At 49.0% G+C, this 140,567-nt stretch overlaps 6 protein-coding genes and 1 pseudogene across 9 annotated transcripts; 4 read left to right on the forward strand and 3 right to left on the reverse strand.

Annotated features, from left to right (window-relative positions):
- Positions 1-27,179: 27,179 nt before the first annotated feature.
- FAAH (fatty acid amide hydrolase) lies at positions 27,180-38,397 on the forward strand (the record flags this gene model as incomplete). Its single annotated transcript, XM_082312437.1, has 15 exons — positions 27,180-27,350; positions 28,620-28,733; positions 29,447-29,590; positions 29,909-30,042; positions 31,147-31,353; positions 31,760-31,800; positions 32,372-32,496; positions 32,720-32,845; positions 35,239-35,336; positions 35,720-35,819; positions 36,119-36,159; positions 36,998-37,037; positions 37,588-37,696; positions 38,032-38,177; positions 38,269-38,397. The coding sequence occupies 15 exons, from the start codon at positions 27,180-27,182 to the stop codon at positions 38,395-38,397; spliced, it is 1,725 nt and encodes a 574-aa protein (XP_082168563.1).
- A 2,727-nt stretch (positions 38,398-41,124) lies between these two features.
- On the forward strand, positions 41,125-51,946 carry LOC309590581 (vitamin D3 hydroxylase-associated protein-like; annotated as a pseudogene). Its single transcript has 13 exons — positions 41,125-41,536; positions 42,533-42,652; positions 42,993-43,138; positions 43,473-43,614; positions 43,943-44,311; positions 45,091-45,216; positions 45,985-46,083; positions 46,745-46,844; positions 47,412-47,455; positions 48,112-48,151; positions 50,381-50,472; positions 51,363-51,508; positions 51,818-51,946. The product of its transcript is annotated as a vitamin D3 hydroxylase-associated protein-like (transcript).
- Positions 51,947-58,625: 6,679 nt separating this feature from the next.
- LOC309590582 (vitamin D3 hydroxylase-associated protein-like) lies at positions 58,626-68,563 on the forward strand (the record flags this gene model as incomplete). Its single annotated transcript, XM_082311877.1, has 15 exons — positions 58,626-58,835; positions 60,191-60,304; positions 60,650-60,793; positions 61,765-61,898; positions 62,289-62,495; positions 62,980-63,020; positions 63,248-63,372; positions 63,903-64,028; positions 64,863-64,960; positions 65,136-65,235; positions 66,107-66,150; positions 66,660-66,699; positions 67,185-67,293; positions 67,644-67,789; positions 68,438-68,563. The coding sequence occupies 15 exons, from the start codon at positions 58,626-58,628 to the stop codon at positions 68,561-68,563; spliced, it is 1,764 nt and encodes a 587-aa protein (XP_082168003.1).
- A 1,103-nt stretch (positions 68,564-69,666) lies between these two features.
- Positions 69,667-73,545, reverse strand: NSUN4 (NOP2/Sun RNA methyltransferase 4). Of its 2 annotated transcripts, none has more exons than XM_082314713.1 (6): positions 73,416-73,545; positions 72,271-72,701; positions 71,954-72,108; positions 71,634-71,788; positions 70,813-70,937; positions 69,667-70,034 (listed from the first exon to the last, which is right to left on the reverse strand). In XM_082314713.1, exons 1-6 carry the CDS (start codon positions 73,530-73,532, stop codon positions 69,761-69,763), a joined length of 1,257 nt encoding a protein of 418 aa, XP_082170839.1. In that variant the 5' UTR covers positions 73,533-73,545; the 3' UTR covers positions 69,667-69,760. The 2 variants fall into 2 exon arrangements, with proteins under 2 accessions (XP_082170839.1, XP_082170840.1); XM_082314714.1 differs by having other exon boundaries at positions 69,668-70,034; positions 72,271-72,691; positions 73,416-73,519.
- Positions 73,546-74,809: 1,264 nt separating this feature from the next.
- UQCRH (ubiquinol-cytochrome c reductase hinge protein) lies at positions 74,810-76,286 on the reverse strand. Its single transcript, XM_082312352.1, has 4 exons — positions 76,181-76,286; positions 76,067-76,090; positions 75,586-75,747; positions 74,810-75,082 (listed from the first exon to the last, which is right to left on the reverse strand). The coding sequence occupies exons 1-4, from the start codon at positions 76,220-76,222 to the stop codon at positions 75,050-75,052; spliced, it is 261 nt and encodes an 86-aa protein (XP_082168478.1). The 5' UTR covers positions 76,223-76,286; the 3' UTR covers positions 74,810-75,049.
- A 79-nt stretch (positions 76,287-76,365) lies between these two features.
- LRRC41 (leucine rich repeat containing 41) lies at positions 76,366-85,491 on the forward strand. The gene is given in 11 exon segments (XM_082312350.1): positions 76,366-76,614; positions 76,617-76,737; positions 76,830-76,916; positions 77,430-77,500; positions 78,301-79,468; positions 79,885-80,130; positions 81,023-81,187; positions 81,532-81,630; positions 82,124-82,246; positions 83,184-83,259; positions 84,539-85,491. Coding segments are annotated over 11 exon segments (2,634 nt in total). The 5' UTR covers positions 76,366-76,371; the 3' UTR covers positions 84,774-85,491.
- Positions 85,492-85,851: 360 nt separating this feature from the next.
- Positions 85,852-105,600, reverse strand: RAD54L (RAD54 like). Of its 2 annotated transcripts, XM_082311900.1 has the most exons (18): positions 105,565-105,600; positions 105,340-105,423; positions 104,147-104,266; positions 103,321-103,381; positions 101,399-101,534; positions 100,547-100,616; positions 97,773-98,061; positions 97,169-97,293; positions 95,199-95,349; positions 93,160-93,286; positions 90,960-91,034; positions 90,394-90,524; positions 90,173-90,283; positions 89,905-90,028; positions 89,508-89,586; positions 89,233-89,412; positions 87,641-87,804; positions 85,852-86,448 (listed from the first exon to the last, which is right to left on the reverse strand). In XM_082311900.1, the coding sequence occupies exons 1-18, from the start codon at positions 105,565-105,567 to the stop codon at positions 86,247-86,249; spliced, it is 2,232 nt and encodes a 743-aa protein (XP_082168026.1). In that variant the 5' UTR covers positions 105,568-105,600; the 3' UTR covers positions 85,852-86,246. The 2 variants fall into 2 exon arrangements, with proteins under 2 accessions (XP_082168026.1, XP_082168027.1); XM_082311901.1 differs by lacking the exons at positions 100,547-100,616; positions 101,399-101,534; positions 103,321-103,381; ... (1 more) ...; positions 105,340-105,423; positions 105,565-105,600 and adding an exon at positions 98,579-98,651.
- Between the last annotated feature and the right edge of the window lie 34,967 nt (positions 105,601-140,567).

The following is a 140,567-nucleotide window of genomic DNA, read 5'->3' on the forward strand; positions in this document are numbered from 1 at the left end:
CTTTAAACCAGGAAGAGAGCCAGGAACTGCAGGAGTATGAGCAGAGCCTGGGAACACCCCTGCCTGCAATATTTTTAGTTCTAATTTTTTTGACCCGGTTCCATCAGTGCCTTCGAGGACCATTTGATCACATGCACCCAAAATATCAGCCAGCCACAATTGTCCTAGATTGCAACCATTGCTACTTTTTTTCCACAATAAGGGGAATATTAATCATTAGATTTCCTTTTTCACTGCAGTTACAGGTTTTCTTTGAATATTAAAAACTCTGTGGATAAGGAGAGTCTGTGACCTTCAAGGCCACCAAATAGATCAGTGAATTCCTGCCGCCACCAAGAGGGAAATGAACGGATGAGCCACAATCACGTCCTCACACGTGGTTATCTGCAATTAACAACGAGACCTGATTTTGCCCCCCGCACAAGGTCAATGAGGTAAAGTCAGCCAACCGCTAAAACTGGAACCCAAACTTGCAGGAAGTTCAAGGTGATGTTTTGGCCTTAAAAACCATGTCCAAAAGTTATCGGGAGGTTTGTTCCAGAAAAATACAATGTGAGGGGAAAAATAAGATTTGAAAGAGCTCCAGAGCTCAGTATTAACTGCACATGTGGCATTTTGATCCATTTCCATAAAGCATAACATAATATTTGCTAAAGAAGGAGGAGGAGGAAGGGGAAAAAAAAGACCACAGTTAATATTCTCCTTCGGATCCCCCATTTGCTGATTACTCTGCAAGCTGTGTAATTGGGTGTCTCTGGCAATATGATGAAATGTGCCACAAACATCAAAAAACGGTGCTATATTAAATCTGCTTTTCATAATCTCTTCTCATTTCCCAGACCTGAGACATTTTATTCAATTTTTCCTGACTAAGTTGATATGTAAAGCCATATAAACAGATCAATGCAAATAAATACATATATATTTTTCAAATGCTTGTCGAAATGCACTCATTACAAAGATTTGCATCAAGGCTCTCTCACACCACTGTTAGCCAAAGAAACTCATTTTTTTAAATGTTACATTATTTTTAAGAATAGTTTATGGAGCTACAGGCTACTTCTTTGTGTTTCATTAACAAGCCCAACTCTATCTATCTATCATGTTTCAGCCTTATCTTACCTGATTAGAAAATCATTTCCCTATTTGCATTAAGGGCAAAAATCTATGCAAAGTCACCATAATGTTATTCAAGCCCCAGAATAGCAGTGAAGATCCTATTACACACTGGGGCTGGCTCTGTTTTCAGGAGCTGCAAGTCCAGAAGGGACCGTGCTGGTCTTTTATTTTAACCTGCTGCAAGGCACATGTCAGAGAAACCTACCTCATCTTTGACAAAGCAAATATTAATAACACCTAAGTGACTCAAATACCTGCAACTTTTGTCCATATATCACTTGAGGCTTTTGCATACGTTTTACTTGGTGTCTTCAGGATTTTTTTGATGCCCTTTTTTTTGATGAAGGCTGGCTTGTTGTCCAGCCCTGGGAAATTCTTGAGCTCCATTCCTCTGATCTCTCCTACCACCACGTACGGTCAGTCCAGCATCCCCAGGCGAGCATGACTGCCCAGTGCGGTGAAGCCCAGCCTCCCCACCGTCAGACTGCAGCTGATCCTTTGCCTTTTGCAGTTGATGGAGGAAAATACTTCCGTTCCTGTTGTGGTAGGATAGTGTCCAAGTGCAGAAGTGGTAGAACCATACCTTACCTACACCAGGCTTCCCAGATTAGACCCAGAGCCTGAAAGGTGTTTAGCTGTCTGACTTCCACAGAAATCAACAGACGTCAACGAAATAGTTTTCCCCAAGCCCTGATTCACCAAGGACTCATCTGGGCAGTTCAGCCAAGACCTGCGATTACTCCCCGTCTCATGTCCATGTTGCAGGACTGGGAGCAGGGTGTCTGTACTGCGCCCCTGCAGCCCTCATGCTGCTTCTTTTTCACAAACCTGTGCCCTGAGTTGTTTTCCTGATGGGAGAAGGGCAGCGCTGGAACAAGCCAAGTCCATTTCTCAGCTTTGCTTTTCCTGGAAGCCACCAGACGAGAGGCCGTGCTTGCAGACCTTCCAGCTTTCAGCAGCATCCACTCTGCAGGGTTTTGCAAACGACCTTCCCGACAAGTGCTGAGCAGGGAATGCAGGGACCTAAAGCGAAGTTAATTCACTCACACACAGAGGCAAAAAGTATATCCAGTCCACTAGCAAGGTACAGATTTCCTTCAGCCTGGCTTTCTTTCAAACACATTCTCTCTGCATTAATAAGGCAAAATATCAGAGCGTTGGATTGCACTGTATCCACAAGAAAACACATGGGTGAACTGATAAACAGGGGTGTGAGGTTATTTTAATAAACATAGTGAAAGGTCCAATAAAAGACGACGTTGGTAGGATTTTTCATCTCCTTAGGGATCAAACTTCCTCCTTATGTTTTTTATAGGAATCATAATGGAAAAACACCTCACGGAATGACTGGCCCACTCTAGGGAATGACTGAGAAATCTGGGTAGGTTTATAACAGCCATATAAAAAAAATGATATAAACTGACATAAAGTGCTCCATGTTGGTGACACCATCTGCACAGCACTGTTTTCCACTCCACTGCACGCTGTGACTATCCAGCTCCCAGCACAGCTCACCACAGTTTGCAAAGTCCCAAACCGTGGTGTTCCTCTTGCACTGGGGAGAACCAGGGCGCTGAATGAACAAACCCAAGGTCACTCCATCACCTGCAAAGCAAACTAAGGAGGTCCCGTTTGACAAAAAGTGCTTCATTAGCTGGGGGAACTCCTTTCCACAGGACAATGGGAGGTTAAAGTTACATGGTATTGGACATGGGGATAGGATCTGACTGGAGCTATTCCATATGAAAAGATGCCCATGGGGTGGCCCATGGGGTCACACCACCATCAGGAAGCTCAGGTGAGGCACCTGCAATTCCCAGACCAACTTTGGAGCTATCATTTTTGAACAGTAAACTTTATGCCACCCCTTACTGAAAAGGCACCTGCAATCACAGTTTTATCACAAGTGCAATATTTGTGCTAATTTCCCCATTATTTCTTTCTTATGGAGTCAATTAATAGGTCACGAGCACCACAAAGTCTCTGTGAGTTAAACCAAGTAGCCCATCTCAGCAGTTTGGTGGCCGTGGCCAGAGTGGCTCTCGGGGACAGGAGACCATCTCTCCAAGGACTCCATGAAAAGGAGCAGAGAAATAAAAAGCAGTTCTGAAGCTGGCTTAAAATCTTCATGCGGGTGTCCACAGCTGCCATGGGAAACACGTGGAAAAAACTGAAATCCACTGTGTTACCCTGGAAAAACATTTGCTGATGGATTTTCATGTGTATGGTCTTGTTCTTTAGTTAAAAAATGAAGTTTCTTATAACAAGATAAATCATTCGCCTTGTGGAAGTGACTCAGCTCCCTTCAGCTTGTGGTTGTTGAGGCAAAAAAAACACTCAAAAGTTATGTGTCAGCTTCAGTTTTGCTTCATGTCACTAAAAAAAGAGTCATCTGACACCTCCTGTTGTCCAGCCCGCCCCCCTCCCCAAGTAAAATTGGGCACCATCTAGTAAAAACTTCTTGTGATTGCCATGTGGAGACCACCAAAGATGAAACTCTTCCCCTGAGAGATTATATGCTGTAGACAGACCCGCATGTGGAATTAAGGACATATTTATTGCTGTCTCAAGAGAAGACAGAAGCATCACAGCTTCCTGAAGACCAGCCCTGCTCCACCCCAGCCCTCTCCCCCCCACCTAAGCCATCCAACATTTGCCTCACCTCCCCGTAACAGGCACCCTAAAGGAAAAAGAAAGGCCTTCTGATCCACTCTGAAACACAAGATATCTCTTAAACCCTCAATAACATCTTAATTTCCTCTCCTTGCTCTCTGTGCTGGAGACAATTACTCAGGCAGGAATGTTTCTGAAGTAAGACACAAAAAAAAATTACATTAGTGGGGAACAATGGAGGGGAGACCTGATGGAGCAGAAGAAGTGAATTAGTTTTGCCTTCAGAGACATCCACAGAGAAAAGAAAGGTGTCTGAGTTGCCTCAAAGTAATTCCTCTTTGCACGGAGCTCCTCTAACCAGCTTAAACAAAGAGAGATGAGAGACATGCTTTTGATTTCAGCCCCATTTCCCCAATTTTGTTTGTTTGCTTTGCTTCTACCTGCATTTTTAAGTCCCTCCACCTCCCAGGACGTTTGCAAGGCTATGTTACCTGCAGGAATGTGTCACATCTCCATCAGGTCTCAGCACAAGGGTTGGGGCTGGGAGGGGGCTTCACATTTGCCCATGTTCCTGCAGCTTTCAGCAAGGATGAGAGAGAAGGGAGGAAAGAAAAGCATCAACCGAGATTTTCAGAATTGAAATTTAAAGACAAATGAACCTGGGGTACCCAAAAGCAGCACAGGGGGCTGCCAGGGTAAGCAAGGGGAAATGGGAAAACAGGGCAATGAGAAGAGCCTTTCATGGAGGGAATCTGGAAGGGCTGATATCCCAAACAGCTAGAATTTTATCTAAATACTTTTTAGGTCTAAACAGATTATCATGTATTTTTCCCCATTTCACTTCATTTTTAACTGAAAAAACAAATGTTTCTTTTTAGCACTAAGCAGAACCTTGCTAGTGGACTAATTTTTTTTTCTTTTCATTTCCCAACAATACCTGAAAAAGATCACTATGCTCCTGCCAAAAAAATAACCCGCTTTTCATTCACCTTTACTTGAAAAAAAATGTTGAAGTTAAGCCCTTGAAACCTGAATCGGGACCTCAGCTCAGTCCTCTACAGTTGGCCTTTAAAACACCGCTTTTTGGCACGTCTCGGGGGACGAGGGGCTCCTATCTGCTGAACTTTCAGACTGTCAGGCCAAACAAAAGCGAGCGCGGCTCTCTTTTTCTTAAGGATGAAGTGGAACACACATCAGCCAGGACGTCTTGTACATTGAAAAATTCCTGTGCTGTCACGCTTAACTAATAAATTGTCGAGCTATGTAAACAGGGCTGGGGATGCTAATTATTTATTTATTTGTTTAAAAGGGGAAAAAAAAAAAGCTGGCTTGTCCGCAGGTTGCTTGCCAAATGTGTGTCAAGCGGTGGGGGGAAGGTAAAATCACCAACAAAGGAGTTTAAAGACAAAATATTAAGAACCCCAAATTGGGTGAAAATTGCTTTCTGACAGATATCACCTATTGCAAACGAGACAGAAATACAAGTAATCTTGTAAAATGAAAGCCAAGGACAGACTTGTACCTGCCTTAGATGAATAAGTATCCCATTATCTTGAAGAATGAGGGCCCCGGGCTGTGATTATGCCACTATTGTATTCTAAACAGCATGGTTTGTCAAACGGAATAAATCCTAGCAAAATCAAATAAAAAAGGGATCCAATTTGAAGCCCAGCGTACAATTTATTATTTTGTTTAATGTCGCCCTCTCGATGTTACTGATTATTGGGCAAATAGCATCATGTTTAAGCATGTGTTTAGAGTTGCCTGTCCCCCTCACAGGCTCCCAGCTGTCACCCTGACTGTCACCCAGTGCCAGCGAGCTGTTTGCTGCTGCTGGTAGCCATCACCGAGCTCATCAGCCGTAGCCAGGATGGCCACGGTACAGGCCAGTATCACAGTGAAGGAAATTCAATATTTGGGTTTCTACTTGGACAAGTCTTGAGGTTACTTTGAGTCATGCAATCAAGAGCGCTTTGCACCATACTGGCAGTGCCAAACCAACCAGGAGCTAATGGCAGACAGTTGCATCATAAATTTATGAGGCAGAAGCAAATTTCTTGCTGATCTTCTTCTCTTTTATGGATTTGGGGTAACAGCCCGTCTCCCAGTGATTCTTGAAAAGGTTTCTCCTCTTTCAGAGGTACCATCCCTTGTTTTATGATGTCTCAACCTTGGTTAAAAAAAGAAAGGAGATGAAAAGGGCCAAACAGATTACATACATTATTAGGCGTTTTATAATACATATTTGATATTGCTTTATCTGCTTGAGTTGCAGGGTGGGACAGGACATGAAGCTGCCCTTGCACAAGGTGGAGGCATTGGTGCAAGATTGGAATTACGAGTATTAAGGAGCCAGATCTAGTCCTGCTTTGCATTCAGTTGGCTTCCAAAAGTTGTGTTGCTCTCCTGGAAAATACCTTGGAGAGCTGCCGCCAGCGTCTCCCTGTTACACTCAGCAGTGGGTGTTCAGGAAATGCTGGTACAAACACAGACAAATGCAAAACGGAGGGAAGGAGCAGGCTTGCTGGTCTCAGGCATGTCCTTGGGGAGCAGTTTGCTGGGGAAGGAGCATTAATGTGGCTCACCTCAATGGAGTTACTGAAATTTCTTGACATGGCTTTGAAGGTGCTCTGTGTTCCCCAGCTGTGAGAGCAAGCTAATAACACCACCTTTAACTCGCATAATCTATTCATCATGTTTTCATTTGTATAAACCCTTGAGTTACATAAAAAACATTGACCCAGGAGCAGAATGGGAGAAGGAATATGTGAGCAATACACGCGGACATTGACCACAGAGCATCTTTTGCCCAAATAGCCCTCGTGATGCTTCCTTCTGCTCCCATAAGCACGTCTCCTTGCACTCGCCTTGAACGAGGAGTGATTGTTCATATTCTGGTACTTTAAATGACTGAGAATTATTGGAAGCATGAGTTTTAAGTGTGAAAATACAGCAGTTTGTCAGCTCCTTGGGGCAGGAGCTCTTATGGCATGCAAGCAGATTGCCCTCGTGCAACAAGGGCTGATCGTAGCGGGAAGCAATGTGACAAAGTCTAGGAGTAATAGCAAGGAATGATGGATTTAAAGAGTCAAAAAAAAAAGCGGGCACATTTTATTTAGGCAAAGTTCCAGTTGAAATCAATAAGAACTATAGAATGTAACCTCATAGTTTGACTTGAAAGCATTATTTGTTAAGGACTATGAAAAACGGAATAATTTAAAAAATCTCATTTATTTTACATCATTTTGCGTGTGCTATTTAACTTTCCTGAACCTCATTGCTTTTGGACATGGTAATGCCATTCGCTCCCTGTTTCACTCAAGTTTCACAGTATTGCCAGCCATGAGCATCAAGAAAGGTACTCTCGAGTCCTTAAAATAATTAATGAGATTTTGTCATGTAGACAAAGGACTTCAGTATTCAGTTGTCAAATATCTGTAAACCACAAGGAAGAAACTCATTTAAAAGCTGAGATGCTTTCATGTTCACAGGTCTCCAGGAGCTGGTGCTTAACACCTTTGGCTTTCACCCCCCTCACTCTCCAAATATTGCAAACTCCAGGGAAACAGTTCCTCTTGCTGGATTTCTGTTGCTTCTGCTGAGCACTTGTTAATCAACAGGTCTCTTGACAAAGTTCTCCTGATACTTTAAAACAGGCAAGGGCTACAGAAAAATACAATCCCTCATTATGGAGTAGCTACATGTAGTCATGATCCAGAAAGCTAATTTATTCCTTTCCCCAGCTGTTTTGATCAGCCCAGAAATGATACTACCTGCAAGACTTCCTTTTTCAACACAAACCAGAAATGATGGCCAGGTTTCTGTTTGCTTTGCGTGGAACAAGTGAAAAACATTCCACACCCGCATAGTCTAAATACATTAGTCAAACGAAACCCAGCTTTTCCTGAATGAATCTGAATATCTTACCAGAAACACTGCTTTTCTACTGGAACATACACGAGTCCATCTATTGTGTCACAGATTGGGAAAGGTGAGGACACTGGCGCCTTCAAAATCTTCTCTGTTATAAGGTCCTAACCTGTAAAAAAGGCACAAGCATCTTACAGGTGGAAACATCAAAAGCCTGTATGCCCTTAGCTTTCTGAAATGAGCACAAGACTGTTTCCCAGGGGAATTTAATACTACTTGATTCCATTGCTCAGGAAAGATCAGTGTGTTTGTATTTTTGTTTTATATGAAAGTAGTTTCAAAAGTTTCTGAAATTTCTTCTCTTTCAGAAGTACTTTTGCCTCTGTTGGTTTTCAAAATACACTTTTTTTCCCCCACCCCCTCCTTATTTCCAAATTCTTCTGCTTTTCTGGAACTTCTGTTTCCTATCATCTGGAACATTCAGAAGCAAGCCCCGAATATTTCCAATTAAGTTCCCACCAGGATGCCAATCCACCTGAAAAAAGGAGAAATAGAAAAAACAACAACAACAACAAGAATACCCAGGGAAAGCCATGAAATCCCACGGAACAAAAAAATAAAAATTAAGAACCTGAGCTTGGGACTTTCAAAAGAGAATAGTCTCCCCCTAATATAGAGGTTTGCACCTTAAAATCCTCCAGCCACTTCAGCATTAACCACCATTGCCTTTTTTTTATTTTTCCCAAGCAACGGGGCTGCCAGCCCACGACACCCGCAGCCATCCCCTGACCCCCTCTCCCAGCCTCTGCTCCATGGGGTGAAGTTTGCAAGGGCTCACCTCCCCATTCAGGGTGATGATTATGCTTTCCCCGCCACGCTGAAAGCCCTGCGCGGAGGGGAGGGAAAGAGGGGAGAAGAATCCAAAGGCATTCTGGCACCCCGGCCCGATAAGAAACTTTAGCCCTATTCAGCGGCTGACAACCGCTTGTAGAATATGATCTTAATCCTGTTTCTAACATTCTTTGGCCCTTCGGCCGCCCTATTCCAGGCTGTATTCTTCTAACCGTCGCTTTAGCAAATCCCCCAAATAGAATTACTGGGGGGAGATAAACATCAAAGGGAAATTCAAGAAATCTACAGTAGGTTCACACAGTAGGGGAAAGAGAGGCAGGTGGGGGCCGGTGGAAAGGGCTGTCTCTCCCCTTGCCTTGCATCCTTTTCTGGTTGCATTCCTAAGAGCTGCCTCACCGGCTCTCCACAGACCGGCCCCACAAACCTGCTCAGCAGCGTGCTATTTTTAGTGTTTATTTTTTATCCTGCTTGAGGCTTTTTTTTTCCTCCAGAGGATGAGAGTCCCGTGATGCAAAGCACTGTACATAGCCATCATGTGTAAAAATAACCCTTTCCTCAGAGACATGCATCACCTAAATGGAGAAGATGGAGGTGGGAGAAGGAGAGAACATTTGCCTGGTAGGAAGCAGAAATGGGGATACACCAAGGGACTTGCCCAGCAGCACTCAAGAAGTCTGCTGTAGAAATTAAATGAGTGAACATAATTTGGGAGCTCCCAATAATTCCCATCAGAAGCAGAAGCCTTCAGCACTCAGAGACATGTGAGTCCCATAGCCTGCCCTGAAGAGCTTCCCAACGTAGGTTGCCACCTCCTGCATGGAAGGAGCCTCCATCTGAGCCCCTGAGAAGCATTCATATTTGTCACACGACTGTGAGCCTCCTCTGCTGTCTAATTAAAACAGCACCGTGTGCTACACCTCTGGGGCTAAGGAAAAGGTGGGACTCTGAGGACAATGCCAGTCTCTCCATCCTGTCTCACTTCAGTCCTCTAGAAACCAAGGACGTGCTTTCTGCTTACTGTACAGTTGATGAAGAAGGATGAGCTCCTACCAAACTCAATTTCAGATGCTGTCTAGCATGACCAAGGTGAAGCATGGACAGATGTCCTCCAAAGACCCCTTCCAACCCAAATTATAGCTCTAGTGTGATTCAAGAGGAACTGCCTTACAACAAGGCGCAGAAAATTTGGGTCATTAAAGAGAGTGCAGATAATTGAGAGAGCTAAGTTATACCCAGCACTGCAAAAGTATCCCCTAACTCTCCCAGGATCACCATCTTTCATGCTGGCTCTGGTTCATAGTTGCGTTCACACTCCCTCCATCAGCACTTTCTTCCTAGCCCTTTCTAGCAGCTGCAGCTGACAGCAGCTCCAAGAAGGGCACAAAGACGATGGAGCAAAACTTTTCTTGTATAAGACGATGGTACAAGACGGAACAAAAGCCACCACTTGCAGCTTGGGAGATCTGGACAGAACATAAGGAATTCCTGATGGTGACAGTGGTACAGTCACGGGGCAGGACATGAGAGGCGGGGGATCTCCATCCTTGGAGTTTTTCAAAACTTGGGTAAGCACAGCCATGGCCAGCCTGACCTGGTGTTGGCACCAGCTCTGAAGAGCCCAGAGATGCCCCAGCACCACCCAAGCATACTCCTCAGTTGCCACATGTTTAAAAAGCAGTTTTATTCTGAAAAAAAGCTGTTGCAAGAACAGCACTGTGAGACTGTGCAGCAGCTTCCAGGAGGTAAAAATCTGATCAGCTATAAAAGAATAGAGAGACATAAAAATAGAGCTCCCACCACCCACGCTAAAGGATTAACTTTCAGTTAAGAAACAGGGCAGCCTTGACCTTGAGCAAGTCAAAGATGTCTGTCTCGCTGCTGTTGTCTCCGCTGCCCCATTACATGTGGTTTGGAGAAAAGGCTTCACATTCTTGGTTCTGGTTTTCCTGTTTGTCAAAGGAGGCTGAATACCCTTCTACATTCATTGATGCTCTAGATTCACAGCTCATCAGATTTACCCCAAATCTCAAGAGCCCAGCTGGATTGCAATGGATCATCATCCCTTATCAGGGTATGAGCTATGCTAGAGTTTTTACAGCTCTTTTCTCTTGCAATTATATGTCAAAACTTGTTTTATTCAATGCAGAAAACTTTTGAATACAGCACACTGATGAAGAAGTCCACCTTACAACAGTTATTTTGCTTTCTTTTAACTCATTTTATGGTTTTGGCAACTCGCTTATGCAGAGAAAGCTGCATGGGGGGAGGAGACACATTCCACATTTTCATCGCATTCAACAAGAGGGAAAAAGCACAAAAGAATGTGCCATTTTCAGCCTACACGACTGCTGTCACAGATTTTCGTTGTAACTGCTTGATTTAAGCCATGCGATACCCATGAGGTACTTTTACAACCATGGACAACCCTGATAGAGCCCATAGGACATGGGGATGCATCTTCTCTCTACTCATCTCTGGTTAGACGTGAAATGGAAAAAATGTCTGATTTTGAGCACCACTTCAAGAAAGATGTGTATTAGCTGGAGACAGTCCAGAGAAAAACAATGAGAATAACTGGAAAACAGCATCCATAAAGAAAAATTAAGACTATTGATGTTGTGTAACCTGGAGAGAGAAAAGCAAAGGGAGTTTCAGATATACGCCTGCTTTAACTACATAAAGAGCTGTTATAGAGCAGAAACTGGTCCCTTCACTATGTCCTCAGAGAACAGGGCAAGCCCCAGGCTTACAAATATGTTCTTTGAATTTTGCTGCTCAGAGTATATCTGGGGTTTTATGCCCTGTGAGAAGTTCCTAGATCTCATATCTCTTTGGGATACACTCTCTCTCCCATGTCATTTGATATGTTGGGAATAGTTATTTACTTCTCACACTTTGTGTGGCCTGAGGACTCAGCTATTGCTAGACCAGTCCCCAAACCTCTGTTCCAGCTTCATAATCTAGTCTGTCACCCTACACATCACAAGCCAAAGGACTTCGGTGAATTAACTCCCCCTTGAAACAGGGAATCCATCCTCTGGTCTGAAGTCTGCCAACAAGGAGGTAGCCCCCACCTCACCTTCAGCAAACAGTTACTGTGGTTAATTACCCTTACAGTCCATGTTAATCTTGCTATGAGATCCTCTCTCATCCTAAGGCTCATATCTCCTTCTCAGGTTGCTTGAGATTTCATCCCTGATTGCTGATGGCATCCATGGTCCTGCTGGTTATGAAAAGCTCAGCTAGATCAGTTGCACAGGGAGGCTTAAGTGTTTCCAAGACCATAATGAAAATTCCTTTCTGTAGAACCTGTGACCCAGACATGAAACCCAACCCGCAGCGGGAGACTTCTAATTTCATAGGAGACAAAAGCCAAGCACACTAAAAAAATTGTCACTCTCTTGGAGAATGGGGATTTATCATTCAGGTGTGAAGTGTTCCTTCAGCTTCCACACATTGGTTTACTTAGGGATGTTTTTCTTGGGATTTATTTTAAATCAACAGAATGAGTCTGGGATCATTTTGTGTCTGCCTTGTCTGGACAATGGGACAATCAAAACGTTGGGCAGTTTTCAGCATCCAAGGCTCCTTTCTTGTTTCATCCTGAAAGTGTTTATTTGGACTTGAGGACTAGTTTGTTGAAGGTTTGGGAGATGGGGTGGTGACCACACATCACTTGCCTAGATTGTGCCCCTAGGCAGAGAAAACAACCTGGGGGGAGAACATCCTATCCATAGAGATGGGGTATTTGGCCACCTCAACCATTAACTCCATTTCTTGTTTATCTGATGGCAACTGCATTCACCAGAGACTGCTCTATATGTCCAAGATGCACCTCCATGCCTGGTTTGATGTCAGGATGTATGAGCCCAGCACAAAAACTTCCGTCACATGGAAGAGAGTAAAGGTATCTGGGTATAAACTGTTTGATTTTACCCACAACAATGTTAGTTCTGATTTACATTTAAGTAGAAAAATATTCTCACAAAATCTGTGCCTAAGGTAAAAAATAGCCCATAGAAATCCTCATCTCCACCCCCGTGGGTTGGTTACCATGAGCTTAACAAAGAGCAGGAGAAACCAGAAAAGCGACATGGTGGTACAGTCCCCGTATCGATACCGCAGCTTTGTGTTTGAGAGTCCCAGTTCACCTTTTTTTCCGTGAATTTCTTAGTGACGTCTCTGCTATATCCCTTCTCAAGAGGGGCAAGCAAGAATGTGTCCACATTCAAAGTGCTGTAGAAATGGGTTACAAATTTGGGCATCCACTGTGTCCAACACAAGAGATGCTTTTGTATGGCCAGGATTAGGACCGATCCTGCATGTTCATGCTCAGTACATTCAGGCTGAGCACCATTTCCATGTCTGGATGAGCCTCAGGTTCCCACCATATTCCTGCTCCGCTTTCCGCAGGGCAAACGGCTGAAGAGGAGAGTCGGAGGAGCAGGATTTGTGGGCTGCAAAGCACCCACGTGCCGCGCAATGTGATCACAGCCACAAGGATGTCCTGATGCCGGGGAGGCTCTCGCCCTTTCTCCATGCCAGACCATTGCAAAATCAGTTTCTGGGAGGACTCTGCTTCTCATTTATTTCTCCTGGGCCTGTCCATCCTTCCTCCCATTAACCTTGCCAAATTTTAGTTCATTCTTAAAACAGTTCCAATTAAATGGCTTTTCAATCAGTTTGATTGCAAGTGCTCTTGCCAGAAATGTGGCACACCCGTGAAATCAGGAATTTCCTGCAGGACAGCTACTTTCTGAAAAAAAAATTGGATTTTCTCTTGGAAAATGATCAGCTTAAAACCAGAACTATTTGGTCTTGTAGCCAACATTTTCCTTTTTATTTCTTCCAGAATTTGGAGTACATTCTCCCCCTCCCCCTAAAATTTTGTTCTCAACAAAAATATTTCATGGATAAAAAGCAAACCAAAAGCACTCTGCTCTGGCTCGGAGTTCAAACAGGCGGGAATTTTCACACAGCCCAGACCTGCGGCTTGGAAAGGCTCTGGCTTCTTGGCAAAGCCCGTTCAGTAAAGTTGCTCAGAGTGCCCACGTTTGTCCAAGGCACACCTCCTACCAGTTTAAGACTGAGGAGGCTAACCCAGTTTGAATAATTTCTAATATAGATCTGCTGAGGCTTTGCTTTCCAGTAAATATTTATTTTTTGTTAACAGCAACTATCTGAGAGACATGCTTTCAGGGTTGGCTCTTTCCCCCTTTCTCAGCCTCTTGAGGACCAAGTCATGATTTTATGTGCATTGTGTTTTTTCTCTCGTTCGATGCTCACCAGTCCAGAGGATCGCTGTGATTTATTTGAGCAACAAGGGTGCACCCGGTGTTTATTCACTGGACCAGATTGCTGTGAGATAGAAGAGCCAGGCTGCACTCCCCCCTGCTCCTAATGCCAAGAGATTAGATGGGGAAGCCAGATAGGCTGGCTCTGGAAGCAAGCAAATGAGCAACCCTAAATACCTTCCTAGACCCGGTGACCGTAAGTCCTTGGCGGTGACTGGTCCTTGTGGGATAATGCCGGGAATAGGCATATTAAGCACATGAATGTCAAGTCCTAATTCATCTCTTTAATGTTGTACAGTAGCAGGACTGTACCCCCCTGCTGTGGTGTAATTTCACGCTGAGGAGTCTGATGGGGCTTCCTGCAGACTGATCCTTTATGGATCAGAAAACTCACTTTCTCTTTGTGTTAGAGGGCCCATAGATTATCTCATTAACCACCTCCATGCCAGTGCAGATTGAACACCAGGCTCTGCCTCTTCTGAGGACTCCTTTTAGGGCTTCTTTTCCCCTCCTATCGGTTCACATCACAGAGGTGAAGAACATTAAACACCCAAGCTTCTACCAGTGGGTTTCACACTTATGTGAGCAGATGGGCTATTTTGCATTTTCTTGGCTCAGATGCAACACTGGCCTTACTTGAACCCTAAATCATTTTAAGCAGCTTGGTGCATCCACATCAGGGCTCCTGCACCCCTTTTCCAGGTTCTTTTCTCCTCTTCTTTCCCCAGAAGAAGCGATGTTTAAACCACTTCAGAGTGATATCCTGCAGGTACCGCCAGCCCCAGAGCTGCTAGCTTGACCGCAAGAGCAGGTCCACCTTGGGCGCTATGCTCTGTAGGACCTGCTGGAGAAAGGGCTGCTTCTCTTCCACCATCTCAGTCCACCAGACTGCTACTCCCACACTGACTTCACAAACATCTCCAGACCACGCCATGGGGACAGCAAGATGCGGCAGTGACCAGTTACGATGTTCCTGTGGCCTCTAAAGGTGTCAGGCACTGCACACAGGTCAGGAAAGGGCTGCAGGAGGGAAGGCAGAAACCAAATGTATTCTCAGACACTCCTCAGGATGGGGGATTTTCCAATCTGAGGAGACAAAAGCCTTCTGCTTTCACTACTAGACCATGGCTGCCTCCCCGAATGATGCCAGAGGGCCACCCAGTAGCCACATCCCAGCGTGTAACAGGGGATGATAGTTTATAATCTCATTTTCTGGGCTGGCTGCCCTTCTGGTGCCACTCATGCTCCATGTAAATCACCTGGAGTCCAATTTCTTCAGGGCCGTTCTTCCCTCATCTGCTTCTAACAGGCTCCTGGCTGAGCAGGGAGCTTGTTGGTGAAGACAGTCCCAGGACAGTCCCACCAAAAAACCTGCAATTCAGTCTTGATTGGACAAAATGCTTCAGCCAGGGGCAGGGTCCCACCCACAAGCAGTTTCAGCAGATTGGAAGTGGCTCCAGCATGCTCGCATTTCTCATTCAATGCATCAGGGTCATCCCATCCCTTTTATTGCTTCACCTGATGCACTTAAAAAAAGCAGTTCAACACAGCCCTCAGTGGATTTCAATTCTTTTTAGGATATTGCTCATATCTGCTTGTGTTGTGTCGAGCTACAGACCCGGTGGCAAGTTTCGCCGCCACCAACAGCCTTTTTGCAGCTAATGAAAAATAACCTGCTTTTTATCTGGAGAAAATAGCATCGCCTGGGTCTTATCATGGCAAATTATTTAATGGCTCTCCAAGCATTAAATAGTCCTTCCTTGTCTATAGGGCTGTGTAAATCTCTTTCCAGCTGCTCTCCTGCCGCATTGCTGAGCACCCCAACTTGCAAAGCAGAGCCACAAGCTACAGCCGTAGCTGTCCCATCTCTCCAAGCAGGGAGCTAGAATGGCCCCTCTCACTGCTGGAGGCAGAGAGGGTCAGGAGCCCTCTCCCAGGTCCCTGGCTTTTCTCTCCCAACGCAGGTCACTTGTTCCCTTGGGAGGGTGCAGGAGAGCAGGATTCTGGCTTACGGAGAAAAGTCCTGTAGTCCTGCTTGAGGACACAGCAGCATGCCAGTGGGATCCCAGGAGGAGAGGCAGGTCCTGAGCCTGCAGCCCACCTCTGCTGGGAAACAGTGAAACACAGAAAACACTGAGCCCCCAAATTTCCAAGCATCTGGCCCCCTCTTGTTTGCAGAGGAGGGAAAGCCACCAATTCCATTTGCATTAAAGCCTCCCTGGGAGAGGGGCTGTGCTGGGACCCAGCACCCTGCACAAGGCCACAGCACCCACAGGAGAGCCCAGGGCAGGAGCCCAGCCTGCAGCTGCCTTTCCCTCTGCCACAGTCAGTGCCACGGCAGTGTGGTCAGAAAAAAGGGACGTGTCAGAGGGAAACTGCTAAGTCAAGGGTTGTTTTTAAGAATTTGATCATTAATAGAGTGGTTGGGTTTTCTTTTCTAATGCAGGCAGAATAGTGAAGGATTTGTTCTTTTAATGGCAGTATTATTCTCATTCTTATTTTATTTCGATAAGGGAAGAAACAAACCCCTCTTTCTACCCCAGCTTTGCTTAAAAAGTACCACAATATGAGAAATAGACAGCGGTGAGAAACCTCTTCTCAAAATCTCCATGAGGAATCAAACTATTTCTTTTTTTTTTTTTTTGCAAACAACCTACTTAAGAAACCCCCTGGGGGGAATGTGTAATTTGAACCCTTTACTTTTGCATTTACAATCTGACAACTCTCTCCTTTGCCCACATGACCTGGGTCAAGTTTGGCTTGGGCTTGGGGCTTTTAGGCTCTCTTTCCAGCCAAGCCTATGAAGGTGATGGGGGAAGGTTTATGAAGGTGATGGGAGAAAGCTTATGAGGGTGACGGAGGAAGATTTTTGAGGCTGTGTAGGTCCTGAGATCCCACTGGATGGGAAGCACAGCTTGCAGCCATGAGGCAGGCTATCCAGCCACAGAAGCAGAGCTGAAGCCATCAATAGCAGAGATCGCTAAACCAGAAGGCAGCTCCCCCGAGGACATGTTAGAGTGACCTGGTGTATGCAGAGCTGCTCACTTGCTGTGGGACTGGAGCAAAAGCCACCAGAGAGCTTTTGCCTCCCTGCATGACAGGAGTGGAGCTGCAGGTCCCTGTGCGGCTACTGCCTATGTAGCAGTGGGCAGAGTTAAGGGGACAAGCGGGGAAGGGAGCATCCCTGCGGCACAGTCCGGGGAGCGCCTTCATCCTGCAAAAGAGAAGATTTTCAGCCTGAATAAATGCAAAGCCCCCTATTCTGCCTGGCAGAGTGGGTTTCCCTGAGACTCAGCCCATGCCTTAACGAAGGTCCCTTTCCAATCCGCGAGCCGTCAGATGCCAGAGCAGAAGGGAGGACTGTTTGTTTAGACCTATGTGGGTTAGGCAGCTCAGACTTTATTCTTGCACTTTGATAGGTTCCTAAATGAAAATCCAATAATATTTTAAGCAGAACGAGTTCCCATGAAAGTCATTTCTAAATCGCCCAGCTCATCCTACCTGTCGGCTGGATTCTCCATCCCCACTGGCCTAAGCCCGGTGTAACATCAGTGCTCCCAATGGCGTTACTCCCGGGAGCCGAGTCCGGCCCTGCCGCAGAGCACCCGCTGCCGCCTGCCTTTAATGAACATGTAAATAGACAGGAGGCTTCGGAGCAGAGTAACCCTGCAGTCAGGAAGTTCTCCAAAGCAGCTCGGGAGAAATAATGCTTTATTCCTGGCGGTGCAAATAACTGATAGGGACTGGCTAAGAAGGGTTCATGCAAATACTCCTGAATTAAGCTCCGTCTGAAGTTAGAAAGGAAAGATGATAAACACACCAGGCTTTAAAACTGCAAAATATGCTTTGCAGGCATGAAACTGGAGGAGTAACAAAACTATCTGACATCATATTAAACAGCAAAGCATTTCTTATTCTCAAGGCTGCAGTTACCTAAAACCAGAGTCCCATTAAAGAGTCCTAACTATTATTTACATTTCTAAATCTTAAGACCATTAACAAAAGCCACTTAATTCAATTACTTTCCCTGGGCACCGATGTTATTACATTATTGTCACGAAGCCGAGTTGGGCTCTGGGTTTCTCTTTTTTTTGTTTCTTTAAATTCATTCCTCTTTTCTCTGCGCCGAGTGCCTCCCCCCCACCTCCCCGTCTTCCTCTCCCCCGATGTCATTGTGTAGAACTAATGGGGTAAACTGAAATGGTATCTGTCCTCATTGACAGGTTTATGAGAATTTAATAAAGCGTGGCGCGGATAAAATGAGATATTACAAGGCCACACAAAGCTGATTGACTTCTCCACGTCAGCATTTTTATTTGGTTATTTATTTATTTCTTTTCAACACAGGGGTGATCTCACCAGTCCTTTGGTAATGCTGGCCTAGGAGAGATGAGAGGGGGAGGGAAAACACGGGCGGCGGGAGGGACCGATCGATCCATCGACTTGTTTGCTGTGAGCACGGGACGCAATGCTTTGCGGCTTTCCGATTGCTCCGGGAAGATGATACCGCAGGAGTCAGCAAGGGCTCCTCCGCTGCTGCCTGTGTGTGTTGGTGCTGGGGTGAGCTCGCCATCAACATCTTGCCCACAGGTGGGGGTCCCCACCGCTTCGCCATCCGGGGGTCTGAACCAGGGACCGCCTGCAGTTGTGCAAGACACTGAACAGACACTCGGCATGGATGGGGAGGGAGGCGCATTGGCATCATGCGAATTGTGTGTCCGCATAGGGGTGACAGCCGAGACCATGCTAAAATGGCCCCCCATAGTCCACCTGGTGGGCTCAGCCCAGACCCAGAGCACAGGGTGGTTTACACTGACCGACGCAGAGGAATCACAACCTGCAACAGGACCCAGGAGGTCCTCAAGAAGAAGGATGCCACCAACCAGCTCCACCAAGGCATGGGCCTGCTCTGTGCCTCAGTTTCCCCTCCTGCCCGATGCCCAGCCTGCTTATGTAAATGTAAATTGCAGGTCACCCGGGGGCCTGCACAGACCAAACCTTCCCTCTGGGAAAAATCAATGTGTATATTTAAGTGTGTTTGCTCCCATCCCACAGCAAACAGGGAGAGCTGGAAATCTGGGCTGTGCAGTAGCTGGCTGGCTGTCTCCCTCTCCTGGCCTGTTTAGAAAGCAGAGCTCTCAGGAAAAAAAAAAAGAAAATTCAGGGTTTGTGTGCTTTTTTCCAGGTAAGGAAAACCACAGTACCAGTGGTCAAGGAGGTCTGGGTTCAGCCCAGTCACACTCAGAGATATATGAGGGCTCAGGACCCTGCTATGACTCAGGACCCCACTTAAATCTTGACCCCAAACTATGGAAGAACATTGCTTTGGGAGAAGACTGTCAAGATTAAACTTGGGGCTGCCTCTGTTAGCCTCAAAACTTAGCCTGTGGGGGTTCAAACACAAACAATATTGTTTCCCCATTTCTGCAATATGCAGTCACAGAGGGTAGAGATGCCCCTGATCATTCGAAAGTGCAGGCAGCCTGCCAGATTCAAGGCATGGTCCTGGACACTGCAACAAATCCTGGCGGCAGCAGAGCCACAGGTCTCTGAGCACTGACAGTTTGCAGGACCAAGCCCCACGGGGATGTCCTTAGAAATACCAACCTGGCCCAGACGGACCAACAGTAAAACTCCCATCATTTTATGAGCACTTATAACTGTCTGAAATCAAAGCACTGCTCCCCACAAAAGCTCGGGCTGTCCTATCACCCAAAGAGCCAGAAAAGGGCTTTCTGCTTCATTCAACACTGCTTGCAAGTTCAGAGTATATAGTGCAGGGGTTTAGGGCGCAAAAGCCTCCGAGCGTGAGACTTCTGCTAGGACAGCAGCTCAATCCTGCTCTCTGGTGGCTCATACCCGAAAGGCCAAATGCATCCAGCAGCGATGTCTTCTCAGAGCAGCAAGAGATGTACGCCATGCCTGGCCCGACATTCCCTCATGGGCTGGAAAGTGTCTGTGCTCCTCTTTCTTTATTAATTTAGCTCAAGATACAGCTCAGAAGGCAGCTGTGCACAAGAAGATGCAGATTGTGGAAGGTTTTAAGATTCCCTGCTTGAGTGGAGCATCGGTCCATCGCTGGAGAGGGACCATGGTCTCCATAAAGGGGCTGCAACCCACTGCCCTTCTTCTAAAAGCCCCTCCAAATTCTTTGCATCGTGGGAAGCATTCTGCTGCTCTGCACAGATTGCTCACAATCCCTGCAACAGCTTTTCCTGGGCTGCTCCAGTCTGCAAACATCCCCCCGATATCACCTCTCCTTGCTGAAGGACCACAAGGTGTGCAGCAAGCCAGGGAGCATTTCTTCTAGATTTCCTCACCCTGTCCCCACTGAGACATACCCAGTGTCCCAGCCCCACCAACGCAGCAGCACGATGGGCTCACTTGAAGTGCAGGGCACAGCAGATGTCCCTTGAGGACACCACCTCTGCCGTTGCCACCACCATCATCTGTTTCCCAAGGCTCGGCAATGACTACCTGTGACCCCGGGATTGGTTTTATCAATTCAACACACCATGAGGCAGCATCCTATAAAGCCTGGGCTCATTCCTTGCTATTCTGAGGAGCATTTAACCATCTTCTCCATACCGGCTTCACCCTCTAAAGTTTTAAACACAGACATGACCCCCCATTCTTCAGTCTGTAATGCACAATAAAGAAAAAGAAGGGGCGAAACTTGTCCCCCCCATCCTCTTTGCTGCCCTGGCTCTGCTCCCCCCTCCTCAAGCACCAGAGCTGCTCAGCGTGTAAATGTATGTAAATCTTTGACAGTATCCACAATAGCCCCCTATCTCCTGCTCTCTTTCTCTGAGCGGCTGGAGTAATTACAGTGTAGCAGTGCCAGCACGAGGCATTTCTGCTGATGAATGCACTCAATCTAAGCACAGTTTTATGTATCATTAATTCCTTTAGCGTTCAAAAAAATAACTTTTTTGATGGCAGATAATACTGTAATCACTCACAATTGCCAATACAATTATCTTCATTCAGCTGTGTAAAACAACTACAAGAGTAATTTTACCCACTTAAATTTTCTTTCTCTCTCTTTTTTTTTTTTTTTCTTATTTTTTAATGTTCACATGAAATGCAAGGTTGTTTGGACTTAGGTTGCTGTAACACAGGCACTACTAGAAATAAGTCCCCACTCCCTCATTTGTATAGAAAGGAGGTTTTCAGAGCCTGAAACTATTTGCTTAAGGTGTCTTCAGCAATCTTAGGGATCTCCCAAAAGGTCCCCCCATCCTAGGGACCCCACTGCTATGATGTCTTCAACTTTTCCTTACTCTCCATCAAGCTACCACGCAACAGCTGTCAGGTACACAAGGAGCAAGAGTTTGTGCAAGTGCAAGTTGCATGTGCAAGTCACGATCCTCTTCCAGGTGTCATGGTTTAACCCCAGCCGGCAACTAAGCCCCATACAGCCACTCGGTCACTCCCTCACCAGTGGGATGGGGGAGAGAATTGGAAGAGTAGAAGTGAGAAAACTCATGGATTGAGATAAAGGCAGTTTAATAAGTAAAGCAAAAGCCGCACACACAAGCAAAGCAAACCAAGGAATTCATTTGCTGCTTCCCATCGGCAGGCAGGTGTTCAGTCATCTCCAGGAAAGCAGGGCTCCATCATGCATAATGGTTACTTAGGAAGACAAAACACCCTAACTCTGAATGTCCCCCCTTCCTTCTTCTTCTCCCAGCTTCGTATGAGCATGACGTCATATGGTGAGGAATACCCCTTTGGTCAGTTGGGGTCAGCTGTCCCAGCCGTGTCCCCTCCCAACTTCTTGTGCACTCCCAGCCTCCTCGCAGGTGAGGTGGGGTGAGAAGCAGAAAAAGCCTTGACTCTGTGCAAGCACTGCTCAGCAATAATGAAAACAGCCCTGTATCAGCACTGTTTTCAGCACAAATCCAAAACATAGCCCCATACTAGCTACTGTGAAGAAAATTAACTCTATCCCAGCCAAAACCAGCACATTCTCCACCCCTTATTCCATACCATTTACATCATGCTCAGGTCCCACACTATCCAATACAACCTCATTAACCACCACCCTGCTTCCCATCCCTTGATACAACACACAGATATCATCCTCCTAGTCTATGGATCACCGCTGTAAAATGTCTGTAAAATGTCTTTAACATGTCCACAAAATGTCCACTGAGTTAATTTAGTCCATGACTTTGGGCTCCATCTGTTATGGTGGTCACTCAGGACAGGAGAGGTGGTGTGTTGCGTTGAGTTATTGGGTACCAAAGCCAGCTGAGTTCAGGTCACTGCTGCGCTTGCACTGCTTTTTGTAAGGCTTGTCCTCTGTTGGTTCAGGTGATTCTTGCTATAGTAATTCCTATAACATGCAACTCAAATCATGGGTTACAACAATTTAAAGGTATTCCCATTATAATCTCCATCCCTGGTCCCTTTGGGCCAGGTTATAGGGTTCAACGTTGCAATGAACTCCTCCCCTTGCCCCTGCTCCGGCTTGGACTTTATCCACAGACTGCAGTCCCTTAAGGGCGTACCTGCTCCAAGTGAAGCCTTATCTGTAAGCCACAGTCTCTCCAGAGGTATACCTGCTGTGGCATAGACTTATCCACAGCCACAGTCACTTTGAGGTGCACCTGTTCCAGCGTGGCCTTCTACATGGGCCACAATGCCTTCAGAAGTAAACCTGCTCCAGCATGGCTTTACCCATGGCTGCAGTCCCTCCAGGGGTGTACCTCCAGGGGCTTATCCATGGTCACATGCTTTGAGGTGCTGCAGCATGACCTCATGCACAGCCACTCATGCTTCAACGTGTACCTGCTGCAGCGTGGACTTATCCACAGCCACAAATGCTTCAAGGTGTACCTTCTCCAGCATGGACTTATCCTTGGGCCACAACCCCTTCAGAGGTACACCTGCTGCGGCACAAACATAACCATGGCCACAGACGCTTCGAGATGTACCTGCTCTGGCACGGGCTTATCCACGTCCACAGACGCTTCGGGGTGTCCTGCTCGCGCATGGACTCATCCACAGGTCACAGTCCCTTCAACTGGAGTTCACACTGGAGTTCCAGTACAGCAGCACAGGAACAGCAGATACCCAGGCCATCTGCCAGCCCTGGCACATCACCATTGCTGTTATCAGAATGTTCCCAGGCACAGCACAGTAAGATGATGAGTGGTACAGCAGTACAGCAAGCAGTGAAAGCAAAAAGCAGCCACTAATGAGCACTAGACTCTAATATGCAGTAAGGCAAGCAAGCCCCGTGGCAAGCACAGATGCCTGCCTATTAATAGGTAAACAGCAATAACAGCTATAAATCCGATCTAGCACATTCCAATCAAATCTGTTGTTATCTTGAACCCTTCGTGCCCCACGTTGGGCGCCAAAAAGGACTGTCATGGTTTAACCCCAGTCGGTAACTAAGCACCACACAGCTGCTCGCTCACGCCCCCCCCCACCCCAGTGGGATGGGGGAGAGAATCAGAAAAAAAAAATTAAAACCCATGAGCTGAGATAAAGACAGTTTAATAGGACAGCAGAGGAAGAGGAAATAATAACAATAATAACAATAATAACAAAAATAACAATTAATAATAATAATAATAATAGAATATACAAAACAAGTACACAATTGCACAATGCAATTGCTCACCACCCACTGACTGATGCCCAGCCCGTCCCTGAGCAGCAATCGCTGCCCCCCAGCCAACTCCCCCCAGTTTATATACTGAGCAAGACATCATATGGTATGGCATAGCCCCTTGGCCAGTCTGGGTCAGCTGCCCTGGCTGTGCCCCCTCCCAGCTTCTTGTGCACCGGGCAGAGCATGGGAAGCTGAAAAGTCCTTGACTAGCATAAACACTACTTAGCAACAACTAACACATCAGTGTATTATTATCAACATTATTCTTGTACTAAATCCCAAACACGGCACTATACCAGCTACTAGGAGGAAAATTAACTCTATCCCAGCCAAAACCAGGACACAGGTCATCTCCTCCTCTGGTCTGCTGGTGGAGAAATACATGAGCACTCCCTAATCTGCTTCAGAGCAGAGTCCACAAAGATGGCAGAAATTACGTGTTCAGTCTGCTTAAGGTAACTCAGATACTCCAGCTTAATGCAGATTTGGGACAACCAGCCCTGCCACTGGCAGAGCTCTGAAGCACAATCAGTGAGAAGGACAAGCATCTGCAGGCAGAGGTGACTACAAAGTGAACAACAAAGGTGTCACCAAGTGAACAACTTGGTTGAAACATGCAATTTTCTTGCAGGGACAAAAGGAATCGCTCCCACATGACACTACCTCTTGCCTGAGCTGCCAGACAACCCTCTTGCAGGAGTTAAACTCCAGCTCTGAGAGGAGCTGTTTCACCTTCTTGCAGATCATGTTGACGAATCCCACTCCAGAGTCAGGAACTTACAAGGAGAGGAGAAATGAAGCAAGAGGGACTGTTTGCTGTTGTAAATGAAGCTTGGATCTTCTTCCAGAGGGTCAGACCCCAGGAAGGGGGTGACTGGCAGCTGGTGGCAGGAGCAGGTTGTTAACCTCTGGTAAGCAGTCTAAAAGCAGTAGGGTGAAATGGAACAACAGAAGTGTATAAAGTCCCCGGTGAACAGTGAACAATTTCTTATTGCCTCTTCTGAAATAAGAGGCAGCAAATGAAATCAGCCGAGGGTGGCAAACAGGAGATGTTGCTTCCCTGTAGCATGTGGATAAATTGTGGATCTCCCCACTTCAGGACGCTGTGAGTGCCAGAATCAGATTGCTTCACACCAGAAGTATCTGTATGATCACAGCTATTAGTCACTGTAACCTAACCTCTGGCTTGAGAAGCCACAGCTCTCTGGACTCCAGGAGACAGTGTTAAGGAAAATATTGCTGTGTGTTTGCCACGTTCTTGGCATCGGCTCGGGTGTCAGAAGAGCGGGGGCTAGCTGGTCCTTCAGTCCCAGCCAGTCCAGCTGATCATCTGTGATGTGTCACAGCTGAAAGAAGATGACAGCTTTCTGCCCCTCCTTTGGTAGCCACAGGATTACAGCATCTCTGGGGTGTGGCGGTACCCACCCAGTTGCAGCTCTGTGGACACACGGAAGGGTGTGGGCAATAGAGAAGGAAGCCTTCACAGATCCAGCTGATCCTTTTGCCCTCCCTTAGCTGCAGGCTCCAGCCCTACCAGGCAGTGAAAGAGGTGCAGGGGCAGGATCCACCCTCGTTTCCAGCACCCCAAGAGTCAAGCCCCCTTTGCTGCAGTGTGTGGGCAGCCCTATGGACATAACAGCAGAGAAGCTCCACTTGCTCACCTGGCAAGGACACACCAGTGTCCCACAGGGACATCAGGGCATCACTCGCCCCACAAGCCAGCAGTTGGCCCCCCACCCCAGCCCATGGGGAGCAAGGCCAGACCCATTTTACCTCTCTCAGGTGGTGCCAGGCACATCCTCCTGGACAGGGTGTCCCCAGCCACCACCTGCCTGTGCTGGAGCCCCCCTGTCCTCTGCCCTGTGCCATCTCTGCTGGCAGCTGGGTCACAGCAGAGACCTGCTGCATTTTGGGATTTCCCATGCCCTGGGTTAACCTCCTGGAGCTGGCTGGCCCCAGCAGAGACCCAAGCCTTGCCACTGTCCTGCCTGATGCCTCAACCCCATTTATTCACCCCCATACACATGCCTGGGAGAGGGGAGGAGGGGGCTCTCCCGCAGCAGCTCCTGGAGGCACAGGTGCTCCAGGCATAAAGCTCATATTTTGTTTTCTTCTTTTTGACAAGCTGAACTGCAGAAGTTGGAAATTGTTCCTGCATGAGAGATTTTAAGCAGGGTTTAAACTAGGGGGAAGAGGGTGGGAGAAGTAATTTTGCCTTCTGCCAGAACTAGTTTTTAACTTCTGTTTCTGCAAAGTTCACCCCCTTTCTTGTTCTCTTCTTAAAAGACTTCAGGTCTGCCTGGTTTTACTGCCTGCAGGGAAACAGCCCTGTTTTGGACGGGGTGAGATCAGTGCAGCTGAGGAGAACGTGAAGCCTCCAGCATGAGAAAGATGGAAGGAGGAGATAGGGGTCATACCATCTGCTCTCACCAACCTTGAGCCGATTCCACCATCCTGGCTCACTGCAACGGCACTCCCACCAACCCCATTTCCCTCGCAGTTTCTTGTGCTTCGAGTACTCTGCATGCACGGCACTGCAGTGCCCTTGGAAGCTCGCGTTACTGTATAATCCTCTGAGCCCCACAGTCTGAAAGGGGGAGGAGTGGGGAGAAAAAAGAAGAAAAAAAAAAAAGCTGTGGGGAAAAAAGGAAGTTCTTGCATCTAATTTCCTTGACCCAGATAACAGGGAGCTGCTTATCCTTAAATACAGAGCAAGAAGCCATAGGTCACAAGTTCAGTGAGGGCTGAATAGTTCTGAGGCTTTCAACACCCTTCAGCAAAGAGCCCCAGGACGCTGTGTACATACAGCACAGCATTTCCCTCCAGGGGAGCCAGGCTCTGGTGCAAACCGCTCAGGTGCTGCTAAAGTAGCCCCAATGGCCTGAAGGTTGAAGCCAGTGGCCTGAGCAATAACGCCAGGAAAATCAGGTCTGGGGGCATGGAACTCTCCATCGCATTTTCTAGCTCTGCATCTGCCTGGGGACGGCTTAGGCACAGCTCATCCTGCTGGGAGGCACGGGGAGAGAGAAGACATCCCAAATCCTTCCCAACAAGTTTTCCACAATCCTATGGGCAGCACCTAAACTGGATACCTTGAAATATTTGCTCATGAACTTTTGCAAGCAGTGAAGGGGCTTTTTTAAGGACAGACCCCATGTGGGGCTGGTGACAGAGACATTATTTTGGAGTTTCCCTCAAAACTGAGCACAAGGCCGCAGCAAGCACTCCCCTGCTTGAGCAGGGATGCCAGATTTCTGTGTTGGAGGCCGCAGCACCTGGTAAAGCACAGGCACACCCATGCTCTGTCAGTGATGAAGGGGACTCCGCTGGGCACAGCCTGCGACATTTATTGTTTCTTTTTCCCACACAGCTGCTCGGCTTCAGGAAACACAAAGGAGCTGGCTATCTTTGGGACTTCCCCTCTGCTTCTTCAATGCTCCTAGCCAAGACTATCCCCAGAGAGGCTGAAAAATTACCGGGAGATCAAAGCCCCACTTCAGGAACGGCAAAATAAATAAACCCTATCAGAGAGAGGCCACCCAGCACAGGGAGGAGTGAGTTTTCATCCAGGAGCTTTTTTTCCTGCTCCTAAATCTCCTCCTCCCTACCCGCGCTGCTGCTCGCAAAGCAGCAAACTGGTTAAATCCCTTTCCAGCGAGCCCAACCCTCTCCCGCCCAGGAGTCCTCCCCAGGTTTTGCCTCCCTCTTCCCCACCTCCCCATCGGCGAGCGGGTGGCCTCGGACCCGGCCGGAGCCGGGAGGCGCCGGGCGCGGGAGGAGCGGGGCGCCCGGCCGGCCCCGCCATGCGGCCCCCGCTGCCCGCCCTGCTCGGCGGCTCGGCCCTCAGCCTGCTGTTGCTGCTGCTGCGATGGCGGCGGCGAAGGGGGCTCTGGAGGAAGGTGGAGGAGGCTCGGCAGAGGCAGGAGCGGAGCTTGGTGCAGATGGAGATGGCTGTACGGCGCTTTCGGGAGCAGGTGGGTGCAATAAGCCGCGCTTCTCCCTTCCACCCCAGGGCGGGGAGGCTGCGGATGGGCAAAGCCGGCTGCGCCCGCCCGGCGATGGCTCCTCACCCTGGCCCCGTCCCCTTAGCATCCCCCGGGGCCAGCGGCCGTGCAGCCTCCCCGCGGGCAGGGGGGTGTCTCCCTGCAAGGGGCAGCGGCTCTCGCAGAGCTGGCCCGGCTGCGAGACGGCGTCCCGGCTCCTAATATGGAGCTGCGGGGATTTCTTTTTATTTTTTTCCTTAATAAACCGATGTGTGCGTGCACACACACCCCCCGCCCCAGCAAGGCAGCGATCTTCTCTGTAGCAGGGATGGGGAGGAAACCCTTCCCGGGGCAGCCGGTGCAGCGGGGGATAACGGGCAGCGGTGCAGGCGCCAGCAAGCAGTAACCGGCAGCGAGGAGAGGAAAATCCCTGCCCCTCGTCTGAAAGCTTCCCGGCCTCGTCCGCCATGGCAGGAGGCTCAGCCTGGCTGCTGAGGAGGTGGCAGGAAAAGGCGAAAGGCAACGTGTTATCAGCAGAGGCCAAAGTGCAGCCCCGCAGCCCGAGGACGCTGCCCGCAGGGACGGGATGTGATGCCACCGGTGTCGGGGCGCAGTGCCCAGAAATCCGGCTCAACCGCACTCTGTCCTCTCCGATTCCGACCGCTGGAGTGGACTCGCTTGGGTTCAGAATCCAGCTTAGGGGATGAGGTTTGATGCTTTTTTCATGGTATTTAGTAGGTGGCAAGGGAATCTCTGCTGACCCCAAAAATGACCTGTCTGCTGTCAGCCGAGGGGCTCCCTGGTTTGTACACTTCGCTGTAGGATATCTTGGTGATGCCACGAGAAGAGCTGTCACCGGGTCTGGTTTCATTTCTTGCTGGACCAATGTCTATAACCATGCCACCAATTCTCACTGTAATACAGAGAGAACATTGCACCGAGCAGTTCCGCCAGGCCTGGCCAAGACCTGTCTGAACAAGGCTGCACAAAAGGCTTTCTCTTAAACAGCAGGTGCTTGGTGAGACCGGTCTGGCCAGGAAGACAAGGCTTTAAACAGCCTGGTTACTACTGGCCCTGCAGGTTTCACGCCATGCTCCCTGGTATCAGGTAGGAGCAGGATTGTGGTCTTGAGGCAGATATTGCATTTGGCCACTAAATGGCAGATATTTTTTGGATGTGTTACAGTGGGCACCAAGGGGAGAGGAAGAGCCCACCAGCTGAGATAGAGGTGTCTCATTGCCTGTTCAACCTTTCCCGTAGCATCCTTCTGTGAACATGATCTCCATCCTCTCACTGCCTTTGCCGGAGCTCTCCAAGAAACTCCGGGATGGCTCCCTCCCTCCAGAGCACGTCTTCTATGCCTACGTGGGCAAGGTGAGGAGCAAGGGTGGCAGGGCAGCATTTCACCCACAGTGGGGCTGGCTCTTTTTGGGAGAAGCCCAGCACAAGGTTCAAACACCGGTTCAAACCTGGTTTAAATGCTGCTGAGCTGTCACTGCTCGCTGGTTAGTCCTGGGCCCTTCTGTGCATTTCTGTGAGTGAGGGGAGAGCTGGGCATCTGGCTGCCATGGCTCTCAGCTTGGTTTGGAGGAAAAGGGAGCAGCAAGCTCAGCATCTGGAAAGCCCATACCTTCCTAGGAGAGCCCGTACCTTTCCAGGGGCAGGTAGTTGCAGAGTGCTGCTGTTGTCTCCCCTCCATCTCCAAGTGGATTGGTGTCCACTTTCATTCTCTACTTTTGCCATAATGCCCTGATCACCTCCTGGGTTCCCACTTTGGGGTTATCGTTTTATGCCACCCCAGAAGCTGAAGCAAGAGAATAGCCTTGGGTATTCTGCTGGGCTGAGTGCCTCTCTTCATCACGCGCCAGCTGGTGCTATGGCCCCCCTGTGTCCAGACAACGTTTTGGGGTTTGGCATGAAAATGTCTTAGAAAAGAACAGAAAGGGCTGCCCTGATACCGACTGCCCAGATGGGGAGGTGGAAAAGGGGGAATAGGCAGTCAGTAGTTTGTCCTTTGCAAAACAGAAGGCTGTCGTGCAGCGCTGCGGGCTGTGTCTCACCTCTGGGCTTTGCCTGCTTTCCCCAAGGCCCTCCAAATCGCCACAGAAACCAACTGCATCACAGAGTATCTGCAGGAAAGCGAGACTCAGGTCCGGAAAGCGAAGCTGACAGGGAAGCTGGGTTTGCTCTACGGGGTGCCTGTCAGCATCAAAGACTCCATCGACTGCCAGGTACCACCAGCATGATACCGCGTGTATCCCAAGATCCCTCTGGTTTGAAGTTTGGTGGCAGGGGGAGGTTTTACCTCATAATCTTGTGGACTTTGTCATAGCTGATGTGGGATGGCCTGCCCTGGCAGGTGATGGTGTTTGCTGCTCGTCTCCCATATGAGCCAACAGAGCTGGTCGGATTTACTACCAATAGACTACGCGCGCGTGATGGATGGGTTGTTGGAGGTGCATGCGCATGCTTATATATATAGATAAAAATATGGGGACAGGGGGAATTGCAATCCTCCATTTGGAAATGTCGTTGTCCTGTGTTCCCAGGGCCATGATTCCACGTTAGGGTTTATAAAAAACCTCAATAAACCCGCGGCAGAGGACAGCGTGGTGGTGCAGGTGCTCAGGAGACAGGGGGCAATTCCGTTTGTCAAAACCAACGTTCCCCAGTCCCTCATCAGGTAAGTGGGCGCTCCCTTCCCTTGGCGCGGCGGCAGTCCTCCCTTCCTCATCTCAGGTGGGTTTCTATCAAGTCTAATTCTCATTTCCCACTTCTTAAATAACAACACCTGCTCCCCATCCTTAGCGTCTTTAAGTTTTACTTAAAAAAGTAAACACATTTACACTAAGGATGAAAATTAACTCTAGTTCCAAATGAAATAAAGAAGCAAAAGAGGAGAAGAAGAGGAGAAAAATCACTGCCCTTCTTTCCTGTGCTGTATGTTTTATAATCACTTTTGGGTTTGTTTTGTTTTGTTTTTTAAATTAACCCCTCAGAGGTTTTCCTGTTAACTATACAGTGCAAACACATATTCATGGAGGAGGAAGCTAGTTAGCTAGCTAAGCTAATGACCTTAAACTATGCTGCCCCCAAACCTCCTGCTGTATCTGGCAAAACCACTCTTGATGCCACTGATATGGGGTGAGGTCAGGCATGCTCTGCTGGACAGCCACCCTGCTAGTGTCCCTGGATCCTGCCAAGTGAACTGGCAAAGCTCCTCCGTGAATGACTATTGCCCAAGCCATATGAAATGCCTGCCTTAAGGTGACACGGCAATGACTGACCATGTTTAAAAAAAGCGACACCAAGAGGTTGCCCTAGGCATTATCAGATTTTGCACCAGTTCCTGGGGGAGTCCGAAGTTCAAATATCACTGCAGCTGGCATTTGGCCTGTTCCCAAGCAGGGGCTCAGCAATGCCCTCCCAGGGTGGGGGGGCCTGGACCTGCTCCAGGTGGGCTGCTTTGGATGTCCTCTGGCCCTCGGGATCACCTGAACAGGGAGCTTTTCCAGGAGGTTTGATATATTTGTGCTGCCAGAGGCTCTGTCTGGGAAAGGCTTGATGACACTGAAATTAGCTGGCAATGAATCCAGGTCCTGGGACTGCCATGGAAAGGCTGGTCGTCTTCATGGGAGCTTTGGGAAACTTCCTCAGACTAAGTGATGTCAATGTAACAACTAGTGAATTACGCAATTACCTTTTGAAGGTCTTTTTTTAGTGACCGGGGTCCACATCAGCAGATATCTAAATTCCTCTCATTTGCAATCTCTCTCTCTCTCTTTAGCTATGACTGCAAGAACTTAATCTTTGGTCAGACGTTCAACCCTCTGCTCTACACCAGAAGCCCTGGAGGCTCCTCTGGTGGAGAAGGGGCACTTGTAGGAGGAGGTGGGTCCATCCTGGGCTTTGGGACGGATGTAGGAGGGAGCCTGCGTTTCCCCGCTGCCTTCTGTGGGATCTGTGCACTCAAACCCACCGGGAACAGACTCAGGTACTGCAAGTAATGCAGCGATTGATGTCTCTGAGTGAGACCCACCCTACCAACTGCGGTGCTGGGATGCTCAGGGGGAAACCTGGGAGGACATGGGAAGGGCTCATTTCTCCCTCCTGCCTGGACATTTTCTGGGGCCTGTGTGGAGGGAAGCCTTGTTTCCCCCAGAATGGAGACGAGAAACCTCTCCATCTGCATGCTAAAGGGGTGGTTGTTCCTGACTGACATAAATCATTCCGGCCTAGGTTAGGTCTCTCTTGGCCTTCCCCTTAGCCCTTCCTTCTGCCAACCTCTGCATTTGAAAAGGGAGGGCAGTGTTTTCATTACCACTTGCTACTGCTTAAAGCCTTTCCCTTCTGCAAAAACTATTCAGCTGCTGTATTTTATGTGTGTCTTTTCTTCGCAGTAAAAAAGGAATCGCTTCTGGTGTCCTTGGGCAGAAGGCAGGTAGGAACTGATGGTTGTTCCCCAGGGAGGGCAGTAGGGCAGGGGTGAGAAGGACCGTCAGCTGGTTATGGGGGACCTTCTCCAACATGTTCAGGGAGGGACGCAGGTTCCCTTTCAGGGACTCTTTCAGAGAGCCACCCCCATACTGTGATTCCTGAGAAACTGGAATATGCATGAGCCAAGAAGAGCAGTTTGTGTAACACATAAACCTCAACACACTCTGTAACCCGCAGGTTGCTGTGTGGTCTGCCACTGCTTCATGGGAGGTGGGATTAGCAGTCAATGGGGGTGTCTTATGTTGTCCTTGTGTTGTGAACGACAAAGCTTTTTGTTTAATTTTGTAAGTCGTGAAATGGCGATGTCAGGGCACATAGTGACGGATAACAACTCTGGGTCTGTAACCACGGGCCTGTTGGTGGAAAGGCAGCTGTACGCATCTCCACCCCAATTCTCAAAGAGGAACTGTTGCCAACACTAGACTAAGTCAAAACGATGCCAAGAGGTCCTGCTTTTGCAGTACGTGCCCTTGAAAGACCCCCATCCATGAACTCTCTCTTCTGGTCTCTTCCAGTGGCTGCAGCAGTGGGGCCAATGGCAAAAGATGTGGAGAGCCTGGCACTGTGCATGCGGGCGCTCCTGTGCAAGGACATGTTTGACCTGGACAGCACAGTGCCCCCCCTTCCCTTCAACGAAGAGGTAAAGGACCTCAAAGGGGGCAAAGGTCTCTGCCATCGCTCAGGCTGAAAACACCAGTGGCTCATGGGAGCCCTCTAGGACCCTTTCCTACCTGCTGCGTGCTGTGGGTGGGCACGTGGGCAAGAGAAGTGCTGCTTTCCAGGCTCTCCCTGCAGCATGGGTGTACTGATGGCTCCTGACCCTGCTGACATCCTGCCAGCTGACACTTTCCCTTGCTCTGCAGGTGTATTCCAGCACACAGCCCCTCCGCATAGGCTACTATGAAACTGATTTCTTCACCATGCCAAGCCCTGCCATGAGACGCGCCGTTCGGGAGACAAAGCAGCTGTTGGAGGATGCTGGCCACACGGTAGGATGTTGCACAAACCCAACAGTCATGCTGCATCTGTTCTTCTTTTCTACCATGTCTTTGGGACCCGCGTGTGAACATCAAGCAAATTTGGCAGGGAAAGAGGGCCTGGAATCCACTCAGCTTCCCACAGCTTTGATAAAAGTAGATAGCTGCTTCTGGAAAAGAGAAATTCTTTATATTGCAACTTGATTTCACCTCTCTTCAGTAGCTGTGACGAGCTGTTGTCCAAGTATTTGTTTAGTCTATTCTCAAGCCAATTTCACCTCTTCTGCATCATATCCTTTGGCAGGCAGTTCCACAGATCTACTGCATGTAGCATGGAAAGCCACCTCCTGTTTTTGTATCTGGAAACAAGGACCTAAGGAGAAAATAAAAGGGCAGTTGCCGATGGCAGATCATTTGTAGCCAGGCAGTCCCATATTGACCCAGATCCATTTCTAGGGTCTCAAGTTTCCGGGGTGCAGAGCAGAGCTTGTCTCCTTCATCCTCTCTGCCATTTCAGCAAGCCATCTCCTGTGTATGAGGCATGGTCGTGGCTGCGTCGCGAATGGGTGATTTAGAATGCTTAAGGAATCACTGGCAAAGGTATTAGCAAAAATGATTTTAATGTGATGTTATGAAAGTGCGACTTGGCAAAGTTCGATGGCAAGGTTCACTCTATTAATTACTGCATGGAAGAATCATACAAAGGAAAACTGAGTTACGCTTGAGTTAGAATGATTCACAGAGAGACCGGAGATGCAAAGAGTAAGGAAGGCCCTCCCGTTGAGTCACGAGGTTCAGAGTAGGCCCCCTTGCTTTCTAAACTCTTGATGGAGCTTAGGTGTGGCTAGGTCTAATCTTAGTCTCAGACTTGGTCAATGGTTTATGTCTAAGGGATTGTACATGCAAAGTTTATATGATGTTCCATTAGCATCAATTCAGCATGCAATCAAAGCTACCAAGACAAAACCAAATTGCCATACTACAAGGTTATGCATGATATCGGTCACTTACTAAAAATCTGTTGTTGGTAAAAGGTCTCTCTGCTTCGAGGAGCAACCTTGTGAGGTGTCCCAGCTCAAGGGGATATCACCATCATGCAGCCACGTTGCCTAGCAGAGAGAGCTCAAAGAAGGCTCATTAGGCTGTCATATTTATAAGATAAAGTGTTTGGCTTGTAGTCAAATTACATGCCATAGAAAAGGTATGCAGGAGGCTCCTTGTGCCCAGAACTTTCTTTGTTCCTTGATAAATGAGTCCTGGAAAAGCCACCTGCTATTCATGTCTTAATTGCATGATCGGTGTTCCAAGCTCATACGCATCGATGCTCACTCTGTTGCTCTGCTCCTTTGTGGGTTTTCAGAGAACAGATTGAAACTAGAGGAGTTCATGGTCCAGCGATGGCTCAGGCCTTTACCTCTTCTGGAGTGTGCACCAATCCACTGCCAGTCTGGTTAAGGGGTTGAGCGCATCCGTCACAGGCTGCAGGCACAAGGATCAGGAGTGAAGTGGGGAGAACAGACTCATGCCCTCTGTAACCCACTGCCAGTTTTGAAGGGACCTTTGTGCCTTGGGGCTGCTTGGACATCAGGGAGCCAAGCCTATTGTCATGGTTTAAGCCCAGTCAGCAACTGAGCGCCACACAGCCGCTCGCTCACCCTCCCCACCACCCGGTGGGATGCGGGAGAGAGTTGGAAAAAAAAATTAAAACCCGCAGGTTGAGATAAAGACAGTTTAATAGGACAGCAGAGGAAGAGGAAATAATAATAATAATAATAATAATAATAATAATAATAATAATAATAAAAGAATATACAAAACAAGTGATGCGCAATGCAATTGCTCACCACCCACTGACCAATGCCCAGCCCGTCCCCAAGCAGCGATCACTGCCCCCCAGCCAACCCCCCCCCCCCGTTTATATACTGAGCATGACGCCATATGGTATGGAATAGTGCCTTGGCCAGTCTGGGTCAGCTGTCCTGGCTGTGCCCCCTCCCAGCTTCTTGTGCACTGGGGGGAGCATGGGAAGCTGAAAAGCCCTTGACTAGTGTAAGCACTACTTAGCAACAACTAAAACACCAGTGTGTTATCAGCATTATTCTCATACCAAATCCAAAACACAGCACTATACCAGCTACTAAGAAGAAAATTAACTCTATCCCAGCCGAAACCAGGACTCCCATCCTGTATCTTTTGATTCATCAGTTGTTGTTCAAAGGGAAAACTGCTTTTTCAGGGAAGAATGGATGGGATGGGGAGGACCTGGTGGCCTCAGATGCTAGAGGCTTTCCTGAGGGCTTGTCAGGAAAACCTCAGCCCAGCTTGGCCCATTGCAAGCCCCCAATGGCTTCTCCCACACAGCTTGCTTGTGCTTGTGGCACTGACTCCTCTTCCATTCCTTCCAGCTGGTGCCCTTCGAACTCACAAATGTGGACTATGTGATCTTTAACTTCTGCGTCAGGGGAATGTTTGCAGATGGGGCCACCTCCTTTCTCAAGACATTGTAAGTATAGCCTGGAACAGTTTGATGTGATCGGTGCCGTTCTATGAAATCCTCCCTAGGGTCTGGCTAGCATCTGAATACAAGTAGCAGACCTATTGGATGTACGTAGTGCCTGATATGCACTAGGATTTACTGGGGAGCTTACCATCAAGCGATTCAGCTAAACCTTGGGTCTGTTTGGGATTGTTACCAGTCTTGACAAATGAAAGGAAACTGGGTGCTGATATCCTATAAATACTGTGAGAATCAGAGAAGCTCAGAGGAGTGGAACAAACCTCTTTTTGTCACTTAGATGTGCTGTTCAGAGGGGCTGGCCTTGTGAAAGCTGATCTGCTGTGATTGCTTCCTAACACTGCTCAGCTAAACACCCTCTTCTCTTTCAGCAAAGGGGAGCTGGAGAAAAGCAGCATGGGGCTGTTCTTCTGGTTGGCGAAGTCACCACACTGGCTAAAAACTGCCCTCTCCTGGATTGCCAAACCCTTCGTAAGGTCCATTTCTTTCTAGCATAGATGGAGTTAAGCAATAAGTGGTGAATAACTTGTCTCCCATTGCAGTAAGGCTTTACCATAGAGAAGTCTCTAGGCATTGCTTCCTGGCTGTGCTTAGACACATCTCCAAACCAGAGTGATGCTATTTCTGTTCCTCCTCTCCTCACTTTGGGGAAGATCCACAAGTCCTGCCTGAGCACTGAGTCAACAATTTGTATTTGTGATAGAGCTGTCTCAGAGGACAGGGCTGGGATTAATGTAAATTATTTTCTTTTTTTACTTTCTGCTTCTCAGGTGCCTCGATTTTCAAGTATCATAAGAAGTATGAGAGCAAAGTGAGTAAATCTGAGACTGAGCAAATGTGTGAAGATTTGGGTTTCTCTTTTGGAGAGCAGCAGAGTTTGCTACATTAGGGTTACTGCCCCAGCTGCATGCATCTGAGAAAATACAAGGCAGAAAACACAAGGGTGGGAGCAAACTGAGAGCAGTTTATGTCAACACCATAACCCTGCAGGGTTTGGCAAACTGTTCTAGTACTGAGGATGGGAATGAGGGCAGAGGCTCACAGCCTCTTGCTTAGGAACTGGATGAAGTGTGTGGGAGTGAAATACAGTGTCGGGTTCGGCACTAGTTAATGCATCCATCATGCCACGAGGTAGGGACCCCGTAAGACAGAAGGAAGGTAAATGCACAGGGAAGGAGGCTTGCTCTTCCTTGCTGCGATGACAGTGGTGGGCAGTTAGTGGTGAGAAAGGACTCAAATCCTGTAGCAGAGAGGGTGTATTTTGTGCTGTGCCTCCAAGGCAGTACATCTGTCCCCACATCAAAGGATCAGTCCACCTCACACAGCCTGGCCTTTGAGAAATGATGTGCCTAGGCTTCCACCTCCTCAGCATAGCAGCAGTAACAGGGCTGGACACTTGTCAGGCCAAAGCAGCACTGCACCAATCTGCCTTTAGTCTTCAGCCCTCCATCATGGGCAGAAGCAGAAATAAGACCCCCAGCCCTTCAGAGGAAAGCCAGGACTTTGCCAATGTCCTCTTTTCCCTTGGCTGCAGCTCCAGGAGCAGAGCTAACGTGTGCCCATCTGCTTTTTGATGCTCTTCCCTGCCCCTAAAGCTGCTCTTTGCAGCCCCTCTTGATGCCTTTAATTGGTTTGGTTTCCTTTTTCAGCACAGTGGATGAAGTCTGGAGTCTTCATCATGAAATTGAGGTAAAGTATTGCAATTCGGGGTTGGATAGGTTTTGTTTTATTTCTCTTTGGGAAGGGGCAGATTCAGTACCCACCAAGGTTAGGAGATGATCAAGTCACTGGTGATGTGAGGTAGGAACATACGTCACTCCTCAACAGATCTCACATTGAAGATTAGGACGACACGTAGGCAAATTCATGATCCTGAATCAGACCTGAATTTTTTACCCCTACGCTTGAAAACCTAGGCCATCAGCTGCAGCAGACTTGCCTTTATTTCCATTCTGGTTTTCTCAGGACCCATGCCCATGTCCCAGGTTACCATGTGCCCCCACATTCAATCTTTCCCCATCTCCAGTTTTAGCAGGGGGGAGGGTGCTTTGTATGCTGGGAGGGCTGTTGGCCAAGCAGCAAAGAGTTGCTGGATTTTAGCAGGATCAGGCCTGATGTAGCCTGATGGCTGCTCCTGGGGAAGGGCTGAGAGCCAGGCTGGGCACCCAAGGAGAGCCTCAGCCAGCAGCCACGGGACAGTGCATCCACCCCACCAACGACCAGTGCATTTCCTCCTCAGGAGTTCTGCCACCAGTTCATCGCCCAGTGGAAAAAGCTGAATCTGGACGTCATGCTTTGTCCCATGCTCGGCCCGGCTCTTGGCATCGGCTACCCTGGGAAGCTCTCAGGTAGGACTGCCGATGGGAGACCTTTGCCTCCAGCGTGCCCCTGCTGCAGCATTCCACCAGTATCAAGGAGAAGTGTTCCTCCTCCTTCCCTCACATCCCCAAGGCACTGGCCAGCGGTGGGAAGAGCTTGGCTCTTGGGGCAGCTGCAGCCCCAGCTTGTGGGGTGCACCCAGGACAACCCCCTTGGTGCATGTGGGAGCCAAGGGCAGGTTTCCATCCTGCAGCCCTTGAGTTCCCAGTGCAAGCACCCCATTAGCTGTAAGCTCACGTACACGGAGGGGGGTGAAGGCTTTCCCTGTGGTGGGCTGGCGCTGCGAGCTTCCCCTCTCCCTCAGTGGCAGTCAGCTACACCATGCTCTACAACGCCTTGGACTTCCCCACTGGCGTGGTCCCTGTCACGATGGTGACGGACGAGGACGAGGAGAAGCTGAAGGGCTACCAGGGGTACTTTCGGGACTGGTGGGACCGGACCCTGGCAAAGGTGAGTGGTGCCAGGTTCCCCAGGGGCGTGAGCATCCCCATCGCTTCCCCTGGACATCCCCCTGCCCTCTCCCCCTCTGTTTGTGCCACAGGCTTTTCGTGGCAGCGTGGGACTGCCGGTGGCTGTGCAGTGTGTGGCCTTGCCGTGGCAGGAGGAGCTGTGCCTCCGGTTCATGAAGGAGGTGGAGACACTCATCCTGAAGAAAAACAGGCTCGTCTGAGTCCCGCACGCTTGCCCAGAGCAGGATCCCAGCTAACATCAGCACAGGTCATCCTTTGGTCTGACTCACCCGCAGAACTCGTGTTCCCCTCCGCGAGGATGCAGTGATGGCTGGGCTGGCTGCTGGCTTTGGAGTGCAAGGGGAAAGCAAGGCGAGCTCTGCAGTGGTGGAGCACTTCCAGTTGTTCTCCTAATACAGTATTTTTTGTTATCAGAAGTCTGTTGTTTCAGGTCTGTGTTTGTGTAGGGGGTTGGGGTGGATTTTAATAACCCTCTCAACACTCCCCAGGGAAGTGCAAGAACATGATCTTTCTCTTACAAATGGAGAAACTGGGGCACAGGGCCTGGTTTTGTCCAAGACGTTCAGATTCCTTCTTGGAGTGCTGTAGGAAAAGGGATTTTCCCCTCCCTTCTCAGCTCCCTGAGGGCAAAATCTGGTGTTTTCCCTGCCGCAAGCCATCAATCCGAGGTCAAACCATCAATCCAAGGTCGAACCTGAGCCTGCCTGCAGGCTCTGGCAAGCAGGGAGGGAGCTGGACCGCTTCCCACAGGGCAGGGCTGCTGGCACCCTGCATGCCATGGAGGGGAAGTCTGGAGTGATCATTTACTCCCATCTTCAGACACTTACTCCTGCTTTCCCCAGAGCAGAGCTATGAAGTGTTTCAGCTCACAGTATTGCATGTATAAGGCAGCATGCTGGGGTCAGATGGCCAGCTGGACAGCCTGCCCTGCACGCCTTCTCCTCCCGTTTGGCAGAGGGGGCCATGCCAGGTTTTCCAGTGAGGTTTTCCAGCTGCTTGCAGCCACCCTGCTCCCGGCAGGTTTCCAAGGGTGCTCCAGAAAGGGATACCACATTGCAAAAGCATTTTCCCAATGCAGCAATGTCATAAGCAGATTGTAACAATGCTCTGGCAGATTTATGTTTGGCGTTTTTTTTAATGTATTAGTGTTTGAACCAGAGTTATGCAAAAGCATGGGTCTTTTCAAGGGCTGGGCAGAGAGTTTTATCGCAGCCTAGGAGAAAGCAGCCCCCATGACCCTGATTCTTTATCAGCAGGCTTTGAAAAAAGGAGGGAGGGAGCTCCAGGCATCCCAGGGCTGAATGATATGTAAAGCCAAGCCCCAGAAGAGCTTGAATGGCATTTTTCACCAGTTGCAGGTGCTCCCTGCTCACACAGAAAATGCTGGGTGGGGTTTATCTGTTTGCATTTTAAAATTCAAGCCTGGAGGAGCTTGTCCCAGGAGAGGCAATGCCACCTGTGCCCATGGTCTCGGAGAGCCAAGCACTGCATCGCTCTGTTAGTTTAACTGCTCTCTCACTGGCACAGAGGTGGGCAGGGTGCAGGAGTCCAAACGACAGAGACACCAGTGGACCTGAACCACTAAACAGTTCTCACTGGAAGACTTCCAGCGAGCTGTGCCCACTGCCACGAGACAGTGCACCAGGCACGGCCAAAGCTGTTGTGTGGCTTTGTGGACTTGAGGTTGCCAAAAAGGGCCAGCTGCAGGCTGCTCCCAGCCCAGCCTGGACAGAGGGAGGTCAGTGCGAATGGCAGCACTGAAGCTTAAGGCTGGGACAGGGCAATGAAGACCACATCCCCAGTCAGTGGGGAGAGGTTGGTGACATCCACATTGAGTTGCTTGGCTCTTTTTGCTCTTCGTCCTGGCTGAACAAGGAGGATCCTCCTCGCCTTTTCAGTCAGCAACCAATTTCTCTATGAGGTCTTGCTTCTTCCCCAAGCTCCCTCCCTGCTGCCACAGGAATAATCCCACAGGATGTGTCTGCAACAGGTAAGGCAACATGATAGCAGCATGATCACTGGCTTTTGGTCCCCAGACAAGACGTCTCCACCAGAGAGCAATGATTACCCTGAATGCAGCCTCCTTACAAGCTCTGCTACCCTACTTGGAGCAGAGCCAGCATCTCTCCAGATATGGCAACGCTGCCTTGCATCTTGGCAATGAATTTTCAGAGACATCTATTCCTTCCTTGTAGGCTTGCAGATGCTTGAGGTTGGAGAGAAGTTTGATATTTTCAGTCCCTCCTTTCTGTATTCTTGGGGACAGTCCCATGGGTGGGGAGCACCTGTGGCAAGGGGCAGCTCTGGAGGCTGGCAAGGCTGCATATTCCAGCTCCTTTGCCTTGTGCTGGCTGGAAGATGGCTTAGAGACTGGAGAGCAAGATATGATACTGGGTCCATCAGAGGGGATTTCCCAAAAGAGCTCACCCCCTGATCTGGGTTGCCAAAATGCTTTTCAAAGGGGCTTGGCTTGAAAATGATACAGAACTCATACTCCTTGAAGGCATCTTCAGATAGTTCTTTCCCCACTGCCTTTCCAGAGTCACTGTGTCCTGCTTGCACCTTCATACTCTTGGTTCTTCTGAGCTCCCTCTTCTTCAATAAGTGCAATTTCACCCCCTGCACTGGGTTCCCCTGGACAAGCACAGCTATGTTGTCCCAGGCTCAAAGGGCTGCACACGCTGCTGCCTGAGGGACAGAGATGATGGCTGAGCACCTCTAGTTAATGGGCTTAAGTGCTAATTAATTACTAGGTGTGGGTATAGTAGGGATAGCCCAGATCTGGGTTTCGCAGATGTTCAGCTCTGTCAATCAGCTCTGTCTCCTGTGTGTAGCCAGGTACAGCAGCAGCCAGTGGCTTGGAGAGACACAGCCTTGGGGGCCACCCCCCTAAACCCAGTGTGAGCTGCTTTGCAGCCCAACCCACAATGCTCGTCCAGCAGGCAGACCCTTTCAAAGTCCATGGTCTAAAAAGTCCATTCCTAGACTTTGTTAATGCAACTCTGCTGCAGAGCTGATCTTGTACAGCAGGCAATTGCATAGTCTGCATTCATCAGCCCTCCTTAGGAGAAGGTGGGAGCCCCATGTGTCCGCAGCTGCACCAGAACAGGAAGGACTGGGAGAGAAATCATGACCTAAGAGCGACTGTGGCAGGTATGAGATCCATTGTGGGGAGACCCTCGCACCCTCTCGGCTCTGCTTTGCAGTTCAGCTGCAGCTGTTGTGCTACTGAAATGGCTGGGACATAGGCAGATCCAGCAGAAGATGGAGGAGGCAAGGAGGACATGGGATGTGGCCCTGGAGCAAATGGAGAAGGCAGCTCACAGGTTTAAGCAAGAGGTAATTTGGGAGAAAGTGTCTGTGGGAGGAAGGGATTGTATTTTGGGTAACCAAAGAAATGGGGGAGTGCTGCTCAGTCCCTCTTTGAATGGTGGTTAGGGCATGTGCACGTTTTGGATCATCTCCACTTTTTTTGAGGGTCACCAGCCTCCATTGTCACAAAAAAACCTCCCATAAAGACAGTATAAAGGAAGCATTTCTTAATACAGACCTATTGAGGGAATCCTAAGGATAAAAGATGGATCAGAGTTTGGGACTTTCTGAATCAGATCACCACCCCACACCTCCTTATGCACTTTTTTCCTCATCAATCCCTACTGCCAAGCCTTTCCTCTCCCATCCTCCTTACCTCTGCCCCTCCATAGGGACCTGTCTGCACCATCATCCTCAAAGTATTGGGGGGGGGAGGGCTGCACATCCCTCCAACATCTGCACATTGTTGACCAAAAGCCATTTCTTTCTGCCCATGCCCAGGTAAAGAAGCACCTGAATTTTAAGAGGTCAGGTCCTTGGATTTGGAATTTGTCTTAAACCCATAATAAATATCTACTGCTATTCTTCTCTTGGGGAGGAGGTTGCAAACAGCCCCCACACTTCTTTTTTCCCATGTTAATGATAAATTTTGTAAAACTTTAGCTGGTTGAACTGCTATTCAACACATTGTCTATGAGTCAGAAGGGGGGTGAAGGCCTGCAGGAGAGTAAGCAAAAACAGGTCAAACCTCTCTTACAGGTTCATGCAACTCTCCAGTCAAGAAGCAGCTTTCTGCCTGTTTTGGTTCATGAACTAAGACTCGGCAAATTCCCCGCCAGCAAATTCCCCACTCCAGCACAGGCAGTGCTATGTGGGAGGTCTGCATTTCTACAGGGAACGTCTCCTAAAAGTCTCCATTCAAGGTCATTGCTGGGCAGATGTTAGAATTGGGTATTTGCAGCCTCAACACCAGCCTTTTTTGTCATTTTCTTCCCTCTGCACCCCATTTCCTACCCTTTGCAGAACCCAGGCACCCAGACTGCACGTGTCCTCTCGCTGTGACAATGGTGGAGCTGGTGGAGAAGCTGAAGGAGGGGTCCCTGTCCCCAGAAAGTGTCCTCTACTCCTACACTGGCAAAGTGAGTGATACCTCCAGCATGGGAGAGATGCTGTGGGGCTCTTCTGCAGTGGGGGCTTTCAAATTAAAAACCAGCTCATTTGCTGAGAGAACCAGCAATGCTGGGGATTACAATTTGTCAATTCTGTGATGTCTGAAGGGTGGCTTATGGGCAAATAAGTAGGGTAGAGATCCAGGGCAGAAAATTATCCCAGCAAGAAACATCTAAAAAGTTTATAGGTAAGGTCTGACTAATGAATGCTGAGGGATCGAGGAGATTGAATTTTCAGCTTGAAAACTCAATTTAAATACTGTTTCCTTCCTTCTGTCCATTCATCTGTCTTGCTGCTCTTCTCTGTTCTGCAGAAGCTTTGGAGGTGACTCGGGAGGTAAACTGTGTGATAGACTTCATTCATGGCTGTGAGGATCAGCTCCAGAAACTGAAGAAGCAGAAGGAGAAGGGGCTGCTTTATGGCATTCCCATCAGCATCAAGGACCACATTAGCTGCAAGGTACATCCCTAATTCCCCTGCCTCTTGGCCTGGGGCTAGGAACAGGCCAGGATGTCCTATCCTCATCAGAACTGGCTAAAAGTTCCCTCAGACAAGGATGTTCTGGACCAAATATTGTGGGACCAGCAAACCTGCCTTTCTTCTGATGAAAATTTAGTTTTCTGCAGAAATTTCTAATCTACTCCGATCTGGAGTAGTCAGGTCCTGTTCTGTCTGTGAGAAAAGTTAGGTGGGAACTTTGTCACAGGAGGCATCAGGACTTATGTCTGTTAATGTCACAGCTCCAAACAGCATTTTTCCTGGTACCTAAAGAGCTTTGCTTCCCATCCCCAAGAGCCATGTCTTCTCTGGAGGGATGGGAAACTTCTCGGGAAGTTTCTGGGCAAAGTGAAGGAAGACGACTATCATTGTCCAGGTTCTAAAGAGCCAGAGGCAATCCCCTTCACGAAAACCAACATCTCACAGACAATGATAAAGTAATTGCCTGTTCACCTTTGTGAAAACGCTATGACGTGTGATTTGCTATCTGAGAGAGGGTGGGCCCACATGCACAAGCTCCCACCCTTGTCCAAGCTAATCATGCATGTTGAGTTAATTGCCTCCTCATTTCAATCTGAAACTATTTCTTTTATATTTGATGCCTTTTTCTTCTTCAATTCAGCTGTCCTGACAAATCTACTTCATGCTGATTCTACCTGCTGGGATTAATTCCACACTTATCCCTGCACAGATGCTCTGTGCCCTGTATTTATGGTTTGAAGAGACAGAAGTACCTCACTCACCTGCTGATCTTCTTCTCCCCAGCTATGACTGCAGCACCCTCATCTTTGGCCAGATGCTGAACCCTCTCAACCACCAGAAGAGCCCTGTGGGCTCCTTGGGAGGGGAGGGAGCTCTGATCGCAAAGGGAGGCTCCATCCTGGGCATTGGGTTGGCTGTAGCTGGCAGCATCCACCTGCCGTCCAGCTTCTGCAGGTCGTGTGGGCTCAAACTCACAGGCAACAGGATCAGGTACATCCCAACATCTGTCCTCTTCTTCCACCCACCGTGGCAGGGATGCTGGGGCTGATGGCAAGAGACGTGGACAGCCTGGCCCTCTGCATGAAGGCGCTGCTCTGCAAGGAGATGTTCTGGCTGGACCCCACTGTGCCCACCATCCCCTTCAATGAGGAGGTAAGGCTCAGAGGCAATCCCATATCTCCATTTGCCCAGCAACAAAGTGAGATCTTGGGAGATTCCTATCTGGTTTCATGTCTCAAGATAGTGAAGGACCCAGGGAAGCAAGTGTCCTTCTAAACAGAGCACACCCAGAATGAGCAACCACGAGAAGCAGCCACACAGCAGGCTTGGCAGGCCCCTGTTGGCTTGCCCTGATGAGACCCGCCGGATACTGACCCCTTCCCATCCCAGCAAAGTCCAAAGCAAGCTTGTTGGCTCCATCCTGGCCCAATCCCTAAAGCAGTGGATTTCTACTGCTCAGAGGAATTCACCTCTCACGCCTTTAATTAGAGAGCCTGATTTAACAGGCACTGACCTAAGAAATCATTGCCCTTTGCCATTACCTCTCTGCTTCTACCATCTGATCGTGTCTTTCTGGCTCAGATCCTAGGATCCTAGGATCTTTCGGTTGTCCCTGACACCCAGACAATACAGACCCTAGAGGAACAGGCCCCTGAACTCTGTCCATAGCCAGGCATCCCAGGCATGTGGTCTGTATAGGCGCTATCACACCTGCTATCTCAAAGCTGGGACATGTTCACAGGGCAGGAGGTGGTCTCAGAAAGACCATACCAAGGACCACTGCTGCAGACCTATGTTCTGGACAACACTGCTTTCCACCAGCCCTATTGCTCCCATCATTCCTCCAACGCAGGAGACCTCATTTGCTGCCTCCCTGAGAATGGTCCAATCTTGTACGTCTCGTGTGCAAGTGATGGACACTCCTCTCACAGGTTTACACCAGTTCAAAGCCACTTTGGATTGGGTATTATGAAGGAGACGGCTACTTCCAGCCCTCGCCCAGCATGAAACGGGCCATCCAGCAGACAAGAAAGCTCCTCCAGGATGCAGGGCACACGGTGGGTTTTCATGCCTGTGGTTGCCTGGAGCTGTTATCCTGCTCCTCACAGAGTTTGGACAAGTCACTTCCCATCTCTGCTTTTGCTGCCCATAGAACAGGGACCATCCCTCCCTGCTGCAAGGGTCACAAAGAGGAAGGAAGGCAAATGCAACAGTTTGTTTCCTAAACAAAAGTAATCTTGCTTATATTCCTGGCCTAGCAGACAGGAGAATCACCTTCAGATATCTCCAAGTCACCCCTTTTCTAAAGCACTCTTTTTTTTCCATCATGTTTGGTGTTCCCATAAATGTCAAACTCACAACAGTTTTCACAATCCCTCAGCTGTTAAATGCAGTTTACAGATTTCTTGGTGGTTAAGTGGGAAGGGGGCTGGAGCAGTTGGCCCCCCAGGGACCTCTCCTAGCCTAAATTATTCTGTGGTTCCACCAGTGGGGATTTCTATATGGGAGCTGTTCCAATGATGCAAATTAATTAAAAATACTTGGTGTTTTGAAGCCTCTAAAAGTTCTTCTCTAACGTGTGGAGGAGTTGAGCCTGTGCCAGGTTACAATATGTATTAATGCCTTGGAGATGGGAAAGGACAGTGGGCAGATGCTGCTAACCCAGATCCTTTTGAAAATAGGGTCTTGCTGTCCTACAGCAGCAAGGACGGCCTAAGCTTCCCACCGCTTCCCACTCACCTCACTAGTGAGGCAGGGAGGTTCACAGAGGGCTCTATGAATCATTCATCTTTGTCGCCTCTTGAACGGGGATGGTTTTCTTCCAGCTTGTTCCCTTTGCACCGCCCAAGATTGACTACATGGTAGACAAGCTGTTCACCAGAGGGATTTTCTCGGATGGTGCTGCTCACCTGGTGAGCTTATGAGTAAAACCCTCATTTCAGTGTGGGCCATGAGACCTGGCAGCGTATAGCCAGTGGTTGCATCCAGAGTGTTTATATTCTTGTGGGTGCAAACTGGATAATGAGAAGCAGAGGAGCAATTTCTGGAAGGATGAATTTAGCATGAGCAGCAGCTAGTTCACAAGAGCAGTTCACATGCATGGGCAACACGGTAGGGTAATAAGATACTATGTGTCAGCAGGGTTGTGGCAACTGGTTTTATGTGTGTGATTAGTCCATGGCATATGGGAAACATCGCACATTACAGAACTTCCTACAGAGGTCCGGTGAGTTAGCCCTGGCTAGTGCCCAAACACCCCCCCAGCTGCTCGCTCACTTCAAGGTGAAACATGCCCAGGGTTGGATGTGGCCCCAGCGCTGCAAAGCACTCCAGAGCCTTTATGGCACTGACAACATAGGCAGTAAAGTACTTATTTCTCTATAACTTTTGCAGTGAGCATTTACACCTGAGCATCTAAACCCTATACGAGCATCTCTTGTTCAGTGTTTTGGGTTGAAACAGGCAGATTTTGTCTTCTAGCAACTCCCCTCTAAGACAAACCCTGCTTTGGAAACAGCACTGCTGTTGCTGTAGCTCTGGCACAGATGGTATTCCTGACTTCTCCTTCACTCTCTACCCTTCCAGCAAAGGAGACATCGTGGATCCCAACCTGAAATCCCAGTTCAATACTTAGAGGCTTCCTGCTCTGGTGAAAAGGATCTTGGCTATCATTTTGAAACCTATAGTAAGTGTGTGGATGTGTCTCATCTGTGTTATAGGAAATCTGCAAGGTGGGAAAGTTTCTGCGTACAGGGAGGTAGGCTGCTCCCCTCTGGGAGCGCTTTGACACTTCATGTTAAGTGTCTGATGGGCTTCATAGTGAAATACACTTAAATACACTTAGTCCCTAAACCCAGGCTGAATTTATCAAGTGGGTCTGACAGCCTTTTATGGGAATTTTGCATGGGGAGGTCGAAATATGATCTGTTCTCAGGAACCCATGAGCCATACAGCTCACCCAGCAATAGGCTCTGAGAGAACAGATATCACTAGCAAGGATCTAAGCATCCCCACATCCAGAAGATGCTCTCCAGGGCTAGCAGTGTGGTCTAGAGCCTTATTGGCATGGGTTGTTGTGATTAAATATATAACTTAATATGGGAGTAAAGGCACTTCACTGGAAACCATATCTGTTCTTCAGAGCCACTTCTGCTAGGACAAGAAGTGTGCCCAAAATGCAATCACATGGTAGCCAGCTATTTCAGCTGCATTGTTGTTGACTAATCCCAAGTTTTTCTCTTCCCTCTGAAAGTACCCATGAATCGCTCGGGATCTCAGCACTCTCTGTGGAGTGGGGTAAGACGCACTGAAGTGGCTCTAGAGAAAGGGGATGCACATGGATGTGTCCACCGGTTCATGCAGGTAGATGCCAGCTTGCTGTGCAAAGCCCTGTCACGGGGCTGTGCAGCACAGCCTGAGCCAGATGAGTATGTGCTGCCTCAGCAACACCCGGACTTAGCACAGCGTTATCCAGGGCTATGCAGCCAGAGATTATTTTAAGAGCTCAAGGATCCTCATTGTGGCAGGGCTAGGATATCTCGATGGAGATCAGCACAGAGAGATACAGGCTGCCCCATCAGGTGGATTCTGGTACCCAGAGCATCATGTACCAAGTTAATGCAGAGGTCTCTGCATGCAGGTGCAGGCTGGTGTGAAGTACCTGGCCCTCCAAGAGAGACAGAGACACACCAAACTGGGAGCAAGTGCATTTAGAAGGCTGCTATGATCTTTCTCTAGGTGCCAGAGCACCTAGACGTGGTGGTGTGCTTTTAACGTAAGCTCTTTTGATGTACCTGTAAGCATGTGTGAGCCCAGTGGAATCAGCTGGGTGATACTATAGCTTGTTCCCAGAAGGCTCATGCAGTTTCCATAACAATGGGCTGTCTGTGCATTTTGTTAATTGTTTTCTGTTGCCACAGTCCCAAAGCTGATTAATTCTGCCACCTTTCCAGGTCTGCCAAAAACCTCTGGGATCAGCATGGAGCAGTGACGGTAATGTGATTTTTTTTTTTATTTATCCTTACTAAATATAGTGAGAGATCCCTAAAGCTTCTAAGCAATTGCTTTGAGCTCTGTGATGGATTCGGGGTTGGAAATGGATCATGTGGAAATAAAGCAGCTAGGCTTTTCTTTGAAAGTCAAACTTTGAAAGAAGTGATAAGAGCTCAAGGCAATAGATGTTCATGTGGAGGTCTCTACTTACGGAAGGATGGGGAAGAAAAATTATCTTTAGCCCTGCATTTTCTAAGCAGAAATAGCATAAGAACAGCCACTAAAGATGAGGCTTTATTTTTTCTTCTTTCTGTCTCTTGGTGCAAATCCTTCATTTCAGACATTAGGTGCTATTGTCACGAGCTAAGACCATGCTTGAACTATCAAGCAGAGACCTTAGGAGTCAAAAATTGTGGCTGTGAACTCTTTGGCTTAGGTGGATTTTGTATGAACTCTTATGGGATCAGGAACATAGGATAGGAAGCGTTCTCCTGGACAACTGGGTCCAGTGCTGCCCACAAACTGATCGGGTTCCTCTTTAAAACCAGTTGAGTTTTATGCTTGCATTTGTTTTTATCAGCCGACTCCTTTCCTCCCTGCTTTGATGGTTGGAAAACTTCAGAGTTCCCGTGCTGTTCATTCACTTCCAGTTTATCCTCATTTTATTCCTGTCCTTGAGCTTAAATAGCACCTCTCCTCTCCGGTATTTTCCACTGCCTCCCTCGTCCTTGATCTATTCATAGAGTGCAATTGTATCCCCTTTCAGCTGGTGTTTTGCAAGGCTGAAGAAGCTGAGCTGTTTTGGTGTCCTCCCACAAGGCAGGATCTGTGTTCCCTGGGACGCCCTCGCAACCCTCCCTGAGAAGAAACATGCCCTCAGCCTGCTCCACCCAGCCTCCATCAGTGTCAGTCACTCAATGGACATGCACGCTCACTTGCAGCACGTCTGATGGATTACAGGGCAGAGAAAAAACTCCTACAAACCTGCATGGTCACTGGGCTGATGGGAGTGTTTGGAAGGAAATGGGTTTGGGATTTTTTTTTAGGGGAAAACAGATTCCTCTCCCCCCGCAAAAAAAAAAAAAAAAAAAAAACAAAAAAAAAAAAACCAACCCAACCAAAAAAACCCCCCACACCCAACCAAAAAGAAAACTCCTTAAAAGGTTTGTTGGCCTCTGAGATATTTTGAATTGGTTTTCTTCAGTGAAACCATATTCACATTTTTTCATCTACTGCAAACAAGAGCTGATTCAAAACTTTTGGCTAGCGACCAGCTTTTCTCTCAGAAAAACAATCAGGTTAGCTACACTGCCTGTATTTCCTGGAAACCCATCTCATTTGTTCAACTTTCAGCAGGAAGAATCTCAGACTGCATATGGAAATTGAAGTCAGACTCAAAAATAGTCTCGTGGCTGGAGCTTTCATGGGAGATGTGGAAGGCGTCTCTCTTGGAAGACATCTCTTTTGCACAGAAAACTTGGAGTGAAAGAGTTGTGCAGAACAGGGGCTGGACCATGGGACAAATGTGTCCCTCTAACCAGAATATGGCTGCAGAAGCAGCCATTCTGTGGTCCATCCATGTCTGTTTACTAAGACAAAGTGGAACAGCTCTTTGAGGATGGAGTCATTCATTGCCTGATGTTCAGCAAAGCTGTGGTAAACCAGACTACAAACTTAGATCTCTCTTTGATCTACAGTACAAGCCTAAAGCTGTGCCTCCTGCACTGTGGGAGGAAGACCTCAGCCTTGCCTAGGTGTCTCTTGCTGCTTCTTTTTCTTACCTGTATCCTGATGCAGAATGAAAGAAGGTTTTGTGAAAATATTTTGCATTCATGTCTTCTAGATTCTTCTACCAAAATAGCCAAAGCTTTTAGGAAATTTGACTTTTTAGGCATCTAGACATAATTCTTCAAACTAATGTTGATATCCAATAAAATTCAAAGACAAAACTGGTCATAGGAAGGATTGGGTTAATACTCAAAGAAATCAACTCTGAAATGCCCACCTGGCATTAATGTCTAGGTCTGGGCAGCACATGGTATTCTGACAGGTAACCTAAGGGTGGAAGAACAAAATCCCTTGGCTCTTTCAAAGCACAGCTCAGATTTTATTTGATTTTTCAGTTGTATCCAGGAAGGGTTTTTCCCTCCTTTTCCTTTGCTGTAGGCATTGATCTGCTACTGCTGTCCAAGAGACATTGTTTGTCATCGTCTCTGTCTTTCCTTCTAGGTTTACCGCACTGAATTCATTGCTAAATGGAGGAAGCTAAGGCTGGATGTGTGGGCCAGCCTTTAACCATGGCTATGCTGGGAAGCTATTTGGTAATCTCCATTGAGGTGTCTCTGGATGCATCCATGGTGGTGCTTCTGGGCAGACCTGGACCAAGATATTTTGGTCTCTTGGACATTCCCCAAACCATGTGCGGTGTTTGGTCTTCCCTCTGGGGAAGAAAGAAAAGGAGAGGTCTCTTCTGGGTGGGTCTTCTTATGCCCCCACCTCATCTGAGCTGCAGGTGTTTGGATTATTATGGGGCAGCAATTAGTGGCACATCTGTCCCAGTCATTCATGGGTGAGTTTCCCCTGCATCGTCTGCCCTGTAGAAAGCCCAAGAGCTACTCGTGCAGCAGAGAGTGGCTGTAAGCATAGTTGTCAGAGGGGCAGTAGACCTCAGTACAAGGCCAGGCTCTTCTGAATGTGGCCATCTCACATTTCCCAAGACTTTGCAAATAGCAGAAAGGCTCGTTGCCTGTGACTTGCAGATAAAGGCAATTTTTTATAGCTTCCAGCAAATAGTCAGGGTCCTCCATCTCTCTAGCAATGGCCCTTTAGGATCCAAAATTCCCAAGATGGTGTTACAGAACTAGACATCTGGATTATCTTCAAAAGATAGCTGGGATTTTTCCCTGGGGTATGGGAGACATAGATGCAGACTCTGAATCAGATCAAATACTCACATCTGTCTCTCCCAGAGCAGATCTAACCTCCACCCAGCTGGCAGGTGAAGGCATGGGTCTCTCTCTGGTCTCAGCAGCCATGTGGCCCTCAAACCTCTCCATCAAAAGTCCCTTTGGAAGCAGCATGTTTTCATGGTCTCTTCAGTTCCAGCAACTCCAGTCTACAATTCCTGCAACCCAAATTATCATCCGAAAGTCATTGCTGGCCCAGCAAACTAAATTTTTCCATTTTACATGCTCTGTGTGATCTTTTCCAGCCGCAACCTGCTATACCAATTTATACAATGTCTTAAACTTCTCTGCTGGGGTGGTGGCAGTCAGCACAGTCACAAGAGCCGACGAAGAAGAACTGAAGCATTACCAAGGGCACTACGGAGACCCTCGGGAGAAGAGGCTGAAAGAGGTCAGCGGGGAAAGAGCTTAAGTCTTAGCAGAAGGTTATGACTGGCACAGTGACACCTCTGGCACATTGTCCCAAGGCTTGTCTACATCTCGTGATGAGAGTTGCAGCTTGTTTAGTAATGCAGTTTGCATACAGCATGTTACTACCCTTCATGCGGTGCAGCTGGGCTGGTATACATCAGCCTGACAACTGTCCCCGTGCATGTCTTCCTTTGTCTTCTCTTCCTATAATGTTCAAAGACAGCATTCTCTCTTGTGCCTCCCCGGGTGCTCTGGTGCTCTGACTCAGCACCATGCTTAATTTTTGCAGGCTGTGGAAGGAGCTGTGGGGCTGCCGGTGGCCATCCAATGCATGGCTTTGCCATGGCAGGAGGAGCTGTGCCTTCGCCTCATGAAGGAGGTGGAGACACTTGCCCACGGCACGAAGAAAAATGTGTGATTTCTGGGAACCTGCCTTCACTATGATGACTTTGCATTCCCTGCCCTTCACTCCAGCCACCTTCTACCTGATGCACCAAGCAAAGCAGATAGCGACCTGCAGACTCTGAACCACCGTTTTAATAATCTGGCAATAAATGCTGTTTAAAAACAGTCAGCAAAAATCTCAGCTCTGTCCAAATTTTCCTTCTTTGTTAGAGTTAAATTGAGTCAAAAAAAAACCAAAAAAACCAAAGGAACGAGAGTTAATGCTGGACCAAAGGAGTCCAATAACTACTGAATAACGACTGAAGAGCTGTTTACATCAATATTTTACTTCCAACAGTGGGCAGGAGCAGATGTTTGTGGGAGAGTGTATAACCTGGTAAGTGCAGGATTCCGTCTCTGGCTGTGCCATTGGTTGGCTAAGAGACTTTGTGGCAAAGACTTGCAGTCAGCCCACCATTTTTAATAGCTGCCAAGAAAGCTCTCCTTCATGAGCTTATTGGGCCCCTTCCTGAACTCATTTACCCTCTTGATCTCCACACCATCTGGTGGCAGCGAGCTCTGCAGTTTAACCGTGCAGTGAGTAGTGGAAAGCTTAATTTTCTTTAAGCATAAGCTGTGAGAAATGGTAACTGGTAAACTGGTGTGTCTTCTCTCCTGTTCCTCATTGTATTTTCCAGTTAAGCAAGGGCAAAAGAAGGTTGGGGATTTTTAATTGGCCATAAGCCTGCATATCTCTCCAGGCACCAGGGCTGGAGGCAGTATTTCCCTAACAGGAGGAGAGAGCCATGGGGCCAAGGGGAGACACCGCTTTTGTTATTTATCTGCCTCCCTGGGGCTGCGCAGGGATGCTGCAGTCATCCAGCAGCCTCGCATGGTCACAAGCAGGTCTGAGTCACATGGAGAGTCCTGGCTCCTCAGCCTGAGTCACTGTCCTCCGTTCAGCACAGAGCACGAGAAGGTCCACGGCACAGCCGTGCTCCCAGAAGATGCCTTGCAGCCACAGAGCTCCTGCCTGATGGGAGTCTGCCAAATGACCGTGACTATCTCAGGCCAGGAGCAAAGGATTTTTAGCTATCCTCTCATAGGGAAGATGGGACCTCACCATTAAACAAGTAACCTGCCCAGGTAGTATTCCTGGCTAGATCTTAGCATGCACAGACATTGTTTTGCAAGGAAAGGCCAGTGTCCTTTTCTCGTGTATCCCTCCATAACTTTGCAAGGCTGAATGAAGTGAAAGGGTCCTATTTCTAAAAGGAATTTCCCTATGCATACTTGTGCTCTGCATTCCAGCTGGTCTTTGTGGGTGGCTCTGGAAGGGATCCACTCTTCCTCCAGCTCTCCTCTCTCCTGCCTCCAGCCAGTCATTAGATCTCAGGATCCTGCAGCATTAGCTCCCAGGACCCAGCACCCAAAGACAATTCTCACTATGATCCAGCAGATACTGAAGCAAAGTTGCATGGGCACTCTCAGCCCTGGTCTGCCAAAGCTCTCCTGGCACTGAAGTGGATGAGATGGAGACATGTCCAGAAGAAGATGGACGAGGTGTGGGGGAAACAAGAGACAGGTTTGGACCAGATGTAGGGGTCTGTTCAGGAATGTAAAGAGCAGGTAAGTGCCTTGGCTTGGTAGAGAGCAAAGCACCTTCCTGAGTAAAGCTCAAGGTCCTTCTCAAGACAGGTTATCCATGATGTCAGTTGGCATTGATGCAAAAACGTGGGGGAAAAGTGGAGGCGGTGATGCTGAGAACAGTCTGGTGAGCTCAGGCACTGAAACTCAAGGAGGGAAAGACCTTTAGTAGGGTATAACTTTAGGTTTGCAGGAATGTTCTTCCTCCAGACCTCCTCCAGGCTGGAAAGAGGATGTCAGCTCCTTCTCACACCCACCAGCACAGTGCTGCTCTCTTTCAAACCCTTCCACGGCTCCTTCACCATAAGCTGTTGGCTCAGGCTGTGCCGCCCTCGCAGACCTGCACTGTATGTTTGCAGAGTGCTTGTCCAGCTGCCTGGCGCTGACCAAAGTCCAGGCTTTGGTCTGTCTCGGAGAATTAGGTAGAAATGCTGCTTGGGCCAAAAGGGCTTTGTTTCTACTGGTTTCTCGCATCTCCAGCACAATATCCTGGCTGCAGTCTTTGCTTTGATAATTTTTCCTCCTTCCTTCTGATTTTAATAAGAATTTAAATCTGCTCTGCTCAACTCACATTTCATTCTGTGGCCAGATGAGTAACTGAGCAAGGTGGAGAGATTGAGTCATCAGACAATCCAGCTTTTTAATTTGGTTTTACTTTATTTTGCATGGTTTCTTCTTTAGTTTGCAGGTTAGACTTTGTATAGTCTGTCGTGGTTTAACCCCAGCTAGCAACTAAGCACCACGCAGCCGCTTGCTCACTCCCCCCTTGGTGGGATGGGGGAGAGAATTGGAAGGGTAAAAGGGAGAAAACTCATGGGTTGACATAAGAACAGTTTAATAATTGAAGTAAAATAAAATAGAACAGTTAAACAGGTAAAGCAAAAGCTGCGCACGCAAGCAAAGCAAAACAAGGAATTCATTCACTACTTCCCACCGGCAGGCAGGTGTTCAGCCATCCCCAGGAAAGCAGGGCTCCATCACGCGTGACGGCTACTCAGGAAGACAAAACGCCATCACTCCCCCCCCCCGCCCCCACCCCCACCCCCGTGCACCCGGCAGAGCACGGGAAGCTGAGAAGTCCTTGACCAGTGTAAGCACTACTTAGCAACAGCTTAGCACTACTTAGCAAGAACCAAAACATCAGTGTATCAACATTATTCTCATCCTAAACCCAAAACACAGCACTATACCAGCTACTTAGAAGAAAATTAACTCTCTCCCAGCTGAAACCAGGACATAGTCACAACATCAGAGGCAAATAAAACTCTCTAGAAGAACTGATATCAGCAGAACATGAGTTGGTAGGACAGGTCAGTTGGCCTCTTACAGTACCCGAAGCAAACAGAGCTCTCTGGTGTAACAGAAAGTGGCAGAGGGCATTAGAGACACCAGCTTCCCCAGGATCCCAGGCATTCATTTCAAACCAGTTTCAAGGGAGGAGGTAGTTGAAACAGCTAAAAGCAAATGTTTAAAAAATAGGTGAAATGAAACACCTTGATGTAGCAAGGCTCATCCTTGAAACACAAAAATGCCAGAATTAGGGTTGGTATATCTTTCACTCTGAAACAGCTGTTAGCTACACAAATCCTCATCTCTCCAAGCATGGTCTCAATCTGCTCTTTTCTTTTTTTTTTGTCTTTTTTTTTCTTTCCTTTTTTTTTTTTTTTTTGTTACTGTTCTCCTACTTTGCACTCAAATCACCTGGCTTTCCCCCTGCCCTGCTTGCCCATGACAGTCTCTGCCATCACTCAGTGGGGACAGACCTGTGGAAGACACCAGGCATGATGGAAGAAGTAGGAATGTTCCTGGACTTCTGGTAAAGAACTAACAGCTCTCTGCAGCGTCTTTCCTGATGGCGTCTCTACCTTGCTGGAGAAGTTGTAAGTAGGATCCATCCAACCCACTTGGCTATGGGAAGGCCCAAGGAAAATAGTGCAATACCCACAAAAGTGGGAAAGATGTAGGGATGGTCAGGAGAGAAAGCAGCCCCTGCTGTCAGAGGTGTGAGGGTTGGTATCGGATGTTTCTCTCCCCATCCTATTGCAGTTTATTCGGGGAGAGCCAACAGGGTCCTGGCTGAGCAACACGAAAAAGAGTTGATAGAAACAGGCCCTCACCTCTCCACTTATGTTCTTGGTTGTTGGAAAGGTGTAGATTAAGTAGTGGCAAGTTTCTTACCAGCTGTTATGTTCTGTGAGTGTTGGTGGAGTTGGACTGGAATTGAGGAAAGTCTCATGCTTCAAATAGATATTCCAGGCTGAAATGAGTCAGAAACTGGAGAGTTCCCATAAAACATTTATTTAGCCCTCTGACCCAACTGGAAAAACTTCTCCAGAGGCAACCAGCCCATTTCACTGTAATTTCAGCTTTTTAAGAAATGACTTCTAAAATTCTTTCAGAGCAGCATAGTTAACATACTTCTTTTTGTAAATTGTTTTGAAAAGGCTCATTGGAGTGTTTGGTTCCAAAAACATGAACATGAGATACAACTGTCAGGATTTATTCTTTGTCATTTCAATCAAAATGGAGTCAAAGCTGATTTAAAAAGAATTATTACCATTTTAGAGAGAAGACAGTTTAGGTATAGAAAATTTCTGTCAAAACCCAGCCTGCTTGAGAGCTGAAGGTATTGGATGGAGTGTGATGGCAGTAAGTCAGTGCAGTTTTGCTTTCGCAAGCAAAGATGGTGCAGCTCTTGCTGGGGACAGGAGTCATCTGAGTTGGTCTAACTGCCTTTTTTCTGTGATGGTGCAAACTGAAGGAGGTGTTGTGGGTGCCACAATGAAATCCCAGACCACCTGCTACAGGCTGACTTCTCTTGTGAAAAGGGTCTTGGCTTTCATCTTAACTCCACTGGTGTGTTTGACCTTGGCCCTGGATCAATTCAGGCAAGAAAAACATTGCAAAAACGTCGCACTTGGCCTTGGTTGTGGAGGAGTGAGCACTGACCTGTGAGTCAGGCAGGTCTGCCTCCTCTGCTATGGACTTAAGATTTTACTTGGGATATCCTTTTGTTCCCTGCCTCAGTTTCCCCATGGGGACAGTGGTCTCCGTCTCAGCAGACTTTTCTCCCAAGCACCCCTTGCTCCCCTTTGCCTAGATGTGGGTCCACACAAAGCCACCCACTGTGACCCAGCCCATCCGCTTCCGTGTAGCTGCTCCCCTCCGCGGCAGGGACTCTTTAATTTCATATGGCTCTCAGAGTGCCTCAGCAGGTCTACTCAGAGGAGTGGATTTGGATTTTGAAGGCTTGGATTTTGAAACCATCCCAGTCCTGAGGGTGGATTCAACCTTCACTCCCTCCAGTCACTCCCCACTGCCTGTGTCCCTGCTGCAGGCTGTGGTAGGAGCCGTGGGGCTGCCCGTGGCTGTGCCATGTGTGGCCTTGCGGTGGCAGGAAGAGCCATACCTCCGGTTCACGAAGGAGGTGGAGATGCTTGCACATTGATAGGGAAAGGGGCTTCCTCAGCAGCATCCAGCCATGTGGAAATGCAGCTGCGCCTGCTGATAAAGCTGCTCTTTGAAATGCCCAGTCAGTCCGGACACAGCTGGCTTTGTCTCCGTTAAACATTTGCCAAGCGTCTAAAGGGCAAGATCGGAGCACAGGTCCCGGTGCGCAAGTGGATGCAGGAAGTGGATGTGGAATGCCCTGACATTTCCCAGCACAGGGAAAAAAACTCCCACACCTGCTCAGCCCAATGTAGAGCTTATGTTGCTGTCACATAGGCAAAGAGCCCACCTCTGCCTCGGGAAGCCCTTGCACAAACTCCCGGAGGCTGGGAGAGGGCTGGGTATTGCTGTGTGCTGACCCTGTTCACATGCCCCTTCCAGAGGCACCTGCTGCAGCCAGCACCGTGGGGCAGGAGCAGGAGCTGGATGGGCTGCAGGCATGTCCCCATGCCGCTGCTCTCGTAAAACCAGCAGTGCCTTAGCTGAGGAGGCATCCTCTGAGCATTCCCTACTGACAAAAACTTACAGAAAACAACAGTGAACTCTCATAACTGCTAAGAATGGACATGACAATGAATGAAAAATCAAGCATTAGAGAACTGCCTAGCCCTGATGGGAGACGGCTCTTCACTTTCCTTTCCATATCCAGTTCCACACTCTGTTGGAGCAGGATCAGGTTCTGGGACTCTGGCCGTCAACGCAATGGGCCTCTGGCCATTGCAACCTTGCAAAGTTTTGTAATGCACAGTCTAGCTGCCCAAAAACCTTTTTCAAGGCGGGATCTGTAGGAGGACCCACCATCCAAAACCACCAGAGAAGATCACAGACAGACCATGGCATTTGTTTTGGGGCTGATGTTGCTGGGTTGTTGCCTTCAGCTCAGTGAATGGTTCTTGTGTGCTTGTAGTGAGAGGCATCTGTGCTGGAAAGACCTCAGACACTAGCTGTCCCAATGTCTGTTGGAAATAGTTTGCTTCTGGCCTGCAACCATGTGGGATTTTCCACTCCTAAGGCAATACCAGTGTGCTCTGTCATGGGGTGGAAGAGCCTCTCCTTCTGGTGCATGCAGACATCACGGCAGTGCTCAGCCCTATCCCACAGGCCTCCTGAAACAGTCTCTGGCCACCATGGGAGCGGCACAGGCTAAAGGATTTGGTGAGTGAGTGGGTACCCCACAGCTATGCATCCTCTTGTCATACCATTCCCGTGCAGGGAACTCTTGTGATTTCAAGCTGTTTTTTCCCCTTCTTCCATTGTCCTCTCAGGCTACGCAGGAAATAGGAAAGCAGCTATTTCCTTGTTTCTTTTGTTCAGCTGATCCCACAGCCCTTCCTCCCCACGAGAGAATTTCCCGCAGTCCAGAAAGCCCCCTATAAACCTGATGCACCAAGGTTCACAGGCCAAACTTCACGTTTTCCGTTTCCTAGTCAATCATTCTCCACCACACGCTCCACTGAAGGCAGCCTTGCAGAGGTCAGCTTTGGACTTACGAACTATTTGCTGACCCGAGGCAGGGGTGCTGGGAGGAGGGACAGGTCTGAGGAGGCAGGGAAGGTCTCCTGCTCCTGCCTTGCTTTTCTTTCTCACTCCATCCCTGGAGACCAGAAGGCCGCATTATGATCCAGCAACAGCTGAGACAGTTCCTGACAGAGAGGGAGGTGGATCCTTCTGCTGCCCTCGTCCTGCTCTGCAGCTCGGCGGCAGCTGTGGTTGTCTGGAAATGGCTGGGCAAAAGGCAGATCCAGAAGAAAATGGAAGAGGCTCGGAGGACCCGGGATGAGGGTGTGAAGAAAATGGCAAAGGCCGTCCAGCAGTTCAGGGAGCAGGTAACCCGTCCTTCTGCGGGGGTCTGAGTTCTGCCACGGTGCCTGCTGATGTTGTTCCTCAGTTCCTCCTTCCAGCTCATGCCTCCATAGCTTTTATAATAAGGAGTCTAGGGGAGTTGTGCCAGCAGCCCCCAACAAGAGGAAAGGCTGCCTTGGGAGGAAGGGAGATCACTGCTCTCCTCAAGCTGGATGAGTTGTGGTGGGAGTTTACAGCCAGGGAGATGTGAATTATTCACTGGGAAGAGGTTTTGGACAACACAGGTGACAAAGCACTGGACCTTCATTGATCCAAAACCCAGTTCTTTTGGGATCTAGAAATGTCTCTTGCCTCTATGGGTAGAAGCAAGAAAGCTTTTTCCTCTTCCTAACTCTAAGTTTACACATCTGTCCACACTCCTATATCTTTATCTCTAAAACCTGGCTTCTGGATGGCTCTTGGAGAGTCTTCAAAAGAACTTTCGCTAGGGTTCCCAGCAAGTGAGACCTCCCAGCCCAGCAGGCTGCCCAGAAGATGCTTGGCCTAACTTGACACTAATGAAGCACAGGGCATTCAGTGTCCCCTGGGAGCAACCAGGACATGACATGGGGATGAATGAGACAGGCACCCAACCAGCATGGATGTGGCCCTGAATTCCTGCTGCAACACTGATTTCTAACGACCTTTCCTTCCTGCTCCATTCACTTCTGAGTAGGTACTGGTTAAACCAGCTCATGTTTACACAGGTAATGTACCTGGAGATGAAGCATACCAGCTACAAGTGATACATACCTTTACAACCTGTTTTCCTAAATATATGTATCTATAAATATAAAACCTTAAAAAAAAGCTGGTGGTACTGAGAACTGCCAGTCATCTTCACCTGAGCAGACCTTACCCACCTGTGAGTCCCTACTGACTTCTTTGCAGGTTGCTGGGCTTCAGCTATTAGATGTTTGTCATCAGACCGGGCTGAGAGGTGAAGGGCCAGCCTGAGACTTGTGTGCAAGGACTTTGGTACCTTCTGCCCAGGCTGGCATTTGCTCAGCTGAGATTACCTCTTGGTCAGTGGGTAAAAGTCGCACAGTGCCAGGAGGAAGGCGCTGATGTGAGGCATTGCCTTGTCCTCTGCTGCAATGGATGCCTGAAGCTCTTCTACAGCTTCAGAGACAGCTGGGCTCCTGTGTTTGCCTCATGTTCATGACATCCAAACTCAGGATGAAACGCTCAGCAGCTCAAGGTCTGAATCCCCACATGCAGGATCTGCCTTTCCAGCAAGCTCTGTTGATAATGCTGGCAAAACTTAAGACTTATACCCTCTGAGCCAAAGGGTAACCGGAGCTGCTGTCCTGGCATCCCCTTCATCTTCCCCTTGCAGGTCCCCAATGTCCAGACGGATTCCATCCTGTCCCTGCCCCTGCTGGAACTCAGTGGGAGACTGCAGGAAGGGTCTCTGTCCCCCAAGACTGTCCTCTACACCTACGTAGAGAAGGTGAGTGCCTGTCCACAGCGTGATGGGCAAATCACTTATGTTCTCCATGCCATGGTGTGTGGGCTGGTGGCTGAGAAGACTTGTTGAAGCTGGTGATTATGACAAGTCTTTAACATAGCAGATATCGGGAGAAAGATATGAAAAGGCAGGAATCTGTGTCTCCTGGGTCAGACCCATCACTGGACAGTCCTTTGAGATGGCTTGAGCTGGGATGCTCTGGGGAGGGAGGTTACCATTCATGCTAAGCCACTAGCCCTTGTTTTGAAGATCCAGGTAGCTACTGAATGCAGCTGTGTAATGATGCTGTTCTTAACTAACACCTCTTCCTCCATGTGTCCGGCAAAGGCCCTGGAAGTGACCCAGCAGACAAACTGCTTGCGACATTTTATCCCAGAGTGTGAGGAGCAGCTCCAGGAAATACAACAGCAGGGGGAGAAAGGGCTGCTCTATGGCATCCCTGTCAGCATCAAGGATCACGTCGGCCACAAGGTGCTTCCCTTCATGCCTGTGAACTGTTCCATCGTGAGCTGGGATGGGTGGTGAAGTGGTGGGACACAGAGAATGGGGAAGAGGCCCGATCCCTCCCTGCTTACACCACAGGAAGCCTGGCTGGGTCTGAGGCTGGGGCCCCATATCTCATTGCAGCTGCAACCCTGATGGTTAGAAGTCTCCATCAGCAAAAAAACCCAAGGGGTGAATAGCTATACACCCAAATGATTTCTTCTCTGATATGTGAGACAGCACAGGCTGGGCTACATGGTCATTTGGGTCATAACTCAGACTTCTGCTCAGAGGTTTGCAGTACCAGGGGTAAGAACATGGCTCAACTTCTAGAAAGTCATTAGTAGCAGGAACCATTAACCTCAAATCCCTGTTGTGCTGTAGCCTGGCCACTGAGCCCCTTAGCAAAGAGCCTGTGCACGAGACACACCAGGGACCTCCTCACAGACATGTCCTGATGAGGACTGACCACACACTCCTGAGCTGAATTTGTTAGGCAGTCTCCTCCATGTTGACTTACCAACACAGTCAAGAGGGCTCTAAGCCCAAAGCAAGCCCCAAACACCAAGGCTAACCAAAAAAGGATCATGTTGTGTTTGCCTGGGATGTATATTCCCTCCCTGAACATCCACTGGTGGCTTCACTTGGACAGCAGGACACTGAGTTTGATCCTGAGCTAGCACACCTACAGAATTGCATCTGGGTCAGGGGAGAGCAATAGCATGGAAAAGAGCAAGGATGGCTACAGGAGAAGCCTTAACCCTTTAAGTGCTTGGCACCCCTCTGCCAAGGATGGAAGGAGAGGGAGTCCTTGGCCCTTCATGCAATGGCTTGCAAGGGAGTGGATTAGTACCACACACCCCCCACACCCCCCCCCCAAAAGGGGACAGCAGATCATCCTTCCAAAACTGCAGGGGAACTGTGCTGACCGTGTCTGTTGTCACTTCTCCTCTCTGCAGGGGCATCTGTCGACCTGTGGGCTTGTGCAATGCCTGGGCACTCCGGTGCAGGAGGACAGCGTCCTAGTCAAGGTTTTGAAGAGACAGGGGGCCATCCCATTTGCAATGACCAACGTGTCGCAATCCCTCTTCAAGTAACATACATCATTAGAAATCTTTCCTCTGGTTGTGCTCCTGAAGCTAAACCCCAGCCTGTAGGTCCCAGGACAAGCTCCTTCCTGTCTCCTGAGATGGTGCTGGGACAAGTCCCTCTTCCATCAGCTCACAACAATCTCAGTTCAACTGAAAATAGCTTTCAGATAAGATTAAGAGGAAAAAAACCTACTATGACATAAGAGAAATCAAGTGCACTTGTGCGTGGGAGGGAGAGAGGAGGCTCATGGGAATGAGCTGTGTCCCAAGGGATTTATGGGATGGAAGGATGGGGTTGGCTATGCCACATAAACTCACTGCAAGGAAGAGCCAACAAACTCAAGGCATTAGGCTGTTCCTGACAGCCCGCTTGCTGTTTTTTTTCTCTCCAGCTACGACTGCAGCAATCCCATCTTCGGCCAGACCTTGAACCCCTTCAACCACCAGAAGAGCCCCGGGGGCTCCTCAGGAGGGGAGGGAGCCCTGATTGCAGGGGGAGGCTCCATCCTGGGCATCGGCTCAGACATCGGTGGCAGCATCCGCCTGCCGTCCAGCTTCTGCGGGCTATGTGGGCTCAAACCCACGGCCAAAAGGCTCAGGTAGGTTCTGGGGTCTGCCTTTCCCACCCTGCAAGTAGCCTGCTAATTCTCAAACTCAGCAGAAGGGGCAAGGTACTCCGTGAGTACTTGGCAGGGGGAAAGAGAGGACAGTTTCTTAAAGGCTGGCTTGCTTTGCTCAAAACCTCTCCCAAGAGGCAGTGTTTTTAGGTTTTGTGAGGAAATGACCAAGTTTTCATTGTAAATCTGGCCTGGAGTTAAAAGGAAAAGGGGGCTAAAATGGTTAAATAATGCCAAAATGGAACATTTTTGGTTAAACCAAAACTAAGATTTGTTGGGGTTTAGTTGGGTTTTGGTTTTTTTTTTCATTTTGATCAAAATTTTCTGTTTCACTTAAATCAAATGCTTTTAATAATTTCCTTCTGGTTTGGGTCTTGAACTGAAGACCCCACCATGTTGTTCAAACATCTTGGGAATATCTCACCATTACTGAAATGAAAATATACTTCTTTTTCTTTTCCCACAGCCTGTCTGGAGTGAGTGGCCCAGTCAGTGGGATCCTGGCAGGTATGTGAATTTTTAATTGCTTTTCTCTATATGCTTTGAAGAGTCCTATGTCCTCCTGTAGGCCTGAGGAAAGCCTGAGACAACCAAGATCTGTCCAGAGTCCTTCTGAAACATCCCACCTCATTGCCTGATCATCCCTTGCAGCCAACGTGGCTGTGCAGAGAGGTGGACCAGTGTTTGGTGCACCTGTTTGCTTCATGTGGACGTTTGCTGTAATCCCACTCCAGTTCCTTGTGCGCTGGGGCCGATGGCAAGGGACGTGGACAGCCTGGCCCTGTGCATGAAGGCGCTGCTCTGCGAGGAGATGTTCCAGCTGGACCCCACCGTGCCCCCCATCCCCTTCGATGAGGAGGTGAGTCCTCCTTTGAGAGCACAATTCATAATTATTAGAAAAAAACAGGTTAATAAGCAGTTGTCATTCTGCCTTCTCAGTTGGTGTGTGTTTTAGCAGATTGAGAGACACTAGAAAAGAGTGGGGAAGAAGGCAACACCAGGGGCAAAAAGCTGAAGATTTTTAGGGGAAGATGAGACAGGATTGGAAACTCCTGCAGCAAATCTCTTGACTGAGGACATTTCCTTTCCCTCTGCAGCAGATGAATTTCAGGAGGTTTTTCCACCTCTGTCCTTTGTAGCAATGGTTGAATCTATTGGTCTTGAGTGGCTGTGCTCTATCTGAAGGGAGGGATGAAGGGGAGGCTGGAGAAAAAGGCAAGGGTGGACATTTGGAAAGGGTAACCTATGGAAACTATAAGCAGCAAACCAGAAAATTAGTTACCCTCTAATGTCTGGAGCTTTTATCCCCTTCTGCAGTGGGCTTCAGCATGGGGGCAGTCCTACCCCCAGGAGGGTTGGAAATGCTTAATTGATGGCTCTTTGCTGCAGGTGTACTCCAGCTCTGCTCCCCTGCGAGTCGGGTACTACGACACAGATGGCTACATGCCGCTGCCCCCTTGCATGCGGCGGGCGGTGCGGGAAACCAAGGAGGCTCTGCAGGCAGCCGGGCACCAGGTGAGCACAACCACCCCACGCTCTTCTCCCCAAGGTATCCCCAGTTTTGCTCCTCGCTGCTGAAATCACCCTTCAGAGACCAACACCCCAAGCCCAGTTGTGGGATAAATGACCTACCAGAGGTGCGGGATTAAGAGACTACAGCCACGTAACAGAATGCAGACACACGCCTATCCGGGGTAGCAGTGCATCTCATGGGGAAACAGCTCTAGCAATTAGCAAGCTTGTACCTTCAAGGGGCCAGGAGTGTAACGAATCCATCTGTGATATGGTGGCTGTGGTCCACACCAGACAGCAGCATCCATAAAGTGCTGCGTTCGACTCTGGAAGGTTGCCACGGCATTTTCTAGGTCTGTTGTTCCCCAGCAGGGCTCTGAGAGGTGTTTTTCTCCTTCCTCCCCAATGTCCAAGGAGACTTCTGTCCTTCCTGGACCACTGAGGGAAAAGGACCATGGGACATGGGATGGGAAACACCTTTCTCTCCCTGTGGAAACATGCTAGTGGTGCTCTTCATAGCAAAGTGTGTCCACATCCGAGCAGGTGTTGATTCTGCTGGAACAGGCGGGAAACTGGTGCAGTTTCTGGCTCAGTGACTGCCTGGAGCAGGATGGAGGAGGAAATAGCACTAGAGAGATCTCAGAGCTGAGCCAAATGGCCGTCAGGGAGGAATAATCCCACGGGGAGATGCCTGGGCTGGTAAAGGGTTGAACTGGGGCTTCTGTTGGCATGTGGAGCCCTGGGAGGTGCTGCTCTGCCTTTGAAGTGTATCCACAGTCAGGCCTTGGAAATTATTCACATCCCCAGGTTGCCACATAATCTTGTGTTTTGGTGCAGCTGGTGCCCTTTTCTCCACCTCGGATCCACTATGTCATGACTGAACTATTTTTGAAGGCATTTTTTGCTGATGGAGGCCGTGCTTGGTTGGACGTGTTGTAAGTAGGAGCCCTCTGGCAGCAGTGCTGTAAAACACCTCCATCCCCTTGCCCGTGAGCACAACACACAGGCAAAATAAGCCCACATCTCCCACCCCAAACAGGCGATACTCAGGTTTCTGAGTAAGGGCAAACAGCTTCTCTGGCATGAACCCCTCCTCTTGTCATCTCTCAGCACAGGAGGTATTGTAGATCCAAACTTGAAATCACAGGTGAATTGCTGCAAGATCCCAAGGCTGGGGAAGAAGCTGCTGGCTCTGATTCTTAAACCTCTGGTGAGTCCCTGGCCTCAGGCTCAAAGCAGAGTGGTGTCAGCAAGGCCTTGAGATGCTTGAAAGCGTGATGGTACCGAGAGACACATTTAACTAGAAACACTGGGATTTCAGGCCAAGGCACACGCTATCACTTTGGAAGGTCTTTTCTAGACCCCTGCTGAGATTTATCCAGTGAAAAGGGAAATGAGAGAAGGATCAGCCAAAAGCTGTAAAAGATTAATGCAGAGCCCACAGCAAGTGGTTCTTCATATGCTAGACCTAGTGGTGCCCAGTTTCCTACAGATTCATGCATTGGGATTACTGCACCAGGGGGACTCGAATTTGAAGCTCTGTCCCTGCGTTGGAGGCCTCCCAAAGATCATATCTTCATGGGGACTCCTGGTGATTAATAAAGGATGGTCCTCACTGTAGCCTTTTCACCAGGTGAGCATCATTTGTAGGGCTTCTCTCCTCCATCCTCCGTTTTCTCTGCCTTTCTGTCCAGTTGGGTTGTTCTCAGCTGACAGGATCAAAAAGGTAGCAGTGAGTGGGAGGCAATCAATCAAAGTGTTTGCAGCGGTCTCGTTTCTGTGAGATACCAAGCTAAAAAAATTTAATTTATCAAAAATAATGAAAGGCAACTTGTTTCAAGTCAGTGCATTCCTCTGTGAGCAGGAAATACTGGGCTGTAAGAAATAAATTGGGAACCAACAACCATAAGTTGGAAGCAAAGTAAAATCAGAACGATGAGGAGCATTTTTAATCATCATTGTTCACCCTCAGTGCAGCATCCCCAGGGACGGAGGCAGGACAGGACTAGGGGTTTCCCGGGACGGCATAAGTTATTGCACCCCCATGTCATGTCCCTAACAGCAACCTCTTGCCTTTCCAGTTTCCCCGCCTGGCTGACTACCTGGGTGCCTTGGGTGGAATGAGGTAAGATGGCATCACCCCCAGGGATGTCCATGAAAATGAATGGTACCTTCTCCTCTAAGTGTCCTTGGGGGGGGGGGGGGGGGGGGGACTGGATTCACGATAGGCTCTGACCTGCTTTCTGCAGGGTCTGTCCCTCCATCCTGGACATGGCTTCAGCCCTTAGGAACACATCTCCCCAGTGTTGCACTGCCCCTAGTGTTATCCTGAAATGACTGAGGGACTTGCATGGATAAGGTCATACAGGAAGCCTGTGGAGGGGATGAGTACTAAATCCAGGCTCACAGGAGAAACCTTCTTTCTACCACTTCCAGGCATTTGTTGCTTAACTGCTTGGCCAAATGCCAAAGGAAACTTTAGACAAATTGTGAAAGAAGTATTGTTTTAAACAATTGCTAAAATTGCCAGCGCTTACCAACCTGGAAGATTATTTAAGCAATTCTTCCTCTTCTTAAAGCTTAAAAGTGTTCCTTGATAAAGCTTAAAAATGTTGCTATGATTTCCACTTGCAGGTCAGTGAAGGAGGTGTGGAATCATCACCATCAGATAGAGGTATGCTTTGAGGACTTTTTTCTCTGGCATCACACTATAAGTTGAGGCTTTATGGCAAGTCCCAGGTCAGAGGACCATGAGTTAGGAAAGGGTTGTGCAGGGGCGTGCTGGGGAGGAGACAAGATGGAGGGAAAGGCACAAGAGAGAGAGAAGAATGGGATAGACAGACTTTTGGGTCAACCCAGCCAGGACTTTATCAGTTGCCCACAGCGCTCATGCCCAAATGCCCACGTTTGACAGGTCAGCCACAATGAAGGCTGTCCTGGGAGTGGGGACAGCTAAAGAGGGACCTTTCCAATTCCTGGCCACAGTCTGGCCATGTGCTGTGGAGGCAGATACTTACACACTCCCCTGCCTCTTCCTTCGAGCACAGCTGCCTGCTGCTGCCTCCTTGGCCATGCCAGAGCCTGGTGCATACCCTGAAGAAGCAGACATGCTCCAGGCGTGGACGTGGCCTCCATGTCATCTCCTCTCTCCTCTCCAAGGCGTACCACACTGAGTTCATCACCCGGTGGAGGGAACTCCAGCTGGATGTTGTGCTGTGCCCTGTCCTGGGGCCTGCCTTCACCACGGGATACCCCGGGAAACTCCTCAGTAAGTGAGTCTGGGAACCTTCCCAGGAGTGCAGAGGACCACAGTGGTTGAGACTGGACAGAAACATCCACTATTGTGGAGCTTTGCCACCTACCTAAGAATTTTACAGGCATGAGGAAGGAAAAATAACTACCGTAAAGCTATCTGAGCAGATGGAGACAGACACATGGATGAAGTGATCTGATGGCAGTTGTTTCTTGCAGTAGAACTTGGACCTGCAGAAGACCAGCCCTGTGCAATCTCTCCTTCCAGCAGCAGCTGGTTCTCAGGGGCTTCAGTGAACCTGTAATGTGTAAGTTTGAAGGAAGACAGGAGGCTGTGACTACCTGCATTCTCTCTTCTGCTCTCAGCTGCCATCTCCTCCACGATGCTGTACAATGTCTTGAACTTCCCTGCTGGGGTGGTACCTGTCAGCACAGTGACAGAAGCTGATGAGGAAGAGCTAAAGCTTTACCGAGGATGCTGTGATGACCCCTGGGACCGGACGCTGAAACAGGTATGCAACATGGAAAGTGGTGGAGCAGAGACTGCTGATGGATGTACAAGTAATAGTTTCACTGAGATCAGGGGCTCCTAAATGTCTCCATCAATATGGGCACAGTGCAAAAAAAATCACTTCTTTATACACCCCTTGCAAATCCCTTTTCTCCCAAGCCCCAAAAAACATAAGTCACTAAGCTTTGGGGGAAGCGGGGGAGCACCCCCAGGCTAGATTACAGGCTGAAACCAAAAAGGAGCCATGCAGCAAGGCTTCTTTGAGTAGGTCCTTGTGACAGCCACAGCACTGCACTGCGCTTTCCTCCTGGTCCATGACGCCTTCACCAGGCCCAGGCTGCCAGCGGAGCATGGATCAGGAATGAGGATGCTGAAGGAAAAGGGATCTGGCTGCAAGACGGCTCAAAGCAGAGCTGGCTGGGGGGGTGGGTATCTTAAACACGCTGCCCAAGGTTTAGCAACCATTTCTATCATGAGAACAGCAAGAACCTTCCCTCTGCCCCAGTGTGCTAATGCTGCTTGAATGGCAGGGCTCAGCTCCTATCTCCCCACTCTCCAGGACGAGCCACGTGCCTAAACCAAGTTTCCAAAAGCTGCTGGAGGTCTGAGCCCCCTGGCTAATCCCTCACCACTTGTGCCCCCGCTGCAGGCTGTGGCAGGAGCCGTGGGACTGCCGGTGGCTGTGCAGTGCGTGGCCTTGCCGTGGCGGGAGGAGCTGTGCCTCCGATTCATGAAGGAGGTGGAGACCCTCAGCCGTGGGAAGAGAACAGCATAGCCTCCACGGTCCCACGCCTGCAAGGCCAGAGGCGAGGTGAAAGGGACGGCGCTGCACAACTTCACTTTTGCAATCAATCAGCAGCACAGAGATTACAGCGAGGGGGGAAGGAGGAAGGAAAAGCCATTTCCTAACCCCCCTCCTTGCCAATAAGTACCCATCCTGTAAGGAACCAAGATGCCATGCAGAAGGCAGGGCTGGGTTCAAATGATGGTAAATCTATGAACTGCACCTTCCTGGAAGGATGGACATGGATGGGGGTTCACCCTCATTTTCATCTATGCTGCCTCTTGCAGAAGCGGGGTGATGCTGAGAGAAAAGGATTACAAAAGCTCAATAGCAGTTTCTTGCTGGCACTGGAGTAACTTCATATGGATGTAACTATGGGCTGCCCTGTAAGGAATACAGCCATGTCTACCCTTCCCATCACTGTATTTTGCTCACAAAAATAAAAATGTAGCTATTAAGCAACTCTCGTCATAAACTCCAGTAATCCTTCGCTGATGGCTATGATTATATGAACGCACAGTTATTACTCAAAATCATACACACACCTTCCCACTGGACATTAAAGGGCATCTAGCACGGGAGCATTCACACCTCACTTCTCAGCCGCAGCTTTCCTGTCCGTGAGGGATGGCAACAGTCACTGGCCTTTCCATGGCACCAAGCTCTTTCCACCACCAGATCTCAAGCATCCCAAGCACACTTCCAACCTCACAGCAGGGGCATTCTTCGGAACCTATTTCAGTACCTTGGGCTGCTCTTTCTGAAGGTAGGAGATAAGCAGAGACAGATGCAGCTCAATTATGCAGATCCACATCTGGGACAGAAAGGCGGAGGTCCCCAGATGGTGTTTGTTAACCCAAACCCGCTCATGTAGGATCAAAGCAGTCAGACAGGAGGGAGGCAGCAGCATCCACACAGGGCCATTTACCCCGTCCTGAGACAGATGGATAAATCACTCCCTTTGATAAGACCTCTCTCTCTTTCCTAGATTAAACACCTCAGTCTCAAACAGATAAATATTCAGGAGACTCCACAGCAGGTCTTTCTCATTTATTCTCTACGTTTGCAGTAAAAAAGCAGGCTTCCTTTCGGACATTTTAAAAAGAAAAATAAATACAAAGCAGTTTTGCTTTCCCTGGAAATTTGGGCTATTTCCTGACAGCCAGCAGACATAGTCTCTCACCCCTTCTATATCCGACGTAATTTGCAGAAATACATAGGTCCAAAGTTGGCTGTGAGGTGAGGCAGAACAAGCTCCCCCAGCCGGCAATCTGAGAAGAAGGAAAATGTGTCCTGGAACAGCGTCCGAAAGTGGCTCAAGTCCTCAATGTGGATCCTGATGTTAAACTGGGTTTCTGCAATTTCTGTTGCTCTCTCAATCACATACTCATTCTGCAGCGGGGAGAGGGAGCACGTAGAATACACCACCTCTCCTCCCGGCTTGGTAGCAAGGATCCCAGCCCTGCAGGAAGGATTAACACACACACTGTCACGGGAAGAAGAGGGCTGTGTGGGACACCAGCATTCCCACCCACCAAAACTGGGAAGCCAGCACGTAACTTGTAGGAGGCGAGAGAAATCTCCTTGAACTCCACAGGCTCAGCTGTGTCACTGCAACGTGAGGACTGTTTTAGACCTGGGCAGTAAGGGTCAAATAGATGCTTAGATTGATAAAGTACTTAACATGGGAGAGACGCTTCTGGAGAGCAGCTGGAAGGAGGGATTCCTCCAAGGGAATGGGATAAGAGTACGTACAGGGGAAGAGGCTCTTGCAGTTCAAGCGCTGCCATGGGACTCTCTAATCTGTTTCCTTATTGCCCCAGCTGGCAGTCAGCCCATCCAGCCTTCCCAGCGAAACAGGGTGACGAAGCACCCCCATGCTCTCCCATGTGCTGGGAGATGTGGACACTCAGGAATCCTCCAGGGCTGACTGCCGGGACCCGGGAGATCATCACACAAAAGGACGACACTATACCCATCCTGTTCCTTAGACCCTCCTCCCTACCTCCTATGGCTGCTGCTGGGGACAGGAGAGACATTTGATCTGACTGAGAACACTTGCACCTTCTTACACCTACTATGATTTGATGTGTTCAACTATTGCCATGCCAGAAAACTACACATGGTTTCCACATTTCCCAGTCAGCAACACATAAAGTCAGAAGAGGTGTCAGTGCTGGCCATGGAGAGCTGCTACCGTAACACAAATAGCACCAAAACACAACATTGAGCTCACTCACATCAGCAGCTGCAGCTGCAGCATGGGCAACATCTGACGCTCCTTGGTTCGTCTCTTGTGGAAGATGTTGTTGTCCTCCTCCATGACAGAGTGCCTGTCCGTCGTGCAGGGCACATCCACCAGGACCTGCAGCAGCAGAGGTCCTGCATCAGTCCTGGGCCCAGGGCAAGCTCAGCGAGTCTCCCAGCGCAACCTGCCCCTTACCCAACTCCACCCTTGCCACGCACCAAGCAGCTCTCGGTACCTTGCCTAGCTGATGCTGCCCGAGTGCAGGTGTGCACCCACACTGAACTGTAACTCATCTGGCTGCTTTTGCATTTTGGGAATGTGCAAACAGACACAGAAATGGTGGATAACATCCCACTCTCACGCCTGTCCTCATTTAACGTTTCTACTCTGTGCGCCTTCCTGGTAGGCGTCACCGCAGCACATACGGCTGCAACCACGCACAGCCAGAGCTCCTGCAGTGACGCCTCCCAGAGTAACAAACCCAGCTCCCGTGGCTGGACATGGCTGAGAAACAAGAAGTAGCTGGTCTTCACATTTAACCCCTTCCAGGTGATGGATTAGAACAGGATTTTTAAGGGGTACTACACAGGTTAATGAAGGTACAACTCCAGATGCCCATATGCACCAGATCTTGCAGGAAGAGTATAGCAGGAGGAAGTATTACTCCATATGTGGCTTAGTCTTCTCTCTTTCTCTGCATTTAAGATTATGGAAAACTATACAGTTATACTGTGGGATAAGCTGCTGCCTTCCTCTGAAACAGGAGGAAAGTGAACTAGATGGGTTTACCTTCACCGGCTCCCGATCACCTACCTTATGGAAAGTGCCACCTTGCAGCTGCCCCCAGTCCCTTCCATCGTAGGACGTGACACTCACACTTTCCCTGATTTCTTTGGGAACATAGCTATGGAGAATCTGGTACAGCCTCTTCGTCCGGGAAACGGAGACGTCATTGGCTGCCAGATGCCCTAAGAGGACAAAACAGGCACACTGGGAATGTCACTCTTGCAAAAACACAACTGATTTCCCACCCTCATATCCAGAAATTATTAATGGTCAGACATTAACGGGGACAGCGCACTCTCCCAGCCCTGTTTTACGCACGGGAAGAAGGAACACCCACCTCCACTTACCACAAACCCCAGTCTGCAGCAGAGCCAGAGTCTTGCCACCCGGAGCCGCACAGAGGTCGAGGACAAAGTCACCCGGCTGCACGTTGAGCGCCAGGACGGGCAGGAGAGACGCTGCATCCATGAGATAATAGTCAAGGAGCCCCAGAGCATCCGGCCTGGAAATCACCAGTTTGCGTGAAAAAAGCAAACGTGCGAGGGGAAAAGAAAACAGGAGTTGGGAGTGAGGATGGGGGCGTACAGAAGCAGTGGGTGCTCATACACATGCGGCCCCCGGGGCTGGCAATGACAGCGGGCGGTCTGTCCCGGGGACGCCTCACCGTGCAGGGCGAAAGCGCGTGATGTCGCCCCTGGGAAAGGTGTAACACTTGATGTTGGAGCTGATGGCGGCACGAAGCGGTAGTGACATCTCTGCCTGCGTCATCGTTTCTGCCTGCATCACTGTCCTGCCCTCGTCAGACCCTTCCTGGGACCTGCTTTCCCCTCTCCCCGCTTCCTCCGCAGCCGCACCCTGCTGCAATCGCTGCGCCTTTTTGGGGGCTTCGGAAACAAAATCGGTGGCATTCAGCAGCTCCAGCTCTTGGGTGACATGGTCGACAGGAGAGAAGTTGTTGAGGAGAGCGCCGTACTTCTGCTCGCAGAGGAGGCCGGCGCGGACAGAGGGCCACAGGTCCTTCAGCTGCAGGCTGTAGTTCACGTCGAAGTGGTGCAGGGCCAGCCGCGTGGGCGGGATGCGGGGGGCTGTGGCAGCCTCGGGGGAAAAAAATACCGGAGATGTTAAAAGACAAAATACCTTGACATCCCAGCGTCTCCCTCAGCCTCAAGGTTTTTCTGGGAGAATCCAGCACTGTGTTCTGTGCTGCCAAAAGTCCCTGGGACCTTGCTGCAGCCCCACAAAGTGACTGCGCCCCCGACACCCATGAGCTGGTGGTCCCCTGGGGAGGGGTCAGGACTGGGAACGGCCAAATGGGGCTGGGGGCGCGGGGTGGGCATGCCTGGAGGGGAACGGAGTGCTGTAACGGGGGTGCAATGGGTACGGGGGTGCTGCAGGGTGCAATGAGAGGGGATTAGAGGGGTGCCATGAGGGGATTAGAGGGCTGCAATAGCAATGGAACTGGGGTAAATTGGGGAGGGAAAGGGGGTGCAAAGGGTGCAAGGAGGTGCGGAACGGGGAGGGGAGAGGCATAAAGAAGGTGGGACGGGGGAGAGGAAGGTAGGACGGCGGTAGGAAGGGGCGCAGAGGGGGCATAACCCGCGTGTAACGGGGAAAGAGGAGACAGAAGGGCGGGGGCAGCGGGGGAACGATGGAAGGAAGGGGTGTGGGGGAGAAAGGGGGTGCAATGGGGCGCGGAAGGGTTAGCGGGCAGAAAAGAGAGGGTGCAACGCCGTACGAGGGGGGAGAGGGGGCGCGGGAGGGGAGGGCAGGCCAGCCCCCGTGGCGAGGACCCGCTCCGGCCCCGCTCACCCATTTCTTCTTGTACCGGTGCCGGCGCGGCCCCGGTCCCAGCCCCGGCGGCGGCGGCCCCCGGCGCAGCAGCAGCAGCGCGGCCCCCGCCCGCCCGCGGCCGCCCAGCGCCGCCATCGCCCGCGCTCCCCGCCGCGCCTTCCGGGGCGGGGCCGGCACCGCCCCGCCCCCGCCCCCGCCCCGGCCCCGCCCCCGGCCCCGCGCTGCAAAAACCCCCAAACTCCTAAAATGCACGCGCCACGGTTACCCTGGCAAAGCTCCATTTCAGTCCACTAGGGATTAAACTTGAAACCCCGCCACACCGAGAGGGAACGGCCCAATTCAAAAGGGGTTTTTCCGCCTTGCAGACGCCGAGAAAGGATTTGCTGCCCTGTGAAACATCGGTGTTCCTGCTACTGAACATCCTACTCGGAAGAAAAACAGGCAGAGCGTGAACTTGACCCTTCCGCGGGACAGTCCCAGGCCAGCAGCAGGGGCTGGTGACTCACGCTGAAGGGCTTTAGCTCCCCCAGGTGACCGTTCACAGCATCACAGACGCGGGTAGGTTGGAAAAGACCTTTGAGATCATCAAGTCCAACCGTTAACCTAGCACTGCCAAGTCCACCACTAAACCGTGTCCCTAAGCACCACATCTACATGTCTTTTAAATACCTCCAGGGATGGGGAGACAACCATTTCCCTGGGCAGCCTGTGCCAGTGCCTGACTGCCCTTTCGGTGAAGAAGTTTTTCCTAATATCCAACCTAAACCTCCCCTGGCGCAGCTTGAGGCTGTTTCCTCTCGTCCTATTGCTTGTTACTAGGGAGAAGAGACCAACCCCCACTTTGCTACAGCCTCCTTTCAGGCAGTTGTAGAGAGCAATAAGGTCTCCCCTCAGCCTCCTCCAAACTAAACAACCCCAGCTCCCTCAGCCGCTCCTCATAAGTGCTCCAGACCCTCCACCAGCTTCATGCTCCGCTCCGCGTCTGAGCAGGTGGAACCACCACTCTGCCCATCCACAGCCACGCGGTCTGGGCAGGAACACGAAGCCAACTGCGGCCAGGAGGCTCTTCCAGCCACTGGCAGCAGCAGGTGACAGCGAGGGACAGCTGACAGTTTGCCCCCAAAGCGGGGAAACCTCTCTCCCAGAAAAGGGTCACGCCCTTTAGCTTGACTTAGTCAGAACTTACTCTGTGAACAATATCGGTCTCGTGGAGCTTGGAAACACCTCTGTGGCTCCAACAGACAAACTTCTTCGCTGTGGGATCGCGCTCCAGCCGCTGCGCATCACGGCTGCACAAAAAGGACATTCCCACAAGCAAGGAAAAGCCTCCCCCCACCAAATGGGGTCTGACCCCCACTAATTCCATCTTAACCCAGTACAAGTCAGAAGCACAAGGATTCAGAAACAAAGGGAGGGTATTTCCAAGGGAACTCTGAATGTTTAATATGGAAAATTACAGAATATCAACACGTTTTTTGCGTGGCTGCGCATCTTCCACGAGAACAGGCGCGGTGACAGGCTGACGCTCGGTCGCTGCCAGGAAGCCGTTTCGTTTGTACTTGGTGTGGAGAATGAACGGGCAGGAAGCGGCGCTGGGAATCCAGGAACCGCCGAGATGGGCTGTGGAAGCAGATGGACAATCACGCCCGCCTTCACTTCAGGTTCTTAAAGAGTTTGTGAGCAACCTGAAAAGAGACAGAGCATTCAGTAACTCACAGTTTAGGGATAGAAATCAGGATGGTGTTACCACCTGCCTCTTCGTTTTCCAGGCTGCTAACACACACAGCCCCGCAGCCCTCCGCTCGTCTCATCGTTTTGCAACGAGTCATTCAAGCAAACTAACAAGCCGAGATTTCTTACAAAGTTTCACCTCAGGTTAAAAAGGTTTAATTTTAAAATGGCAAATACAACACTGAAATAGCAAAGTGTCATTTGCGGGCAGAAGCAACGTGTTTGACTTATTTAATCATTGAGTAACCTACCAAATCCCAGCTGGAACTGTTGTAACAAGGAGGAACCAAACATTTAACAGGAAAAAGGATCAAGGCTCACAGTTCTTCGGAGCTTACTGCGACTGAACAGCGACCACATCCCACGCTTGAATTGTCTGCGCTCTCAGAAGCGCAGCTAAAGGCAGCTCTGCTCCCAGCACCAGCAGGGAGGCCGCATCCCTGGGTGCCGCACTTACGCAGTGGTCCCTGGCATGCAGGAAGTCAAAAAGCTCCTCTGTGCACTGCTCCTCCGTCTGGGACCTGGAGGACACCCGTGCGTCGCACAGCTCCAGCCGCTCCCGCGCCTTCACGCATTTCTCCGTCTGCTCGCAGTGCTCACGGACCGTGGTTAAAGGGTCCTGCAGACACGGGGCTGCCGTCAGAACAGGGAGACCCCGAAACGCCGTTTTCCCCCGAGGCCCTTGCTTTAACAGGGAGCCATACATCCACGCCGAAGCCCGGATTCACGCCGCCTCCCCGCTAAGCTTTGCATCGCAGCACAAAGCGGCGACGGCGGCCCCAGCCCCTAGGGATTTGTCTGTCAGTGCTGGAAGGCACCAGGCCTCTTCCCCTGGGAGCAACGAGCAGTTGCGGAGGCTACGGGTGTCCCCCGCCGCCGCCGAGGCCTGCCAGCTCCCCGGGCAGGGGCGGCCCAGGCCGCCCCGCCCCCCGTCTTACCACCAGCTCTTCCTCCTCTTCCTCCTGGGGAAAAAAAAAAAGAAAGCACAGCCGTTACCATCGACCGTCCGACTGCCGGCGGCCCCCGCCTCGGCCCGGCCCGGCCCCGCTCACCTCGGGCTCCCCGGCGTGAACGACGCTGTCGCGCAGCCCCATCGCTCCGCTCCCGCCGCCCAGAAGGACTCGCCAGGGTCACCCGCCGGAAGTGCCGCTCCCGGCCCGGAAGCGGAAGCGCCCCCGCGGCGCTCTGGGACCGCTCCCCCTCCGAGGGTGGTGCTTCGGGCCTGGGCGCTTCCCCTCCAAACATGGCAGCCGGCGGCGGCTGCGCCCGTGACCGTCTCAAGATGGCTACGGCGCCGTTCCCGCCCTTCTGTTTTGCTTTTCTTCCTGGGGATCGCAACCTTGGAGCCGGCTCGGCCTGGCTGCCGCTGCCGGCTTGTCCGGCCCCGCGGCTCGACGCGACCTCCCCAACATGGCCGCCCGCTCCCTCCTCCTCCCAAGATGGCGGCGGCGGCGGGCGGGAGGGGGTGTGCCTTCCCAAGATGGCAGCGGCGGCGGCGGCGGGGCGGCGCTGAGCGGGGCGATGGCGGCGGAGGGGCCGCGCAGCCTGTTCGCGCTGAGCGCGGCGGCGGTCAGCCGCAGCATGGGGGCCCTGGAGCGGGATGTCTGGGGTAAGGCGCGGGCGGGGCGGGGCGGCGCGGCGGGGCGGCGGGGCCCGGGGCCTGCCCGCACCCTGCCGCCGTCTCCCTCTGGCTCTCCGCAGCGCTGCCCGGGCACCTCCTGCGGGCGCTCCTGCCGCTTCTCACCGTCTTCCGCCTGGAGCGGGCCGAGGGCGCCGCACGGAGAGCAGGTGACACCGGCGGGGACGGCGACAAACCCTTGGGGGTACCCCCGGGCGGGAAGGACGAGCCCCCCCAAAACTGACGGGCGGGAGGGGAGGCTCCGACCTGGAGGGGTGAGCCCCGCACCGGAGGGACCCCCGCTGGGGAGCGGAACCCGCGCCGGAGCGGCGAGCCCCGGGCCGGAGGGGTGAACCCCTCTACGGGGGACACCGGAGGGACACCCGGAGCACCCAGCCACCGGGGCTTGGCCACCCCCTACATCCGAAACCTTGAGCCCCGTCCCACGCCCAGGCAGGGTTATCTCCGCTCCTTTTGAGGACCAACAAAACCCGCCGCATTTTAACTCGCATCCCTCAAAAGGCGGCGGTCTTCCCCTCGCCGCAAAGCACCGTCCTTTTGCTGCAAGGGTCTGGGTCTGCGCCCCCCGGCGCTGCCCCTTCTCTGCCCGGCGAGCTCTGGGGCAGGGCACTCAGACGGGGAGAAGGGGTGAAAGCGCCCCGTTGATTATTTTTTTCCCCCAGGCCTCTCGACGCAGCCCATCTGGCGCAAGCTGTGGGACGATGTGATGAAAACCAGGCCGCCCAACTCGGAGGTGAGGCGATGCTGCCGGTGGGAGAAGGGGCACGACGCAGGCGCCCCGTTGCCAACATCTTCCATGAGGTTTGGGTTTGAAGCCTGCCGGTGCTCCTGGCCACCTCCGAGCGATTGCTGGTGCTTGTTTATAAGCGTCCGTAGAGCTCATGACCGTGGTATTACAGTCATTTTGGGAAACGGGGTTCATAAAAGGAACCATAGTGTACAGCCACGCCCTTCATCTCACGAGCAAATTTGCCAAAAGAATAAATTCTGTCTTTAGAGATGTAATTCCTAGGGAAACAGAGGATAAAAACAGTATCTTGCATCATGCTTACACCTACGCCGGCAAAAAAATGTGCTGATGTCTTGGAAAGCACTAGAAAAATACTTAGAGAAGACAGTTAGTTTGGAAGAATGGTTTTATGCAGGAAAACTGAAGCAGCTCCATTGATTCAGCATCGCAAAAGAATCATTAACAGACAACTTAATCACAGCCTATAAATAGATGCTCGGGAAGAAAATTCCCAATTATGTGGTTTTTAATAGGCAAAAACATGGCTTAGCTTCAAACCACTGAATATGTTTAAATTAGGCCAGAAGCAGGATGAAGAGAGAGCAATGGGAGTACCTCAGTTTTTCAACAAATACACTGAGAAAGGATGTTGAGAACTAGAAAGGTAGTCTCAGTTGTGCTAGCGGTAGGTTTTTTTGGACACCGCATTTACCAGGTTAGCAGATAGCAATAATTTAACTTAAAAAGAACAAGAAAAACTGAGGCTGACTTTTTGTTAATATGGCCCTGTTGTTTAATTGCAGAATATAACCTGTTGGAGGAAGAAGTTCCTCGAAACGTTCTTCTCAAACGTTCTTCACGGTGTCTTGGATATTTCCTCTGACTGGCGTCTCAATGACCATCAGTTTTCGCCGCTGCTCCACAGCTCCCCACACGTTTCCCAGCTTACACTCTGCAACATGCTGCAGGGCGCGGTGGAGCTCGCTGCTGAGCACAACCAGAAAGTGCTTGAAAATCTGGCTGCCTCCCTGCGGATACTGAAGTTCCAGCACCTCCTCTCCTCTGACCAGTCCATCAGGCGTTCGCTGGTTTTACTTCTTCACCGGCTGATTCACCACGGCTCTGTCAGCCAAGTGTCCATGTATTCCTGGCCTGTTCCCGACACGGTTCTTCTCGTTCTCATTCTGAGCATGAGTGCTGGGTTTTGGCGCTCGGGAAACGCCCTCGCGTATCACAGCAGCCCGTGTGGCCTTTGCAGAGAGGAGGACAAAGCCCAAAGCCAGGCGTTGGCACAAGAGCGAGCAGAGAGGGGCCCTCGCGATGAGAGGGAGCGGAGCGATGGCGAGAACCAGACGGGATCTCCTGGGGCCCCGGAGGAGGCTAATGCGGAGGTGAATGGATGCGGGGCTGACGCTCGCCTGAACTCTGTCCCCTCCGGACTGAGAACCACTCCTCTGCGAAACCAAGTGTGCAGTGAGGCAAGCAGCAAGGTGCCCTGTGACCACACCAGCTTTCAGGGAGGGTCGTCTTCTTGTTACGTTTCAGACCAGCTGTCCTGTAACCCCGTCCTTCGAAAGATGCGCAGACAGCTGAAATCTGCAGTGGGAAAGAAACGTCGCTGCCTCAGACAAAGGAGGGGACCATATGCTGACCCAGAAGACCTGTATGATTTTGTTTTTACTGTTGCTAGAGAGGATAATTCAGGGTTACTCGACAAAAACAGCGCTACAGAGGGAGAAAACACTGAGAACTGGACTAGTTCCTCCCCAGGATCTCCGTGTGCTGGCCATGCTGGCTGTAAGAAAAGAGGAGGATCTGCTGGGATCTTTTCTCTGAAAGCTGCTCGCCGCTTCCGAAGTGTGTCCACGCTGGAATTGTTCTCCATTCCTTTGACTGGGGAGACATGTCGGACGCTGAGTAACCTGCTGAGCTCCTGGGTGTCTTTAGAAAACTTGGTTCTGTCTTACAACGGTTAGTGGTGTGAACAGGTTCCTTCCTTCCGGCCTTGGTCTCATGGTCGGACTTATTGCTCAGGTTTACCTTGATGTTATTTTTACTGGAATGGGCATTGTAAGAGTATTGGTACCCAACCTTGAGGATGGCATCGGTAGAGATGTTTAATGAGTATGAGGACTTGTTTGAGGGAGAGAATGGGGCCCTTCTGCCCCAGAACGGCCTTGTGCTTAAACGCCATCCAGAGAGGGCGAAGGGAAGAGCCAGATCTCCATCTCCCATATACACAGTCTAGCTTAAGAACGTGTGGATAAAGCAGTCTGTGAGTTTAGCCTTTGACTTGGGTTGCCTGGCCGTTGGCGCAGCTCCAGCTGCGTGCGCGTTGGTGTCTGTACAGGCACAGCTAACACCTTTCTGTACAAATGCTGTTCCAGGCCTGGGTGCTAACATCTTCTGCATCCTCTCTGGGCTCCGGGCCCTCTCCCGCCACTTGGACTGCCACCTCCGCGTGGTACGTGTGAGCGACGTCTTCTCCCACATGCCCTGCATGGAGCTTGTTCGCTGCATCCTGAGCGCCTTTCCCCAGCTCCACACCCTCTCAGTCAGCTTCGACCTCAAAAACCAGCTGGAGGGGAACAGGCCGGAGGGGAATCCCAGCTGCAGTGAGGCAGAAATCCCAGGTAGGAATCATCATTGAGTGATGACCAGGACGTGGCAGGCAGATAGAACCATAAAAGCTTGGCATGCAGATTTGAACTCTACGCTGTTACTGTGATGTGTAATTAAGCGATTACAGCCTCACCTTTCTGATTCAGATGGCGTTGCAGTTTGTCATTTCCAGCCTGTGATGTGCTCTGTGGAGCCTGAGTCTTGGACAAAGCGTTTTACTGCTATACATCAACCTGCCGGAACATGAGCTTTGCACAGGGCCAGTCAAAACCCGCTAGCAGCGACTGCCCACGCAGCCCACGGGCAGCGTATCCCACCAGATCTGTAGATTGGTTGGGAGCTTCTGCTTTGTCCATCCTGTTGACTGTGAGGCTCTAAGCCTTAGATGGACCCTTAAGCAGAGGGAAAGCATCTCTTGATCATTGCAATACCACGGGTGATGGCAAAGCACTGCCCGAGCCTCTGGATTACAGTCTGGGAGCTATTGCAGCGTGTTCTCGGCTCACAGGTCTCTCGTCACCCTTATTAGCCCTTCAATGACCAGAAAAGCAGTAAAAAAAGCCTGAGGGAGTATGGAGCGGGGTCAGTGAAGAGCTGTGCTCTGGGAAGACGCTGACTGCTTTGTGCGTAAAGGGTGACCTTTTCTCAGGCCAGAATACAGTAGAAATTGGTGGCCCTGTGGTTTGGCAGGAGTCTTGAAATGAGCCTTAAGTGATTTACATCACCATAGCTCTGAGTTGCCATAGAGCTCTGTGAGGCAGGGCGCGTCGCGCAGGTACTTTCTACCAACCTAAATGACGGTTGTGTCAGGCACACGGACTGCTTGCTTGCTCTAGGATCTAGCTGTGTTGAGGACAGGCCCTCCAGACCAAGCTCTTTCATTGTTTATTTTTCTTCCCGTAGAGAGCTGCCTGGAGCAGCTAGAGATCCGATTCCCCCGGGAACCTCTGCACACCGCCTTCCTGCTGCCAGTGCTCAAGGCGTCCAAGTCCCTCCAGCAGTTGTCCCTTGACAGCGCCACGCTGCCCTCTTCTCAGGAGCTTGGGCTCCTTTTGGAGGCGCTCAGAGGTACTCTGCTAACCTGTAGGTAGCGTCACTGTGACACACAGAGTAGCGTCCTTGCTGTGATCTTCCATCCTTTAGCACGAAGCCAGCTTAGGCGGGTCCGTTTCTTCAATGTGGACATCCTTGAAGTCCCCTGAGAAAAGGCAATGGGTGTCAGCCATCCCCCTTTCTGTGCTGAGCATGTGAATGATCCTGCACAGCACGATGGTTCCTTTTTAATTGCCCACAATCCAGCACAAATTATCCACAGTCCAACTCAGTTTCTGGGCGTTAGCTGGTAGTTGGGTCAGGGTCTTTTTATCCCAAGGGTGTACAGTACTTTACCTGAGAACTTGTTTTGCTTTTAGAGTGTAATCCAAATTTGAAGAAACTGAGCTTTCATGATGTGAACCTGGCTGAGCACCAGAAAGAAGTTCTGCTTTTGCTTCAGGATCCTGTCCTGCAAGGTACAGCAAACTCCTGGGTGCTGTTGCTTGGAAAGATGCTGCAGGTGGCTGCTTTTGGCTGGCTGACGTTTAAGAGGTGATCTTCGGATGCGTAAGGTTTAGCCCAACGTCACTGTCCCTGGAGCAGATCTGTGGCTGTTGGCAGAGTGGGAACGTGTCTGGTTCTTTGTGCCAGCAGGGCAGAGAGAGAAGCAGCTGCAAAGCTGGTGTATGCTGCAGAGAAGAGTCCATAGTCTTGGCTATAAACCAAAGATTTTTAACCTGCAGAGCGCATCAGCCTTTAACTGGGGCAGCTGGCAAAACCACTTCCCTGGGTGTGATCTCTGCTCTCTTCTTGTGGCAGAGCGGCGGTGCTGTTGTATGCAATCCACTGCTGGGGAAGCTTTGTTCTTGCATACAGATTAAGGGCTGGAGCTGTCTGCAGGATGCAATTATGGAATAATGAAGCGCGCGGGGAGTACTGACACATCCTGTCAATCCACTTCTTCTGTAGAAATCACGTTTTCCTTCTGCCGGCTGTTTGAAAGCTCTACTACTGAGTTTTTGTCGGAAATAATCAACACAGTGAAAAGAAATTCATCTTTGAAGAGCCTCAAACTGCCTGGGAATCGCCTTGGTGCGTACAGTGAACGTTGCTATGGGCCCTTGACCTTAGACCAGCTCTCTTGGAGGTAACTTCAGGGTTGGAGTTAGGACCATTGCTAGCTGGCGGCCTCAGCGCTGAACTGAACACGTGCATGAACAGAGCGGATTTAGTTCACAAAATACAGAGCATTGAGTTCATTTTTTAAAGGCAGAATTTAATTTGCATTCAGCAATGTACCAAGAGCCCAGGTGCCGTGCAGGCATTGCGGTTGCTTTCTCTGCAGCAAACGCAAGTATCAGCAGGACTCCAGATTTGACTGGACACTGATCTGCTGCAGGTTCTTTAACGGGAACAGATCCAGCAGCAGATGCACTGCCTCTCATTCAGAGGTGCAGGTTGTGGCCAAGTTTGGGCATTTTGTGCCTTAAAAGCTGTTGGCAGCCACTGGAGGGATGGGAACAAGTAAAGGAAGGGTTTGCGTCAAAGAAGTGGAACTGAATTTACAGAAATGATAAGCTTTTGGGATCACAGGCCAAGTAGAAATGTCTGAGAAATGAATTTCAGGTAAATCCAGAATATTGTTTTCTGTTCTTTTCATTAAGTGAAACAGGAAAGCTTGGGATCACCTGAAATACGCTTAATTTCTAAAGTTTGTGTTTAACCCTGTGCTTTTGGCCATTTGTAAAACAAAGCTGCATAATCACTTCTCAAACAAAACCAGGATTTTTCTAGTGAAACAAACTGCCCTATCAGCAAATGTTTCCATTGCCTTGAACACTGTGCTGAGGAGGGTGAAATTGCTTTAGGCCACTGAGGGGGACACACTGAGGGTGCAGAGATGAGCCCTTTGTGCTGTGTGCGCATGCTTACAGCCTCATTTCTGCACTATTACCCCAGCCCTGTGGCCGTTTAAATATTTAAGACAGTTCCTAGTTTGCATCTAACACCCACATTTCTCCCGTCTTAGGGAATCACAGGCTGGTTGCCCTCGCAGACATTTTCTCTGAAGATTCCTCCTCTTCTCTTTGCCAGCTGGATGTCAGGTATTCTGCTGCTCCGAACACACGGAATTTCTTGTTTTGGGAGGGCCAGAGCTGAACTGGGCTCAGACAGGAGGAGAAGCCTGAGCATGGCTTTGTTCCTTCCTCAAGGGAACACATGCCCAAGAAAAGCTTAGAGAAACGCTGCAAGGGGCACACACAACTCAGGGACCTCCAGCATCTCTGCGGCATCTCTCTGTCTCTTTTATAAATGAGTCAACCTCCATCTTAAGAGCAGCTTTGGTTTGCTGCTCCCTTGGGGGGTGCTGCAAGCCCTTCCTGCGCTGTAGGTTAGTTCTAACATCCCTGTGTACATTTATTCTTAGGCATCAGCGTGAATAGCTCTGTTCCCACTGCCCTGGAGTAGGGGGCGAACGCTGTCATTGCCCCCCGTCGGATCCTGTGAATGCGTCCGCATTCCTTGCACCAGCTTTGGTCTTCAGCCTGAACTGCTGCTCTCTCCTTGAGCCTGCATGGCCATAAAGATAGGCAGTAACCTTCATGAAGCACATGGAGGGTGGCATTTCTGCAATGCTAGTGACGTTTTTGCTTGATGATTCCCCACCCCACCCCCCCCGCTTCTTTACATCCTAGTGGCATTTATTCATTACAATGAATTACATTAATTGAGTGACAATTTATTTAACCATGGCCACTCCTTCAGCAGCCTCAGATCCTGATTGTTACTGTGCCTCTCACAAGATTAAGTCCAGCATGCAACTTCGTATTTATTTACACCTCTGTGCAGGGAAAATGACCCTTTAATCTCCTAGAAACACCAGGAGCTGACACATGCTCTCCAGATCTTGTCAGAAGGAAGAGATAAATGATTGCTTACTGCTGAGGCTCGTACTGGGACCTGTAGGCTGGGCCAGGCCCCTTGCGCCAGGCAGTTGACAGCTGCTATGAGACTGAAGTGCTCCTGGCACTGCTTAGCCAGCAGCCTGGGTCCAGCAACATTTTAAGGCCACAGCTAGGTCTACTTAAGTCAGCAATAATGAGGCCAGGATAATGAGTTTCATGTGTCAGTGGTTACCACCTTAGTTTTAAAAAGCTTCCAGCCCTTCATATGACTGTGCTTGTTTTGTTTTCATCAAAACTAACAGACCACTCGCACTTTGTATTGCTGAAGAAAGTTGTCCTTTGCATTAAAACATCCTCAAGTACCTGCACTGGCAGTTATTAGAAGGAACAGTGATTTATATATAAATCTACTATAAATTTACTATAGCCTAGACTCTTAATGCCTTTTTTTTTTTTATCTTCTTCTTTCCCTGGAAAGCTCAAATTGCATCAAACCTAATGGGCTTCTGGAGTTCACAAAGAAGCTGGAAGGCTACATCCAGCAGAGAGGGGGACAGATTCAATTCACGCACCTCCGCCTCTTCCAAAATTGGCTGGACCAGGATGCTGAAACAGCTCAAGAAGCCCTTCGGCGTCTCAAAGCTGTGTGCAGTGTGGTCAACGACTCGTGGGACTCCTCCCAGGCCTTCGCTGACTACATCAGTGTCATGTGATGGCCACAGGACCGATCAGCTTGAACTAAGCAGTTCAGTCTCTGGCCAGTAAGATGTATTTCACAGCACAGGTGGGGTTTTCTTCCCCTGGTTCAAGCAGTATACAGTTGTTCTTGTCACTTTTCTGTTCATTTGAAGAAGGGTTACCACGGTGAAGTGACACACAAGACCATGCAGGTCAACAGCTGTACTTCCAGGTGATCTAACTCTTACCATGTTCTCAGTTTGAATATATTAAGTGGGACGGATATCAAATGAGCTTCTGTGACCTCCTGCAGATCTCTGGACAAGCAGTTATTTATTTCACTGGGTGGTGTTACAAATTTCATGTTGTTTCAGCCAATGCCTCATCAATAACTAGATCATTGGAGAGACTCAGAAGCCCTCTGGTTGTGGTCCTTGGCAAGCAGCTCTAGGTGACCTTGCTTTTGAGCAAGGGTGTTGGACAATATGAGCTTGAAGTCCCTTCCAACTTCAGTCATTCTGTGTTCTATGAAATAAGAACTCCTCCCTCCACTAAAAGGGAGTGGAAAACAAGCTAAAAAAAGCCCCCAGCCTTGACCTTTTACATTTGGAAAATTTTACTTTATACAAAAAAAAAAAAACAAAAAAACAAACAAACACCAAAAAACCAAACCACCCAACCTTCTTTACGTACAAAGTAGCCTGCTCTTTATTTGCAATCATGTTGCCCATCTCCAATGTCTGCAGTCATTTTACAGAGGTTTTGACTAGTTTGTTCTTTTGTAACATTTTTATAATAAAAATATAAAGACCCATAATGTACCAAAGAGTGAATTTTATTACTGGCTTGTAATGTCCTCTAATTTAAAACACTCTGCTAGATCAGGGGATCCTGCCCATAACAAAGCAAGTGGTTTTAGAAATGGAACTACCTGATTTCCTACTGCCTGCGTGATCTTTCAGGCCAGATGTTCAACATAGAAGCTGAAATTTTTTTCCCCTTGTACAAATCCTTTTGTTCCTGAGTAATCAGCAGGGTTCACATTTCACAACAGAAATGGATCCTGCAAGTTTCTGATCAGCAGCTGCAAGCTGTAGCTGTCAAGGAAAAAAACATGACTGTGCACATCAAGTGCTATAAAACTGCAGGCTTAACTTAAACCTGAAGACAAAACTTAGCTGAGTGGAAGGCACAGACACCAAGAGCATGAGAACCAGTGCTGAATCCGATCAAGCGCACAAGGTCCAGTTATTCCTAGTTCCCAAAGGGCTGTTTTTCAGGCACACAGTGCAACAGCAGAGAAAAAGCCATGGAATCCTTGCTGTTGCAGTAGGCTGACCAACGCTAAGGGCCTTCCAGCCTCTCTGAAACCATGCTGATCTGCTATTCTGCAGCCACACAACAATCCAGCGTGTACTGCTACCCACTGCCCCTTTCCTTGAAAGGGATTAAAGTGGGGTGGACTGCCACAGCAGCCTGCCCTTGCCCCCACAGGGGACAGTAACCTGTTAGGGAATCCCTCGCTGCTCCTCATGGGAGTGATGATGGAAGGTGAAGGTGACGGCGGCGTCCCACGCAGCCTTCAGCACAGAGTCCTGCAGCCCCCGCTTATCGGCACAGTGGTTCCACTGGGAGAGGTCAGAGGTACAGTCGGACCCTTCAGGAGGGGGCCGTACCTGGTGGCCATTCACACACCGACGACACTTGATCCTGGAACAGAACCAGCACAAGGTCAGTGCAAGGTTCCTCCACTTCTTTAGCTTACGGGTTGTTGAAAAAAAAAAAAATGCAGCCCAGTAACATTTGGATTTACTCCCCTTCACCTGCAACACTGGCAACTGGTTTTTCAGACAGGATTACTTACTACCGCATTTCACTTAAACACACAACCACCTTCTGGCATGTGCGACAGATAAGGAATGACTCATTTTGGAGACCCTGGTTCTGTTTCTAACAGCACTCCCCTCCAAGTTCAGTCATGTGGGAATGGTCCAGCAGGACCCAGAGGATGTTCACAAGGAGTTTTCCCTGAAAGGTGAGGGATGTTGCTTAGAGCAGATCTCAAGTAAACACCCCTACTGCTAACACATTCTTAGCACCGCGTCAGGCTTCCCGAGTTCAAGAGAGCACACTGTGCTCCAAACCGCTCCATCCTGGCTCCCGCCATCGCCACCGGATTGTGCTCAGGCTGTTTTGGAGATGCCCTACTGAGCTGCCACATAAAGAGCAGCAGGAGCCCTGCCAGCAAAGCTTGTTGCTGTGCAGACAAGATACCCACACAGAGCTACGCTTTGAGTCACCTTAAAACTAATCCTCTTCACTTCTTGCCTGAACTAAGAGTCTTAACTTTCACAGTGCAGCATTTTACTGCACTCCCTGTCCTCTTTCTGGTGGCTACAATACCATAGGTCTCACGGATGGGGGAGAAGGGCAAACAATGGAAAAGAGGATTCTTTTAGTCCCCAGAACAGCACTTGGGTTGGCCTCATGAATTCTTAGCAGATGGAATAGCCCTGGCAGTGGAAGTAGCTCAGCATTTGGAGATCACAAACCACCAGGAGGAGAGCGGCAAGGAAGGACCAAGCTGGGCTCCACCAATTTGAACAGTTCTGATCGATTTCTCCCATTTCATCAGTGGCAGTACGTCACAGCCTCCAAACACAGGCAGCAACAGGACAGTTTGCTCACTTGTCCAGCCAGCACAGCTTTTCTAAGACAATAAAAAGGGAGGACAGCAAGCAAGTGCTCATCTCCGGGTGGTTAACAGCTTCACAAGCAGGGACACTTGAGGCCCTCTCTCCCTGAGCTTCCTCCTGCTGCCTGAGGAACCCCAGAATCAGTAGACCAAACTCTGAAGGGTTTTCTTTGTTGACCACATCCATTGGTCATTCGGTATACTCACTTGTCATGGGTGTCACTGGTGGTGGTCTCATTCAATGTGAAGAGCTCCTTCAGCTCCCCAAGTGAGAAGTGCCTTTCTACATCCTGCTCTTCATCCACCACGCAGCTGCTGAGGGCCTTCTTGTGGGTCTGGCGTTGGAATATCTTCTCCTCTATGGTCCCCGTCTACACGAGAGAGAGTCAGAGATGAAGCACAGTTGGGACATTAGTGTTAAAGGAGCACTACATTGGGAAAGTGTCACAGATCAAATGGCAGTAAGCTGTCATGACCACTTAGTGTCTTGCCAGACCAGTACAGAGGGCAGGCAAGTTAAGTAGCTGCACTCCAACCACGTCCTGTTTGGTTGCTGATCTAACCCAACTCTGCTTCTCTTGTCTTTCACCGTGGCTACAGGAGTGGATCCAACAGAAATATGGATGAGGAAGAGGTGGAGCTGCCACTTGTGGCTGGAGCTCACACACCACACCAGGTTGTGCTGACAGGAAGGAAGGGAAAGGAGCCGAGCAGCTACAGCTGCTCCCTGACAAAACAACCCAAACCCTGCCAAAAAGCAGCAACAAGGGCTAGCCCTGTGTGACATGAGCATCACCAGTATTTGCTGGTTCACCCACACACAGATTAATCACATCCACTGTCTGGAGGGAGATGACTACTTCTAGAACAGATGTGCAAAAAGTCCAGCACGCTACATTTTTTAAGGCAAAAATCTAAGAGCAAAATGTCTGTTTTGCAAACAAATGTAATACAAAGGAGGGGGATGATTAGTCATGATTTGCAGACTGGTTTCCTAGTTCTAAAAGGAAAGGAGCTCCCTGCTTCCAGGTGCGGCCAGGTCAGAGAAAAAGTGGAACACCATAAGGAAGAGATGGGCAAAGAACATCTGTTTTGTTAAAGTAAAATAATAATTGATCAAGGAACACAAGCTTACAAAAAAAACAAACTCACAAAAAAACCCCCACCACCAACCCCAACAAAAAAGCACCAAAACAAAAAACCCCACAGTCTGAACTAATGAGAGGTGAAGGTGAACAAGGGCAGAGAGGGGAGATTTCTGAGCAGTAGTCACTACTGGTGCTGCTGGACAAAGTGTGACAGTAGCCTGAGAAGACATGTCTCCTTTGTGCTTTTCCCTTACAGAGCAGCTACCCCACCTGCTAACTGGCAGCCCCATTCCAAAAGCTGCTGTAATTCTGGGAAGGTAGTTGCTGTTTATCAAGCACATGTACAGCCAACCAAAACAGACTGCAGCCAGACTGAAAAACAGCAACTTTGGCATCAGACACTCCACGAAATTAAAGTAGTTAGATGCCTAAATGACTTCAAAGGAGCATCTGATCTGGAAAGCTGCAGTCACTTCTATTTCTCAGAAGCCAGTCACCATTAGAAACCAAGGCCTGCAGTAATGACCCTCCAGCTTGAACCTTCATGGTTTTCCATGGCAACGCATCTAAGGGTAGGAAGAAACTAAGCTCCAGTCAGTTCTGGTCACCAACACAAAAGAGTTCTTCCCCTTCTGGTCCCAATCACAGCAGCTGCAGTCTGGGCTAGCACCAAGCACTCCACATTGAGGAGGTGAGAGGAGTAAGACTCACTGAAAGCAGTCGATAGATGTAGCATGTCTTCTTCTGGCCATCCCGCCACACACGAGCCATGGCCTGCTCATCATTAGCTGGATTCCAGTCTGGGTCGAACATAACCAGCCTGTTAGCCCCGATCAAATTCAAACCGCAGCCACCTGCTTTGCTGCTTAACATGAAGATAAACTCAGGGCTCTGTGGAAAAAGGCAAGCTTGGATTAAACTACAGAGGCAGCCATACTTTTACTCACAGCGTTCAGAACTGCTCACATCTGGCAGGTTCTACTTACCGAGGGGCTGTTGAAGCGCTCCACAATCTTCGCTCTCTTTTTAATGGACATGGTGCCATCCAGCCGGACATATAAATACCTAGAATATACAGCATTTGCTACAACCAGACTGCTACAACCTTTAGAGCATCCTACTTGAAAGAGAAAAATCTCCCACGAACAGCCTTGTAGCAAGGGCCTGGGCTTTAGGAGCTTTTGCAGAGGGCCAGAGCTTTTCTGCTGAGTGACCCCCGTAGCCAAAGCACAAGCCACATTAGTTCCAATTCAGGAACATCCAAGGTAAAAGACAGATCACAAGTTCCTGCTGATAGAAACTTTAAAAATAGCCAGTTTCTTTTACAGTGCAGGCTGCAAGTACAGTCTTGCAGGATTAAACAAATGAAGCTCAAAGACAAACCTTCTGTTCCTGCAGAGCTTTTCAAATAGGTCCAGTGTCTGAGTGTAGTTAGACACTAAAACCACCTTGTCGTTACTGGTGCTTTTTGTAACAGCAAGGATGTAGTCCAAAACCAGCATCTTTCCTGGATAAAAAGGAAAAAAAGAAGAAAGCTAGAGCAGAAGTTCCCAAATTCTAGACCTTGGAGGGGCACTTGATAAGATGCTAAATACAGTCTCATGGTTGCCTGTGTTAGGCAGCACATTTGTACTGTTGAGTTCCACAGTACCTGAAAGCTGGGGCTCCACAGATTTGGTGCTGTAGCCAGCAGGGAACAAGTCCAGGGCTCCCATAAAACCTTCTTCCTCTTCCACACACTTATCATGGATAAGAGCAGGGTCTGGAGGGCAAACAGAGCTCAGACTGGAGAATGAACAAGGGAGACCAAAAAAAAACACACGCTACCAACAGTGCAAAAACCAAACCCATTACATGAGTGGAACAACTCACGATTGCAGAGCTTCTTCAGGGAAGTGATGGAAGAGAGAGATGACACACTGATTTTGCCCTCCTTCAGCTCCTCCACTGGCTTAGCTTGCTTCAGGAAGTTCTTATACAGCTCAGCCTGCAGAGGTGTCAGCCTGAAACAGAACAAGAGCTCTGCAGTCTCAGCCTGCCCCCAAACCAACCCCATCCTTCCTCCTCCATCTATGCAGTGCGTTCCTTTTAGCTCCTGCGCTCTATTTTTTAGCTACAGCACAGACAGCCTAGAACTGCCTCCAAGGCTGATGGTAGAGCACTGATACCTCAGCCCAGAGCTGGAACAGAAGCTTGCAGATACTCTGCATGGCCCAGGGCTCTGCTGTACACAGTTGCCCAGAGCACACCAGCCAGCTGGCAGAACCACCAGTTGTGGGTTGTCCGTCGCTGCTTCAGGAGGAAAAGCAACATATTGCCAATGGCTACAAGCTCTTTCCTTGAGGGAAGCAGTCATCATAAGCATTGAGGAGATTTTGGCAACTTTTTAGTCCTTCCTGTTGCTCCTTCCTTTTCCTAGGCACAGTATAAGCTTTTACCTGCAGCAGACCACCTGCTCAATCTTCACTGGCAGGTATTTGGAGAGGATGTCTGAAGTTCTCCGGATTAAACACCTGCAGGGAGGGAAATGAAGATCAGATGCTTGGATTACATCAAAACTCTGTTTTATCAATATTATTCCTCACGAGCTCAACACAAAATCCCTTCGATATCTAATCTCCAAAAGCCTGTGACAGTCCAACACATGGCAAAGGCCAGACACCCACTATCCACACTAAGCCACGGTAAGAGGCTCCATCAGCCAGTGCTACAGAGCCCAATATAATCCACTGTCTTTGTGAGGCTTCCAGATTTGGTTCACAAGATTTGGAGGGATCAGGCATGATTCTACCTATCAGAGCCCAGTCCCTTACGAGAGATGCTTATCTCTTCCTCAGACTACCAACAGCATTCTCAACTCGAGCTACAACACACCAGTGGCATGGACAGCAAACAAGGGCAGGATTTAACCACCACACACCACGGACATAACCCAAAGTACAAGCAGGCAGCTCCCCAGTAACTTAATAGCCATCTTCAACCAAGACGGGTTCATTGTCTGCCCCAAGATTTCAGCAAAGGGTATATCCTTTCGAGCTCTAGAAATGCCCCATGGAGTAGTTCTACCACACTTCAGAAAGGATGGGATGGACTAGAAAAAGTGCTGAACTGAGCAACCAGTATAAGAAAGAAGTGCAGAAACCCAATTCTGCCAAGAAACATCAAAAATATGATGTTACGAAACCTATAGAAGAAAAATAGCTGGGATACATGACAGCCCCAAAATCTGTCAAAGGCTGTTAAAGAAAGGAATAATCTGGTCTCCAAAGCCATAAGCAGTAGGATGAAAAGTAACAGGCTTAAACTGCAGTAAGGAAGATTTGTGTTACACATTAAGAGCATTTTCTAACTGCAAAGACAGTGATGCCCTGGAAAAGGTGTCATGGGGAATTTGTAAGGTTTTCAGTGCTGGGTGCAGGTTAAGTAAGGTCTAACAGCTTCTACCTTGGCACAGCAAGATGGATTAGACGCCTTCTCCAGGGCCCTTCCAGCCTTACGCCTATGATTCCACATATCTTTGCATCACCGTCTCATCTGTAATTCCTACCAAAGTCAACTGATTCATCTGTTACTACTTATGTGCTTCATCTTCCCTACTTGTGTATCATGACTGTTGCACAATAAAGGAAAGGACACAGACCTCAACACAGGCAGGCACAAGCATTCCTGAATATACTTTTACACCCCTTTTCCATCACCTATAAAAAGAAATAAATGCACCTCCAGAAGGAATAAGCTCTCCTCCTGCCAACATTTCCTTTCTCCTAGGCTTCTATAAGCTGACCTGAGTCAAGGTCAGGGCTGTCTCTATAGAGAGGCTGTACTCAGTGTGAAATGCAATTTACCATGACTATGAACTGCAGGATTGTATTAGTGATGGTTGGATGATTAGTTTAGATAAAAAAAAGAAAAAGAAATGAAGACACCAGCAATGCTGAGAATTCAAAAGAGTCTCTACTAAGAGTTCTTATAGAGACACAAGCGATTGCCAGCAGATGTGGATAAATTGGTTGTATTCACGAAGACAAAAGAAACCAGGTTTAAGCAAATACCAAAAATCAACCAAAGAGAAATAAGACAGCATTTTACATCAGAGAGGTGCTTCTTGGGGATCAAAAGTCACATCTCTGACACTAGTAGGCTAATCCCATTAGCCCTACAGAGCCAGCACAGCTATTGAAATGTGCGCTGGACCCTTTTGTGACTTGGGCAATCAACAGCAAAACCGAGTGACGTTCCTTATACTCTCTCTGTCTGCCACTCAACATCTGGGCTGGATGGATCTCAAGTCTGACCCAGTCTACACTGTACTTATGTTAACAGAAATAAAAGGATGCTGCCTGACTGTTCAGATTCCAGGAGAAAACAGAAACGTAAGAGTCAAATAATGATTCAGTATCTGAGTACATTTGCTTGGGGGTGACTGCAGCTAACCATGCCATTTTAATGTGCTATTTTTCAGACTAAAGCTACATACTATGTAGATCTCTTAGGCAATAAATACTTGCACAATCACTTGCTGAATAGACATAACTGGCAAGAGAATTCATTACAGCTACAACTGTAATTTGGAAAGATACCAGTCTACACCAAGGGTTTATGCAAGAGCTCTGCAAAGAGAAGAGGGATGAAGTTCACCTGTTCACAATGCTGATCAGCTCTTTAAGCCTCTCTTCTCCTTTCTGTCGCTCAGCTTCACTTGCATCTGCATCTCTGCCTTTCAATATGGGAATTTCAAAATGTCTTTTAAATTCCTGTGCAGTCCCTGTACAAAACAGAAGTGAAAAGGTGACAACTACTACCAAATAACCTTTGATCAGTACCCCACAACCCCAGTTATCATACCACAAGCGTGGGGCCCAGCAGATAAAACAAACTCTCGCCCCATTGGTATGATTAGTTTTCCTTTCTAGCCAGGAAAGATTCAAACAAGACAGTCAAATCTGTACAACAAAAAAATCATTTTGTACTCCACAACAATACACTGCCAAAGGTCATACAATTTTAGTTAAACCTGAGTCCAGTCAGGCATGTACTGTTTTTGCTCATATTCCAGCTATACTTTTACTCCCAGATTTTGTCCTTGCAAACAACAGCACAGGCATTATGTGTGCCTGTTCCAAAATTATCTGTAATCAGTTGCTTATTACTGGTCACAGGCTGAAAGTGGGAAAAATGACTACTGCATGCATGCAGCTTTGCTGGCAGTAGTTACAGTATTAACCTCATCTCAGAAAGGATGACCTGGAAGTACAGGGAAACTAATCTTGCCTGAAGTACAGGTCAAGGGGGCAGGGGAAATCACACCAGCTCCCTGTAATAACTACCCAAAATTGAAGCACTTGGAAAAAGCAGATGTAGAACATCTACCATCCCATCCTTTCTTTGAGAAATCCTGGGGGCAGAACAGCTGAACAGAAAAAGATACGGCCCAAATGCTGCTTGTAAGACTAAGAATCTGGTGAGTGGTGTTTAACTAGAGTTGTACGTGCACTACAATTAATGAGAAGCCTCTTGGACTGGACACAAAACAATCCAAGACAAACATAGGTGACAAGTTACAGCAACAAGGAAATGATTTACAGATTGGTTCGTTTTCATTCCTTGACAGAAAAAAAATGACCTCTCTTGACAAAGACAAGCTGCTCCACACTGGAAAGCAGTAGACCTGCTCCTAATCCAGTGATGCAGGAGAGTATGCAAAGACTACTTCGCTTTTAAAATGAAAACAGAGCTTGCAGACATAAGCAGAGCACAGGAGCCAGAGACAGAATATTTCAGTCTGCCACCAGCAGTTTTAGAAGGTGTTTGATCCTGAAAACTCACACTAATCAGTATCTCTCCTCCAGGCTCTGTTCTTTCTATCTCAGATTAGTTAACCCCATATTCACAGGCCTCCCTTGCCTTAAAAAACAAGAGCAGTCTTAACTCCAAATGCTAGACATCACCCTTAGCTTTCTCTCAGATTATCTGAAAGCAGGATGGCAGACCATCAGAAATTCAGGCTTTGCTGCCTAACTCTGCCACAAGGTACACCATTCCGCCTTGCACCAGTCACTTCAACCTCCTGTGTCAGATGGATACAAGAGAGAGAGCAGGGAAAAGCTGTCTCCCAGGCTGCCTCTGTACTCAACGCAGAGAGCGCGTCATGTCAAACCCTTGTCTCCATGGAGCCTCTCCTGCAAAGACATCATTCCTGGCTTAGATTTCTGAATTTGCTACAGCCTGGGAGCATTGTGGGAAGTACCGTTACAAGCTGGCCCTTCCTGCCCAGCGACTCCTGCAGTATCTCCAAGGGTTTATTGTCAGAGAAACTCCTAGCCTACATGGACATTTTGGCTGACTAGTATAGCTACACAAGATCAGCCATGTAGAACTCAGGGTTGTATATACATTTGACCTTAATAATTAATTCCCCTTCCAAAACACCTGTTAGACTGGTGTACTTTAAATTACAATCTTCTTGAAACAGAGCTCTGATGATATACAGCTTCTAGAACAGGGGACTCTGACCTAGACTTTTTGGATACAAACTGAAGGAGAATAAGTCTCCAACCTGTACATGACCTTTCCTCTCACTAATGTCTTGGTTGCTGCTTTCACTGGCACTGGTAGCTAGGGGAGGCCTTGCCAGCAGCTCCCCCCTCCATCATGTCCCCGACACATCCACATCGTACCTAGGATGCCTGAATTGACGAAGTGCACCAGGCTGAAATATTCAAGCAGGTCATTCTGAATGGGAGTGCCCGAGATAAGGACTCGTCGAGGTGTATTTAAGCTGTTGAGAGCCTGGTATGTTTGGTTTTCAGAGTTCTTCAGTCTATGGCCCTTTAAAAAAAGAAAAAAGGAATGAAGCTGATAAATCCAGCGGCCCTGATAGGAAGCAGCTTGAAGATCCTCATCCACACTGACATGCCGTATCTCCCACAAGGCATCTCACCACTTTTCCCATTCCTAGTAGTGGACTAAGTGTTGTATGTGTATTCAATTGTTGTGACAGACTGTTGTGACAGACTTCTTTCAAAGGCAAGAATCTGGTGGGAAACCTGAAGCCATTACATGAGGCAACATGACATTACAAGCTTCCGAGACTAGGAACATCTGAGTCACACCCAGGCAAGAGGGCCTACCATGAAAATAACCACCAACCACATGGTCTAACTATAAGAACTGTTTCCTGTTCAAAGACAGGGACATTTTCAGCTACCAACACTAGGCACTGAACTCTGGAGCAGTAACATTGCATCACCAAAGGTCAAGATCACAAGCCATGCAGACCAGCTATATCCAGGACTGCCAGGCCTTTCCACACTAATAAAAAGAGGTTCTGCACCTCTTACAGGGGTAATCTGAACACAGGCCCCATTTCCCACGCCTGGGAAAAGCAACTTTATTAGCATCTGAGTGCTATGCTGTAGGACAAAGCATAAGCGATGAGATGCTTTTTACAAGTGCCAGACCACTGCAGAGCTGAGTATTTATTGGGACCTTACAGAAGGCACAAGGCCAGGGACCTGCTTTCCCAGCATCCCTACCTGCTGGCCCCATCCCAGGGGCAGAAAGGTGTGGGAGTTACACTTGTGAGGATGCTCGCTCTTTTCAAGCTCCTCTCAGCACTGTTCTAGCAAAGACAAAACCAAAACACTGGGTGGCACTACTATTTAACAAATCCCCTCCAACTGGCAGTGCAGGACACCTCAACAGTGGCTGAGGGCCCCAGCTCGATAGTTTCAAGGAGGCAGAGGGTACTTGTTTTATTTTGTCCTTCAGAGCATCTCTGGCTCTCACTACCTATAACCACAAATAGGAAACGATAAAAACAACTCCATTTCAGCCATGTGAAAGCAGAGCTTGACAACACAGACTTGGCAAAGCTAGATCCAGTGGTCAGCGAGCAGGGAGACAAGCCAGGTCTGTCTCTTCTTGAACAAGAAACACATGAGAACTCCTCACCTAGCTCTCCTACCTCTGCCCGAAGCAGGAGGCTACAGAGAGAGGAAGAGGGTCCTGCCATGGGAGTGCCCTTCAAACTCCCCCACAAGCACAGAATAAGATGGCCAGATAAACTGGCTAACAGCAGCCAACACCACACACAAGAGCATGCACAGAATCATTTAGGTTGGGAGAGACCTCAGGAGTTTCCAGTCCAATCTCTTGCTCAAAACACAGCCAAGTTAAAAATTACTAGGCAGAACATGAGGCCAGGCCAAACAAAGTACTTCTCACTTTAGCAAAGATAGACACAAACAAATGAAAACCAGATCAGTGAGCCAGGGCACTACCATCCCAACAGAGTAAGGTCTCTTTCAGAGTCAGAGACAGGCAATGGACCTCGTTTCTGCTACATATTTCACACTGAGAGGACCCTAGTAGGTGCCCCCACCCTGCCAGAAACCTACGAAGTGGCCCCAGCTATCACCACCTGGATTTTCTTCATATCTCAGCTCCTGAAAACACCCTTTCTTCTTCAGGCTCACCCAGTATGGATGAGCCAGTTACCCAGCATCTCTCGAACACCAGAATGGGTGCTGTCCACAGCTAAACCTTGTTTCCCACTGCCCTCCTCCCTTTTAAGAAAGCTGAGTCACTTTTGCCCAGATCTCAAAAAAACATCAGGAACAGATTCTTCTTAAAGATTCCCCTGTACCTCATCACATATGACCAGCCCAACACTGCCCTTCTGTAATGCCTCGGCATGGAGTCGGAAGGTCTCATAGGAGATGATCAGGATGGGTGAAGGCACTCGCAGGCCACGCTGGTTCATAAAGCCGACTGCGGATGGAAAGGGGGAAAAGAAAAAAAAAAAAACCAAAAAGGATGACGAAAACTAATAGAAAAGGGTTCAAGTTCTATAGCCAAAACGTTTCACCTTAAAAATCTAGGAAAACCTGTCTGCTTCAATTACTCTGTAGCATCCCTTCCACCCACGTATACCCATGCTCCCTTCCCACAACTGTCCCCATTTCCATCCCCCTCCCACCTCTGCCCACTCCCTTCCTGGCTTCTGGCTGGAGCAAAGAGGCACTGGGACTGCCCTAACTTAAGCACGTGACTGGACTTGGACTATTCCAAAAGATCAATATTACCAAAATGCAAGGGCCTGATCTAAACATGTTAGTGGAGAGACTTTCATCAGTCTCCAGAGCTCTAATGACAGCTCAGAGATGTTCACATCAGCTGCTGTAGGCTTCTTCCAACGCAAGATTTTGGCCTAAGCCAGCCAACTGCACCGTTTGAAAACATTTCTGTACCTAGTTTACGGTCAATCTCTTCTTTGGAGCCTCCATCAATGGCCAGCGGCTGGATCCTTCCTCCCAGCCATTTCTCTACTTCATTGTACCAGTTTCTCACCAGGCTGGAGGGAGACACCACCATGGCTTTTTCGATTTCAGGCTTGCAGTCCGGACTTTGCCGGAGAAGCGTCCACATGAGTGTGATGCACTGCAGGGTTTTGCCCAGTCCCATTTCATCTGCCATGATACAGCCATGACTCCCGGGGATCCGCCGGCTCGTCACACAGTCCCAGAGGAATTTCACTCCCTGCCAAAAAAGCGTTCTCTCAGAGCAGGATGGGGACGTCAGCAGAATGACAACTTCATTACAGCTTCATTACCGCAAAGCACAGGACTGATACTACAACAAACAGTAAATGTGTGTAGCACATCCCTAGGGACATGCAGTGTTCTAATGAGATAGAGGCAAATCGCCCGAGACACAGCTAAAATGCAGCCACATCTGGTTTGGAACAACATTACTGGTGCCAAGACGTACCTCATAACATGCACAAAATCCTACTACATTTTAACTGTACAGTTATAACTAGCTTCCAGACATGAATTCCCAGAAATTTCTGCCCTTGGCTGCATTAGATAGGCCCAGGCCATCAGCTAACCTGCATCCATCACTGCAAACGGGTTAATCATCTTAACAACACCCAATCAGGTAGTTTTAAAAACATAGAATCATAGAGTGAGCAGAACTGTTTCTGCTGCCTGATTAACTCCCAGAACACCCTCAGCAGCCCTCACTGCTTCTGCCTAGAAGCGCAATGACTCACCTGGGGACTCAAGGTCCAAAGCAGATTTAGCTTCAGAGAAGACACAGGGCTGAGGTTATAGCCCACGTCACATGGTGGGAGAAGAGCTCAGCCTTGCATTAGGCTCTGACACATCACCAAGACAGATAAAAGGGGGAAGAAAAAAAAAAAAAAAAAGATACTCTGCAAAATGTTCCTCTATCATGTGATGATAGAGTCAGAGAAAGCCAGGGCAATGTGCTGGGAACATATAAGCTCCTCATGTTGTGTCAACAGAGCAGGGAGTGAGGGACACAACCTAAACACACCTGGATGGATTCACCCCTCTGTGCTCCCCTATTTAGGGCTGGAAGATGGAGCACTTTCACTTGCACTTTCAAGTCCTTTTCTTTCTTTCTTAGGCCCTTAACAACAGATTAATGAAGTTTATTTAAGCCAGTTGAAAAATTATGAAATACATTACTGAATAAAGAGTGTATTTGGCTGGGGATCCAGTTGGGTAACCTCCCAACAACTGGGGAAAGGACATGACAAAGATGGAGCAAAGCTGTACAACAGTCTGGGAGCATCACCTGAATAAAGCAGCACAGGAACCTTAGCAGGCAAAGACTTACTAGTCAGACTAGAACAGAGACTGCTTTATCAGAGATATCTACCTGTCAAAAAACAGTGTGCCTAGGACACCAACGTCACTATCATTACTTGACAAAAGCACCAGCAGGCAGTATCTTACCCAAAAACAGAGTGCCTCCAGCTATGTAGCCAGAGACGAGTATTACACTGGGTCACAGGTTCAGTAACAGCTCTGAGATAAAAGTACAAGCTAGGAGCAGCCTACAGCACTCTCAGAGCCATCTGAAGATCTCCCATGCAGGGACACATCCAGCTTGACCTGCTTAGCCTGCAGGATCAGCAATTACAGCTTCCATCTGTGCTGCCTCTAGGCTTAAATGATAATATACTGCATCTGTGATGAAATTCAAACTGTCCAGATACCTACATTAGATATTTGGAGTACACACTACTTCGATATTGTGATGTTGCACATATTTACAACATAAAATGTTTTTCGGCACTCTCCACTGGCGAATTCCAAGTCTACATAGGTCACAGACAGCTCACACCCACAAAGGGTAGCCTCCAAATAAAACACAATGAAGTAGGAATCTACTCCGCGCCGTGTTGGGAACCATGGTACCAGAAAGAAGAGCTTCAGTGTTTCCTGGCTCAAAGACTGCAGATCCAATTAATTCTGCTGACCGGCAAAGCACAGTGGTGGACAGCCTGCCCTGCCCAACTCAAGACTGGGCTGCAACATCATCTACGGCAACTACATCCCATCCCCTTCCACACTGAGTTCCACTCAGCAGAGCTACATCTCCAGACTTCAAGGTAAGTAAAAGCTGGACTTCCAGCCCTGACTCTGCAAGATCCCATTTCCCTGCAGAATCTGGTCTTTTCCTAAGGTACCATTGGTGACACAAAGGTCAGCCAATGTGCTTTCCTAGACCTGTGCAACCAGTGCACATTGGTCACAGAAACTCCCCGGTTTCCACTATCAGCTGACCTGACCTACAACCCCACAGAGAACACAACTGTGCATTAGGCAGCATCACGTTTAGGCTGGGAGGGCTCTGACCCTGCCAGATCAGATGCAAGAGAAGAGAAAGTTCTTACACACAAGAAAGCAGTGAATTTCCACGTTTTTAAGGACAAACAGGACTGTTGTAATATTCCCAGCATGTCCTCTTGCTTAACACAGGACAGAGAATATTTGCAGCATTCAGGACTTTAAGAGGATGGTTAAAACAAGTGTTTCACTTTGCATTTGCAACACACTAGAGTCTGTTAGGCTGTCACAGACTGTTAGTCTGTGAGGTCTACGTAGACCTCATAGTTGGTGGGTTACAATTGCAGCAGAGGAACTGCAGCTTTTTGAAATGCACCAGGTCCTTCAGCCATACCCTCAGGTCCCGATGGAAAACTTACTTCTCTCTGATGGGGCCGTAAAACACGGCTGAGGACAGGATCCACCACAACATGGACAGGTGCTTTGTCCCTGCAGGAGGCAGTCAAGGAAGAAGACACGGTGATTAATGAACTCGGCACAGCATATGTTTAGTTTTTTTAAAATCTCACTGCTATACCGAGGACTCCCCAGTGGCAGGAGGGAAGCAACTGCCAACAAGAAAGGGAAAAATGGATTAATTCAGTTTTGAGAATGAAGTCACACAGGCCTGATCTACAATCTAAAACGTCAGTGAAACCACGTATTCAAGCTGTGGTTAACACAAAGGCAGAATGTGGTTCAGAGATACAGTTAAAAAGTCATTATTATTTTCCTTGTTTCAATAACAATAATTTAACTGCATTACTGGAGAGAGGAACCTCTTCCTCTGTCCATGAAGATCCAGCTGACAGCCCTTGTAAGTTATAACAACCACGCAGAAGGAACTACTTAAGAATAAAAACCATTAGGCATCATAACATTTGACTGTCAGTCATGTCCTTTTGCTTGTCCCTAGATGCTGATGTTTCCTGACTAATGACTAAGCCATGAGATTTTCTAAGCAGCATGTGTACATCCTCATTCCCTGCAACAGGTTTAAATTTTCGATGAGGGGGAGATGAAACAGCCTGTGGAAGAGCACAAACAATCCAGCATGGGTACATTCCTTCTTTGATTGTTACCATATCTGAACCAATTCAAAGGCAGAATACTTGGAACCAAACTCCCCTTGATGTTCAGACCCCAGTTCAGACACATTTAGGAAGAAAGCACACAGACCTACACATACAAGGAGGTCAGAGCTGAAGCATTTGTGCCAGGTGATGACTCACTTGTCTATTTTCAGCTGGTCGTGGGCACTCAGCAGTGGGGGCTCGTACAAAACCAGAGCTCCTTCCTCAAAAGGGTCATGGAGAGGACTCCTCAGCCCTGCCCGTTTGATACCCAGCGCACGCAAGCCCAGTGGCCCTGAAAGCAAACAAAGGCACAACTCAAAGAACAACTTCTTCCTGGAAGAAAGCAGAGCCTTGCAGAAGATTCTGATTACGTTTAGGAACAGTCAATTAACTGGGTGCTGGAGTGGAGACGCAGGCACAACTGGTGCAGACAGCAAACCTACGCAGGGTGGTTGTTTGGCAACACTCTGCCAGCACACAGCGGGTAGCTCTGCAGCAGGAAAGAACAGAATAAAGGAAGAGAGGCAAAGATGGAGCAATGGCACTGCCCGCCACATTGCGTGCACCAAAATGGGCACGACTGGGTGCAGCAGATGCCATATATGCTGACGCACAACGGTATAAGCTGTCTTGCAAGGTGACCGATGGCTTCATCCCAGACCTGTGCCACTGGCATCCAACCATAACCAGGCACAATGTTTCCCTCAGCTGTCTCCGGGCATTGGAGCTACTCCTAGTACCCAAAGGTGGTGGTTCTATTCTTCTGAAAGACAAGCAGGGTTCCAGAATGTATGCCTCAGCAGCTCAATAAATACCTTCCCACATACATAGTATCTACCGAGGTCAAAGAGGTCAAATCTTCTTTTTGGATCAGCTAAACCAGACTTAGCCAGAGTTGTACCTTTTATGCAAGGTCAAGAATTGATCTTTAATAGTGATGAAGTTTTACAGTATCATAGTTAGCACCATACTGCCATTACCTACTCTAGGGTATTATTTTCTCTCTGATGAGCAATAGTAGATGTTTGGCCTTGAAGCCAGTTTCTGTGAAAAGCAGAAACCAAGCATGAGTCCCTTTTCCTAGTATTATATTTTGATGTCACGGTTTTGGAATGGAGATGAACACAAAAAGAACATGCATGGAAATCCCTTTTCCTTTCAAAACACAGGCAACTGTGCTCCCAGGATTGATTTTGCTTGGGAAAGATTCAAGCAGGGTCAATTTGCCCACTGCTTGCTAAAGCTCCTTGCAAAACAAGCGTGTATCACAAGCTGAGGCAACAGTGCACGCACACCAAGAAAAGAGCACATGAAACAGCCTCATCTCCCAATTAAGAGAGGAAGATAACAGCCACAGAAAGCAGCTTCCCCTGTTACAGTTCTGTTTCAGCCTCCTGACAAATATGCTTTTCCACAAACTAACTTTGTCAAACACCTTTGGGGCTTGTCATTTCATAGTCAGTGTCTGCTTACGGACATATTTTTATAACTAAAGTTTGAGTGAAACTGGTTGATTTGCATTTGAATTTTTCAGGTGAAGGGGAAAAAGGGGACAAGAACAGGTCCATTTGTTTCTGAGATCTTGTGTTTTACTGATTCAAACCAGCTGAGACTTTGAACTTCAAAACTGCCTTGCTTTGAAGATCACCTTGAGACTCAACACACCAAGCCAAGTAGAAAGAAAACTGGCACGTACTATCTTTTTCACTGACAGCCTTCTGTCTGTTAGTATCATTAGGGTATTATTTAGATGGTAAACCTTCATCGCTTGGAATTCATCTTGCTTTTGTATTTGCGATGTGGTGTACAATCTTCTGGCACTACATCAAATACATAGCAGTTAGAACACAAAATCCAATTCTGAAATGTAGGATTATCCAAACTAAACACTAGTAAGAAATACGAAGACTTTGCTAATGTGCCAGTATTTTTCTTCCAAAATTAAGTCAGGATTTCTGGAACATAAGCATCAGTGCAAAAAATAACAATAATCCCCACAGATATATTTGACAGGCCTGAGCATCATCTGTTTTACCCAAGCAATCAACACGGACAATCCTTAAACCTCCTCATCTTACCTTTATAATTTGGAATGGGGACTTTGAAGGGTTTGGACAAAATGCTGCGGATAAAAGCCTCCTAGGAATTCAGAAAGAAAACACGCTTAAGAAGCCTGAAATAAGAGATTGCTCAAGAAGGCAAGCCCAGGACATTTTTTGAGAACTCAATTTTGCCAAGTGCTGAGAGTCCCTCTATTCAAGTGTCAACTCCAACTATTTTCAATAATATCTAAACGGAAGAAAGTAACAAACGAGCACAATTCCCCCCACCAACCCTGCTTTTCAAAACTATTTCCCTTTGGGTTTTCTAATGTGTGAAATTGATTTTTCATAATTCCTATCTTCTCAAATCCACTGGCATTATTCATTTCTTTAAACGCTATTGCTTCCTCCTGCCTTGGTGATTCAGTCAGGCAATTCATTTCCTTTAAAGGAGCTGGGTTACCATTGCAGAAACATCCATGCCAGACCAGCAAGCACCCAGCCAGTTCAGCACCCGGTCTCCAGCAGTGGAAGCCCAGAGAGAACCAGGCGAGCAGAGAGCACTTGAGCCATCTGTGTGGAAAGCTCCCCATGTCCCTGGGCACTGTCCTTCACCTAGACCCCCACAGAACTCTCTTATTCAGGATTTCCATTATAGAAAGTATCCCCACCACATCTTCTTCAACATTAAATGGTCGGAGCTAGAAAAAGGTGTCTCCTAAAGACTCTGTATGTGTGGCACTTCCATAACACCTCTGATTAAATGGGTCCATGGAAATTTAGCCCTGCTGGGACCCCCTTGATGAATGAGCTCCATATGCAACCCACTTGCTATGGCGTGCTAGCAGTAACACCCACTTACATGTTGACTGCTATCCAGGCAGCGAGGCCTATTGGTCAACTGAGCCAAGGGTTTCCTGAAAGGCGACCTGTAACATTCTCCACTCTCCGTCTCACTGACAGGCTTCTGTCTCTTACGAGTCTGAAAAACAGAATCAAGACAAAACAACTCAGGGGCAGCTGGTGAGACCAGAAGATAAATGCATCACTGTCACACTCAGTAAGCACCTAACCACACAGACAATCCACCCAGCCAGCTGAGTATCTCTGAACAGACCCAATCATTACTCACACCCACTTCCAAAGGACGGAGCCAGCAACACCACCAAGGTCGCCATGCCCTAAAGTTTAACCCGCACAAAGATTGAAATACTCTCCTGGTTAAGAAAATAGCTACCACTTTCCAACCTGTAAAAGGGCAGGCTTGTCTGTGCTAAGATTTGTCCTGTCCCCCCACCCCCAAAAAAGCAGAAGAAGAAAAAGGAAGGGTCAATAGCATGGAACAAACTACATGAAAGTCCCCAGAGGCTCGCACAGCATCTGTTGTTACAGGCGTGAAAGGCCTCACACTGAAACCTAAATTTCAAACACTTTGCAAGGTATGAAGATAAGTAAGTCATTGATCTGTTTCCTGATTTAACAGTCCTCTTCAGATTGAGGCATGGTTTTAACCACCTGCTGGCATAGAAAAAGGGATTTGACACAGAAAGCACTAGGTAAGACTCGTGAGAAAAGAAACAGAAAGCACTAGTGAGACCTGTATGACATAGAACACAGCATCGTAACATTCTGTTTTGTCTTAAACATCTACCTATTCCTAGTTACAGCCCTCTCACAAAACACTTGGAAGCTCTCCCAGGGCTAGCTTTTTCCGTAACCACGAAGCACCACCTTGTACACAACAAAGTTCTACCAACTACATGCCCAGACACAAATTTTCGCCCAACTGGTGAAAACAGCATAAACCTGGGGACTGATCCTCAATCCCCAGAAGACGGGGGCGATAACAACCGCCGATCAGGCACCAGGGACTGACTTGGGCAGCGGCGGGTCCGCCGCCATCCCGCACCGCATCCCCCTGCCCGTGGCTGGCGAGGCTCCGGGCGTCCCACCGGGCCGAGCCCGCCCCAACCCCTCCTGGGCGAGGCCACCCTCGACGCCGAGGGGCGCAGGCGTTCCCCGCCGCTGCCGAGGCCGCCACGTCCCCTTGCTTACCGTCGGGGGGTGCCGGTCCTCCTCCTCCTCCTCCTCGTCGCCCGCCTTCCTCTTGGCCAGCTGGCTGGGCGCCAGGCTCCTCCTCTGGAAGGGGGGCACAGCACAAACACACACACACACACTCTGAGGGGACGGCGGGGCCGGGGGGACCGCGCAGTCCCGCAGGCCAGGCCAGGCCAGGCCAGGCCAGGCCAGGCCGGCGCCCCCCGGCCGCCCCGCACTCACCATCGCCTCACGGGGAAGGGGAGAGGGGGAGCGGTAACGTCCTGCGCGCGGAACGGTTCGCGCGCGCCGCGCCGGAGGCGCGAAAGGCGCTGGGGCGGGCTCCGCCCCGCCTCTTCTCCAAGGCAACAGGCGTGGCCAAGCGAGCGCCGAGCCGTATCGACCCGCTCGGGGCTCCGCGGAGGGAGGGAGCTGCGGAGAGGGAGGTGCCTTCCCTCTACGGTCACCTTTCAAAACAGGCGGGCGCTTTTGCACAGTTCTGTGTTATTTTACACACCTGCCTGTTCAGAGTATGGCTGACCCTGAAGCCTTGATGATGGACCAGCATCAGCTTGCGCACTCACAGAACAGAAAGACACCCCTTTTGGTACATCCAGAAGGGTACTGGGGGGGTTCAGGGTGAAAAGCAACCTCAGAGCAGCAGCCATTTGAGCGTAGATTTGTTTTGCTTGAAAAAGAAGGGCGGGCGAGTCCTCAGGAAAGAGCGAGGCTGTTCCTGTTCCATGGGTCACAGCTGACACGATAAATGAGGGCTGGTGCTCACCAAGCAATTTAAAGGACAGACTTCTTACAAATTGCAAAACCACAGCATTTTGGAGACATCCAGCTAAATTCTCCTTCTGGCTACACAGGAAACCCCAAATAACTCCATGGAATAAGCCAAGTCCTCTGATCCATGCAGTTAGCTCTCCCATCGGCGGGCAGGGAAGGCACCCTCAAGATGAGATTCCCAGACAGCCCGTGATACCAGACGTGCCTCTCGCAGGACTCGGAGCACGTCCTCCGGAGCCAGTGTGTTCCCGGAGGCCTCAGCGGCTGGCAGTGTCAATAGATCCTGGGAAACTCGTCAAATCTCCAGATGCTGTCTGTGGAGCACCTGGGGACAGGCAGGGAGTGAAGGTGGCCTTCGGTGCAGTCCAGCAAAGCAAACAATTCAATATGCAATGCACTGCAGCTCTTAAAAGGACTTTGTCTTTCCTTCCTCCTCCAAGGAGGGAAAGGAGAAGGGAAAGGATGGTTTTCCTCTTTGCTGGTTGTTTCACTGGTAAACTTGGGAAATAAATTAAATGCAAAAGCACTTCAGTCATTTCCAGTTGCACAGCCGACCTTCTTAAATATCAAGAAACACAAGAAGCCCCTTTGGCAGTATCCCCACCTCGAGCTACGTACTATTTTTCTATTCAGTTTATTAAACATTTATGTTAATACATTTATGCACCTTTAAAACATGGACCATAAAATAGAGTGGATATAAGACAAAGCCAAATTCTTGCATCTTTAGGACGTGATGTGTAAGTGGGCATAGATTCCCTGCAGCCATTTACACCTCCTAAATATCTAGTACCTTAACTTTACTTTTTCCCCTGTCTTTTTCTTTTCAGTCTAAATCCATTTGTCAGTATTTTATTCCCGAAGTGCTTTCAGAGCTCAGTGACGAATGCTAGATGTTGCAATTACTGGCTCACTGGGCAGAGAGTGATTCTATAGGAAGGTAATTGGCTATTTTCCCTGGCATGAATAATATTCACGTTAATAGCCTCCCTCACCCCAGCTTCAAGAGCAGTTCTGCTGTGTGCTTTTTGCCTGAGATGGGAACAGACACATTTTCTGGCCCAGGCCAGGCAGGGTCAATAATAAGAGGAAGGGGAGGCAAAATGCTCCTTCCTGCTCCATGTAGAGCGACAAGAAAGATGTTAGTCATCTTACACCCAACACAGAACTGCTGAGGACTCCATCCTGCAACAGCTTTTCTCTTCTAACCGTTCGTGACAAGTCCCAGGGGAAATTTGGGGCGATGCTAACGCCTGAGCACAGCCGGCCCACTTGTAAAACAACCACGCTGCAAGCCTGGGGCAAGGTGGGCATGCATGGGGGAGATCCCCTTTCTTCCCAAAGAAACTGGCTAAGAGACACAGCAAAAAGAAATATTTCACTTTTTCTCCAGAGGGGAATACCGAAGGGCTTGCCCGAGGCGACAGGAGCAGCCAGGGACAAGGCCAGCGATGGCCCTTTCCTGTGCTGTGGGTGCCAGTGCCAGATGCCGCTCAGCGCTCTCTTTTCTACTCTTCTCTCCAAACTGGCACCTTCAGGCAGAGGTTAAGTCCTCCCCTTTTCCCCCTTCCTAATTACACAATTTACTCCTTTTCTAGCTGTAATCAGCTCCCATTTATACAGCCCTGAGAGATCATAGGATAATCACCATGGGAATAATCCTGTGATTTCCCTTGCCGTCTCTGCAGGATGCTGAGTCCCTCCAGTACGAGCAAGGAAAGGGGAGGATGCCAAACATCTTCCTCAGGGACTCTACAGGATTAGGCCAAGACAACAGTCCAAAAAAATTTAAAAATCATCAAACAGAGCCTGTCTTCCAGTCACTACCATGGTATGAACTCATGGCGCTCCCTTGGTGTCAAGCACCACCACACCTCAGTGGGACCACTATTCCACCCAGACCCTGGTGGACACAGTGGCTCTCCAGTGACCTCCCTGATTTGTGGGATCTCCCTTCTTTTACACCCCCCTTTTTCTTCTGAGGGTCCTTCCGTTGGCTGTGGAGCACAGGCCCTCCCCAGTTCCCCACAGAAACTTTTAAGAAACGTGTTGCAGGAATGGGGGTCTTGTATCCAGCTCTTCGCAGGCAGGAATAAGGACAGGTCCTGCCCAAATGAGCTTGTGACCTTTGTAGCAGGCAGAAAACAGCATGAGGGAGAGATAATGTGAGAAAATGTCTCCTGATGGAAGGACACCTCAGACCTCGTCTAACCACTTCAGCCATTCTGCAATGAAACGTGGAGGTGAAAAGCTGTAATCATGATAAGAAGGGCAGAGCTTTAGCAAAATTCAGCAGTGCCACCTGGATCTTCTCAGGTGAAGCTCTGAAGGGACCAGAACTGCAGGATGAAGACCCCTGTGCACCAGCATAGCTTGGCCATATTCAGCTGGGAAAGTAATTAGTTAAATATCCTTCCAGTTAATTCCTTTGCAAACCACGAGAGGGAAACTAAGTACAGTCACACCAAGTTGCTGTCAGCTGGAGTTGTGATCCCGTTTGATCACGGACAGAGACAGCTCAACTGCCCTTCCACCAAAGCCACTTATTGAGAGAGGAAACTTCAAGTGCTTTAAAAATATTAACTTCAGGGAGAAAAATCTTTTTCCTTTCTGGAGGTCAGGCGCCATTCAACATGCAGCCAGGCTGCATGCTGGACAGAGGCAGAGCTTCAGCAGCGAGGATCCCAGCTGCTTTTGGCACGGTTGCGTGAATATCACCCGAAAGAAAACTGAGTCATGAGCCCAGACTGATGCGAGTTGGGCGGCTGACACGCTTCCCACCCCCGGCCGTCTGGCTGCTGAGCTGCCACAGCACTTGAGCACTTACGCCTGTGCGAAGCCACTTACCCCCATGGCTATGGGGCTGACCCACATCCCACCCAGCCATCCCTGCAGTACCCTCCCTTGCAGCCCTACAGCACCCGCTTCAGCCTGAACCCCTCTGTGTGGTAAGCACACCCAAGGCACAGCTCTCGTGTCCCATAGCGGGGTGGCACAGCTGGGCAGCCACTGACCGCTTCGCTCTTGGAGCCCTTCACCATCACGCATTACATATTAGATTTCACAGTTTCTTTTGATTCATTTATGACTTCTGTCCCTTTGGCCCCAGTGGTACCTAATCCTTATTACTGTTAGAAGAGAAAAAAATAAATCTTTGCTAATCTTGTTTATTTACAAAAAAAGACCCACAAAATCCTATTTCCTTAAAGCAGCAAAGGCAAAAGGAGCAGGGAAAAATCTCCACAGCCGCTACTCCAGTGAGCTCTGAGCCCCAGAAGTGCTGCACACCCGCCTGCTTCCCTCTCCAAATACCTTCTTGCCCCTGTGCTGGAAATCAAGACAACCTCCCCTCAAAGCCAGAGACCTCTGCACCATGCTAAGCCACACGCCGTGGCTTGAAAGCCATGAGGTAGAGAAGGGACCGGTGGCACAGAGACAGGGAAGTAAGAAGATGGGTGGCCTCCAGGTAATGCAACAATTTCCTCCAGGGACTAAGCCCTGGGCTTTCTCCTTCAACGTTGTTGCTGCGTCCAGCACTAATGACAGTCTCTCTGTCCCTAATTTGACATTAAGCAGTTGATTCCTTTTCAGACTCATGGCACTGGCTGAAGAGTATCTGGAAGCAGAGGCTCGCTCACCAGCTTGGGTTTAGCATCGCTCACCTACAAAGCAACATCCCCCCCTGCTCCGAGAAAACCATCAGCCACTTGAGTGCTTCAGCTGCTTCCCACTCCGTGGGACTGCTTTCAAGAGCCAGCCCTTCATTCAAGAGGAAGGCTGTCCCCACGGGGTACTTCCCCCCCTGCACCACCTTTGCTTCTAATTTAAGTTTTTTGCCAAAATGTTTTTAAACATGCATGAGTCTGACTCAGCAACCCAAAATATTTCATTTGATGCAAAGCAAAATGTTCTGTTTTGTTTACAAGCTAATTAGCCAGTCTTATCTCCCTCACCTTTATAAGCACAGGCAAGCCAACAGCACAACCTGCAAACATTAAAAAGCCTGGTTTTAGGAAATGTCAGAGTCAAGCTGTGTTGGCACTTCCAAAAACACATCCCTCGTTTCTTAAGGGGAGGAGGGGAGGCTGAAATGACTTCCCAAATTCAGCCTGATTTTGCAAATTGGTTTAGCTCTGCTGAAGGTCCATTTTTGCAAGAAATTTACAATCAGTTGCAATTTTCCTTGCCAAGCTCAGACATTTACAGAGCACTCAGAGAGCCGCAGGACAAATCCAAGGGCAGATCTCAGCCTTATGGACCAGGGACAGCCCCTGATCCTGTTGGGTCCTCACCAACCACCCAGCACCAACACCAGAATTATTTGGGGCTGCATTCAGGGGTGCTGCTCATGGGTACAAATACACCTTTATGCAAGTCCAGTTGCAGGACCAGGACTGAAATAAATAGGATTGCACCCATCTTCCCACAACGGCTACCTCCATCACATCACTTTTATGATCTACAGAGAAACACCCACGATAGTAATTCTGGGTGTGAAAGAATATATATGAACATATAACATATATACACACACACACTTACTTTCTAAACGGTTAATCTACCAAGCACCCTCTACCACATTTAAAAATATTTGCTTATCAGCTTGCATGACCAAGAAAGACTTTTCTGCAAATGGGTTTTTCTCCAGGGCAGGAGAAATTGCTTCCCTCCTTGCTGCCTGAGTTCCACAGAAACCAAGCACTGGCTCCCTTGTGAGAACAGCTTGGCCCCTGCATATGATTTTTGTGATTTATACAACCTCCAAGGGCCAGGAGCGAGGCTTCTTGGCAGCAGAGGTGCTCTCTTTGCCAAGACCTGGATTTGAGGAAACCGGCTTGATGGGTGGTGGAGGTACGTCTCTTAAGAAACGTCTTCTGAAGTGTGCACGGTCCCCAAACACTTCAGGTCCTCTATTTAAAGAGGGGCTGGCAGGGGTTGAGTATAACACACAAGCAACAGGGCTTTCAAATTATTTTTGTGGCAGCACGTGGTCCTTCCCAGACCTGCCCATTACGGTGCCAAGTTGCCCCAGGTCCTGTATGGCTCCAGTGAGCTCCAGGGCCAGCTTGGGAGCTCACAGCATGGACCGTGCAACCTTAGGCACAAGGCAGACAGACCATCACGTTGCACAACCAGATACTCCTGAGCTAGTAAGGGAAGTGTTGCCCCTAGCCATCTGTGACTCTCCTCAACTGCTTTGTCTTTGCTTAGAGAAGTCTTTCCTCTGGCAGGAGGCAAAATGTTATTCTCTCTGCTCCTGCTTAAATCTCAATAGGAAAAAAAATCTGGCTCCTATAAGTAATGTCTCAGGACAGAGGAAACATCATTTCATTGGGGCAATTAGCGCGGTCTAATTAAACTGTAGTCTTCTGATCAGGCTCTGCTGATTAAGTGGGTTGCAGACACTCTGGATTATATTAATGAAATGAATCAGTTAATTACATGACAATCAATAAGAAGCAAAAAGTAGGACAGGCAATTTGCCTTTAAATGACCATCTAAATTCATCAACATGATACATGTTTGTAAGTGTTAAGGGAAGGGGCAGACGTGACAGATCTCTTAGGCACTAAGATAATCATTTCTGATAGCTGCAATTCATGAAAAGCAGAGAACGTACAGCATCTCCCTGAAAAAATAATTATTTTTTAATAATAGTTTACAAAACAAGCAGGGCACCAGTGAACTCAGGTACTGAGGAAAAAAAAAGCCTTCAAAAATGTAGCTCTTTAATAAACTGAAAGTCTTAGTTTGGAATTGTGACCTAAAACGGTCAGCATTGCTTTAAACCAGAGACACTGTGCTCTTGAATGATTGTCTGGCTTAGAGCTCCCATCCAAATTGAAAACCTTGGTGAGGTGGGAGCTGGAAAATGACATTGTTAAAGAAGCAATTTATACCCTGAAAAGCTTACAGCCGGAATGGAAGGACTTAAAAAATAAAGGGGAAAAACTATTTTGTGAAAAATACAGAAATATCTGTTGTTCTTATTTTGCAGGGTTCAAAACAGGCAGACTATGAGGGATTTTCAGCACTTGTAATGAGTGCTTTTAATCATTTAAAAAAAAAAAAAACCAGCGTTATCAAGATGGCTATTGAGAGTTTCTCCTCTCTGAAAGCAGGCTTTTCAGTCAAGCTAAAAAGCAATAACATTTTCAAGAAAAAAATTCAGTGAAAATGTCATAAAAAATGAAATGTCTGACAAGCACAACAATCTTCCCAGCCTTGAAAAAAGGGATTGGGTATTTTATTTTTGACTTTCTGCTCTATGATTTTGGCTGGATGGATAATGCAGAATCAGGAAGGTGACTTTTCCTTCTTCCAGAGATGGAGACCTGAGGACCAGAAAGATGAGTCTTGCCCCAAACCATGCCTGCAATCACAGACTCATTTAGGTGAGGAGGGACCTCTGGAGGTCTCTGGTCCAACCCCAGGCTCCAAGCAGGGCCAACTTCAAAGACTAAATCAGTTTGCTCTGGGTTTTCTCTGGTTGAGCTTTGAAGATCTCTGAGGATGGACACTCCAGCGCCTTCATCCCAGTCAGATAGAAATTGCGCCCAAGTTTTCAGCCTCCAGGTTCAGTGCCCTGATGAAAAAATGTCCTAATGCCCCTCGCTGCCCTGGGATTGTCATGGAAGAAGTCCAGGAGGGTTGGCATATGCAGCGGCATCTACAGTCACAGGGGAAAGAGCCTCAAAAAGAAAGAGGTGTGGGCCAGAGCTTTTTGAAACTTCCAGGCTCTGTCCACAGCCTTCAGTAGGGACATGAGTAATTGAGTGTGGGTGCTCTCCAAACCAGCCTCATCCAAACCAGCCACGCTGTGGACACTCAGCCCCACCACAAGCCATCCTCCAGGCTGTACACCAAAGCTGTGATACCTGGTTTGTCATCCTTGTTTGTTTCCCCCCGCTTTCAGTCTGCTAGCAATTGCATTTCTGGGGGCACGGGGCTCATTTATGAGTCTCTGCAGCAATAAAACAAAAAGGAAGAACCTCAGTGCCACAACCTGGACTGCCAGGCAAGGAATTTGCTTGCCATTTGTGGGCAATCATTTGCCATCTTGCATGGGAAGTGGATCAAGCTACTGGGGGACTCTCAGCTCCAAAAACCACTAGAAAAAACCTGAAACTGCCAGGAAGCAGAGGAGAGCGGATTGCAGTGAGATGGCTCAGCTGTCCCAGCGGCAGGTTTTACTGACACTAAGAGCTCCGGGCTCCTAGAATTGCTTTTCCAAAGTCTCTCCAGCTGGGTACCGAGGTAGAGCCTGCGGAGAGTCGAGGCAAATACCTTTCATCTTTTTTTAGCTTTATTTCCAAAGGAAGCAGAATTATGCCGCTGTTCTCTATTTTTTTTTTTTTTTCCTAATAACTTTTAAATCCTTTGGCTGCTTGCACTAAATTTTTCACAGGGGAACCACACGTGCAGTTCTGACAAGTCTGGAGTAAACAGGCAGCTGGGGAGAGCAGAGAGAAACTCCACTAGCGCAAAATGCCTCTTGTCGACCGTCACACCAGTGCATGAAACATCTCATTTACTGGGCACCATGGAGTCCAGGCAGAGCTCGGCCTCCAAGAATAACTCTGTGGGAACCGGGCTGCTCTGGTTCAGCCCGTCTGTCTCCCAAGTAAGTTGTCCTGCTTTACAGCAGGGTTTTGCAGTTTTCTCTGAGCAATGCTTGTGTGCAAGCAGCAATAAAGAGTTGATTTCTAGCATGGAAGGAGGTTGTGCTCAGGGCTTCTTTAGTCCTGAACTGCTGGAGCCACCCCATGTGCAGCTGTTACATCCTGGGGTGTATCACCAGGCATAAGCCATTGGTTGCATCAAGGCATCCTTCCTCTCTACACAGCTGCAATACTGTGCCCCGTTTTGGGTACCCAGTCTCAATGTGTCATGAGGTGAGAAGAGTCACCAGCGTTATCAGAGCCCTTGAAAACAGGAAGCATAGGAGACTGAAAAAGATGGCAATTGGTTTAGTCTCAGAAAAGGCAAATATGAGAGCAATCTGCAAATTTGCAAAAAGTTCTTGTGAAGAAGGGAGTCTTCTCTATGCTCTCAACAGGTGAGAAAGGATGTGGCAGGCTTCAGTTGCAGCCCAAGAGGATATAGGTTAGAAATTAAGGAAAACCTTGCCAAGAGGAAAAATAATCCTGTCTGGACAGGGATGGCATTCCACCCTTGCAGTTTTTAAGAGCAAGCAATACACCCTTCAGCTGGGTTTATGCTTTGGGTGGATGTGACCCCTAGACCTCCCTTCTGACCTAATTTCCAGTTTTCCATAAGGAAGCCACCATCAGTGAGGAGACCACCGGCAGCTTAATGCACTGCCTGAAACAGATGGGCAGGATACAAACCTTAGATGTGAGGATGACAGTTTGTCAGCTTGCCTGGTGTGCTCTGTGCTGCACAAAGCCCAAGGACAACTCCTGCCCCATTGCTCTGGACAATAAGGATGCTGCAAGTTCCAGATTATCATTCATGCCTAAATTTCCTATCTGTATTCAGGAAAACCTTGGGGCTTTCCTGCATGCCACAGCTGAACTACAGTGAATTAGCATTTTAAAAGCTCTGCTGAATCTATGTTTGGTAAGGACAATGCAACTGTTACTAATTTAAACTTGGCCAAACCACTATCCCACTATATAGTGGAGATTTTCAGTCTGGATCTGGGCTTTGCCATTTCTGTTCAGGACATTTGACTGTCTGGAGTAAATCGGCACTTTCAGCTTGAATTGTAAAACTGCACTCACTTAGGAAGCACCTATCACACAGACCAAAAATCTCCCTGCTTGCCAGAGCAAAGAGGCCACTGCACGTGTCCAAAATATATGCGCAGGGCATATGGATGCTCATGCTGGACAGCACCAGTGCCCCTCTTAACATCAGGAAGAAGGCAGCCTACTAACTTATTCTTCTTGGAGAGTCTCTTTTGAAGGCACAAGGACCCTAAGTCAGCTGATTGTGCCACACACAGTCTAATCAGCAAACCTGGCACGTCCGTGTGCAGAAAAGGAAAAAAAAAACCTTGATCACTGTTTGCCTTTTACCTTAAACAAGGCTGCCTTGATCTCACAAAACCCCGGGTGCTTGGAGTACAGAGGCACAAGTTCAAAGAGACAGCAAGAAGTTAATCTGAAAGTAAAAGGTGCTCTTCAGGCAGACGGGAAGAAGTAATTAGAAAGCACAGCTATTCCAAAGCTTCAATAAATGACATCAAGGCAGCCATTATACACTCACTAAAGCACGAGGGTCCTCCACTCTTGTCAATCAAGAAAAAAACCAAGACTGTAGACATATGGGCCAGACTGCAAAGGCAGGAGCTGGCAGGGCTCCTCGCCACCCCACTCGAGCAGGCAAAGGCAGCTACATCAACATCCGCTGTGCTCCATGAGCTTCAGCTTTCTGTAGGCATTGTCCCATTTTGGTGTTACCCATCCAAAATGCACTGACTATTTAGTTCAGCATTTTAATTATTATTTCATTTCACCGTCCAAAACTATAGCCTGGCCCACTCTGGTCCTGGGATGCCTGGTGACAAATCAAAGAGCACTTACACTTTCGTATCTCCCAGCCCCAGGCAGATGTAACGCCAAAGCTGGATTCAGAATCCTGTCGCTTCAAAACTGCAGATGCAGAAGGAGATTCCCTTCTGCATAATTCTTCCATCTCTAGCTTCTCATCTGTAAAATGCAGCTAATCATTGCACAGCCTTTGTCTATTTAGGCTGTGAGCTCTTAGGGGCTATCCAAGGACACCGTGCATGAGGAGCCCCTCCATCAGACAAACAGAAGATGACTTGCATGAGCTGAATGCAGGCAAGGTTGGCAGTGAGATATGGCATCTTTTATCAGAAAATTGATTCACAAAAGCCAAGAGAAGCAGTTTTCTCTCCAGCAAACAACATCAATACACACATAGGGATGCAGAGCTAGTGTTTCTCCCACAGCGTTTCACCACCCCCCATTCAACATCCCTCTCTACCCCTGTCCTGTAGCAGCGTGACATTCAGACAACTGCTCCCCAGCTCAGGCTTTTCACATCCTACAGCCAGGCCCGAATCCCACATGGCGGTGAGGCAAACCCAAAACCTCTCTCCTACACCAGATGTGTGCCAGCTGCATCTGAGCAGCACGCGCTGCGATCCTCCGCGCAGCTGCCTCTGGCTGAAGGAGCAGGCGGAGGCTGTGGTACCCAGCTGCTGCTGGGGGGCAGGAAGGGCAGGGATGCCACTGAGCAGCACAGCATGTCCCTTCTGCAGACCAACAACAACTCTTTCTCCGTCTCACCCAAGCCCAGGAGGCACCAGCCGCATTATGCAGCATCATGCAGCTTCTGATCCTCGAGAGCACGGAGAATTGCCTGGACACTGAGCAGGCTCCCGCTGGAGTTTGGAAGATGCCTGTGCGAGTGTGTGATCCCTGCTGCCACCCTCTGCTGTCAGCTCTGCTCACAGGCAGATCTCTATAAGCCTCCCAAGCCGCTGTGGAGCTGGGGCTGCCAGCAACAGTAGGAGCCCTTTCCCCTTCTGTAAGCACTGATCCCTCCTAAAACCTGAAGCGATTGCATTAATCAGTTTGCTTCGAAGTAGGCCATGCTGAATGTGTTTGAGCCTGGCTGATAAAATGGTGAGAGGAAGAAGTGCAAGGAGATTAGAAACGAATCGTGCTTAATTTGGGAACGTCTCTGAAGATTTATTCCAAAAGCATGAAAGCCATGGAGAACGCTCCTGCCCAGAGATTAAAGATGCTCTGACTCACATCTCTGAGGCCTGACAATAGCTTATTCAGGAGAGCTGCCTGCAGCCACGAGACAGAGGATACAGTTTTCCCAAAGCATTTCAATTTTCAAGAGAAAAAAAAAAAAAAGACTAGACTTTATTAGTTTCACCAAATAACATGAGATGCCATGGTCCCCATCTCTCTTAAAGCTGGTTATAGATCCCTGCCCTTTCACAGGCCTAAGAAAAAACATAGCCAGCAGTTGGTGACAACTTCTGAATTGCCACTTTCTGGCATTTCCTATTGCATTTGACCTCCAAAATAAGAAGCCAGTGGAAGTCCCTTGCCAATCAGGGGCAAATGCAGCAACCCCTTGCCTACCATGCCCCTTCATGTCTCCTTCTTCCACAGAAGTAAAATCCAGGGCTAAATGTGTACAGCTGGTTTATCATGTTGGCCTCTTCCAGGCCACCCTCTTCCAGCTCCCTGATGCACAGCCAACTCTGTGAGCATCATATGATCCGCGAGCAGGTGTCCCCATTCTGCGATCCCATGGGTGGTCCACGAAGCACTGGGTGTGTGGATGGTGCCACGACCTCAGCATCTCTTTCCCCACAAGCTCCTGATGGCCCCAATGTCCATGCCAACTCCAGGTGAGCCTCCAAAGGAAAGAAGGTGGCACCTGCAAGAGGGTGCGTGTAGGAATTGGTCTTGCATTTTCCGCCTTGCTCCTCTCATCAGGTGCAGAAGGGAAGGGGATGGTGAGTTTGGGAGAGAAGAGATGGCAGCTATAGGGAACAGTGGGATTGCTGCCAACAGACTGCCCACGCTGGAAATCCCTTTGGGAGTGCTGGTGTAACCGAGCCTTGGGGATGAGCAGCGGGACAGCTCCAGGGCATCAGGAAGAAGGAATCAGATTCAATGCTTGACTGATGTGGGCATGACTTTGACATCACCTCTTACAACTAGTGTAAACACAGCCCTGTGTTTTTACTCACAAGGACCTTTTGGTAGATAACCCGGTGAAGAGTTTGTGGCTGACGCTATTGACATCAACACCATCAAGGTGAAGGCTGACGTGGGGTACACCATTTGGGAGGTGTCAGCTCTCGTCTAGGGAGGTCAGGCTGCTGCTTCAGAGAGTGCTGTCAGCAGGGTCTCTCTGCACAGGACCCTGTACAGGACTGCACACCAGCAGCTCAGGGGATGGGGGAAGCAGAGGGCAGGAGAGCAGCCATGGCACTGTGTTGCCGACGCATGAGAAGTTCCTTTGCATCGCTGTGCAGCACATCATCTTCGACAAAACATTACAGATGGTCCTTTCTGAGCAGCTGACACTGCTGCTCCTTGTTCCGTTCTCCAAGATAGCTGGAGCAGAGACAAGATCAGCCCCATTAGAGGCTCTGCAGAGTTTGTTTTGATCTTCCTGCTGATGGGGAAGGACAGCCAGAGCCTGCTGAACAGAAAAGGCTGTGTACCAGCTCCTGGCGTCCAGGTAACTGTACTCATCTCCCATCCATCATCCCGGGAACAGCAGCCTGTGTTGCCAGACCTAATGCCCTTTATACCATTTCTTTCATGGAACCAGCTTGAGATTGATTTTGAAACAGAAGCAAGAGCCTGTATCAATTTTCCCCTTGGTGGTGTGACAGCGTGTCTGCTTTCTGCCAGGTTAGGTTATTTTTGTTCTCTGCTGTATGTGTGTGTGTTCGCCTGGCTCTGTGCACTGAGACAGGTAGAAAGGATCCCATGTTTCTGAAGTCAGGCTGGTGGGGGAGAGAAGATGACCGATAACATGACGTAGCAGAATGACAGCCACCCCCACACTTCACACTGTGTCCATCACATGCACCCTCACTGGCTTTGTTTGCCAGGCGAGGGGTTCAAGGAAGAGATCTGAGGCAGATCCATTCTCTACAGCTCAGTCAGCCCTTTCCAAATCATGAAATCCATCTGCCAAGCCGTGGAAGGAAACTGAGTTTAAAGGCTGATGCACAAGGTTTCCTCACCTGTGGCAAGGGGACCCCATCAAAAGGCACCCCCAGGTTTCTAAGCAGTGCAAGGACATAGGACTGCTTTTTGATGTCTTTCTTGAGGCTCTGTAGTTCCTGCTTTACAATTTGTCTCTCTAACTAGAATCTGTAGCGCTAAGAACATGCAAAGAGGTGGCAGCCATGCCCATGGGTCCCCCTGCTCTTCTGCAGCCATGCAGAGAAATTAAGATCTTCTGGCTGCAGAGGGGATCCAAAATCAGAAAGAGGGTGGATTTTTTTTCTTTTTTTTTTTTCCCCAGATCACTGTTGGTTTAAATACTAGCAGAACATTCAAGATTTCCTCCATTCTTAAGCAGAAATCTTACGGCACCATCTGATCTTGAAGATTCCTGTTAACAGCACAGTGTCATTCACCAAATGCAGCTGCCAGATCTACTCCAGTGGCAGTTTGAGACACTGCCAACTGGTGTGGACCTAAACCTGGTGTGAAGGTAGTTCTCTTGGCCCCAGCCAGGATCCAGGCAGGGCTGAAGGAGCCTTCACAAGGTTAGTGTGTCTTCCTAAATCAGTCTGAAAATACCTTTGTTTAACCTGCCCTTTAAAACCTCCACAGAATCACAGAGTCACAGAATGGTTGAGGTCTGGAGGTCATCTCATCCAACCCCCCTGATTAAGCAGGGCCACCTAGAGCTGTTTGCCCAGGACCATGTCCAGACGGCTTTTGTATATCTATCTCCAAGGATGGAGACTACAACCTCTCTGGGCAACTGGTTCCAGTGCTCTGTCACCACGATGTACTGGTGGTGCCTGGGGTAGTTTCTCCTCAGGTCAGGACTTTGCACTTCTTGCTGAACTTCACGAGGCTCCCGTCGGCCCATTTCTCCAGCCTATCAAGGTCCCTCTGGATGGCAGCATGACCCTCTGGTGTGTATCAGCCACTCCTTCCAGTTTTGTATCATCAGCAAACTTACTGAGGGTACGCTGTGCCTCATCATCCAGATCATTAATAAAGACGTTGAACGAGATTGGGCCCAATATTGACCCCTAGGGTACACTGCTAGCTACTGGCCTCCAACTAGACTTCATGCTGCTGATCGCCACCCTCTGGGCATGGCCATTCAGCCAGTTTTCAATGCACCTCACTGTCTGCTCAGCTCCTGCAAGGGAGAGGTCTTGCTTTTGTCTGCAAATCTGTTGTCATGCTTCACTATCCTCCCTCTTGGGACTTTTTTTTTTCTTCCTCACTGCCTTTTGAAGCTGACTTTCAAACAGTCCCTCCTTGCGCCTGGCTAAACCTTGGTGCCACATACAGAGGAAAGTGGTGAGAGATGCTGCTTTTCATGATTTGCTCTGTCACTGAAGGGAATAGCTCTGGCTTGTAGCATGGGTTCATTCAGCAGCGTTTCATGTCTGTGCATCTGAACCTCTTGTTTTCAGATTACTCTGGGGCTGGTTTTATTAGTGGTTGATTGAGTGGTCTCAGCATGGCTCTCGTGGAATACCCACGTCTTCCGTTCACCGTGGAGCAGATGGAAATGTTCTCAGTGAGACACTCATGCATATGCAGTATCTGTGGAGGAAAACATCTCTTATTGCTGCTGCCAGCAATGTTGCCTGCCAGCTTCTGGGTGAACTCGACTGATATTCATTTGGTCAGTATTAGAAAGGAGCATTGGCAGAAAACTCCTCAAGTCGTGTAAAAATGCCATTGATGCTTCGGTAGAAAATCTTCAAATGCTGTAAATACCCTATTGAAACTGCTTTTTTTGTCACTGAGTGTTGAAATCTTGACAAAATGCTTGAAAAAAAAAAATCCTTTGGAATGTTTTGACCACCTTTTCAGAAAGAATGTGATTAATAAATACAATTGGCTTCTTTCCACTTGAACAGCCCTTTATACCTGCTGGAGTCTTCTGAGTGAACGAGATTAAGGTATGAAAGACTTCAGGAAGCAAAACCACCAATAGATTTGGAAAGGACAGAGCATAAAAAAGAGTGCCAGACACTCGCATTTAGGGTTATTCTGGAATTGACATTAAGCCATTTTTCTGCTGCCTAGGGGTTACATGGCTAAAAAGGACATATGAAGCAGTCTTATGATTAGGGAGTCATGATTTTGGTGCCCTTGTGTTAGGAGAAACAAGGGAGCGAGGAAACCAAGTGAAACTGCTCTCTCACCAGCTGGAAATGGATGCTGTGGCTAGTGCCCAGAATAAACACATATGGATTTATAGGTATGGCTGAGTGAATTATGACCCTGCATATTCCTGTTTGTCTGTAACACAATAGACCAGCTCTCCTCTCCCACCTGCCATTCTTAATTATTGTTGGAGGTTTTTTTAAATATTAAAAAAGGCATGTTTGCCATCAGTCATGCTCATTCTCTAACCATCATCCTGGATCCAGACTGTCCCTCCACTGACCACAAACATCCTACAGTCAAAAATCTGGTGTTCTCAGCAAGATTCAAAAGCCATATATGTTTCGGTTTAGTAGAAATTGAGTTTTTCTTGATCTTTCACATGCAAGCACAAGTTTCTGTAAATGCTGTCCTGAAGCCTGTGAAATTCTGAATGGCCGAACAGTAAGGCACCGGGCTCAGGCGGTGCCTGCATTGATTAGCTGTGCCCTGATTGATGTGTGGATGCTTTATGCTTTGTTCTCTAATGTACTTTCAGCAGCGCTAATAAAATTTCCTTTGAACAAGCAGGAACAGGTGATCACACAATTATGTGTGTCTTGTCTGTCTGGATGATTCAGCCTCATGTTGTTGTCATAGCAGCATGTCCCCATCGTGGGCTTGCACGTTGAGGTAGGGCTCTTTTGTATGTGCTTGTTTGTGATTTGCAAATAATAAACAAAACCCGGTGCCCTGCTTTGATAGAAGAGGATTTGCTGTGTTGTTGGAATTGTAACTGCATTTAAATGTGTGAGGGAAAATGGAGCTGATTGATTGTCAACACCCTTAGGACACACCTGTAAGGATTTCCAAGGATGAAAATGCAGCCCAGATTTGACTTTGATTTTGGAAGTCACAGAAAAGAGCTGTTAAATTTGTTTCTATATCCTCTAGAGTGAAAGTTGGGGTCCCGCCCCTTCCAAAGGAAGCATGCTCTTTGGCAGCGTTGTGTCGTTACTCATGCAGCATGGCCCAAGGAGCAGGACTTTGGTTATTTAACCAGTCCTAGCACATGGTTCTCTTCAGCCCCTGAGCCACAGGTCCACACCTTGCTCTGAGTCTGTGCTGACCACCAGTCATCCTGGCACTGTGCACTGGGATCACTAGCTGCATCCTAAGTGGGATGCAAGGCTGTGGGGTTTGATGTCATGTGATGTGATGGCACGTAATGCTGCCCTCATCACACTCCAACTTCTTGGCTACTTAAATTTGCTCTTTGCCGTGCTTGCCACATAGGTCTGGAAGGGCTCTTGCACCTTTCAAGCCTCTCTTTGTGTAATCACCACAGTCTAAAGGTAGCATGGGTTTCTAGAGGAGATCTAAACCAGCAGTGTGCCAATGACCCATGACAAAACATGCCACAAGAACTGAAGCTACTGAAAAGACACAACATTTCTAGCCTTAGCTGTAGAAGTAACCCAGCCTTAAACCTGAAACTCTTCCAAAGCATTTTCTCCCAAGTATGTACAGGTGAATAATGAGTGGGGCATTAAGTATCTGGAGATGTTCAAGACATGGAAGAAGCCTATGACCAGTGCCACAGCTGGGACTCTTGCAGAACTGACCAACTGTAACCAGTCGGAAGGTCCCACAGTGACCACAGGGTTGTGCCAGCCCCAGCTGGGACACAGCACTGGCCTGTGACAGTGCATGTGAAGGACTCAAGTGAGTATCGCACGCACATCCTGAGAGCCTGCAGGTCCTTGGGGGAGGAAGGGGGAGTGCCTCTGCTAGGCAAACCTCCTCTTACCGCTTTCAAGGAGGCATCTCTCCTTGCATCTGATCCCTGTGGCTTCCTGCAAGTTCCAATTGACATCCATGCAGGCAGGTCCTCAGTCAGGGTGGATCACCATCTAACTAATTCAACTTACTCCATACAGAGAGGGCCTGAGCAGCTGCAAGTCCATATGAGGTTGATTTACAGCCAGTCGTGGTTTGGGGCATGTGTTAAAACAGAAAAAGGCGACACACACAGAGCAGGTAAGGAAGAGGAGAGTGGAGATCCTAAAAGAACTCTACATCTAGGAGCAATCTGAGTGTCACTAATTTTTTGTTTGCCCTGCCAGACAGAGACCAACACATCTAAGGAAATTTTCAATCATATTTAAAGAGAGAGAGAGAGGAAACTGGAAAATGGGATGGGATTGCACTGTGCTGCTGTGACCTCTCTGTGCCCAGAGCTCTGCCTCAAATTGGGAGAAAAGTGCCAATTAATCTGACACTGAGGAAGGCATAGGCAACAAAACCATTTCATGTTCGCTCATTTCCCCCCATGACATGTAGTCCTCTCCACCTTGCTAATTGGAGAAAGCTTGCTAACAGCTCTCTGATGTGGGCTTAATTAAATACCTTTTGAATGCCTCCGAGCAGTGGGAAAAGACGGTGGAGTCATTCCAAGTCTGACACACTGAGGGACGGCTTCAAATTCATGGCTTCTTGCTTCATCGCTGAAAAAATACAGAAGCTGTGGGAGCAGTGGAGGATCTCTAATAACGACGGAGCTAGAAACTAAAGGCTGACAACATCTGGCTGTGGAAAGAAGGATCTTCCACATCCCAGCAGTTCTTATAATACTGCAGAGAAGATGCTTGGTCATCCTGCGGCAAAGGAAGGGCTCTGAGGGAGGGGAAACACCTCTACAAGGGATACATCCAAGTCAAGAATGCTGCTGTTTTGCCCCAAGAAGAAGGGCTGCAGGTCCATAAAGGAGGTGGAGTAGTGACAGGTGGAGGAGAAGAGAGGAAGAAGATGTGCTCTTGAAGGAGACAGCCAAAGAGAGGAGCAGCAAGCACCCAGGTGTGTTGGAGCACAGCTCTGTCCCAAGTCCACAAGAGACAGTTCAGCAGATCACCTCTGTTTTGTGGGTGTACACTGGTCTTGGGCCATTGTCTGGAGAATCATTCCTGCCTGGGAATCGGGGCTGCCCTGTGCTGAGACCATTTGTGCCCTAAATAGGAGGGCAAAGTGTGATCGATTTCATGAAGGGTGAGCTTTGGCATGTGGAGATGAAGAGGGGAACAGACTATGGGTACCAGGTAGACTTTGGACCAGGTAGATGCCCTTGCAGTGAGGCCAGACCCTAAGCCAAAGCCTCAGTCATGAGGCAGCTTTTCCCATTTCTTTAAAACACCCATTTTCCCCCCTCCCCATCCTGGGAGGAGGCCAGGAGTGCTGCGTACAGGCTGAGCGCTGCAGGAGAGAGCTTGCAAATAATCTGAGAGCAAGAGAAAAAATTTCAACGAGAATTTGAAAGAGTCTATTTAGCTTATCAGAAAGGAGGTCAAGAGGTGATTTGATTACAGTGCATAAGTGCCGTCAGCGGAAGAAAACACCAGTTTCTAAAGAGCTTTTTAATCTATCAGAGAATGCCAGAACAAGAGGCAATGGCCGAGAGATGAAGCCAGACAAATGCAAATAAGACATAGGGAGCATATCTTTAGCAGAGAGAGAGATAAACGGGAAGAGCAAACTCAAGGAGAACGGCACTTGGTATCTCTGGGTGCCTTCAACTGGGAGTTGAATAACAGGCTTAAGCGAGAGAGGAGCTGGGTTGGTTCCAAGGTGGTGTTTAGGAGCCTGCAGTACATGGTATATGTATAAAGTGGTCTGGCGCTTCTTTGTCTCTTAATAGCATGAAAATCCAAGTTCCTTGCTCTTGTGGGGGCAGAAAAATGTTGCAGCACAAGCTTTGGGTAAAACCTGGTTCAGTCACCAGGAAGAGCTTAGCTCAATGTTCATGGTTTCTAAGTCAAAACCTTAACTTGGGGACCTGGGCTTCGAAAGGCTTGGTGGTCTGAGCCTATTTGACGTTTCTCCTGCCAACGGACCGGCCACATCATGGTGAGAAATTCCAGCCTAGTGGAGGGAAAAGCTCTGCCATGGGTAGGAATTAAGGCATTGCCAATTAGGAGCATAAAACCAAAAAAGATATGCCAGAAGTCCATCTCGTGATGCACCTGTGTCTGGCACTGGTAGGGGACTCTAGCAGGGGTCTAGGGGGAAAAACACAAGTCTGGAGTGATCCTTCCCTGGAATTTCTTCCTTGTTTCCAGCAATTTGTGGCTGATGGACTCCTGAAGTGGAGGTTGACACACAGCTATTAACAGGCCCTGAAGGATGCTGCTCCCATTAAATTCTGAGGCTGCTTTTGGATCTATTACACTTTTGCCTGGAGCAATAATATTCATAATGTAATAACACAATGTGTGAAAAAGTACGTCCTTTTCCTTGTTTCAAATCCTCTGATCCTCTCACTGGTGCCCCTATTTTTTTGCTGGAAGGAGCACAATATGCTTACTAATTGCCATTTCTTTGTACTATTCAAGATCATTCAGGCTTCTCTCCCATCCTCCTCGATATTTAGGGCAGGTTATCCTGATGTAGTCAGTCCCCTCCTGTGGTCAAAGTGGCATATCCACTCCATCGGTAGATGTGTCACAGCCAGCCCACCAAGGTGTTGTTCAGCACCAGAGGCCCAAAAGAGGCATATGCTAGAGCCACCCTCCAGAGCTGGATTACAGAGGAGGAGAGTATATATAAACAGTATGCCAGAAAATACAGCTTATCTTGGGTTGGCCAGGAAAATTCTTATTTTTTATTTTTAATTTGCCCTATTTCTAACCCCAGCATCTGTGGGCATCTCTGGGCAAATGGACACTAAGGTCAAGCAAAAGAACTTCCCAGCACTAATTTCTATATGTTTCTTATCTGAATCCCTCCTGTTTGATGATAAGAGAGGGCTTCTAAGTCTGGATCCTCCAGGGATATCCAGTCACCTACCTCTTTATTATTGCTATGTTTTCTCCTTTTTCTCTGTACAGCTGTGTTCAATAAAGGAAAACTTCTAACAAATAAACCAAGCAAGCCCTTTTTGGCCCAGGGGCTATTTGCTGGTAAAACCAGTATTTAAATATTTACTACTTGAATGTGAAGGAATTTCCTGGGTTGTGCTGTCTGGCAAATGAAGCAGCTTCTTCAGCATTGAGTTGAAGTCCTGGTTAAGTCTTGGAAATAATTTCATATCAGTAATGGGTGTTTACTAGTGAGTAGGTAAATTGTACCATGACTGAACCCATCTTCATTCTCCTCCACTCCACAGGCTGTCCTAATGAGGGTCTACAGGTGGGAAAAGTGTCAAAAGTGGGTCACCCTGCCAGATGTTTGCCAAAGCCTGCTGAAGGCAGCTATCTTGACTCAAATAAGAAAAAAAAAAGACTACCCCACTGTGATTTAGTCCACATTCTTTTTCTGTCAAATGGTTGTAAAAATTAAAAAGAAACAGTTTCATACATCAGCATTTTTTTATCTAAATGTTTAATCTTTTTAATTCAATTAATTTATTTCATAAAATATAAGTTCAAATAAAGGTTAACTAGCTAAAAAGAAAATAAAACATATCAGAGTATCTAAAGGAAACATACTACTTGACCCATGCTGAGAGTTAAGTAGTTTGGGAGTGCAATGAAAGTCAATGTTGAGCTTTCCAATGCAGCCCATGCTCAGAAAGATTTTTCAGCTCTTGAAAGGTATGTTGGTTGTGACAGCTGTTTCCCGTATTTGTTTGCGTGGAAGCTGGAGTGAATAATCCTGCCTATTCAAGTCATTAGGGACACATGGGAATGTTCTTTACTGTTTGTTACAAAGCAGTATTTGCAGAGTTTCCATCTGAAAATTAGACCACCAATTCCCAGATGGACAAACTAGGAGAATAGTCTTGACATGGAAAAGTTTGCAGTGTAAATACACAGACCAAAAAGATTGTTAGTCCTGTTTTACTGAGTGCATAATAAAGCCCAGAGCCTTAAAAACTGGAAATTAATTATTTCGGTAGGGGCTAGGGAGTCTGTGCCTTTGAGTAGATCATCCTTCCTCCAAGAGGGAAAAAAACTGCCCAAAACATCACTTGACATCATGGAACTTTTCCTCAAGTACCTACTTAGGGGTGAGGGAAACACACTGTTAAATGTGGCTCCTCCACAGTTGTGTTTAATCACTCTTATTCCTTGGAAGCCACGTGAGGACGTAAGCATACAACAGCAGCCATCTGGAGACGATCCTGGTCCAGCTGGACTGTCCCCATTCCCACTCACGCACAGAGCTGTGCTGCCCATCCCAAGTGTGCGGCGGGGATGGCACGGGGTCATGAGCACAGGTCGGAGTCGTGCCCGTTGGGATGCACATTGGGCTGTTTCCTCAGCACCATCAGCGCTGCTTTTGTGGAAAGCAGGAGTGACGAAGCCTGGCTTCGTATGGATTCATGTCATCCTGTCCCCACAGCGTTCACGCCATGGTGACCATCTCTGCCAGGAGCGACAGGATGATTAAATAAATCATATACACCATTAAAGCCTCCAAGATACAGGCTTGTCCTGCTCTGGCTAAAGGAATGGCCGATCTTGAGTTTCCTCCCTTTCCTCACCCCAGAGGATGAATTTCAAGGGTTCAAAAAACACGTGCCTGGCTTCGAAAGGTAATAATCCACTTTGCTTCAACTTTTTTTTTTCCTCTGAGCCTTTTGGGGCCATCTGACCTGATTTCCCAGTTTGGGGCTCCATCCCCCATCACTGTGGAACTGTAAAAACCAAAGCAGAAAGGCAAGGTGGGATTCTCAGCTCACCCCATGACTGCCTGAGGCTTTACGTGAAGCAGCAGTTTCCATGAGACTCATGCTACAGCTCTCAAGGAAGATGGTGCCAGCAGCCACAACACGACAGCATCCAAACGCTCTTCATCAAGCCAGCGTGGTTTGCTTTCAGCTGCTTTTAATCTTTCCCAGGCTCTCTCAGGGAACAGCTTGGATCCTCCTGTGAATTGGATCCTCCTGTGTCTCTCTTGGCAGACCCCAGACTTGGGCAGTTAACAGCGACAGGCTTTTCAGCAAGCACAAAAAAAAGGGCTGCTTTTTTTTTTTAAATGGATGCTATTAGTGTTCTCGGATGAGCCTGGACTCATACTCATTAAGTCTGCAGTCTCCCAGGTATTTATAGAGAGGAAATGAGCATAACTGGCTGAAATTCTTATTGTTGTAGCAAATGATCAAGGCACTTATTCGCAGAGCCGTAGTGTCTGTGATTAATTCATAGGCAGAAATAATAGCGGAGTACCTGCTGCGTTGCTATTACCTTATCTCTGCCTCTCTGGTTGATTCTCAGGTACAAGCGAAACCAACCCTTAATTACTTGGTTAAAAACTTGTTGGCTGCCGGGAAACAAATGGAATGATACAGCCACCTCTGCCGCGGCACTTTACAGCTCCCAGAGATAATTGAATGGAAGGAAACACACTTCAAAGTCCCCCAAGAGCCAGCACTGACAGTAAATACCTGGATGTGCCCCAAGGAATGGCCAGGGACCAGGGAAAGGCCAGCCGGAGGGATGACCTGCACTGGGAGCAAACTTCACATACTGGTGTAGAGCTCGGTTATTTGTACCCTGCTTTCAGGAGGACCTTTACCATCCCATTCAGATACCTCTCACCTGTTTTACAGTCATCTGTGCTGTTCTTCAATTTTTAGAGAAAAGCTGATGCCTTGAGACCACTTCTGCTGTCTCTGGCCTGAAGCAGGAGTACCATCATCTTCAGGCATTTGTCCGTGTAACCCTGCCTGGTGCTGCTGTGCAACTCACTCCCTCTCCAGACAAGAGAGCAGACAGTGTTGCCTACAGCCCAAGCAACAAAGCTCAGAGAAGGCCAGCCAGCACTCATCACATCTCTGGTACTGGCTAGGGAGGCTGCAAGCATCCCATGGCCTCAGCCAAGCAGATTCAGTGACAGCTCCGTCCTCTGAAGTTTGGTACTACACAGGAGCTCCAGGGAGGCATGGGAAAACTCTGACTCTCTCTCTAGTGGGATGTATCCACCAGCGGGATGCTGGAGCAAATAATCCCAGATGTCCTCCAATTGTGGACAGCCTTGACCATTAATGCCAGGACTGTATCCCTCAGCCTTGCTGGTGTCATGCCCAGACATGACTTGTTCATCAGGTCACAGAATAATTTAGGTTGGAAGAAACCTTTCTGGAAGTCTCTGATCCAACACCTCTTAAAGCAGAGCCAACTTAGATCAGGTTGGCCAGGGCTTCATCCAGCCAAGTCTTGAATATCTCTAAGGACTGAGGGTCCCCCACCTCTCTGGGCCCCTGTGCCAATATCTGACCATCCAGAGGGTGAATTTCTTTCCTAACGTCTAATTGGAATTTCACTGGTCACAAGTTGCATCCATTGCTCTCTTCCTTTCACTTGGCATCTCCAAGAAGAGTCTGGCTCCATCTTCTCAGGACTCTCCCATCCTAATCAGTGGCCCTGTCCTCAAAATTTGTTTTCATCCTCCTTCCCTTGCTGCCTTGCTGGCTATGCCAACAGCAGAACAGCCATCTCATATGGAGACATGCCTGCACAGTGGTTCTCCAGGTGGGTTAGGGCATCCTCTTAGAGCCCAGGCTTTCAGGGCTGTGTAATTATGGAGAAGACATTCAGATGTCCTTGACAGGGTAAGCAGCCGGGCTTGTTCATGCTGCAGTAGGACACTGCTGCGGGATGGATGTGATTGCTTCTGAGCCACTCTCTTTAAGGACACAGGCAAATAAAAATGCAGGAGAAAATCAGCCACGTTACATGGTGATGCTTTTAATTGCCTTGGCTAAATGGGAAATTAAATGCTGAAAACTTCAAGTCCTGTTTGATGTTTAGCATCCGTGCTCCAAAAGGATGGGTTCTCCACGCACGGCTTTGGTATGCCCAGGAAGCGTGAAATCACTCCCAAATTGCTCGACGTGTAAGGTAATTGGCCTCCATTGCCTGAAATGTTCTGGCTGCGGACTGGGGAAGCAGACACCATCTCCCAAGTGGAACAAACTCAGAGACACCACAGGGGCTGTTTACATGGCACCCATGTGCCTGGCATTGAGGTCTCCCTGTCCGACTGGTGCAGAGACCATCTACCACCTCTCTGGAGGAGCCTGGTGCCTGGCAAGGCTGGGGAAATAAGTCTCTGGGGACAGAGCAAGAGAGAGATTTCCTGTCATCAGCCCTGTGCCATGCACTTTCCATTTTCGCCTTGTTATGCTCAATCAAGACACATTTGATTTCAGATTAGGAGAGTGTCAGAGAGAGATTTATTTCCTTAGTGAAGAGAGAAAAGATCACGGGTTGAATGTGGCACACGTAAAAGCATGTTTCTGCCGACAGAGAGGCACGTGCTTGCAAAGGCTGCCATGCGTGGAGCTCTTCTCCCCCCCAGGCTGGAATTTTTGTTCTCTAAAATAGGATCCGTGATAATATCTCACCTGCCAGTTTTATTTGCCTGGTGGCCATTTCTAATATCTCCAGCTCTGCAATGACAGTCTTCTGTCTGTCTTCAATTTTAACGTGTGGACTCTGCACATCTGTTGAGAACTGTGGTCACAGGGGCAGCCAAGGTGCGACCACTGCATGCAGCAAAGGCGCTCCAAGGCCAAACAGTCCTATCCCCCTTGTTCTTTGTACAGACATACCGCACACCGGTGGCCATCCTTGCTGCCTCTCCCAGTTCTGCCATGCCTTTGGAGATGAAGGACTTTGAGAGTGGAGATGAAACACGGTCTTCAAGATTCATGTTCATAGATTTACACAGTGGCTCAGAGACATTCCCTGCTCTCTTCTTTTGTCCTTTCCTAATAACTTCTTGCAGCAACAGGAGAGGTCACAAGAGTGCTTTGCAAATGTGTGCAGCTCCCCAGGACCACGTAGCAGGGCTGAGATCCTGTTCCAAGCTCATGGGACAAGCTTCAGCAGAAATCCGCTCCTCACATTTCAGGACTATCTCCCCACAGCTTCTGTAATCTCCAGAAGCCCAGAAGCCCCCCAGGGATGGTGCAGCAGCTCCCATCCTTCCACACTTCTCAAAGCTGTTTCATTAGCGATATTCCTGGGCACGATCTGCTGCCAGACTGCAGGAAATCTTGGCAGGCTCATGGGATGTCAGGGTTTGGGAATCAGCACAACGGTCCCTTTCCACACACCTCACCCCTATGGTTCAATGCTGTTGGCCTCTCTTTAATTTTCAATCTCAAAATATTTGCTTAGAGATTAGGACCAGAGGATCAGAAGACAGCCTGCAAGACCCATACACTGCTGTGAGTCTTTTGGCAGAAGAAAGGGACCAGTTGCCTTGAGATGAGTTGTTCTCTCCAACTGAAGGAAAGAGAAAAAGTGATATTTGCAAGCTTGGGATTTTTTTTTTTTTTCAATCCTTCACAAAAGGCGAGACTCTGGTGTAACTGTCTGGAGCCACATTAAAACCTGTTTATAGCTGTTGAAAAAATTCAGGTCATCAGATTATTTTTTGAATGGTTGATTATGATTGCATTGGTCATTAGGAGAACAGGGGAAGGATCCTTGTATCAGCACACTGAAGAAAGCAAGAAGGGAAAGCATCCTGAGAGACTACCTAACCACCCTTCCCCGGTGTGCTCTCCTGGCATGTCCTCAGTGCATAAATCCACTTCTCTGGGGCACTAGGATTCATTTTTCTTCACTCACTACTCCCTTCGGCTGTCTCTTTACATCCCTGCTCCTTGGGATTCATTCTCTAAGCAGCCTTCCTCAAGGGGGAAGCACCGTGTCGCTGGGCCGAGTGCAGGAATGAGCAGGAGAGGAAGCCTTCATCCACCTCCTGCTCCATCTGTCTCTGGGCAGTCCTCTCTGGCAGGCAGAGCTGTGCCCTGCCAGCCCCAGCCTGGAGGGACCTTCCTTTTCTCATGCCCCCAGCTGGACAGAGACTTGGAGTCAGGGCGATTTGCATTCTGGTTTACCAAGTCCTGCCACAGCCACATTGTCATCAAATTGTAAAAACCAGGGACTTCCAGTGACACCTATGACATCTCCTGCCCTTTAGCAGGACCCTGCTCCACCCTTTGCATGCCTGATGGCAGCGTGTCTAATATCCGATCTCCAAAACTTTTAGAGAAGTCGTATCCATCTCTGCCCCCAGGAGACAGGAGGCATCAGTAATCACCACGCTGGTTAACAGGCAGCGTGGACTTGGAAGATAAAACCCTGCTGCCAGGGGAAGGGGCCAGCCACTGGCACTGGTGGGAGGGAGGTATTGGGAGCAGGGATGCACAGCATCTCCGGACACTGTGCACTCCACCTGCAAATTGGTTTTGCTGGCTGGCGGGTAAGACATGAGGGCGGCAGCAGGGCTTGCCCAGCCTTCCCCCTCCACCACAGATCTTCCCAGCTGATTTCAGCAATGATAAAGATCACCTCATTACCTCAAAGACGATGCAATTACAGAGTGTCTCTGATCAGCGTGGCGATAATCACTCCTCCACTGCTCACTTGTTTATTTTGGAGGTTTCTTAATATACCAAGGGCCAGTGAAACTAGTGCTAATCCACCCCCCAGCAGCATCTTGGCCAGCAAAGAGGAGCTCTCACGACCACCACCACATCCTTCCAGACAGGCACTATAGACATCAACAGATTTGATACTTCAGGGAAACTCCCAACAGCCTCTCCCAGCATCAGTGTCTCCTGCCTGCTCCTCCCCGTGGTCCTGGTCCTCGTTTGGCTCCCTGTAACCAAACAGTCATCCTCCACAGAGCAAAGTGAGGTGGTCTGCGTGTCCCATACAAATACATTCCCAGGGCTATAGAGTCCAGTAGAGAAAGGGGCTATAAAGATCGTATTTGAAGTCAGAGAAACGTAAATGTGACCAGAATACTGGGGGTTTTCCCCTAGCATGGATCAACCACTAGAGCACCCTGCTCAGGAGAGCAGTGGGGTCTTCAATTTGTGGTGGCTTTGAATCACAGGCAGATGCTTTTATTTTTTCTCTGAGGGACATTTTAGCTGGATTTAAATAACCAGACTCAGTACAAAGTGGAAGAGATGAAACCTCCTGCTCAGATGATTTCTCCAGCCTCATAGGCTTGTCACCCGCTTTCACCAGGAGGCCACCGCCTGAGCAGGATGGGACCTGCTCAGACCCAACAGGAGCTTTGCTGGCCATGCTGCCGTAGGGGTCTCAGCTCCACCACGGGAAGGATTCTTCTGCTGTAGCTGTTCTTCCCACAGTCCCTGGTATATCACCAGTGTGGACCACTGAGAGTGTTGGAGTGAAGTCTGCCTCATTACTGGGCCATACTGGGAGGTCCCCAGCAGGGGCATACCCCAGGGGCTGCTGAGAAATCCTCCACTGGGTTCCAGGTGGGTGTGTCAGGTTCAGGCATCTCTGGCTCTCCACTGGTCCAGCTTGCCCAGAGCAATTCCTCAACCTAGCTGTCCCACATGAAGCCCTCCCAATCTTTCAGCCTCTCCTCGCATGCCAGGACAGGGATGAGGGCTTCATCCTCCTCCTCATGTCCCCAACCCCTACCACTGCTAAAGACCAGCCCTGGATGGGAGACGGCTGAACCACAGAGAGGGGTGGCTTCACAACCAGCTGCTCCTGGCTAAGGCACCCATATGGCATCATCACTAAGAGATCATCACAGCCACTGAAAGGCTCTGATGCTTGGCATGGACCCCTCTGGGTTCTCATCAGCACCTTGACATCTGCAGGGTTAAGATTATTGCTGAGAAATTCTGCTGAGCTGGCTGCTTTTCTGAGAGTGAAGGCACGGAGGAGGGAAAGGCCCTGCAGGATACGCCCTGGCTATTTCCTTCATGACTGAGGACTATATCATCATCCTCTGCCGTGGCTCTGGTTTCTTTTTTAAGGCCTCTGGATTCATTTGGTTGGATCATTTCATTTGGACCAGGCAGAATGAGCCATGTCACCATCACATCAAAGACCAAAGCTGGTAAAGGGAAGTCTTAATCAAGCTGTGAATTAACCCCTGGGAGAAATAGCTATGGAGACTACAGCAGAGCTCCCTGATGTAGGGACAGGTGGAGAGGGATGGAAGAGACTTATTTTCAGAGCTAGCTGAAAAAAGCTCTGCTCCCCCTTCCCGTGGCTGGATTCCCTTCCCCTGCATGGGAGCTGAGCCCTGTCCCCTCCCATCAGCCAAGTGCCAGGAGCCCCCCAAGGACCGGCAGGTCCTGCAAGGGCTCTGGTGACACCAGTGTTCAGTGCTTTCCTCTCCATCCCCTTTTCCCTCTCCTCCCAGCCTGAATCCTTTCAAGAGCAGGTGGGTGGATCTTCCCGAAGCCCCCAGGATTTGTATGGCTGATCCACACACAGCTGGCAGGGGGCATGTCCATCACACTTTCCCAAAAGCCCATGGAGTTTTTCTTCTTGCTTTCTTCCTCCTCCTCCTTTTATTTTTTGTAGTCTCAGGTGAACGCGGGATATTTCAAAGAGATCTCTGCGAACACTGAAGCTTTGAAGCCAGCTGGTGGAGCAACCTCAGGTGACACGGAGAAGGAACAGGGCCCAGCTGGGTGTCTTCCCAGGAGAACTGAATCAAAGCCAGAAGAAATGACAGCACAAGCTGATCTGACTCACTCTGGCTGGGGGTTTCTCCCTCCCTTTGTTACTGGGCCCAGCCCAATGGCCCTTCCTGGTTTTAAATTAGCAAAACCTTTGCTAAGCTTCAGATTAAGTTCCTGGGTCACCAGCAGAGATGGCCTGTAGCAAAGCCCTGGATTTTATCTTTAATTATCATCAAGAATATTACGTTCTTGCAGAAACTTTGCCGAGAAAAAGCCAGCATCTGTGATCCCTGCTGTGGAGCTGAGCATCTGCTCAAGGGAAGGCTGGTAATCAGAAAGAGAGGGGTCAACAGAAGATGATCTTCTAAGTCTCCCTCTATAGACTGAATCTCTAATGTGTTTACTTAGCCAGATGCAAATCCCTTTCGCAAACTCATGGCACTGCTGAGTACAAGTACACGCAGAAAATTAACAAAGCTGGAGCATCAGTTCCTCATCTGTCGCCAGTACGAGTCTCCTGGTGACTACGTGGGAGGAAGGAAAATGTTCTCTCTCCAGTGTCTGGGGAGACGAAGCTGTTTCCAGCAGCGTTCTCCAATTCTTAACCAAGAGATCCTGTCCAGCACCTCGCTCTTTCACTCTCTCTCCTGGTTGCCTTCCTTCCCTGATCTGCTCCTGGGCTGCTCCTTCCCTTGTCCCATACCCAGCAGCAGAGTCTGCCCATGGCCAGTGAACTTGATAAGGCAGGAGATCTTCAGAAAACCAGTAATGGCATCAAGTGCAGAACCATCTCCAAGTGTGGTCAGGAGTCAGTTAGAAAGTGGGGACAATGTCTGTGTTTGCCTGTTCATATATGTTTGATCTATGATGGGGGAGCAGGAGGAACTGGAGGCCGAGCCAAGTGTTACTGCATGGTTGTGGAACCACCAGAAATTCCCGTGTAGCATCCTGTATTGGGCTGGAAATGGTGCACTGGCTGGAAGACAAGGCATGGGCAGGAAAGGACAGGAAGGCAGAACAGCATGGGCTGAGCTGCTCACAGCATGGACAGCCATGGATTGGGGCAGGTCAGTGTATTTGGAGCTTATCTTTTCACAGTTCATTTTTCTCTCTGCTCTTGACAAAACATGCGCAGGTGTATGTGTGTTGTGTCTTAGGTTCAAGGTCACCTTGTATTCAGTCCAGCACAATAAAACCTTAAAGGAATGGGGTATAACAAAAAGAACCAGGTGGCTTTGAGCCTCTCAAGGAGTGATGGGTCTTGAAATAGATCACAGCTACCTGGAGGTTAGAAAGCCCTACGTCCATTGCTTTCGCGAGTCGCTTCCTAAGACACCCTGCTCCTGTAGTGCAGAGGTCTGGGGATCCCCTCTGAGCTGACGGTGACAGCTAAGGAAGAATGAGACTGGCTTAAGCAGAGCCTGTTTAATGCCATTCCAACCCCAGCCAGCCAGGTCAATTAAAAAATAAAGACAAAGGCGCTCGGTCTGGGTCTGCTGTCCCTATCAAATTCATTATCTCCCCCCGCCAACAGAAAGAGGGCAACTGTTCACGTAAGACACAGCTAATAATATCTGAGTACAGGACATTGCTGCTAAATTATAGGGAGGGCTTGGGAAGGGAAATTAGTGTCATTTGCAAGCCCAATAATAGGGGCTGTGCAGCATGAATGCCGATGCGGGAGCGGGCTGGAGGACAGCGTGTGGCTTATGCAACCGTCCCCGTCCTCCTCCGGCGGGCAGAGCCGGGCTGGCAGGATGCATGCTGAGGGCTGAGGAGCAGGCTAGCAGAGGAGAAGTGGGCTTGAAAGCCAAAGGCACTTAAAAACAAAGGGCAAAGCAGATGATACCTCTGTCTGAGGGTGAAGGCATCGGAAGCTGCCCCTGGGGGAAAAGGCTCAGCCCTTCCCTCCCAGCTGAGCTTTGGCAGAGCACAGCTTAGGGGTCCCCAGGGCAGCAGCTACCAGGGATGGGAGGTCTGGTGGTTTCAACCAAAGGGCCGGTTCTGGGCAGCTTCTGGGAGCAATCAAACCCAGTGAGGAAACTGAGGCACAGGGAGACTGCACAGCCTGTTCCGTGGCTTGAATCTTGAGGCAATTCTTGAGCACTTCTCGGTGATGTGAAATGTGGTCCTGCTCCCTGGGGACAGCTGCATACCTGCAGCAGGCAAAGCATTTCCCATATCAGACAGAGCCACATCTTGAGAAAAACGTGTTACAGAGAAGCAGAAGTGCTCTATGACCAAGCACTCCCAGGCTGCTAACAAACCTAAGGTACCAACACCATGCTCTTGGTCATCTGTGGAGTATCTCTGGCTCCGAGCTCAAAATTCACACCCCATCAACAAGCCAGCAAATATCACAAACCTGCCAAAAAGCCCCCACTCCTCTGCAGTGCCACCATGCTCTCTGCTGGCTCTCATAGACACTCGGTTCCTGGGCCAGGGAATAATTTTACAGCAACATTATTGGGGTGCTTAAACAAAAATAAGGAAGTGGAGCAACTCTTTACTGTGTCCAACACGTGCAAAGACCAGTGTTTCCTTCCTGCCTGCTGAGTTATTTCTCAAATTCTTCGACCTTGGACCACTCTCCAGGGCCTCTCCTGTAGCTGATTAGGAAATGCCCCAATCCCCTGATGAATGGGTGAAGCTGTGATTATACTAATCAACTGCTCATTAGTGTTACTTGGCTTCAGCTGATCATACACCAGCCCCATGGTGTACAGCCACCTCTTTCACTGAGGGATGGAGAAGTTCCTCATCTCTGTTGCTATCCCTGCCTCGTTTTGCCCACAGATGGAGAAGGGCTCTCCAGGGCATCATGGAGGTCTGGCAAGCAAATCCCCTCTCAGCAGATCTGAGCCCTGTTTCAGACTGTGGATTGATCACCACAGCACTGTGCCCCTGGGTCTCAGCTAGGGAGTTTCGAACCCTGAGAGGCTTCCAGGGGACAGCCAACTGCCACCGAGGGCTGAGCACCATGTGAGAAGTGCTACAGGTCATGACATGCCAAGACAGAAAGAGATCTATGAAAGCCACTTCATTTAATGACCAGCACAGCCTCCACAGGGGACCCTCAGCCCAACCTCTAGTGAGCTGTAGGTGGCCACAGAGCCAACAGCTCTGACCCTAAAAACAGCCAACAGGGAAGCCAGCTGATTATGAAAGAGCAGCACGAGCACCATCGCTTTCACGGCAGCTTTGGGCCCAGCCCTCCAGCCACAGTGCAGCTGCTGCAAAGCAATATCGTTGGAAGGGGAGAGTTTTGCCAGCTGGCAAAAATCAAAACCCAGCAAATATTTCATAACCTGCCTGCAACTCCCTTCAGGTCTCTAGGTAGACCCTGTTTCCCACCCCCTTTCCCAGTTCACATCTGGAGCATGCTCCAGTCTCATCTCCTCTCCCATCTCCATCCTCACATCACTCACAGCCACTTTGAAGCCAACTCTCCCCAACTCCACCGTACCTCCATGGTAGCTTGGCTTAAACAGCCCTTGGGCAACTGGTCCCCACAGCCACCACCTTGCCTGTCTCACCACCAGACTTCCTGGGTCTGTGATGGAGTTAAAGTTGCTCCAGAGTGTTTCATCCCCAGGTCTAACAGTCTAGCTGCAAGGAGAGCCAGGAGAGGGTATTTATGGCAATGAAATTGTGTCCCCTCTGGAGGCTGAGCCAGAGGGTTGTGCTCTGCACATGCCATCCTTCCCCTTCTCCTCACACCCCCATGTCCTGCCACCCCCTGCTAATTCACATGAGATAATTAACTGGTGCTCCATCAGCTGCTTTCATATCTCAGAAAAAGGCAGAGGGATATTTTTGCACGTGCATGCACAGAGCACCTGTGTATTACCAGCTCAAAATCAAACAGCAGGACAAAGCCTGGGGAGAGCAGAGACCCCAGGAGGCCTGGGGGGGACTAGGGTACAGTGACACAGGTGGCTTGCCTGGTGTACCACAAAGCCTCGTTGCGATCTGGGGACTCAGACACCCGCTCCTGCCAGCAATGGAGCAGGCTACCTCTGTTTGCATGGGAGGTCTCTAAGATGTCTGGGGATGGGCATTTGGAGAGCACTGACCCCTCGGCTGCAGGGAGTAGGGACCCTCAGCGCTGGAGCCAGAGGAGGCTTCAGCTCCTGTCCGTGTCTCTATGGATGTGGCAGCTCCAACAGCCAGGCCCTGGGCAGGCAGGAGATACACCACTGGTCTCATCCCTCTTCCTCCACAGATGTGACATGGGACAGAAATCCCCGTGGGCTGCTTGCAGTCCCTGGGGCTCCCTGCAGAAGCTGCTGCTCTTCCCTTCAGGTCCATCATCCTGACAGCTCTCCCCAAGGAGGTCTTGAAACCAAGACCGCAGCACAGCAGAGTGCCAGGGACACATGCACCATCGCGTCCTGGCACGTCTCAGCCTCCTCCAGCCTTCCTCACCGAAGGCTGGGGATGCAGCCATGCTCTCCCCCTTCCCTTTCCTCCTTTGCTCCATCCTGCCAATCAGGCTCTGGCTCAGAAAGGTTTCCTCGCACAACAGCTACACTGGCTTTAGAGAGATGCAATTAAGATGAAACCCACTTATTTAAAGCGGCTCCTCTCCCAGCACCGCTCTAATGTCACCTTTGATCACTGAAACCAACCCAGCTCACAGATTGCCAGGGATGCGTCCTTTCATTTTCTCCCTCTCCCCCTCGCTCCATTCAGACAAAACTGGTTTCTTTCTTCCTGCTGGTGCACCGAGCATTTTGCAGAGCAAAGGACCTGTCATTTTTGCATTGACCAGCAGGAAAAACAGAGCCAAAAGCCTTGAAGCCATGAGGGTTGGAGAGGTCACGTACATGATACTGCATGTTGGGTTCAGACAGGCTTGGCCCAGGCACAGTGCTGCCCTGTGGCTGTGCTGCAAATGAGGATGGACTGCAGCAGGGCAGGGCAGGGACCCCTGTACTAACATCATCTGAAAGGAAATACCCTGAATTTATTGGGGGAGAGCAATCACTGATGGGGGAGCCTGGACCATTTCCAGAACAGTCAGTTCTGCTCAAACCATCGCTTAGGCACAGGTTTAGCTTTAAACCCCCAGGCAGGCCCTGCTTTCGCGTGCATACAGGAGCTGCTGGATCCGGACTCTCTTCTCAGCAGTCCCTGTCCATCCACACACACACATTTGATTGTCAGGCATTGAAACCCCAGATCTCTTCACTGTTAAATGCATCCATCAGGTTGTATTTTCTATTAGACTGGAGGTTTCCTGGTTATCAGCGCTTCCACCCACGCAGGCAGCTCTCTCCTGAACTCTGTCTCGCTGCCTCCAAACCTCCCTGCATCACATTTTTTTTGGAAATGGAGAGCAAATACATGTGTATCCCCCTGGTCTCCCAGGGAGCTGGCAGAGCAATTTACAGGGTTCCCTGGGTGGACAGGCTTCTTCATCTGAACTCTTAGTTCAATCTATTTTGTTTTGATCTGCAGGAGAGATGTCTCTTCCCACAGATGGGAAGAAGAGTGAGAAGCTGCCCTGTTACAAAACACCAGTGATTTGCAATTCGTCACCAGGCCAGGGCCAGGTGCACTTGCTACTGCCATTGCAGGGTGACACTTTCCTCTAATGCTTAGAAGCAGAACTTGTCAGGCCAAAAGTCCCAGCATCGACACTACAGGTTCCTTCTGATCTCTCCAAAGATCTCAGATTTAGCAGCTTCTGAGGATTTCTGAGCACAGAGCACGTTGCTGTCCTACCTAGGTGACAGCCCCTGGGCCAGGGTCTGGGTCCCAGTCAGAGCTGGTGTGACCTTGCAGGGAGGGACCCCAGCCCCTGGCTCAGCTGAATCATTTGGTCACCCCTCGCAGGGAGGAACTGGTCAACTCTCAGCAAGAGGGACAGTTTTAGAGGGAAGCCCAGCCCTGCACCCTGAGAGGCATCTCACTCCAACAGGCTGCTGGGGGGCTACACCCCCTTCCCTGCTTTGCTTAGGGAGCATAAACACTGCTGAGGGCAGCAGGGAAAGATTAAATGCTTCCTCTCCCCCTCCTGGTCCATGCTGCTGGTTGAGCTGAAGCTGGCTATCAAGATCTCAGTGCTTCAGGAGAGAGGTGTCAAGGATGGCTCCAGTGAGGACAGCAAAGATACCAGCCCAGGTGCTTCTTCTGCCTGTAAGTCAGTCCAGATGGGCAATTGCTAATCCACTGAGAGCTGGATCCTCTTCAGCACAACTTGA

Source organism: Platalea leucorodia (assembly GCF_965183815.1).
Source record: "Platalea leucorodia genome assembly, chromosome: 5".
Classification (NCBI taxonomy): Eukaryota; Metazoa; Chordata; class Aves; order Pelecaniformes; family Threskiornithidae; genus Platalea; species Platalea leucorodia.

Coding starts and splice junctions, on each gene's coding strand:
- NSUN4 (XM_082314713.1), bottom strand. CDS start 73,532: ATGGCGGCGCTGGGCGGCCGCGGGCGGGCGGGGGCCGCGCTGCTGCTG. Junction 72,702..73,415: donor ACCGGTACAAGAAGAAATGG/GTGAGCGGGGCC, acceptor TTTTCCCCCGAG/GCTGCCACAGCCCCCCGCAT. Junction 70,938..71,633: donor AAGGTGGCACTTTCCATAAG/GTAGGTGATCGG, acceptor CTGCTGCTGCAG/GTCCTGGTGGATGTGCCCTG.
- UQCRH (XM_082312352.1), bottom strand. CDS start 76,222: ATGGGGCTGCGCGACAGCGTCGTTCACGCCGGGGAGCCCGAG. Junction 75,748..76,066: donor AAGAGGAGGAAGAGCTGGTG/GTAAGACGGGGG, acceptor CCGTGTCTGCAG/GACCCTTTAACCACGGTCCG. Junction 75,083..75,585: donor TGCATGCCAGGGACCACTGC/GTAAGTGCGGCA, acceptor GTCTCTTTTCAG/GTTGCTCACAAACTCTTTAA.
- RAD54L (XM_082311900.1), bottom strand. Junction 98,062..100,546: donor TACGGCCCCATCAGAGAGAA/GTAAGTTTTCCA, acceptor CTTTTTTGGCAG/GGAGTGAAATTCCTCTGGGA. Junction 93,287..95,198: donor CGTCAATTCAGGCATCCTAG/GTACGATGTGGA, acceptor TGTTTTGTACAG/GGACTGCACAGGAATTTAAA.